The following is a 140,850-nucleotide window of genomic DNA, read 5'->3' as shown; positions in this document are numbered from 1 at the left end:
GGCGTATGCATCACGTCTGTGTTCTTCTGCCTGCTCCCAGTCAGTGGTCGCTGTTTTGAATACGTCAGTGTGTACAGGAGTCAGTCTCTTCTCATCAAAGCAACCAGTCAAAACACATTTTGGTTCCGGATAAACCACAACAAAGCAGGTTTAAAGACAAAAAAATAACACACATGGACTGAGAAAAACACCTCTTCACACAGCACTGTGCTGTTAACCACTCAGGTAGCCGGCTGAGACACTTTAAAGGAGCTGTTAGAGATGACATCACCCTTGCCTGCAGCTTTTATACTAATAAATAAATGGGTTGAGACACTCTAATAGACCATTTCCTCTTCAGAGCTATCCCGTTGCCTGTGAGGCATTAACTGTAGAGAAACTGTGTGTGTGTGTGTGTGTGTGTGTGTGTGTGCTGACGCACTGGAAGCACTGCAGACTTGAAACAGCACTACAGCAGCAGATATTCTGTCCCCCCGACACAAAATGCTGATTTCTCTTTAGGGGTTAAATAGACGGGGCAAACACTTTTTGTTTTCATGTTAATCTGTGTCGTTTGTTGCCGCCGCTGTTCTTCTCACTTCTTTTCTTTCTCACACTCGTTCATGTTGTTCATTAGCGACAGACAATAGGCGGCCTGGCTCCCTCGCTCCTCGATGAGAGGAAAAATCACTTCATAAATAAACAGTCCTGCCCTATTCTTCCTCTGTCTCCCCACATGCCCTCCTCTCTGAAGCCCCATTCCCACACCGACCTCAGCCCGCAGCGACTGACCGTCCTGTCGGTACTGCGGCGCGGGGAGACAACGTGTCTGTGTCGGCTTTCTGAAGTTACCCTGATAGTTTTTAATCATAAGAGCTGGTGTTAAGAGGATTTCAAACTAAAATGTGTGATGGATCAGTAACCACCAACTTTATCTCATGGGCCATGTATTGACAAATAAATAGTGAAGCACTGTAAATCCTCTCTATGGGTGTTTTGGTGACGCTTAACATGTTAGCATATTAGCCAAATGGACAAGGCGTCATTTTATTGTGAAAATAATAGTGTACTGCATGATTTACACACTCTGTCCTTACTTTAAAATCTGTTTGCCTCTTTGAACGATGGAAAAATGACATGAAAGAAAAGTGTATCTTTGAAAATGTGGAGCTTTTTTCCACATCTAACGTTTCTTATCTCTCACACAGCTTTCTCTTTTATCACCCCGAGTCTGTTCAACTTTGTTGTAATTCTCAAACTAAACTCTGCTGCCCTCCCCCGCCCCCTCCTCTCCTGCCTCCCTCTCCTCTTCCTGCTCCCCTCCTCCAGTGAACCAGAATGCCATTTCAAGCATGTCTAACCACGGGAAGCCTTTTAAAAACTGTGACAGCATTTGCCCCCAGTCCCCACTTGTTGTGTGCGTTAGTGTGTGTGTGTCTGAGTGCGTGCATGTGTGTGTGTGAATAATGACCGTCCATAGCTTTGCTTAAAGACAGGTTATCATATGCGGATTTAAACACTTTAAGTTAATGTAGTCTGTTGTCTGCTCCCCTCAAACACACACACACATGCATACGCACACACTTGCTATTCTTCTACAGTGTCACCCTCATGCTGGGCCTGTGATAAACGGCTGTGACGGTCAGAAGCGAAGGATGAGCAGCGAATCTGAAAGAGAAAGAAGAGTAAAGAAAAGGCTGCTGACAGGAAAAACAAAAGGAGAGATCAGGGAAGAATGATGGTTTGAAGGAAAGATTTCAGGAGAGTTGAGATGATAAATGGAGTATGGCGACCTTTTAGGGAGGGGAGATAAACGAGGAAGGAGAGAGGAGGATGGGAAGAGGAGGACAGCAGGGATTGGAAAGCTGTAAAAGGAGAATTCAATAAATAAAAACGCAAAATCTTGCAAAAGTTGCTCAGGCAATAAAACTAAAGAAAACAGCTCTGTTTTTATCCGCCTGCTTCTGTCTTCATATGCTAATGTATCCAAACTCCCTTTACACATTCAGATGATGCGTCTCAGTCAGAGCTCGGGGTCAATATGCTCTCTACTCAGCAGTCGCTCTCTCATCACTTTCGACAGGCTGTCATAAACCAACAGCTTCACATGTCAGCAGCTTTCAGCGTCAACACGATAAAGACAGTCTGTCAGAATGCTGAACGCTCTCAGGGGTGTAGAAATGTAAGAGATGAGACGTAACAAAAGGACTTTCTGATCTCTGAATAAAGAATGCAGATGAGGTAAATAACCAGTTGAAAGGCTCAGACAAAGATTCCTGTCTTACTTGCGAGGGGAAAACCATGGATCTGCAAACCTGCAGACTTGGATTTTTTCAGTTAAACAAATTAAATTAAATTAGAGTAAAAAATTAAGCGTTTTAAATTCAGTTAAATTCAATTTAGTTTTAATTAAATTAATTGTTGAGAAAATATTCACAAACAAAAAGAAACAGACATAGAGAATAATCTACTCTTGGTTAACGGGACGGTGATTTTTCACAATCACTTATGTTTTCGGGAGTTGGGGAGAGCTACTGCAAATGTGAAAAAAACTTGTATTAAGCTCAGAGAGAGCTGGGTTCAGTCTGATAATTTGCCTCAGGTGACATCACTTGAGTCAGCACTAATTTGGGTTGAAGATTACTGGTTTGTAAATGGGTCAAGTTGCCTTGTGGGTTTGAAGACACCAGGCTTTAATAAAGAAAAGGGGTGCATGGAATAAAAAAACAGCATCTGTTTCTACTGCTTCAACTTTAACTTTATTGTCCCTAAGGCCGGAGATATACTCATGAACATAATTTCTGACATACTTGTCTACGCGTGTAACCAGATGATACCTCTAGGGGGCACACCAGAGAGCTCAGGCTGTATGCAACTACAGTATGATCGGGATTTTAAATGACAAACATGGCGACACTCGAGAATGTTACTATTACACAAGCTCTGACATCACGGCAGAAAGAGCGACAGCCTTTGTGTGTTCGATGGACGGACCACACCATCGGCACCGTCCCGCTTCTCCAACATTTTCCTCCGTGCATGGACGTAACGGTCCCGGACTTGTTTCCACTTAGTTTTGCAGATTTTCGAGTCGACTTCTAAAATGGAACTGTCTCCAGCTGTGTTGACAGGCATGTTTGTCACCATGCAGTGACACATCGTACAGGTGTGGGTAATGCTGCTCTGTTGACCCTGTCACATCGCCTCTGCCTTTTACACTCCCCCTACCGTTCATGTGCATACTGCATCTCGAGTATGTGTAGTGTTAATTTTTGAGTACATGCAAAGCTGAGAAGGACACGCACGTGAACGCGTAGTTAAAAGTAAGCATATCTCCGGTTTAAGGGGACATTCGTTTTGCAGCCAAGTCAAAACACATAGGGACAAAGGCAGAGCAACTCATGTCCAGAAAACATGGAAGACGACATGGATTCATCAAGTGAATCCATGAATCTTGACTATGTTTAACCGTCCCTAAAACCATCAAGAGATTCAATGGGAAACTAATTGGCATCAATTTAGATGCTCAATGCCAAAATGGTAAAATACTCTAAGACAGAAGACACCTGGTTTTCATTGGACAGGAACACTTGAATGTAACATGGCAGGACTTTTTCTCCTCGGCGTCGGCACTTTGATAGCATTCGTATTTTTCCAAGGAAACCACACAGCAGATCTTTGTGGTTACATGCACTCACAATCCCAATTACATGTAAATGAACGCGGCATATTGTGGCTTCACATTCAGACATATTTGCTATTCAAATACATCGTCTCAGCTTAGAGATTTCCATCTGTGCCGGAGGATTTAAAGACCACCTTACCTCTTCCTGGTTCGCTTTTAGAAGCGTTTATCCCTTCATTTGATGCGTGAACCCACTAACAGACAGGGGATTAAGTACATTTTAGAGAAACACCTCTGTGGCACAGCACCACATCTGCTAATCCCCATCTATTCACTTCAGCGTGTCTTTAAACTAACAAGCAGTTTAACATAATCTGCTTTAAGCCTGTCCATTCACTCCTATTCACTGGTGCATTTACATAGCAATCCTTTCTGCCTGAATGCTCCGTGGAGAGAGAGACACACAAAGAGGGAAGGAGAGAACATATGCATGCTCGTAGATGTGAGAGTATTTCTCCCCATCCTGTTACGATCCATTTGTACTCTACACTTCTCGGCCTCGGAAAGCCATGGAGGTGAAGTTAGGAAGGTCTGTTTTGTTTTGGTTCAATAGAAACCTCAGACGGGCCAAAAAATTAAAAGTTTTGTCCTTGGCGTTTTGAAGAGTGTTAAATCTTTTCATCCAAAGTTGCAAAACAACAACTTCAGCGTAGTCCTGTGACTACACGGCCCACAGACAACTTCAGCAACTCCTGTCACAAACACACCCACCACCAGAGAATCGATGAGAGGTATGAGTAAAACGAGGGATAACACACAGCGAGGAGAGACAAGATGATGAAGCAGCGAAAGAGGAGTCTGTCACGTCCACCTCTGACCTCAACACTGATTTGTTCTTCGCTGACCTTTAACCTTTGGAGAAAATCCCTCCTCACCACTGCTAGAGAATCCTTCCTGACAAACAAGTCAGGAGGAACGTCAAGGGTGAAAAACAGGAGGAAAAACAGCGGATTAGAAAGACTCATTCTCACCTAGCTTGGACATTCGCAGGTTCGAGCTTTCTGTATAGAAACAGGAGTAACTTTCCTTCCCACAGGGCGTCAATTCACCCAACAAACACGCACTGTTTTTTTTTACACACAAAATATTTTTTTTGAGAAAATGCTGCATCATTCTTGAAATACACAAAGTAAGAAAATGTTGTGCCTTTACACTGCCGGTTCAAGGCGGGATTATTACGCCTCTGTTACGCCTCGTCTTTTATGTAAAACGCACGAGGCAGAATGGTGGGGCGAGGTCGCTCAGCCTCTGAGCCGACATCGGAGGCAGTAACAGAGGTGAAGCAGCGTCAGTGTAAACGTGGAGCATTGATTTCAACACTTCTCAAACTGTCTAACTGTCTGCTCGATGCCAAATTGGTAAAATATTGTAAGAAAGACGATACCTGGTTTTCACAGGATAGAAACACTTTATTGTAACATGGCATATTAAGGCACAATTAATATATGAATTAATCTGTGGTTCCAAGCACTCAGAGGCGGAATGGTGGGGCGAAGTGGTTCCATCTCTGAGCCAGGATCAGAGGTAGTAACAGTAACGCCGGAACGCTATGTAAAAACACTGGGGCGGCTTTAAACTGACGTTGCTTGGTTTAATGTAAAATGGTAAAGGCGGCTTAACAGCGGAGCTTCGTTAAGGCGCTGTGGCAGAGCCGCAACGTAAAAAGGGCTAGTCATGAGGCGTGATGTGACGCCCAAAATGCTTCGAGAAAACATTTTGTGGTTCATGCAACATCCTAAATCCAAACATGTGTCCTTCATACACTGCCTGGCCAAAAGAAAAGACACACAAATCCTAATATTTCTTTGGACCGCCTTTAGCTTTGATTACGGCTTCGCCATGGTTTCATTTTGATAAGCTTATGCAATGTCACAACATTTAGCTGCATTAATTTTTCGCCTAGATCTTGTATTGATGATGGGAGAGTCGGTCCGATGCGTAAAAGTCTTCTCCAGCACATCCCAAAGGTGCCCAATGGGGTTAAGGTCTGGACTCTGTGGTGGCCAATCGATGTGTGAAAATGATGTCTCATGCTTCCTGAACCACTCTTCACAATTTGAGCCTGATGACTCGTGGCAAAGAGTCACATCTGTTCCACGACCACAGGATATGTCTTCCAACATGGTTGTTTAAGAAATGAGATGTTAGGGTTAAATACCTTGTTGCCAGCTGAAACATATTAATCACTGCAGTCGCTTTGCAATGGAAGGCTCTTACCTATTTGCTTAGTTAAATCCAGGTGGTGACTTTTTTGTATATAGTGGAATACACACTAATATGTACGTAACATGTATGGCCTCCAAGGCCTCCTTGAATCTAATAAAAATAAAAATATGGGAAAATAATGCTAAATTAATTAATTTTCTTTGCTTTCCTTGTGTTTTTTATTGCTCAGAAACACACACGCTCATATACAATCACATAGCAGCACACCAGCTCCTTTAAGAGGGCTTGAACACACACCTCTCTGGGATGTGTAACAGGGAAAACCAACTTTGCCAATGAAACATGAGCTTTCATTTGAAGTTGCGACTAGTATCTCTCTCTCACACACACACACGCACACATACACACTGAGGTAGGTGTCAAACCATTTAAAGTTAATGAAGGCCTAATGATAGACTGGGAATGGCTTTTACAGCTTGTTATTGTCATTGTGAAACCACTCACTGTATCGCTTTACTGCTGCTATAAAATCATCGACAGGGATAGGTGTGGTTAGGGCGAGGTACAACAACACTGAGTATCAGACAGCCGACTCTGTAATCATGATATCATAAATGTGTCAATTATTCTTAATTGCTTTACTGTACATTTGAAATGGATGACTGAGTTCTCCCTAAAGCCATTTGGCGAATACAGTGTTTTCTATAGGGTTTCAATGGGACTGCTATCCTGTTTCTTAGCTCCGAGGCACACAGATGGTAAAGTAAAACAGATTATTAAAGGCTCGGATTTACTCTGAATATCTGTAGTGTCATAAATAAATCATGAGTCGGATTATATGAAATCAAACGCAGTCACTTCAAGAGATTCGCAGCTTGATTGATGGGACAGTGATGAGAAAAAAGCACGGCCCTCGAGTCTGGAAGCAGCCGTGCTCACGTGGCCCCCTGTGGTGTAGAGAGTTGGGGTTGTTAAAGAAGTTAGTGATGCTCCAAAAGGGTGGAATGTTAAAAATGCCCCGTTGATGTTAAAAAGGAAAAGTCTGCAGAAGACAGAAGAGTCGTGTAGCAGCTTCTTCCTGAGTGGGAGCTGAAAGAGAGAGCAGAGATGTCCCACCTGCTCTGTGGGATCTCTGCCTGCTCACTTTTTCTGATTCGGAAATCTGACAACAAAATAACGGAGGATCACGATCGGCAGACACCTACTTGCATTTTTTTTTTTGTACACCCACAATGATGGGCACCCGCCTGCGTTTCCATCTGTCACACAACAAATGAGAGACACAGCTCTGACAGGAGTTCTCTGTAGATTTGGTGGATGCGGTTTATGTGGTTTTGTGTTGTGTGTGCTGCGGATCTGATTCCTAACATCGTCTAAATGAACTGTGCATCCCGTGCTTTTTTAATGGAGAAACTCTACTGTGTATTAGAGGTGGGGCAAAATATCGATACAGCAATATATCATGCGATACAAGTACCGTTAGGCACGTACATTGCATCATCTCTTTACGTCAAATTCTGTGAAATTGACACCAAATTGCAGCGAATAAAGACATTAATCCTGCACTTTACCTTTAAAGAGGCATTTTCTATTCTTCAGATATGATGCATATGATTGTCTTGTATCAATTATCGTGATATTATCGCAATCACGTGCCACATATCGTGAGTAACCCTGCGATTCCCAACCTTACTGTAAATGGCACATCCATCATTCTGCTCTTGACTTACGTTTTTTGTACTTTTTTCACACAAAACATTTGCTTCATGTTTTACAAACAAAGCTTAAAAGGTGCAGACGTTCTATTACAAATGAAATGTTGCAACTAGAGCTACTTAGCTAGTTTCCGTTATCTTGAAGAGATGGTTTGGGGATGAGAAGAGAAGAGGAGAGAAGAAAAAGATTAGCAATACTTACTTCTTTAACTGAAATCACAATTGCCTCTATAGACATTATAAGTCGAAATATTACAGTGTGAGTAGCACAAGCATCTTATACTGTTCTGTGAATATAAACCAATAAGCAGGGATTTGATTGGCAGCAGGACAATCTCTTTATGTCACTTGGACAGCTCATTTACCCTCCCTCCCCACCCTTCCTATCTCTCTCTCTCAATTGTTTTTTGGGATTTGCAGCATCCAGGTGGAAAATCCATAATTCCAGATTAATCCAGAAAAATCCCATCCCTGAATTCAGTGTTTGATACGTGACAATACAACACAGGGGATTGCTGTCAGTATGGAGACAGTGAACAAGGAAGCTTAACATTTCTAAACTGAGTGACATCAAAAAGTTCAGCAGGAGTTCAAATCAGATGCGGAGGAGGCTCATGCCTGTCATGAGGCTACATTATTGCACAAATCAAGTGTTGTTGAGCTGCGACAGTTTGGGGCAAGTTGCCTTTGAGTATTGTCAGACAGCTACACAGTAAAATATCTGTGTGATCTAAACCATCTTCATGTCTACTTCTCCTCTGTCGTTTCTGATGCCGGAGGCCGCTGGACACTCACTTGCAAGCACGAGTTTCTTGTGATTCTAATGAACCATTTAAACTAACTGTGTTTTGGCCTGAAGAGGTGCCGAGGACCACCTAAAGTGGGAGCTTACGCTAATAAAAGAGCTACACATGTTCCCGTGGCCAATGACAACTGTTCCTCCAGCCAGGAATAGCAGAGCCCAATAAAACGGCTCTGTCTCTATTCACTGCTGCTTTCTCCTGCTCCCATTCTCTGTCTCACACACTCACACACACTCACACACACACCTGCCAAACACAATGCACAATTTATAAGTCCTACTCATGCCTGCTGAGTGCTGTGTGTTAGAATTAGTTATATTATCACTTGATATGTGTATGGCTTTAAAACACAACAGTTCTGACTGAAAGGAAACGACTGACTGCAGAGTACGATGGCTGTGACGCTCCAGCAGAGAACCTGAAAACAGATGCAGACTGAGGATCAGACAGGTGAAGGTGAGGTAATCATTAAAGTGGACTGACAGAAGAAGACACAAAGAAGAACGATAAAAAAAACCCAGAGATACTGAAGACAAAAGAAGAAAATAAACTGGAGCAGAATGGAGCAAGAGGAGAGAGAGGAGAAGAGAATTATAAAGAGAAGAAAATGAAAAAGAAGAGGAGAGAAAAAATGGAAGAGAAGAGAAAAGAAAGGACACAATGAAAGAGAAGAAGCTGGAGGAGAAAAGAAGAGCAGAGAAACGGATAAAGAAGAAAAGGACAAAAGAATGGAAAAGAGGAATTTGAAAAAAGAAGAGAAGAGAAAAGAAATGACAGAATGGAAGAAATGAAACTGGAAGAGAAGAGGTCAGGAGAAGAAAAGAGAAGAGAAAAGCAGAAAATGAACAGAGGACAGAGGAGAAAGAAGAGAGGAAAATAAAAAAGAAGAGGAGAGAAGAAACTGTATGAGAAAAGAAGAAAAGCGAAGCCAAGAAAAAAGAAGAAGAGAAAATAAAAGAACAAAATCTAAGAAGAGAGAAGAAAAGAGAAGACAATCACAGAGATGGGAGAAGAGAAAACAGAAAAGGAGAGAAGAGAGGAAAAGAGAATGGAAGAGAAGAAAAGAAAAAGAAGAAAAAAGAAAAGAAAACAAGGGAAGAAAAGAGAAAAGAAGAGCATAAAGAAGAAAGATAATAACAAAAAGAAGAGAAGAGGGGATTGGAAACTGGATGAGAAGAGAATGGAAGAGAGGAAAATAGAAAAGAAGAGAGGAGAAGAGAAAGAAGAGAGGCCCTGTTACGCTGGCTGTTTAGGGCCAAACAGAGCAAGGTGACACCCGGGGCAGGGGGCTGACCTACAAACCGCCGGTAACCCCCACACCTGCATGAACACACGGACACACACGCATACAAAGACACGAACATGGAGCCAGACACTCACACACACACCAACTTATTCACACATCATCGCCCACAACACCAGCTCCTCTCGACCTGCCAACAGGCCACCATTTGACCGGCGGATTATACCATCTGTTAGCAAAAACACTGGTGCTTTGTGATTGTTCTCCTCATAGACTTTACCAAACAATCAGACACAAACTGCCAGGCACACAAAACTGTGTTTTTATTGAACACTTCAAAGCAGAGCGATGTGAGAGAGGTTAGAGGAGACGGCCCGGATGAAGGGAGGGAAGATGTATGAGATTTGATTAAAACAGGCACAGGGGGAAAGGAGGAGAAAGAGGAAGAGAGAGAGGAGACAGTGAGAGCGATGTAAATCAAGTTAGTTATGTATGTTAGTATAATTCTTTTAAATAAAGCACTATAACTAAAATGAAAAATCTAATTTAAGTAGAATTTTTGTTCGCAGTGATGAATGAAGCCATGCAGTGAATGCTTACATGATGGGAGAATATACGCATATTAATCACCTGTGTTGGGCAGCAACACTTTTCATGTTACAGTAACATTATCACTTTTTTCAGTCATCGAAAATTGCAGTAATTACATCACAGTCTCAAACCTGTAATATTCATATTTGAAGGTTGACTTGTTGGCTGACATGAGTTAGTGGAGTGTTTTGATTTGTTAAAGGGTCTGAGCTGAGCATGAAAACAATGACTTTTATTACACCGCTGTGTTAAATATTTGATTCTGATTGGTTAATCACGGCATTCCGAGGTCTGCTATTTCTCGATAGCAGACCGTTGCTATGAAGAACAGACCGTTGCTAGGGATTCAGCTCTAATCAATCTGGAAGACGAACAGTAATCATATCAATCCGCCAAAAGAAGTCCAGTAAATTTGACGTCGGTCTGTTTACAGAGGGAAATAAAAGAAAAGAAACAAAAGAAACAAAAACAAAAACAGCGGAGAGAAAGCAATAAAGGTTAAAAGATGCAAAAACTGAAGGGTACGACAGAGAGATTTACATAACTAAAGTCGGCACGTGAAGTAAACATTAAAGGGAACACAGTACAGAGGAACATTCTGCAATAGCAACCTGCTCACTATACATTATCCCTTACTTATACAACAGTTAGTGCTGACCAAGTAATCTGATTGGACAAGAGGCATTCCATGAGTGATGAGAGAACATCACTGGGACTTTTCACTCTGTGTATCACTCCGCCTCAGCCATGTATTCTGAATGCTGTTAATTAACGTTACAGCAGACCGTGTATGTCTATCACTGGTTGTCGATGAATTAAAACATACACATACATGATAAAAAACAGCTGATCTGTGGTAACCTGTAGATGCAGGTGAATGTTTGGGTTGCTTGGCAACAAGGTCCAGTTTCAGTTAAGTTGTGGACTAGTTGAGTTGGAGGTGGAGAAAAAAATAATCGACTTCTTCTTATCTAACTTTGCATTTGTGTAACTGTTGTATAAAAGCAATATCACACTCAAGGTCGTGAGGTTGTACTGAATATCGGCACTGCTGTGATTATCTGCGATCGAATCACAGCTGTGATGATATTCAGTACAACATCACTTCCCCTCATGTGATATTGCTTAAATATAAAACTACCATACTGATGAGTAATTAGTGAAGTACTGTAATTACTTTTTCTTGGCATAATGAGTATTTAATCAGCGTTTTGTTGTATCTTGCCAATGTCGTTAGCACAGGAACACAGTGTCCAACAGTATAGTTCGGTGCATCTCTGCTGACCTCCAACAGAATGTACAGCCGAAGTTTCTGATGTTAACAGGGCCGGACAGGAAGGAGGGACAACGGGACACAGGGAGGGAGGACAGAGCTGGGCAGGAGTTGAGTCGGACGGGGGGAGGTGATGGGAGCAAAGCGGGGTGTCGGAAGGGTGGCGGGGGGGCATGAGGGTCTGCTAGGGGTGAGTGGCGCAGTGGGATAAGAGCGTGGGGAGTTCATGCCCCCGCCAGGCCCTTTTCGCACTGCATAAACAAAGAGATTACAGTGAGAAGGGGCTCCGCCGCTAACAAGCAGGGGCACCACACACACACACATTTAAACATGGACACACACAGACACAGTCACATTCATATAGGATCATACACACACACACGCACACACCCATATAAAGACATAAATGCACGTACACACTCAAGAGAAAACCACCGTGCACACCCAAACACACCACAATACAACAAATACAATAAACTGACACACACAACTAACAAGAAGCATCACAACATAGTGGCGCCACCTGTCTCCTCTTCAGCAATTAATGAGCTCCCGGCTCCCGGGATGCTACAACGAGGTGGCAATTAGCAGGGAAAAGAAAGGGGGAGTCATGAAATGAGGGGGAAAAACAGACGACGGGAGGGGGGTAAAGGGGTTAGGAGAAGAGAGAGATGAATAAGAGAGAAAATAAAGGGATGGAAAAATAAAGAGGATATAAAGGCCAATGATTTAAAATAACATTTGAACAGGATGCGACAGAAAGGAATCCCTATTAACCCACAAGAACTTTGTTCTATAAAGTTGAAATACTGAACAATTTTAGTACTTTTTTTTACTTTCTGTTATAGTTTGCAGTCATACCATTCAAAGCGTTAGTTTTGACATGTCACAAAAAGAAAGGAGTGCACCAAAGGATTTTCTTTTGCACAGATAATATGAGACGTTTTGTTCATTTGCTGTAAACGTAAATGAGTGAGCAATATAAGTAAAAGTTGCACAAAAGGAACACAAGTGTAGGTGAAAACAAACTGTGATGAAAATGAAGGAGTAGTTAAGGTTAGGGTCAGGTTCGATAAGGCTGCACATCTGGTTAAGGTATGTTTTGGTAAGGCTTTAGACATTAAAGAGGGGGCATTATGCTCAGCAGGCTGATGTGAACACCGGGTTTCAGACAGTTTTTTAGTGATGTCACAAAGTGCAGCCTCAGCAAGCTTGGGAGAGCTGGCCAATCAGAAGAAAGTAGGCTTGAAGTGGCGGGGTTTCTAAAAGGGGCAGAGCTGACTGAGTCGTTTCAGGCAGAGGCTGTAAGAGGGCCTGCACAGAGCACCAGTGTGGGGAAAATTAGGAGTTTTTTTAACTGTAAATTATGCTAAGCTACTCCACAGGCATCACTGAGTTGAATGTAAAGCTTGAAATTAGCATAATACCCCCCCTTTAAACATGAGAAGGGAAATCCACCACGGTTGTTAGAGTACCAATCCACCTGCACATTTAGACTTTGTACACAAAGGCAACTATTTAGCAATGCTTTTATGTTAAGATAACAGTAGAATAGATCCAGAGAACGTGCAAAGAGCAGGTTAATGCTGATGTACAGTCATCAAATTAAAGAGCAGCATTCTGTTTACATTTTGTTTCCGTCTCCTGTTTGTATTTTTTCACCGTCTATCATGAGACTCCTTCTCTTTCCTTCTGTCATCCAGTCAATCTTTGTTTCCTGTTTCTCTCTCTTAAATACATACACACACAGAAACACACACACACATTCTTTTGTTTGCCACCTGATAACAGGCAGTCATTCATACCGCCTCTCGACCCCGGTGACCCCTGAACCCTGAGCCCTAAATACGGAACAAGAACTGAGAGACTGGTCACGCATTTGCTGACAGAGGTTGCTCATGCAGACACACAAAGCGCACAAAAGCCGCGGAGAAGGAAACCAGACGACACTCATGACGAAGTACCGCAGATATTATTTTTACACGCCCTATTGCAGACTCTTCAGGATTAAAGGCAACATTGGAAGCTCACACACAGCTACCCACACACACCCCTCGTGTGTTGCATGATAAGACAAGACAGAAGCAGACCCACAAAGTAGACACTCATTCGTACGTCCCCACTCCATCCAACCTTCACCATGTCCACACACACACACACACACACGGGGCAGGTGTGGGGTCAGTGTTAGGGTCAGTGGCCTCGGTCCAGCTCCCAAATATAGAGCTTCCACTATTCAGAGATCCTTAAGTTCACTGCAGGTTCTCGTATGACCACCATGAAACCTTTATGTGCGGATAGAAACAGACATACCGCACACACAAAACATACATTCATTCATGTGTACACTCACACGGACTCACACGCCCCATTTCAACTATTCACACTCATGCACCGCATACATACATGTAAAAATGCATGTGGAGTAAAACACATTTACCGGCGGAGGTAAAGACGATCAGTTTGCAGCCTCCAAGCGCAACAAATGGGCACACACACGCGCGTATTGGCATGTTTGTACGTGTCAAAGCCGTTAGCTTGAAGAGCAAAGGTCATCCACGGGGTCAGAGTGTCAGTCTTAGGTTTCAGCTATAGAAGAGGTCCTCTGTTACACACTGAATGGACACTGTGAATGTTGCCATCAGAGAGAGAGAGAGAGAGAGAGGAGTATGGTGGGAGTCGGGAAAGAAACAGAAGGAGAGAAACATGTTGGTATGGGTGATGGGATGGGGGAGGGTGAGAGAGGAAGTGGGCATTTGTGTTTTCAGATAGCAGGATGATAGAGATCTTAATGACGTGTTAGGGTAGCAGAGTGTGTAATGCTGTGTGTGTATGTGTGTGCGCATTTGTTGTCTTCTGGCAGCGTGAGTATGTGTCTGCACTGCTTCTGCAAACGCATGTAGTATTTAAATTTACACTGTTATAAATGTGAATATTGATGATATTATAAGCTGGGTTTATCCATCAGTCAAACTACAAGGAATTAAAGATAATATGAATATCAGTTTCCCTTTGAAATATGCCTTCTGCAGGAGCAAGGAACTCAAAGTAGATGTAAAAATATCACTAAAATTAGCACACGTAACATAACACATGTTGAGGCAAACTCACATTTAACATTTAAATTGCTAAAAGGGGTCAAAGAGACATCAAATGGAAGCACAGAATCCTAATGAGCAACAAATGGCTGCAGAAAAGCATCTGATCCGAACATCAATCGCACGTCTGTTTAACAAATGGAGAGACAGCTTTTTAAGTCATGTGCACATGAATAACACTGACTGAGCTTCGCAGCTCTTAATTAGCTCAACATGATTTTAATTAGGCTGTTGTTTACGCAGCAAGAATAAAGGCTTCACATTAAATCAATTTATTAAAAAACAGAAAAATGCTGCTATCAGGAAATGTGCTGCGATCGAGGAAAACATGGAAGACATCAGTAGCTGGGTTTACATGCACACTGTTTTGTCATTCTGCTTGAATTCATTGAAGATTTTGGGTCACCTGTTTACATGGGGTGGGATCCATTACAATGTGCCAACGCATTTAATCTGAACAACTGTGACATGCGCACATCATGCATTCGGTTTATATCAGATCAAGGTGGAGATCTATCGTCTGTTCAGCACAGCAGTTGTTGTGTTGCTGTTAAGCCCTCAACAGCGTGACACCAACATAACTGCCGCCAGCACATCAGCCGTATCTAGCCGTCCAATTATATTAAGGTCTTTAATGTTTGAATTGCTCTCTGAGGTTGTCCAGTTTAACTTGGAGGCCGCCTCTTGTGAAACGTACATCACCACTCATTTACATCAAGATGGAGGGCATGTGCAGAAGAACACAGTCCGGATCGTTTGTACAATGTTTCATTTGATGGGTGTATGAAAAGGTTTGAAGCACCCCTCTGCAACTGATTGGGCCTTTTTAGTCTGAGGTGTTTATATGGAGCATTTTTTGGTTTGGGCTTTTAAAACGCTTATAATCGGAATATTAGGCTCCATGTAAACCCAGCTAGTGTTACTCACTCACTTTCAGTGCGCAAAGTACAGCAACACATTCACACACACACACACACACACAGCTAGTGTTAAAACCCAAATCTAATTTCCCTCTGACTGGAAGCACACGCCTGAGCAAAAGCTTTCCAACGCACGATCTAATTTGTGTGTGTGAGTGTATACAGGAAAGTATGCATGCAGAGATTGAGTGTCGCACTGTGCTGTTTGTCATGATTTCAAGGACATTGTAGTATAAATCAGGAGCATGGAGAGATGTCCTCACAATATATGCAGCGCTCTCTTTAATTAAACATTGTGCTGGTTAATTAAAAGCACTCGCATGTCTCATGTTCAGTTTATTTGTCTAAAACTGAAGCGGTCTTAAAGTGTTATTTAAGCACATGACGTACACACATGGTTTTGAACCATAAATGTGTATAAACACATCATTGTATGTTCTTAATAAACTGTGTCGCTTGAGGTAATCAAGGTCAAGGGTAGGCGAGTTAAATTAGTCAAAGTAACAACAGCAGCTCGAGTCTTTCAGTGTAACTCAATCTTGTGATTACTCCCCGAGGAGCACAAAAAGACCACTGATGTGTGTGTGTGCGTGTGTGTGTGTGTGTACTGAGGATAAAATAAAGCATCTGTGCCGATGAGATGTGTCCTTCATGTAGAGCTGCTGGAATTTTGGCCAATGCACGGCTCATTTACAGCATTTTCTAAACCTAAACTTCCATCACATACGAAGGTTGGGCGAAAACTCATGGAACCAGATAATCCAAATAACCCCTGTTGACAAATTGCAGCCTCTTCTTTAACCACCCCCCTTTAAATGTTTAAAAATTACCTGCCCTAATTGTCGTCTTTATTACAGAACACTCTGGCGTCACTTCTTATAGCTGCTACACACTTGTGGCATCCCACTGGTTTAGAAGTGAAAGGTTTTTATTGTGAAGGAACAACAGAATGTGTGCCAAGTTGCCAGATTTTTGATGTAAAAGTAAAAGCCCATTAAAAATGTGGACAGACTAGCAGCCTGTGTGTGCATGTTTGTGTGTTTGTGTGTACAGCGGCTGAGGTATCTCGTGAACATTATTGGTTATTCTAGAAGATCGGCCTGTGACATTTAATAACAAGCTCCCGTCTCCTAATCTAAAATGCCCGGAGCTCTCCAGGTACGCTGGTGCGGCTCAGTATCAGGTGCAGAGAACAGATGAGCCTCTGAACTAGTAAAGCACAGCAGCAACACATACACAAACACACGCATGCATGCGAGCACTCATTCGGCTCGACCTCAGCCTTCAACAATGCCACATTTGTCTAACAGCTGATCTCAGTATGATAAGAGATAAAAGTATATTAGGCAGGACACCCACCCCCACACACACACACACATACACACACACACACACAATCATGTCTTCAGATGGTTATCGTATTTACATAATCATTAGTTGTGGATGAGACTCTGTCACGATCTGTGTGCTGTTCCTGCTGGTATTAGAGGCAATTACTGTTTGAGATAAGGCGGCGTGCACGCACACACACACACCAAGCATATATGTGTGCATACAGACTCACGCACTAAAGAGACCAAAGCTACAGTAAAGACACACAACACAACAACTTATCAGTGTTACAAAACTCTAACTTTGACACGGACAGATGCAAACACACACACACACACTCAAAGAGACACAATCCGACCCCTCCGCCCCTCCCCATGGCTTGGAGAAATTACTGCCACCTGAAGCGGAACCCTGTCCATCATGCAGAGGCCCCCCAAAGCCCCACAGGTGTCCTTTAACATGTCCAAAGGTCCCCCTCCTCCCCCCCTTCGGCTCTGCATGTGGCTATTCATCTGGCTGCAGAGGAGGACATCAAAACAAAACACATCCCCGGGGGGAAGAGCTCCCGGCTCAACGTGCACATGAATTACTCCGCGGTGAAGACACAGCTGGTGCTTCCAAAACCTGTGACGAGACAATCGCACCGTTAAATGTAGATCTCACAGAATGAATGTTAATGGAGTTCTTTGGAGGGGACCGTTTTCTACTTTATTAGTATTCATGTTGCATCCTTGTTGCTTTTTAAGGTGTGCCGCACACATTGACTTTGGTTCTTTTCCTGTAGTTCACATGCCCTTTTGTTCTGCTTCTCCACTTGTGAGGTTTTTTTCATCCTGACCAGACTTGCAAAGAGAAAGATGAACGCAGTGAGTTACAGGAGACAGGTGGAAAACACTCCAAACCACAAAGACACAACTATTTGTTTCTGAACCATATTAAAGCTGGCTGCGGTTTAAAGAATTGTCGCTAAACAGAACAGTGTTTGTTTAAAACAGAGAGAAATGGAGCAATTACCAATTCTCGCTGAACGGCATTCAAGTGAAAAGCACTGCAGAAGTGGCCAAATCCAGTCACTCCACATTAACAGGGAGACGCTGACAACATAATATACATGGCAACAAATAAATGCTTTCCATTGTAGCCCGCAGTTCATCTTTCTCCACAGTGGAAACACACAGAGGGATTTTTATTTTAATGGCAAAGACAAATTTTGGGATATTTTATGGAAAACAAAGAAAGAGAGTGACTGACATTTCAAAATAAAAGCGTTAAAGACAGCGGTGAAGATATTTTACAGAGACAAACAAAGAGACACAGGTAGTCAGACAGACGGGCAAAGGCAGGCGTGTCGGCAGCCACAGACAGACAGACACACCGACAGCGAGACAGTCAGACTTTTAGAATAAACACCAGAGCTCTCAGAGTCGCCCAGGAAGAAATTCTTTACTTTGATGTCAAGCCATGTGACCTCGCAGCAGTCTGAGGAATTGGAGCACCGTCCAAACAAACGTCAACACGGCTAACACCCTCAAGGTCACAGTGTGTGCGTGTTTGTGTTTGCGTGTGTGTGGATGAATGCTTGCCGGTGTGTAATGTGTGTTGATGAGGATGTGAGCCCCCAAACAAACCAGTCATATATTTACTTATATTATTTTTTCCTCTTTACTCTTAATGTCGGGAAGATTTACGAGACACATCACTGGTTCAGTTGCCAGTATTTTTCTGACCTGCCTGCTTCGAAATCATTTCAGTTCCTTTATATATTTAATGGTTTTTAGCTTTTCAAGTGCCGTAAATATTCCGATGATCAATTCCTTATTGTGAGAAATCTACATGTGATAGCAGTTCAAACAGAATTCATGCTTTTCACCAGGATAGTTTTGATTATATTTGGATTATTTGTGAAATGCAGTTTTCCACTTTCTTAATGAGAGATGAGAAGATGATACTGCTCTAATATCATCAAATATGATGGTTGTGTTGCATTGTGGGCAATGTAGGCATCATGCCTTTTTATATGAAAGAATGACACATGAAAAAAAGCAATCATCTTCAGTTCTGCCGCAAAATAGCGAATACCGTAAAATCTGGAATATAAGACGCAGTCTGTTTTTGGGGGTATCGCAGAGGGAAAAAGGTTTTCTATGGCTATTTATTAATAAAAATGTGTATACAAGTTATTTCAACACTATTTCAATTTATTTTAATTTAAAACACATTCAAAACAGGCACAAATTACAGTTTTCCATGTCGAGTTTGCAATCCTGCTAGCTAGCGGTGCTGTAGCTAGCGGTAGCTGGCAGCCTACGGTATCACGCAATCATGGCGGTGCGTGTCCGTGACGAAGCGTTAGCAACAATCAAGTTAGATTGGAAAACAGCACTGAGGCATATTGTAAATAGGAGACGTTGTGGCTGCTCGGCCCTGCAAACAGTTTAATGTGGAGATGCGACGTCACCACTTAACAACAGGATAGCGAAATTGTCTGGGTAAAATGCCGTAACACAAAAACATACCTCTCTGCATTATACACTGGTATGGTTGCACCAGTATATAGGACGCAGCCCACTTTTTAGATGAGAAGAAATGTATTAAAAGTGCGTCTTATACTCAGAAAAATGCGGTACATTTGTTTTTTAACTATACAAAAGTGTTACATTTGTGAGGTACTTAAGATGAGAACAATTTTTCACTATGGCTTCACAAGTACTTCCTCAGAGAGAAGGTTCCAGATGAAGAAGAGTCTCTAAATAAAGGCAGCATTTTAATCATTGATAAGCATCTGCAGAGGCCCAACATTATCTGACATCAAACAGTAATGTTGTCCTGTTTCTCTCCTCATCATGAAAAGAGTTACTCAGAGATGAACCCCACAGCAGCTCTCCTCTGTACCGACATCTTGTGGCAGTTTGGAACCAATGAGTCCATTGTCATGTCAGTACTTGGGAAAGCTTATTATCTTATGTGAACATCTTCCAAACCAAGAAACTCCACTTGTGTGTGTTTCCCCCTCACTTCATCATTCTTCCTGTTTCACCTCATCACAGCTGACTGACAACAGAGACAACACTGCTCCACTTTGAATACAATCCTTGCTTTGCTGGTAAACAGTGGTGTCCCATGTCAGCAGTTTATTTAGGAGTCTGTTCTAACCCAAACAGGGATTACGACAAAGCCCGCTGCTGCCTCTTTTAGACCACTAAGTACTTTCTGCTGCTGCTGCTGCTGCTGCTGCTGAAGGCTAGTAGGCCACTGAAGTGTACTGGCAGCTGTTTTGGTTGTATGAAAGAAAAGAGACGGAGAGAGAGTGAGGAAAACGCTTGGCGGTAAGAGCAACTGTGAGCACAGAAAAAAGTGTCATCACAGCAGCTCGCACACAGCGACGAGTGAGCAGCACTTTAGATCTGCTGATAAAACCTTGGCTTGAGTGAGTGAGCGGAACTCTATAATGTATTTACTGCATGCTTTAGAGTCAGTAAAAGCTTAACTACTGTACTTTCACTAGTTTTATAACGCTGCAAAGTGTCAAGAAAAAAACACCCCAAACGAAATTACACAACTTTAACTTCCTGTTGAATTCATTCGATTGCAACAGGGAGAAGAAAACTATAAGTATGGTGCCCCCTTGGGGACAAACAACGAGCATCCTCAGTCACTGCTGGATCAACAAACTCTTTGGCAGCTTTATTCTTGTAAATAGTGTTTTGCTGTGATATGTAAATGTATTATAAATGCCTTGTTAAATGTTTTGTATTTTACTCATGCTGGTAAATTTAAGACATCAGTTTTTAAAATCCGCTGCTCAAATTTATCAGCACTCAAATACCGATGTGCTGCACGCTCTGGAAACCCTTTTTTCAGCCAAAGCCTGCAATGGAAATGCACGTACTTTATAACATCTCTCAGGACAAATAACAGGAGAGCATTTATGCACAATGTGGCTGGTATCTACAACAAATTCACAACAGAGTAAGATGTCACGGAAAAGCACCAGGAAGCCTCTCTTTTTTTCATTTACAAGTTCATGACCTCACCTAAAGCTACTTCGTTTACACTTTTACACACGCACATACACTCGCACAGCCTCTGCACTCTGCAGTGTGTAGAGCACAGTCATGTTGAAAGATGCTGTTGCCAGCACACCTGTGTGTGCACGAGTGTTTGTATGTGTGTGCGTACATGAAAACACGCTCTCATGTTTCAGCGGTAATGGCCCTGCTGAAACATGTGTCTCCCACTCAAAGGTTCCAGGCTGCTGTTTCATACAGGCGCCACACAGGAGGGTTTCCTCATGCAACTGGGGAGTCAGGCTGCGGCGGATGACCTAAAGAGTACGGGTGATGTAGCACCTAAAGGAAGCTGTGTTTTACAGGTTTGTGTGCGGCGGAGTTGTTCATATTCTGATCTACATGTGACACATATTGCATGTGGACAAAATCAGCCAGGACACCATATGTTTAAGTTTCACCCACTGAGAACCTGTCCTTCACCTCACTCTGCGACCATCTGCTCAATATATTCCAGACTGCTGGCTGAAGTGTGGTCCTCATTTAAAACATCCATATGCAAATGTAAACAGCACCTGCATCCCCTGACTGAAGGGCCCGCTGCTCTCAAGGGAACAAATATGCACTGGTGGAGAATACACTGACGCAGATATCAGTTCTGCTGTGGACCGCATTTCCTGCTGCTCATGCAAGGATGTTCACTTCACTGTGAACGTTTGTCCTTTGGCCCTACCTTGTGTGAGAAATAAGTCTGGGAGGGTATCTTGTGATGGCTGCCACAGTGCTAACATCTGACAAAAGTAAAATTAGAATATCACAAGTGTAGCTGGATATTTGGTTTAAAAGGAGGGCGGTTAGGAAGTGTGTTCAAGCACCGAGTCCATGAATGCTGTGGGTGCATTCATACGTGTCTCCAGGCTTTGTTCTGTGGCCGACACTCGGTTTCATAGAAAGCATGTGATTATCAATCAAAGATGTACTGAAATGCTTTTACATCCCTCATTCAGCTCATGGTACATTTAAATGTTACAACCCTTCTCTGTTGCCATATTGTCCATACAGCTGGTTTAATAATGCTTATAGATACTTGATGTCCTTTTGGCCCCTGAGTTTAAGTGCAGGCTAAGGTTACAGATCGCTGACCCAAAGAACACATTTATATTTTGCAAACAAGCAGTGTTCACAGCTGTGTGGCTCCATTCCTAAAGGATGTACACAAAGTGCTCTTATGTGTGTGCAGTCATGGACGATATACGTTAGAGAGATGGGAACAAGTAGCCTAAAACACTGATGATACTGCCTACTTTTACAGCTCCAGTTAAGTGTTTAGGACAAGTCAAATATACAGTGATTTATGAAGGCTACCGTGTCACTGTTTATGTGGCTCTTGGCAAGTTTGGATTTCAGAGAAACACGCAACATGAGACTGACTCCTTTCATTGCTTTTTCTGGGGTGTATACTCTAGCTGCGTATTGGGGCTATTTTGGTTAGCACGGTTAGCTGTAAAATCTAATATTTGCTGAGAAAGTATTAAGATGGTTCAAGCGCTTCAGGGCCTGTCTTCCTTAACATGTTTTTTGTGCTGGCAGCGGCTATTTCCTATAAAAAACCAATGCAGGTTAGCGTTTTCAGCTGGGTTTTTTGTCCCTGCGCTCACAGTTGAAAATAATGAAACTTTTGGAACACCGCTGCGCTTGTCAATGTCACTTCTCCCTCACAGACCAATCAAAATCAAGAAGGGGCGGGCTTTCCGATATAAACTTTATCAACAACAATGGCAGAGGAAAAGCTTATACTTTTGTTTTTTTGAGGGTCAGATTTCCAGGTGTGGAGCGGCTGCTAACGCCAGGGCACGATTCTTTTACATCGTTTTTACGTTTACTTCTTAAAATGTTCTTGAATAAAAGCAAATATGAAACATATAGAGCGATGTACAATAGACTTATCAGTCACTACCAAAGGAAGCGGGAGTGCCGCCAGACAACTTTCGTAACCTAGCAACAGTGAGAAGCACTCTGAACGCAAAAAACACCCTTACTGCTCTACCCCACGGGATCCTTGTCCGCGGCGTTAAGTGTGCGTCGCCACCTCCGGAGTTGATCCCGCCCACTCTGGTCAATGTTTGTGTTTCCACGCCGGTCCTACGGCAGGACCGGCGTGTCCCAGAAGCGTCTCTCCGCTCTGCTCCGCTAAAGATACACGCCAAGTCTATTATTGACGGAGGCCGCTTCTAGCACGTGTCAATGATATTTCATATCATTTCAAAATAAAACACCATGTACAGACTCATGTTTTTAAGTAGTTTTTAATAAGTAGTGTACTCAGCCACGGTAGAAGCAAAAACATCACGGAATGATATCCAAATGAGCAGATAAATAACCTCGGAGGTGCAAACTGAACTGTTGTTTGTGTGTTGCTCTGTTTAAACATTGATGTTATCGCGTGATTTCGCAAATCTCGGGCGATAATGTCGTTCTCCCGCAATCCGGTGATCTCGCGAATCCAGCTGCTTGGACTGCACTGCGGTCCGGAAAAGCCTCCTGCGGGGTAGGGTGCGCGCCGTCTGACAGACCAGAACCGCGGCGGACACGGATCCTGTGAGGTCCAGGCCTCAGCGAACGAAGGCCCTTAGTTTTCTCTTTATTGATTCTCTTGACTTCAATAATGGATGACACTGATTATCTGATGTAACATTATCAAATCCTATGAATCTATATAATTTTTTACTGACTGGACTGATTGACTGAATGATTAGTTTTGGTCTTACCTGTAAATGAGGTTTGACGTAAGCTGAGTTTCACATAGACGGTGATGGCCACACAGCTCTGCAGGACCTGCGTGCACACACACCAAACACAAGAAAACACAGTAAGAAAACATAAAAGACCCTCGAGTACAGCTAGTGTAAAAGATTTATGATTGTTACATAAAGAATTTTATACAATCACAGAGCAGTCGTCCTCTGAGGGCCACCTGTATACTGGAGTTTAAGTTACTGTGAACACCTGTTATGTCTCAAAGTTACAATAAGGACCGCTTCAGACGTATCTAACAGCATCAAACGAGCACGTTTCTACAAATTCATGCAGTATAACTAAGAGTAAGCTTTTCTTTACGCCGAGCAGCTTGTGTTTGTTTTGATTTTATTTGATGTATCAAGTTAACTGAAACATAAATCAAGTCACAAAAAGAGGCACATATACGTCGTCTCTTAATCATTGTTTTCTGTAGTTCAGACTAACAGGCCGTATGCCAGGGATTGTACATTTTAATAGGACGTGTGATTTGAGGGTCAGGTCGTTCCGATTCCCACCTGCAGAGCTGGAAAATTAAACTCAAATAAAAATTCTCTACATAAACACGACACTCTGGGCGGGTCCATTTCTTCATCTCTAAGAAAAACACAGCCTCCAAAACACTGTAACTCACACTGGATTCATTTCACACAGCGTTTCTTTTTATTGCCACCCAATAAACCACTCAGGCCTTATGCATGCATGTGTGAGCGAGTGTGTGTGTGGTTTTGTGTGTCCGCCTGTGGCCTTTTTCTGCACGTGTTATCCTCCACGGTCCGAACCAGCGTTTAGACAAAGAGGTCGATTCATAGAAGGTGTTAAAAAGGCCGGATTGTCCATAAATCAAAGCTGGACAAACTTTAATACATCCCGCTCACACAACTGGTGGAAAAAGAAATTAAAATTACAACATTTTACTGAAATAAAGGTGCCATTCAGTTAGTGACAAAGAGAATGACATGCCTTGTGGTAATAACTGAGGGTCAAAAAATTCCAGAATAATACTTCGTTTAGCTCACAGTGCTGCAGTAAACTAAAACTGTGTTTGAATAGCTGTGACTGAGCACAAGCCTCATCCACACTGAAATCAATGTATGTGTGTTTGTATAGAGCTTGTTCAAGATAATGAAGGAGAAACATCATTACGTTTATATGAACTTATAAGCAAGGCCTTGTCTTTACTGTAAGAAGAGGAGCTGAATCGATTAATCAAACTCATCTTCTTGGCAGCTGCTCTGTAGACAGAGAGCATCTGTTTTAAAACAGGCTGAACGAACACTGGTTGTGGCAGCAATGAATATCAAAGTAAAGATGATTAAAACTGGGGACAATGTTTGTATAAGCCAGAGGGATGACACCGACTAGGCTCCAATCTGATGGAGAAGCTCAAAAGTCAGTCCTTGTTTACGCGACGATGTTGTGAAACAAAATAATCTTTATCTGTTTGACCTGAACAGCGAAGGGGCAAACAAACCCATTATATAGGCAAGTATGAGCACTCTTTCAAACAGAAGCACCAGAACATGAAAGAGAAAAACCCTGTCACAACATTAATATTGATAACCCGAGGGTGTTTTAAACCCTGAGGTATCCACCTCATCTCACCTGCAAGCCAACAACCAGTCATTTTACCAACCGAGCGAAATATGCTCAGTCTACCTCTCGTCTGATCTGAGGTATGCGGGAAGCTGAAAATGCCACTGCAGGTGTCGGTTTACTCTCCAGCCTTCAGGTATCAAAAGCAGGCGTGTCATGGCGAGAGCCAGGCGGTGTGCCAGACACTTGGTTTGTTTCTAAAAAGGATCAGTGAGGCGGATTACCGCCTAAATCCCTTCTTTCACTGAGTTCCTACAAACTGTCATTTCTCTCTTGGCTTCACAATAGCCAATGAAAACAGTGACAGGTAGGGTGACTGCAGGAAAGAAGTAGCCCACGGAGATGTAGGGAGACGCACAAAACATTACCTGCGCGCGATGTCTTGTGCAGTGTTCTTCTATTAAAGCACTGCATGTGTTTGGTTGTGACACTAATTCTTATTTATGTGAAAGTTTGCATTTGTGAGTTTGCACTATAATAAGAAGCAAAATGTTACCAATCAAATGTTAATTCAATCTCAACGGCCCGAGCAGTTTCCTCTAAAATGAACAGGCTGCAAAATCAACAACTGGTGCAAAAGTCTAAAACATATACAACGACAGCAACACGCTGCAAATGAAAATAAAGTACTACAAAAAGCAGAAACACACAATGCACCAAACGTGCTGCAAATACAGAGACAACGCAAAGTCAAAAACACACAAACCCAGAAAACACATGCAAAAGGAAAACGCCGCAAATCCAGCCATCACAACGGAAGTGCTCCAGGCCTGTAGGGGGCGCTCGGTGGAAGAGTGAAGAGCAAGAGCTAAGTGTTGCTTTCTCAGTTTGCCGTGCAGCTAGCGGTACTATTAACTGCACGGCTAGCTGAGATCCTTAGCCAACAGAAGCTACACACAAAAGCATTGTTTTTGATGTTAATGCATTTGTTTATGCTTTTTTCCAGCACGTTTTTTCCCCCATGTACAGCGTGTATCTGTTGTTTTGTTTTTCACTTATGTATGTGTTTTTTAATATGCATCGTTTCTAAACTTGCAGCCTGTTTCTTCTCATGGAAACTGTTTGGGCCATTGCAGCCTGATTGCCCTTATCGCCTACCGTACATTGAAGCTAGGACTTTGCACATTTAAATCTCAAAGGTTGTAAAAAATGTGGGTGTGAAATAAATGTACAAATTAGCCCAATACAGATGTGTGAAGAATGGTACACCCATTCATGAAAGGAGGAGGATAAAGAATTGAAATTGGTTGCGTTCTTTGGGCATTATTTTCAATTTCATTATATAGAAATAACAGATAAAAATGGCCGACATGACCAAAGGTCATGCTAAAAAATACACCCATAATCCACATATTTTAAGTGCCACCCACAGGGTGCTGAGCCACAATACTGGAGCAAATTTTTCCGATCTATATGGGTATGAACTCTTTAGCTGCAGCCCTGTGCAGACTTATTTTTGGGTGAGTGTGATCTATTTGTCCTGCTGAAATAAATCCCATATATGGAGGCAGAGGGGGTGTCCACACACTTTCCCATGCACTCCCATTTTAAGCCAGTGCATCTATAACAGTGCGATCAATAAACGCCCACTGCCAAATCTCAGCCCATTCTAAAAACCGACATGCCACCCACCCTTCACCATCTCCACGGCTGTCCGCTGAAACAGTGCAGCCATACAGGTTCGACTAAATCCTAGAAAACCATTAAAAGAAAACACATGATCAAATTCATGTGAGTCTGTAAATAGCCAAATGTCTGAACAGAAGATTGATTCATACTTTCGGGTAATGTGGCAATCACTCAGCGAGCCCGGCCTTTTAGCCTGCACACTCACACAGCACACGGCTCTGAGGCACTTCTGTTAGACGGGCTCACACACACACACACGCAGAAGAACACACGCATGCACCCCACCCACATGGTAAAAAGTGCTCAGCAGCGATCATTTTAAAACATGTATGTCTACCTGGCAGAGCGCCTGATGCCCGGGGCCCAGGCCCTCCGATGTGAAACCCACACACACACTGTGTTTGAGACAAAAATCTCAAATCTAAACCAACATTGATCCAAACCTAAATAAAGCCGGACTGAAGGACTGCAGTGTAGCATAGCATGTGAAACAGGTTACATTAAATAGGTGATGTACTACAAGCCGGTTCTGCTTTTTACACTTTCTTCCTCCGTCTTTATAAACTCACATTCATATAAAGCCCACATTTCACAGCCTGCAGCAGCAGCTCTGTAATTGTATTTACATTGACCTGGTTGGATTCAATTACAATGATAACCATCCTGCTCATTTACAGGCCATACCTCCCCCCTTCACAAACAGAGGCTGCTACTTTCAAATACAATTTCACAACTGGACATTTACATGTTACAAAGACAGAAAGGGAAAAGGCAGAAAATGGTAAAGGTAAATAATTGGGAGAAGGGAATTAAATGTGTCCAAGTCCTGGAAAAGACCAGAAAGAGACTGTTAGTGAAGAGACTTTATTAATCTCTGAGGGGAAATTAAATGTCACTCTGTTCTTATAAACATACTACACACACATAGGCCCAAATACACACATGCACAAACAAAACCCTATGGACAGGCATTGATGGAGAGATGTCAGAGAGAGGGGGCTGCACATGGACATGCGCCCCAAGCAGTTGGGGGATTCGGTGCCTTGCTCAAGGACAACCTTGACAGTGCCTAGGAAAGGAGCTGGCACCTCTCCAGCTACCAGTCCCAATTCATTACTGGGTCCGTACCAGGACTTGAACTGGCCACCCTCCGGTTCCCAAGTCCCTACAGACTGAGAGAGACAGAGCTACCGTCCATCCAAAAATCACTATTATTACAGGTTTAGACCAAACCATCATTTACAAGGGGGGGAAAACATCAGCAACGTCAATAACAAATGTATTATTCTCGGGAGGACAGGATAGGAGGTACTTTATTAATCCTGCTCATTTGAATAAAATTAGAAGATTAGAGAAAGTCTGACAACAAAGGGTTAAATGTTATTGACAATAGAAAGAAGACTCCTGAGAAAGAACAGGGAGTGAGACTGAACTGATACTGTAATCATTAAAACAAGCAGCACAGTTCGTGTCATCCAACTACAGTAGGAAACAAAGCTCACACACAGATCTGCATGTCAACTTGAAATTGCATAGTGTGTGTGTACGCGTACACACTCGCAGCTTCATTCAAAATTCAAAGAGTCACGGAAGTGGAACAAAATGTCAAGGATGTTCATCTTTTTATTTTAGATTGCCTAATGAAAAACACTCCCAGGGTCTATTTATGAGACAATGGCAATATCAACGCCAGCAGCACAAAACAGGGGGTTTTAATTCTCTCAGGCCAACTCCTGCCAACTCCAATAAAACCCAGGCAGCCGTACTTTGCATGAAGCCTGACCTCAGCGGAACTTTTCCCCTTTTGCTCAAACCTTTTCGATGCAATATAGATACAGTGTTTCCAGCACAGATGGTAGATGTTATCTCTGAAAAGGGAACTTTATAAAATTCAACCTCTGTTTCCCATTTAGTGTCACTGCTCCAAACGCTGCAGTTGGTGTACGTGTCTGTTTGTAGCTTTAGCTCTCTATAAAGATGTTGTTAGTGAAAATATCCCTGTTTATTCTGCTACCTGATGACAGTCCGCAGGAGGACTCACCGAAAGAGCATCCTGTCAGTCACAGCGTGCGCAGACCACCCTGCAGGCTCCACCTGCCAGGAGACGTTGCCTGCGTTTGCAGAAGTTTGACTGACATGCTGACGTTGGTTGCTGGTGTGATGTGTTTCCCCAGAAAACACCCCCGGAGGTGTGAAGTACAGTATGGAGTCATGAACAGGTTAGAGCTGTGTGTGTGTATGTGTGTGACGGTCAGTGCAGTGTGAATTTTAGGAGGTGTGTGAGATACAGAGCAGCATTTTAAAGGATGTGACTCATTACTGGCTCTATAGACCCCTCAGTGTGGACCTTCTGTACCGAGAGACTCAAAACAAGGAACAAATCTATTTACCTGCCAGGTTACCGAATCTTTTCCGCCTGTTCGCTCTGGAACATTTTTTCACCTCATCACGTCGAGGCTGAAATGTGTTGTTCAAAAAGAACCTGCGTAGTTCACCAGGTTAAGACTGTGCTTTTTGGACTTTAAGGTGTCCTGTTACATTAAATGAGCTGTGACGACGCCCCCTTAATTGTAAAACAAGTTTGATGGATGCTCCACGTTTGGAGGATCAAAGATGGCCGAAACCTGAAGCACATCAACAAATATCCAACCAGTCTGTAAATCTGATATCCCTCCTCTTTTTGGCGTCTCTTCCCTCCTTTTATTACACAAAAACAACAGACGGACTCCGACACATAGCTGAGGGGACCCTCCGTGTAATCACATGCTCCTCCTGAGCAGATCTGGGGAATTAATCTCTCGTGTCTTAAATCAGTGACGAGGTGAAATGTTTGTCAACTGTACCTGCAGTTCAGAGAGTTCACGTTGTTCTCCCTGAGTGTGGGCACGTTTTAGCAGCCGACGTTATGTAAGAAATGTACGACTGAAATCAATTCATATATCTGATGTAAAAAATGACATTAAATACGACCCAAACATTTTAAAAGTTGCCTCTTTGGTTAGAAACAGAAGTTACGCCATGCTGCTGCAGAGCCCTTCCATGCAGTGGACCCACTCACTGCTGTCATAGAACATTCAATATGCGAGGCCCTCCCTACCTGCCCCGCAGTCTGACTAAAGCCCAAAGAATGTGCAGAAGGAGAGCAGAAGAGAGACAAGAAAATCAAGTTATCTGACACTCCGAAATTGGAATTACAAGAAATCACAACGACGAACCAGAAGAAAATGATGTTTTTGTTCTCTGCTGTGATGCGTTTGCTGTACTTCCACGGTGCAGTGTAACAGCAGCTATGTTTAGATGTGCCTTATAATGTTGTTAAGGCCAGTAATTAAGTAAAGCCTAACTCCGATTAATTGGTTTACATGGTTTAGTGAAGGTATAACACTGTCCCTTTCAGTGTTTTAATTAGAATGAAAAAATGTGCCAGTACGCTAAATCAGCAAACTGCCTGTCCCATGCACGTGTTGTTCCTATAGGGAGAGGGTTTTCTGTATTATTAGATACATTGAAGGCTTATAGGTGTTTTAAAAGGATAGAACTATATATAAAGTCGATTCATAGTTTCACATATAGTAATCTGCAAAGCTGAATTTTGTTAAGTGGAAAAATGCTTTTTAGATTGAGTGTTATTTCCTCCCAAATGTAATTATTTAATTGATCTGATGAATTAGGGACAATTTTATATTCAACCAAGGCACAAAACACAAGGTCACAAAAACAGACATATCATAGTATTTATGGCGGGCTTTTTTAGCACCTATTGCTGTGGTTAATTGAGGTTGATGCCTGACATGAAACTGTTTTAGTTACAGAAATAACCTCAGAGATTTTCATGTAAATAAATGTCTGTTAAGTCACTATCAATCACCGAATGAGGTAACACAACGGTGATTGAGCCTATGGCCCACTGATGAAAGCCTTTACATTTGCAGTATTACAGACTGGGTGTCTGGTGTAACAGTTAGTGATTTCCATCACCCAGCAGTGGTTGGTCTGCCAGAGAGGTTAGTCGGAGCTAAGCGGCTGCTTTCCCGGTCTCTGCAAGTGTTGTGAGTAAACAGTAATCTACTATGGCTGAACAAACAAAGAAAAAGACTACAGATACAACTTCAAAAATAAGTGAAAATCCAAAGAAACAGAAACAAATTTGAAAGCAAACAGTCTAAAAAGGAAAGCGACTGTCAGCGAGGAAAATCAAGAGTTACAACCGGAGCCAAATGTGGACGTCACACATGCAACACTGTTTATACATCTGGGAAGTGTGCTCCTGCAATTACCATTTATCGCTATAGGTGCCGCCAAAGAGAACGAAACTGAGATCTTTGAGATTACAACTTTAAAATAACTCCAACTTACGTACTGTGCTTACACTGGGGTTGTCAAAATGTCCCATACTTCGATACTCTTCAATACCATGTGTTTCAAAACGATACAATCTCAGTTAGTTTTACGTTTAATAGTGCCAAAAAGTAGCGAAGCTTTAAAAAAACAACAGATCTACAGTCAGACTTTCAACCCAAAGCTGCCGCCAGCAAAAGAGAGAGAGCAGGTGTGGTCGAGTGACATCGACAGGAAGTGAAGAGAGCGACCTCCGTTAATGTCAATAAAGCAGTAAAACACAGAAATTAGACATTATTTTCTGATTGTTTCACAGCGGTTACACTCTAAACAACAAATTAACACACCTCCTTACAACCGTAGGAAGGTACGGGGCTTTGCCTTTATAGGCCGAAGTTGCTTCTCTTCCTGCCGACTGTGTGCGTCTCTGATCTGCCCTCTGTCACACCTGGAGCGACAGCAACGTCACAGCGGACTGTTCTCATTCACAGAACAGCAAATTTAGACGTTTTGGGAAGTTCCTTTCATATCTTATAAAGAGGCAAAAGTTACAATAGTGTCTGTTGCAGACAGACAGAGAGCAGAGCAGAGAGACAGCCATGTCACCTTGGCGCTCCGCTTTCATTTAGTCCCGACCTGCAGACTGCTAGTTGAGCTTCATACCACTGCCCAGGCCAGAAATGTCCCAAACACTTCTACTGGATTATTACAAACAAGAAAATTACCTCACTTTTTGTTCCTAGGACTTCTATTTTTAGTGCTGTGGTATTGAAACAGGTATCAAGTAACGTTTTTTTTAGTAGTAAGGTTGTTTTTAGATTGCAGATGGATGGAAGGATGGATGGCCTGTCTAAATAAAAAGCAGACAGCAGACACACAAGCAGACTGAAAACAACATAGAGAGGTAACAAGAGGGGCACAGTAAAGAACAGAAACATGTAAAACTAATTCATTCCGGATGAAAACCAATCTTGAAGGAGAGCCACTTCACCTTGAGAACGCCTTGTGGCAACAAAACCGTCCACAGCCTCCAGATTAGCCTTAATTTCCTGCAGCTGAAGGCTTGGCCATGGCACAGCTCAAACAAGTTTTCATTGCTTAATTGCATATATTTGCAAAGGGTCAGGAAAAGGTTTTGAATCTGGAATGACAGTAGCATCCATGCCAGCATAGACGTGAAGAAGACAAACAAATTTCACTGTGTTTGGTGTATTTCAGAGTGGATAAGTATCATGTGCAAAGTTAAGGAATCTTCTAATAAATCTTAAGGACATCGTAAGTGTAAGCAGATTACCGTAGATGTTTCCAATGAGATAAAAAAAAGAACATTGTAGTGCAAACGGTACGACACAGAAACGTACCCAAACATATGTAACTCTTCCCACTTCTTGGAAGTACAGTAAAGAGAAATGTGTGAGTGTTTTAACACGGGCTATTTCAGTCAATCTGTTAAAGCATTCATTGTTTTACCAGCTGCATGTTGAATATTCCATTTATATTTTATTTGACATTCTTCACCCACCTCTGTTGAGTTTAAGTTCACCCAGCACAGCCTCTCATATTTGTCTGTGCCAGTCGGAGCTTATTAAATCCGAAAACTGAATATAAACTTTGGTCGAATGGATTGTTTTACTGTTTTATGAGTGTGTGCCTCATTTCTAAGCCTTTTTTTTTTGCACGATTGTGAAGTGACAAGATGTCAAACAACATATGTAGCTGAGTCAAGTTCCTGGCACCAGAGCCTTTTACAGTTTGGGAGCAATAACATCTCTGGCAAAGGGAAATTATTCCCACTGTAGGAGCCAAGTACGAACTGGAGTTAGTGATCAAGGACACCAACGGGGTAATTCTCCTTTAACACCAACGCTCGCTGGTCCAAACATGTTTCTCAACACTTCGACTCATTTACACAAAACCTCATGACGAATAATAGTCAACGCCAGTGGGTTACGTAAAGTCTAACTTAAACCTACACGTATCAATTAATGTATATTTTGAAGACATGTCATAATTAGATGGTGAGTCTGCTTTGTTCTGCCAATCACTGGACAAGTGTGAAACCTTTTACACAAAATACAACCCACATCTGATGCAGCTAAAGTGTTGGCGTAAAAGGCGAATATATCTGGATAGAAGTGCAATAACAAGTGTCTCTTTCCCCTTTTTCTTTATGCGATGAAATTATGACTCATTTCAACCCGAAATCATCCAAAAACACAAACTTTTAAACATTTCTAGAGTCTCTGAAAACATTAGCCTGTCATATAAAATCTACTGGCTCACCACTAATTCTCCATCATTTGCTCCCTACTTTCCATCTCACACATTTTCAGACAACAAAGGACAGCCTCGTTTGGGTTGGATTTTCCCCCCTTCTTTTTCCCCTCCAGGCCGCCGCAGGCCTCGTAAATGGCTCCAGACGTGAGGACTCTGTCCACCATCTGACAATGATTAGGACACGGCCTCGATGAATACAAGTAGAGCCTGCACACTCAATTGCTGCAACACACCTTTATATATAAACTAAACATGCCACCCACAAGTTTCTAGATTCAGACAATCGGCGCTGGAGTGATGAAGTTTGATGTACTTTTTTCGCACCACTTGGAGCGACATCTATTTTTTACAGTGTAGAAATGCAAACAAAGTGGAGAGGTGTGCCCAGATGATTGGGTTTAAGTCGACGCATGCTGTGTAAAAAGTTGTAGACTGGTAAATACATTTCTAAGAACATATTAGCATGCTTTGTCATCCATTTACAGCAGCCATATCATTTCTCTTTCTCTGTCCATCTGTCTTTCCTCCATTCTTTTCCTTTCTTCCTTCCTTCTCACATACCCAAACACTAGGTCTCTCTCTTTCCCTCTCCTCCACCCAGACATCTGATAGTGATTAGAGCGCAGCCTCAGAAACACGACTCACTTAACTCTCCGCTATTAAGTGACTTGGTACCACTGACATAATTTGTTCATCTGCACATAGAATTAACCGACACACACACACACACACACAGATCCCTTAAAGACAGTCGATGAGGCGCATGAACACACACACATCAATGTAAGCTCTCCCTCCTTCCACCCTTATGCCCCCATTTCAAGCAAGACCCTCATCCTGTCCACCACCTCCCCTCCCTCCATCTGCAGTCCCCTGGAACAGAACAGTCACGGCTGTGTGCACCGTTGATTAGCTAGAACCTGAACCCAGTGGCAACAGTGGAAAGCTCAGTGTTCGTTATTGTGTTTCCTTTCGAGAGAGGGAGTCGCTGACAACTTGGAGTTCCCCGTCCTATTACCTTATCTTTAACTAATGTAGGCCTGACATTTAGGCAACTTTCTTTGTTACTAAGATACGCTTTCTTTAACACAACTGTCAGCAGGATTCAATGGCCGAGAGCAGAGATGACCGGAGTTGAAAGAAGAAAGAAGAGAAGAACTTCAGAGAAAGAGCATGTGTGGATGTGTACAGTGGCCTGGGGTTGTAATTGTGGTATGTTGTGCGGTGAACTTGTGTGCATGCAGGCCATGGTTAGTGTGTGTGTGTATGTGTGCATGAAGTTATTTGTTATGGCTAATTCCTTAATCCCACAACATGTGCTTGAAACCTGCAACAGATGCCTCAGAGGAAAATTGGCACACACACACACACACACACACACACACACACACACAGCAGAAATCACAATGCACTGCTATCATTACTATTAATCCCTGTTCACTGATCCTGCTGCAGCCGCTCATGTTGGAACATGAGAGCTCTATAGGAACAGGGTTTAGAGGACACACAAAGAATTATTTGCCCTTGTCGAGCAGTAAGCTTTGGAAAAGATACTGTGGTATGTTTAAGAGTGGTTGTGACAAATCCGCCCATTTTTATTCGGCTTAATGAAATCTTTAAATAGACGAGAATCCTTACAGCGAATTATCAGACAAACGTACTGATGCCTGCCGACCTCCTGATCACTGTCTGCTTCTCGGTCTGCTGCTGATATAACTAAGCTAGCTGGCAGCTTTACAGTGATTCATAGTGGTTAATCTTTTTCTATAACATGTGAGTAGAAATGAAAGACACAATGCAACACATCACTGTCAGTATGTATGAAAACATCCAGTTACCAATTTCTAGCATTCAAAATATAATGAAGTTAGCTAAAGATTGGTGAGATCTAACTAAAGACATATAAGAAGTTAATTAAGCCCCCTTGTTGTCACCCACTGGTTTATGGACTGCCGTTTTAAAGCCTCGAGTTTGGCTGTCGCCATCTTGGTTTTTTAGGACACCACATTTGGTCGCTCACCAACATCTCCAGTGCGAGAGATGTCTAGCCGTCTTCTCTGATGGGACAAGCCAGAAGGTCTCACTCCAATGAAAAGATTAGCACAAGTAAATGGATGCAACCCTGAACGAGCTAATAAGCCAGGAATAGTGTGTAGACACCAATACCTGCTAATTAGTGCCAACATGTGAAAAAATAAAATACCAAAATTCCAGGTACTGAGGAAAACTAGAGTTAGGACAATTAACATGTTATCTGTCTGATATTTGCATTAAGAATTCCACCACCACAAACACAGCCAAGAAGTTCAGTGGAATGGATCGGCTGAGGTGACACCTAGCAGACGGCTAGTAGCACCCTGCATGTCACTCGAGATGTTACACCCCAAAGTATGCATGATTTTAACTCTTAATATAATTCAAGTGGGTGAGCTATATAGAATAAAAAATGTGTTTTGTACAGACTGACATGTGTTTGGTTCGGCTGTCAAGTTGTGCATTTTAACATTGGGCTCTATGGGGATCGACTCGCTTTAGGAGCTAGCTTCAAGTGGCCTTTAGAGGAACGATATCAGTCCCATATCATGTGTCATCTGCTACTGAATGCAGAGTAGAAAGGTATTAACTTTATGCCTTTGAGCATAAAGCGTTGCAGCGATGTAGGAGTGTCGGGAAAGTGCGGGGCTTCTTTTCTTTTTTTCAAACAGGAAGCTGAGTGGACATGGTTCAAGGGTTTCTACTTGTAAAAACATCGCTCCCAGCATATCACATTGAATATAAAACCTGTGAGCATGTGGTGCAAGTTCGTGTGTACCCACCCACACACACACACACACACCTGTTTGGTTATGAACGTGAACCCGGAGATGCTGGTACCACACATGTGAGGGTGTTTTTTTGTGTGCAGGAGAATATCCTGTATGAATGTTTGTGTAAAGGGAGGTAAACAATCACACAAAGAGGGAGAGAGTAAAAGTTTACTCAGCATAAATAAATAACGAACCTTTTCATGGAAGAAATCTTGATGAGTGATACTTCCTGCACAAAGTCTTAATGTGGTGGCAATGTGTCCAATCACTGTGCGTGTGTGTGATGCTTCATATGTAGTCATCTGCTTGATGCTGTTTGGCTGAAACCTACAGGGGCCTGTTAGGGACATCTGGTCTCTCTTGGACTCTGAATTTGGATCTCGATGTCCCCCTGATCTGGTGAAGCTGATTTGGTGTTTGGCATCAGGTCATTGACTTTCTTTTTTATGTTTTATATCACATAATAACATCTGCAGAGAGCAGGCATCCTCCTACAGTATCTGGCATGATGTAATCTATACATTTTATGATCCCTAACCGAGAATCTACTCCCTGTTATTTGCCTGCAATTAAACACATCCATTGTCTCTAAAGAAACTATATCAGACTAGTTCATAAATATCCTGTTCATGATCATCTCACCAGCAGATGTCAGTGATCAACAGATCCCCCTCTGGCTGCATTTCAATGAACTGATTCAATAATCATTACAGTGTTGCTCAGGACAAAACACAAAGACTCCCAGAGGCCTTCTTCACATCGTAATTGCTTTGTGAGATGGATATGTATAAATCCACCGGATGTGTAAGTGAAGAAACAGGCCCCCTCGAGATTTGATTTCACATGCATCAGATTCAGTATCTAAGGGGCCAAATTGGATTTGGTTCCAATCGGATTTAATTACTCTGGAATAATGACTTTGGAAAACACATTGACGAGGCCATCATGAATTTATGCCTCGTGGGAAGGTGGTGTCTGCACCGGCAATGTGGACAGCCGGCAGCACATCGATGATGTGACACAGAACAGTTCATGTGCAGCAGCAGATGGAGGAGAGAGAGACAGACAGGGAGACAGAATAACAGCGACTAGTGGTTTCTGAGTTTGATTATACACATTATGGCCCATCCTCTGCCAAAGACACATCTGCACAAATCAAAGAAAGCCATTTATCATTCCAGTCCTAAATGCACGCCTGTGGACGGCATGTCAGTGAAGGATGACGGAGGTGAAAGAGAGAAAGGCAGACACAAGACAAAGAAGCGACGACAGAGAGGTGCAGAATATTCCCTTGACCTTGAACAGCTACGATTTATTTTTCCACTTAATTATACTCTTTCCTCCACTTTGCCTCTGCCAGTTTGACCGACTGGCTGCGAGACACTTAACAAGTCTGTGTACCTCATGTTCACCTTCACGCTGGACGCCTAAATACAAAAGGTTGGTCAAAATAAAAGGTGCATAAGGCGGTCAGAAGTCTCAAGTGAGACTTGAGCAAATCTCAGAACTGCTCATGTGTTCTACCCAGCCCATCTTTTAAAACGGGAAGTCAGGGTTTTCCATCACTCAATTTGACCTTTGACCTCTCAGACATTCTGAGAGAATTAATTACTGGCAAGGCCAACACTTGAAGTATTTTTCTCTGTCTCTCTGTGACAAAAGAAACTGACATGTGATACCGCTCTCTATCATGTGTGACTCATGTGAGCCTAGGTTACCAAGTCTTTCCATATTATATTGAAACATACCTTCAAGACTGATAGCCAGGCCAACAGCTCTGTATGTAACCTCACATCTAAAAGTTTTTAGTAGTGAGGGGATGTCTAGACCAAGAGGTGAGGGCACTTCCTGGAACATTGACACTTGCTCATAGGCAAATATTTCTCTTCTTTTTGATGGAATGGCACCTCAAAAGGAGGCACCGTGAAAATTGGGGGTCTCGGGGTTTGGAGGGCAGGAGGGATGAAATTGTCCCAAAGTGGATCCAGATGTTATCTTTCCCTCCACAGTCCTCTTTTTTTCTGAAGTCCCGCACTCATCACTCCATCATTTCTTTTCTTTTTTTTCCCTTTTCCTTTGAGTGAACAACAGGCCCTGTGATTACTCGAGGAGGGAATGAGCCAAACAAAACACAAGAAGACAGAGTTGGGGTCTACCAAATAAAGAACAGCCTCATAGTTCAAAGCCAGACTGTATGCGGGTTAAAGCACCCCTAGGGCTCAACTGGTTTATGTTTGTGATCCGGGCTGTTCTTATCAACGATACACAGGTTTTTTCTTTCATCATCAATACATGTATATTGTAATATATATCAGGATATATAACACCAAAAACTAGTTGGTGATTGGAGACAATGACAGATGTAAACGGTTTAAAAAAGGGTGCAGAGACCAAAACAACAAAGAGTAAGGAAACTAACGGGGAGTGGCTGAGCTGTTTGACCTGTGTGACTGGTAGAGTGGTGAGAAAAAAACAGCCAAATAATGAGACCAGAAGCTGGCTGGTAGCATGTTTTAACATTCGCCCTGTGGGTCACAGGCCTCAACTGATTCTGTCGGCTATTACCCGGGCTTATAAATCATCATTTAAACATGTTTTATACTATTGAGCTATGCTCCTATCAGTACAAGACCACAAAGTTCGTCATAGTAATTTGCTGATTACTATGATCTCCCTTTGGGTCCTGGAACTGTCAGAGGGCTGGAACATTTCAAGTATTGTTTCTAAAAGGTGCTGATGCCAAATCATTCAAAGGAAAAAAGAAGGGGAACACCGAGGGAGGAGTGTCTGAACTGTGCGCCCTGTGTGAATTATAGAGCACTGGGACAGAATAACTCCATCATGAGATCAGGAGAGGTTGTGTGTTTGAATGTCCACCCTGAGGGTGAGCAGGAGCGTAATGGAGCTGAAGATTAGGATAATGGGACTGTGGGGCAGCAAGATCTGGCTCTGAAATGATAAGACAGACGTGAAGATAAATGCATGCTACCTGTATTATACCCCCTATACACTAACGCAATTACACACAAATTTAGTCACTCTCTCCCATTAGCTATAATGCAGCAAATGCAAATTCTCTGCTCATCACAGACACAATTATCATAATCGTCATAACACCTGTGCCTACTTCATGTATGAACACTCACATTAACACATGACTTACATGCAGGCACTTCTGCCTTTGACCAAAAAGAAAGAAATCTGAACTTTATCATCTTACCTGCCTGTAGAAACAAATTCACACATGCACACTACTGCAGCTTCCGTGAGTCCTCATTAGTTTAGCTCTCTCTTAAGCACACATCTCAGGATAGTCCATCACACTAAACTGGAAAATTCAAGTACGCTGCTCCCTCTGCTTTAAATCAACTGCAAAGTTATTTTAATCTTCTGGTTTAACTAGACGCATTTTAAAGTCTTGGCCAGGACACTCTTGAAAAAGCAATTATTAATCTAACTGAGACTCTACTTCTGGTTAAAAAAAGGTTAAATAAAAAAACTATATAAGGCTGTAACTCATAACGCACAGTATGAGTAGCGTGTGTGATGTGCAGTAGAAAATATGTTTGGGTTTTGTGCCAATGCTTGTCTCATTGCATACTTGTTTGATCATATCAAAAGCCACACAGACAATAGATCATAATTTCAAACGTAAAAAAAGGTCAAATGTTTAACTCATCCCAGCTTCAGAGGACAACAGAGGGAAACCCGATGGGATCCATGTGTGTGAAGACAAAGATCTCACTCACACATAACTGTAGGATAGAGGAAATATAAAAGGATATTCATGTTTGAATTTCTTGAGCTTCTGACGGCTGACAGAGCCTTTTGTCAAGGTAAAGTACACAATGTTGAGAAGCTCACAGCACTGAGAGATTAGGAGGAATGGTATTTACCTTAAGGAAAATGTGAGTGAGGAAAATAATAATTCACCTGCCCACATCTGCCCTCCATAAATCTGGACAAATCCAACCCGACTTCTGCTAACATGTGAGAGCCAGAGAGCCCGTCTGTCTGGCAGACAGTGGAGTTCTTTCTTGGCCTCAAGTGTCGCCTTAAATGTTGTCTTCTGTTATCCAACCTTGGCTGTTTGTCTTGTGATAAACACAGAGCGTCTGAACATTTGAATAAAGCTGACTCACCCACATTGTGTGTGGTTTTGTACAATTCATATTCAAAATGAAAAAGTATTTGTCCCTTATGCATGGATACATATAATGTAACTAACCATTACATTGGGAGTGAAGCATGTTTCCAATTTTATTCCTGTTCTTTAACTTCTTCCTGTACAGCCGAGGCTGGCAGAAATCTTGCAGCAACATGCGTCATTGTCAACAGTATGACATGGACAACGTAAACTAAAACACTACGATAATCACTATTTCAAGATCAGAAAAACTGCACTGTGATTGTACTATTGCTAACTGGCACAACTGGTACAGTTTGCATCCCATAAGACTTGGCGAGCACTACAGTGTAGAAAATAATGAATTAGTGAACAAGCAACATCCATGTACAACTAACACAATCAATACAAATTCTGTTACAATTACTAAGTTTTTGGACTTGCCTTTAACCTTTATGTACTTTCAGTCCACCCATTTCATTAGCTGCCATATTTGCTTTCTTGGGTCTCAGTTTGAACCAGCTTAATCCTCCATCAAGTAAGTGTCCAAACTCTCAAAAAAACTTGTTACGACTGCCAAAGTACAAAACTGTGTAGCCACATCTAAAGAAATGTGGGTTTTCCATGCTGATTAAGAAAGGGACCTGACCAAGATCATATTGGGACTTTTTATGGTCACAACTCTTACAGCTCAAGTTTCCAGCACTGTTTCAAAATGAAGGCAACATAAATAGGCAAGTGGCAAGTTTCTATAAATCACATTGACACTGTAATTAAGAAAGAGAGGTATATCTTCGAGAAGAAGGCCTCAGGCTCTGGGCTCTTATCTCTTTTTGATTGTAATCAACTCCATCTCTGACCTGAGGAAATTGGATATTAGAGAAACTGTCGTCAGGTTCATGTGAACAATTGCATACTCTTTTCCACACCTTTGCTTTGATGTCTTGCTTATCGTTCTGCATTGTATAATGCATTTCTTTAGATTGGTTTACCTGCCAGAAATACAGTGATAGGTTTCAAGTGCTTAAGGCATTTACATTTTTCTAAGTAAGATTCCTCTGAGGTGATTAATGAGAGGCAGTGGGAACTGGCAGGCAGTCAACACACTATATCAGATGATGATACTGTTAATTGTTTTGTTTTTGTTCTAACTGAAAGGTGTTTCTCATTTTCACTTCGACCTCACTTTGAATAAACTAAACAGAATCTACGTGACTTTATAGACTGAATGTTCTTCCATAGGGCCATTGTGTATGTAAATCTTCCCCTTTGACTATATTCTATCAGCCTTTTCCTCTGTGCTCCACTTATCTTCTCTCCAGACAGACAGAAATTGAGTTTGTTTTTCAGCAAATCTGCTATTCTTGGCCCACAGATTAGGCTCGAGTGGTGTGATCTAAATTTTCAGTGTCAGGCACTTTGTCTCACATCACGAGGTGTCTGAAGCTGTTAAGTGTTTCAACTACCCTCACTCCTTCTCTCTTACACACACACACAAACACAAACACAAGAAAGAAAATGAGGGAAGTTTTCTGTTTACAGCTGCTATGTGAAACTCAATTACACAGCCAATTGAGAATGTGGCTGTTTCACAGATTTGCGTGATGTGGTCCTGACCTAAATAAGATTGCTGCTCCAAGTGAAGCCTCAACAACTGCATGCACTTACAAGATTGACAAACAAGAAAAACATTACACACATACTCACACACACACACTCACATCTGGACCTCTGCTTTTCTCATTCATTTTTGCTGAGTGTTTTCCTGCATGGGTCCCTGGTGTTTCTGCCCCCAGACCCCTCAGATGAGGTGAGGTAAGATTCTGGAGCCACGGTATTATGCCATCTGGATATACATTTATACATGCATACCACTCATATGCACACATACGCACACTTACAGATATACTCTTGTCATAACCCACACTGACAAACACCTGGACCTGGTTACTGGACTCGGAGGGAGAGTTGAATACTGTGTGCATGCCTGTGTGTATATAAGTGGGGTCTATGGGGAATACTGGGCTGTAGGTTACTCAGCGCTGGAGGCTGTGTTGAGGTTCATTTTATTTTTCCTATGCTTTCCAAGCCCTTGAAGAAAGCGGCTCATTTTATCAAGTCTCAAAAACTAAAAGGTCATTGCTACTACAATATCCTTTCCTCCATATGCAAAAAAAGCTATACAAAGGAAGTCAACAGAGTAAAGTGATTGGAGGACTGCTGGAAATATGGGATTATAGGAGGTGTCAGTGTTAATATCTTTACAGAACTCATAAGAAAGCACTGGATGTATACCTTTCATGTAAACGTTTTCTTGTAACTAGGTTTCTCTACAAATTATTCATTCAAAATAGTTGGATGAAAGTTTTGGGAAGTTAAAGTGTTCCAAATGTCAGCAGTAGTCAAGGGTTGCAATGTGTGACGTTACATCTTTAACTGAGTAACACATCCAGCTGTTGTTCTCCAAATCTGCAAAAACTGGTGAAAAAGATTCACATTTTGTCATCCTTGTAAACTAGTCATCACATTAATCATGTGAGTCATTTAAAAAACTTTCTTTGTATCCCTGATGATGTAGTTTTATCAGCAACAAGTCTTTCTTTGGCATCAAAGCATAAAAGAGTTTTAGTTTTATGTTTATGTCTAGTTAGCAATGCTGTTCTTATGTTGTACCAAACAGCACATACTTACTTTACCCCCACATTCACAAAAAACAACAGACATCTTGGCCCCCAAAAATTAATCACTACATGAAAACAGATCTTAAGAGTTATACTAGCTCCCTTTTGAGACATTTTCCAGATGCATACAATAGCATCATGTTTCACTATGCCCTAAAATGTGAATGTTTATAAGAGACAAAAAACATATGTTCGGTTGTCTGAGCTAATGACAAATGTTGTGGTCCTAGAATATTAACTGTATTTTAGTATTAGTAGGCTATACTTTCTTGCTAGATAAGACAGAGTGGGTGTGCGGATACTCAAGTTCAGTTTTAGCTAAGCACTAATTGTAGATATTAGCTGGAAACAAGGTCACACCTGAAGGCAAACATGACTCTGCGCTAAAAAAAAAAAAAAAAGACGCTGGTATCAAGATATGGCCAAACTTTACGAACTCTTTTCTCTTAAACTTTTCTCTCTTATTAACATAAGTGTCGCAGCATCTACGCAGCAAGCTAACTTTACTCTGTCTCGAGCAGCCTCCTGTAAACAAGCCAATCGCACGTGCAGCACACTGTCAACACCTAGCAAACAACAACGGGCAACGCCTGTCAAACTTTCCAAGGTGATGGCACACAGTTGCGAAAAGAAACACACTGGACACGTATACGCAACGAAAACTGTACGCCTCTAATTTAAGCTTACTCACCTTTGGATACTTTCTTGTTCAATGGAGAGGAAAAGTTGTCCTCGGTACTCCGGGTGCAGATGCGAGTCGGTCTGTCTCCTCGCTAGAGTTGTAGCTTTTCTCCCTCTGAACCTCTCTCTCTCTCTCTCTCCCTCGCCCTCTGCACTCGCGCGCGCAGCCACACACACACACACACACACGCACACACAGGGTAACACGTTCGTTTCTGCACCTCTAAAATTCACTCGGCGGTATGAGGGGTGATTAATGCCACGGATCAAGGCGTGTATTTGCTGAGAGAGGTGACTGAGGGAAGTCATACTGTGAATGGATTCCACGAGCCACGCTCCTTCTTCGTGTCTAATAAAGATGAATTAATAAAAAATACCCAGGTGACTGTGTTTATCACTAATAATAATTAATTAGTATGGAAGTCAAAGAAAACACAATGGGCAAAAAGGTCTTCTGTGTTAAGAGAAGAATTGTTGTTTCTTTGGTAATCACTGTATTAGACTGAAACTTAAAGCATTTCATAGCCTTTCTCAAGTTATTTGTGGGTTATCGATTCAATAATCTATGACTGATGATGGATATTGTGTCTTCATCTACTCTCATTATACAAATTTTAAACCAAAATACCCGGGCCCTGCCATCTTTGGCTGGTTACATTTTTAGGAGCCAAAGACTGCACAGGAGAGATATGCTGGTGGAGCTGCGGTCACGATGTCCCGCCCTTTCTGCTAACCAAAATACATTATCTTGTACCGAAAAAAACATGAAGATCCCGCACGTCAGCATATTTAACGGCAGAACAGCTTCTCGTGGAAAGTTTAAAGTTCAATGTTTTCCTACCACATACGGCTCCTTCTGCAGCTCTCCTGTCTCACAGTATCCACTTCACCTCTCTCTATCTATCTATCTCTGACTCCTTTGACCTTTCTCAGCGTGGTGGAGACACGCGTTAAAATCTGAATTTCACACTGCTTAGGTCGGACTCGTCTGTACTGCCATGTGCTTTCTCAAGTAATAATACAGGAAGTTTAATATGCTAAGATAGTGTTACACTGACAGAAAAGAAAGCAAACAGAGAAACAAAGGATATTTCTCTTGGGGGTTTAAAAGCTCATCATTTATTAGACAACTCAGGTCACTTTTAATAGTTCTTTAAGTGCCAACTAATCATCAAGTAACAATGTATACCACGGTACACAGTACAAACCCACTTATGTCCCATACAGTAAAATTGTTAAGTAAAATAAAAATAATGTTTTGTTTCAATTTGTTCTGGTGTTTGGAAAACAAAACAAAAAAGACCACATATACCCCTCAGCCATAATGAAAAGTAAATATCAAATCAATACATTTGGATGGTAGGTCAACTCAGATACTAAAAACACTGAAGAAACTATCCCCCATACATTCCCTGCACAGCTCACTGTAAAGCAAAATCCCAGTGGCCCAAACAATTAAACACATATCATCAGATAAGACATGTCTCCCCTCTATAAACAAAATAAAATATACAGTTTACTACACAAGGATTATAGTTTCCATGTTTGACCTTCCTTACTGCAGGCCAGGCCAGAAAAAGCTACTCACTGTTATGAAGCCTATGGAGGACAGAATCTGCCAGAAATTAATGGAATAATTGTTCAACATAATCCAAATTTATAGTACTGCATACGTGTACATATAATGGGCATTACTATGTTGTTATGTATGTTTAAATTGTTACGTATATTAATATATTTAATTTTATATTTAGGGCCACATCTGTCCTCCTCAAGTGCTTCACTGTTCCACATTCATATTATTAAATGTGACCTTTTGTTTTGAAACCAATAACATTTTTGACAATGTTTGTCTTTTTATGTGACAGATAAAATAAAACAAATTACATAATCAAATTTAAAATACAAAAAGAGTTCATATAACTCCAAACACTGATCAAAGGCAACAGCTTTTACAAACTGAAAAGTATGACTTGAAATCCTTCAATACACATCCAGATATTTTGATTGCTGTATATAATCTAGTTTTGCCATATTTCTACAGCAAAGAACAAAAAAATAAAATATAATAAATTTGAAACAGACAATTTAATGGCTTATGTTCTTTTGAACATGTCTAAGTAGCAGCTGGTCAGACTGGTAAAATTAGATTACAGCCACACCAACATTAACACAAACACAAATAAAAGCCTGCTTAAAAAGTAATTGTCCAACATCCTTTTCTCTTTGTTTTAATATAGTATGCATATGACTATATATTTTCACACAACTCTGGCTCTGTCAAATAAGTGTTGTGTGATTTAATACATTACCAAGTTCAACTCTAGATTAAGAAATAAAGACTAGGATCCTAAACTCATATATTATTACATTTCTGCCTTGGTAGTTCACATAAACTGCCCCATTTGGTAGTAAAACTATTACTTTTTGATGCTTGAGGTAATAAAATCCAGAAAATCAGGAAAAATTATCTTTTTAAAGTAAATATAGAAAACATCACATGTTTTAAGATGGATTAAATTTAGCATACATGGCAGTGTTCCCCTTATCCTGACCTGCAAGAGCCACCACTATGCCTGTACGAGTATTGCTTGAGTTCTACTGTTGTTTGAACGTACTACTATTAACAGGGCTCCCATGCCTCCAACAAAAAAAAAAGGTATGTCTAGAAAATTGTGAGAGAATTCTCAGGATTCATATTTTCAGTGTGTGAGCATGTTTCTTGCAAAGAGGCTTGTCTCTCTTGGAGAAGAAGGTCTGACCTTCCAGGGTGGTGCAGCACACCTGAGGAAAACAACCACACAAGCACAGAAAGGTTACATAACTAGAGTTGTCAAGACTCACACACAGACCCTCATTTTGCAGGCATGCGGGTCAGATGTGAACGAGTATCTCGGTTGATTACACAGTGAATATATTGTGAAGTCTTCACTTACAGCACAGACAAAGCAGGTGTCATGCCAGGTGTAACCAAGGGCCTCCAGGAACTTGTCTCCAGCCTCGATGGGGAATTCACAGCCATGGCATCCAGTCCCAAACAAGTTGTAGAAGTCTTTTTTGTGGAGAAAGCAACATGTCATACGTTAAACGAACAACATAATGGCAAGACCCAATCATATTGTAGTAGGTGACACAGAAGGTGTGGTAGATAAACTGCATGCAGGAGAGGGCAAAGGGTTTTCATTACACCTTAACATTCTTTCTTATATAAAAGCCATTTCTTTTAAATAACTTCTCTTGACTTTTCATTCACTGACTTTTGTGTGTTTAGTCTGCTAGTCTGAGATATCATTCATTAGCACTATCCAATGTCAATTCTTCCAACCAGAACATTGTTCAGAGTCTTCTTCACTCACTAACCTTGTTCACAAAAGGGTTCTCCATCCTCCAGGTGGAAGGTGTTGTTTCTGATTGGCTGCTGACAGGAAGCGCAGAGAAAGCAGTACACATGCCACGTCTGTTTGAGGGCATTTATCACCTCCTAGGTACAAATGAGAACATTGTGGTTAGTTTGAGGCATCATACAGTTAGAAGCACTTTCAGGTTGGAGGAGTACAGTGACTTTTTAAGAGATGCTAGCATGTTACCTGGTTTGTTGGGGGCAATATTTGTAACACAGTTGTACATGTTATTTGTCAACAAATTCTAGTAACCATAGCTTTTTAAAGTTTGATTAAGTCAGTCATTGCAATTATGTTAACATTCAGTAAAAGCCGAAATAAAATTATTCAGAAAAGGACAATACTGAGTAAAAACATTTGCATACTAAGGTAAAGTGGTTCTGGATCATTGTCTTGATTTGTCTACATGAAATGAGAGTGCTGTTCTTGAGAATGTGGTGTAAATAGTTCAATTTCTTGGGGCACAAAAACTGAAGTTGGATTTTCAGAAGCTTGCAGGATTTGAAGCATAATATAGCAAGTAGAGCTATTTGGTAGAATCCCTTGGTCCAGTTCAGCAAAGATGTTAGATAAGATGGTAATTGCCCAGTAAGGCATGAAGATGGACATAACAGTCAGTTATTAAAGAAACAATATTATTACTATAAATTGTGAATAAGACAGGACCCAGAATTGATCCTTGTGGAACACCAATTTTTAGTGGTTAAAAATCTGCTTGTATATTTTCAGCTTAAATCTGTTTTACACAAATGCACAGCCTTTCCTACAGTCTATTCTGATGTCAAATTTAAATATGACATTTTTTCTTATGGGGCCACATGACCCGGCTTAAAACAGACAAACTGCTTTCTTTCCCACCCTTAAACTGTGAGAACAGGACCGGACAGGGAATCAATGGAAAGTTGGTGGGCCGGAGTAAAATGAAGGATTAGAGGAGAGGGAGTGAGAAAACAGGTTAATAAGAAGCAGTAAGCTGGTTGAAGATGTGTGAGAAATAGAGGGTTGAAAGGGATTGAGGCTAAAGAGGTTAGAACACGTGAGGGATGAATGTCAGAGTGGTGGCCAGAGCAGAGATCTCCGCTTCCTGGCACTCGGGGTTCATGCTACACCTGCGGGCTCTGGGCCTCTAAGCCTAATTCTTCTAACACCAGAACATGCAGCACATTCCCGAGTTTCAGAGGTGGTCACTATAGAAGTTTACTAAACCTAGAGCTCGCCTACATTGGTTGTCTGTGTTTGCATCTTGTATGCATGTTTGAGGTCAGAAGTTAAAGTGTGGCTCAAATGCAGCAAACTTTTAACTGGGGACATTGACATTGTGTCAATTTTATGCCCCTTACTATTCAGTTTCAAATTTAAAACAACAACAAGTAGCTGAGATAATCTGAATACAGTGTAATATTTTTCCTGGCTTGGCAGCAATTAATGTATATTACAGGCTTAAAGCAGACGTATCAACATTAAAAGCAAGCAATGTCGGTGAAAGATAACATTTGGGTTACATGTGTCAGCGGCTAGACAAGAATGGAGGCACAAAGGAACGTATGAGGAAACAGATCCCATAGTAGTGGAGCCTTGTAGGCACATAAATTACTTATATGGCCAATTTTAGTTAGGCCAAACACTTAATTTTAACACTGTTTGAAATGTAGGGAGTTTTATTAATGTCTTTAAGTGAAAATTATCTCATTTTCCAAGGCTGGAGCTGCTACATGTAATCATGTTCATACATTGTTGGCTGTTATACACATTTATGAATCCAATTGCTCACTTAACCTTCAGCTGGAAAATAGTGAACAGTATGTAGCTGCTGAAAGCGAGTCTTTCATAGAAAAATCTTTTTTTCCTAAGCATTAAAACTGAGTGAGTTATTGTTGAAAAAGTGCAAAAAACAATACAAAACAGAAGACGTACAAGCCTTAAACATTCAGACATTGGTATGTGTGTTGGGTTTGCACTGAATGCCATTGGGGAGGACTATCGCCTTTGGTCTCCAAACAACAGGTGGTGGATTTTACAAAACAACAGCCACACACACAATGTCAAGGCCAGCTGTACTGAGTGAAAAAGGCCAACTTCACACACTGAGGATGGCATCCTTCCCTTTAACGTAGTGTAAGTTGTCATCTTCATAATCCTTTGCATTGCAGAAAATCGAATGCATACAAAGTATAATACAGTGCATTCTAAGAAATATCACAAAACAGAGCTGCTCTTACCGCTGTACACAAACACACACACACACACATATCCGAATGCTCAATTCCACTTCACACCAACTCACCCCCAGAATCTTGGCCTGGCAGCGGCTGCATGTTGGAGCGAAGAACTCCTCATAGCAGTGTTCACAGTAAACAAATCCTTGTTCTTCCACAAAGCCTGTATCTGCCAGGGATGTACGGCAGTGAGCACAGTTAAATTCCTCCTTATGCCATGATTTGCCCATTGCTACCAGAAAGGGCCCTCTGAAAAATAACAAAGGAGAGACAAAAGCACAACAGGAAATGAACAACTCATTGCCACGTCTACAAGGAGGATCTGAAGGGCAAATTGGCAAACAATGACTAACGAAATGATTGAATAATAACGTGTTTCTCAATTCTGCTCAACTTCTACGTGTTTTCTTATTGTAACTAAGCATATGAATTTAAGTTTTCCCAGGAGAATAATTATATTCAACAACTCTAATTTCATTTCTCATATCTTCTGGTATATTTTTCAAATGTTCAGTGATTGTACTCATAACATTTACATGTTTTGTACAATTTAGTCTTCAAACAAATTAAGTCTATGTACAATGTGATGTATGGAATGTATGTTTCATACAATTAACCCTAAAAACTGAAAACAAAAAACAAGCAATATTTTAAAGGACATGTACAGTAGGAGTCAAAAGCCATTAGATACAATAATGTATCTATACTATAAGTTATTCTTTGTTAACTATATTTTGGAATAGGAAATGTCCGATAGTCAAAATTGCTGGTTTTAAGTGATGAGTGCTAAAGTCCAAAGTATCTAAAAGGTTGAGACCTGTCAGAGTGTAGCTTTTCTTCTTTATAGGAGCAGTGTGTAGGATTTAGTGGCATCTAGGGGTGATGTTGTAGATTGCAACCAGCTGATAACCTCTCAGCCTACCCTTCAAATTGTGAAGGTGAAACTTGCTAACCTCACGAAAAGGCAAAAAGCTGTCAATAGAATCAGTGTTTGGTTTGTCCACCCTGGGCTGTAGAAAGATGGCTGAGAAACCTGGCAGTAATTACACACTCATGAAAACTGCTTATAAATATTTAATCCATTTCTGCCAATAGGTTCCAGATTTGTTTTGATTACATTTCTATCAACTAATCATTCATTGTTTCAGTAATAATTCCTTTCAGGTCACTAAGTGTTGTTTAAGCTACATTTTATAAATCAAGTGCGTCTCTCAAGTTCTACTGTGACCATCACCCTCTGCTTACCCTCATTCGGCACCTTGGCTCTGTCCCCTGGTGATAAAGTTAAGTGGGGAAACAACAGAGAATAATTTACTCTACACAATAGCTGTGCTTATCTGAGCTTTCTCTGATAAAGGCCCAAGATTGGCATCCATTAGCATGTGAGCTATTCTATCCTTGGTGCTATGTAATGTAAGGAGACACAAGTTGGACGATAAACCTCGGGTTATGGCATGTCAGCTACTGGACTAGAAGAGAGGAGGTAGACTGGAGGAAAGAAGAGGAAGGAGCCATAGTGATAGGCTACTGTCTGTACGTATACAAGGGGGAAAGAGAAGACAAAACCTGTATTAAAATTTTAGTACAAAATGTTTTAAAAGAATCCTTTCAAAAAGTGAAAAAAATATTGTCTTTCACGTTTTTTTCATCAGTGCATCTACTACATCTAGTTTGACCTATGGAAGTGCAACTAAATCCCCCCTACCCTTATCTACACTACAGTCAGATCTTTGTTCTACAGTTTCTACACTTCTACAGTTTCATATACAGATTATTTACCTGTGATGGTTTCAAGTTAATTATTTGAAGTGGCTTACTGGAATACTGAATAATTAAGAAGACGTATTTTCCTTTACTAACTTCATTTGCTTGAGTACAAAAGTATGTCTGTGCAGCCAGGTAGAAGAGATTGCACCTTTTTTGATTATCCATATACAGGCAGTATTCAAGTATGATGTGATGGAACTAAACATCTTGCGTGTGCACTGTTTTCTTTCTTAGTTGCTGCCATAGAACTGAGATGACACCGGTGAAAGTTACAAATGATCTCCTTATTGCTGACACACGACGTCTCTCTTTTGTTCTGTTAGATCTTTGTGTTGCATTTGACACAACTGACCATCATATCCTGTTCCAGGGAGTAGAAAAACTAGAAAAATGCATTAAGCTGGTTTGAATCCCATTTATCAGATAGATCCAAGTTTTTCTAGTTAATGATAAGTCCAACGTGCATGGCAAAGTTAGTCATGGAGATCCCCAAGGTTCAGTGCTTGGACCATTTCCATTCACCTTATATATGCTTCTTCTAGGTAATATAATCAGGAAGAACTCAAAACACGTCATTGTTATGCAGATGATACCATTGAAGCCATATCAAATCAATAAGTTAACTAAACTTGAAGCATGCCTTGAGGACATAAAGACCTGGATGACCAGCAATTTTCAACACCTAAGAGATATATATTTTCTAATGATATAACTGCCCTAGATGTTATCACCCTGGCATCCAGCAACAACATCAGGAATCCGGGAGTTATATCTGATCAGGGTATGTCTCTCAACTCCCAGATAAAATAATTCAAGGTCAGCTTTTTTCATACAAAAATCCATACAGACAGTTCCTACAGGGAACTATTCTTAACTTTATCTTATTGGACACCATATTTGACCCTCACCTGATGACCATGTTGCAGTGGGCACACATGGGTGTGCGAGTTCCAGCAGGGATGTGTTCTGCCATCTGGACCAGTGTGTCCTCATCTTTAGGGTGTGGCTGAGGTAAAGGTCGGGCTGGGACAGGACCCCTCGGGACACTGGCACTTCCATTACCCTTCATACCAAAAGACGGAGTGATCAAACCAGTCTGTCGACCAAATCCTGCAGTGGATGGAAGAGTGACAAAAACTATTTTGGTTCACTTGGAAAAACCAACAGATGGAAAACAATAAGGAGTGCTTATTGCATGACAAAAGATGTGTATGCATGTGCGCGTCTGTGTTTTCTTCCCAGGTGTTTAAGTTATTTAACCTCTACCCTCTCTGCCTATACACACAGCAGGTGTCATGGGGCGCATGCAGCTGGCCGACTACTGCTGTCACAACCGTGGATTCACCACATCAATCTTCCCAGAATCTTTCACTCCACACATGACCAAACCATAGACTGTATAAAAAGATGGACGACACGACAGCTCCCTAAAAGTGAAGCCAAAACATTTCGGGCGCCCCCTGCTGACTGGCTGCAGTATAGGTGATAAAGCCCGCCTCCTCCATGTTAACAGATGGGACATGAGTCAAACTATAAAATCAAAATACACGTCAAATACATCTTCTCAAACATGGTTTCTGTCATTATAGTTAGTTATTATCGTGCTGATTTACGTCCAAGTGTTCATTTTTCTGACAAGTTTATTTTTAATTAGTTATTTGTTGCTGTCAAATTGATGATTGAGTGTGATTGAGAAGTTAAGTGTGTGTCTGGGTTAGCGGAAGTGGCTACGGCCGCTTCACTCGCCGATCTCTACCGCGCAGTCTCTGGCTCCATATGATGTCACCATCGCAAGATGGCAGCGCTTACTATGGGGGGTATTTTGGCATCAATTTCGTACAATGGGAGCAGATGGAGACGCATTGTCCTTCTATATATACAGTCATTAGACCAAACACACACACGCACACGCACACACAGACCACCAAGACATTCCCTTAGCTAAAGCCCAGACACCTGGCTAAACATGTAGCCTGGCCTTTGATCTCCATACTGTGGAATGAGATGTGTGTGCATGGTCAGGCAAGGTCTACTTCAGGGGCCTGGCATAACCAATACATGTCATGTTTAAATATGTGTGGGTTTGAATAGAGAAAGGGGGTGCAGTAGTGTGCATGTGTGCTCAAATTTGTTTTACAATTGGCGCTTGCAACAAGGTGGTGGTTGAAGGCCTGGGTTTCTTAACTGCAGCTCAGGATTCAAATGAGTCAGTTGCTACTTGGGTGCTATAAGGCTAGTATAGTATTCACGAGCGTGGGTCCCCAGGTGAGTGACTACATTTATGATTTTTGCTGAGTGGTACTTACATCAGGGGAGAGGAGAGACCATATGCTTACAGAAAGGAAGGGGTAGTAGTTGAAGCATGGGCTAGTTATTTCATTGAAAATATTCACAAATAAAAAATGGACAATTAGGCAATTATTTATTTTTTTGCTATGGACATGAGAAACAGCCGGATGGCCAGAAAAGACGCTCAATCTTAGAATCTTTGGGCCGAGTGCAGATGGGACACGGACATTATACTGCAGCTCTGTGGCTTTCCTTTTAAAACTTTATTCGTAACTCCCGACAGGTCCCCTTCGGTAAATATTATCTTTCTAACTGAGTAGAGCTGCTGCACGTGTGAGTGAGCAAGGCGCCACAGGCAGAGCGGGGCCTTCTCGCCTGCTTAATGGGCTTCCACGGAGGAAAAAGACGAGAAAAGAAAAAAGAAAGTCTGCAATGACCTATTTCACAACATATGTCACGCTTCAGCCATGGAAAATAAGCCTCTCTCCCTTTCCTAACTGGCTGCAACAACATTGAATCCAACAGCAGTAAATCAGTTTTACACTATGCCATGATTTGGAATATTTTATGTAGGAGAAAAACACTTTTTAACTGAAGGGGGGGGAATACATTAATCAATCAAAATGCTTACTTCAAAGACGATTTAGTTAAATTCCTAAATGAGACTTTATTTCAAGGAATCTATTTAGGGGACTTTACATTCTGGGCATGCATGTGCACACCGTGACTTATGCTAAGAAAACAGTTCAGGCAGTCTGATTATACTCCACTAGTTAATTTTGGGAAGACATACCACAACATGCCTACGGTAAAAGCAACTCACACACAGGCATACAGATAGACTTTGTTGGATTTGGCAGCGGTGCTATTCCACTGATTTCATGCAGCAATTGGCTAATGAATAAAATGTATTTTAGTCGCTGAAAAACACGTCTTATACACTGTATTTCTTCTGTTCACAAAGGCGGTCATGTTATTTCAGTCAGTTTATAGGAGACATGCCAATTGTGGCTTGATCCCAGGTCCATGAATCATGTTTTATACATCGCATTCATCAGTTCTCATTATGAATGTGCAGAAAGAGCAAATAAAAAAGCTAGAGGGGATGTGCTGCTCTCATGTGTTGACAGGACACACACAGTGTTTACCCTGGGTTGTTGCAGGTCCTTTGATCATGGTCTTGACAACTGCTGTCCCATGACTGTTGAGTTCTGGCTCTTCTGCCTCCTCACTGTGTGGAGAGACAAGATGGAAACACAAATGATATTTAAATCAGTTCATTTGTTTTTTGTATTGAATTCATTAAAGTGATAATCTCGAAGTTCTTAGTTTTGTTCTAATTGGCGGCACCTTATGGCGATAAAAGGCAATTGCGGGAGCAAACTTCCCAGATAGGGATAGACCGTCGCTTTCCTTTTTAGACAGTTTGCCTTCATCTGAGTCGAATTTGTTTATTTTCTTTGGATTTTCACTTATTTTTGAAGTTGTATCTGTAGTCATCGATCTTTCCTTTGTTTGTTCAGCCATAGTAGATTACTGTTTACTCGCAACACATGCAGAGACCGGAAAAGCAGCCGCTTAGCTCCGCCTACCCTCTCTGGCAGACCAACCACTGCTGGGTGATGGAAAACGCGTCACTAACTGGGCGCCGCTTGTAATTTTTTCCGTGAATTTCGCCAGACACCCTGTCCATAATAACACTATATACTGCAAATGCAAAGGCTTTCATCAGTGGGCCATAGGCTCAATCACCATTGTGTTACCTCATTCAGCGATAGATAGTGACTTAACAGATATTTATTTACATGAAAATCTTCAAGATTATTACTTTAAATTAAAACATGCCAAATTAACTCTTAAGTTCTGTATTTTATGTGTGTTAATTTATTTGGCATCTACAAAGTTGTCGACCTCAGTTGAATATCTTTGAAAATCCACTGTGCTCATATCCACTAGAAAAGAGAAGACAAGAAGAACGACAGGAAAAACTTTGTGCACAGAGTAATTTTTCAAGTTCCTGTCAAAATACAGAACGACAGACTCCAGACCACCTACCTGCTGACAGAGCAGAGACAAATATGGTACCAACCAAAACACAGCCTGCAGCTACAGCCAAAACAGTACAGTGCTCGACTTCATGCCTCCCTTCCTACTTGTGAGTACAGTATGCACAATTATGTTGCCCTTGTGGCTCTGTCATAGCAGAACAGAGTCCAGGCCACCAGGCTGATGATGGACAGGAGACAAGAAGGTTCACAGAGCACTAATAACGCAGCACAACGGTATGAAACCTATGCCAGAATATCATTTCAGATGACTTAAGAGAGAGTAATTGACATCAGTGGAGAGAAATACAGCATGGTGTAATGACCAAAAGGGCCCATTCCAGATGTACTGTTGACAGCTGCAAGACTAGCAGAGCTAATGATGGACGGGACACAAAATTCTTAGTATTGAGTTTGACCACTTTCATTTATGTAATAATTTTTACATTAAATATTGCATATACAGGTGAAACATGTTGCCACTTCCCTTTATGTACCAAATGTCCCCTCTGAAGTCGCAGAGTATGGGTTTAAATGCTGCATTAAGGTGGTGAAGAGACAGGTTGAATTAGTCCCAATGGCAACATCGGCGGTCCGTTTTCATGAGCCCAAAAGAAATAAAAACTCAATTTCACATTTGGGTCAAAGGCTGAGTCATTTTAAGAGAGAGTGCAATAAAACACAGTGGTGATCACATCAAACGCTGCCAGAACACTAATTCAAGTGACGACATAGAGAGAATGACCTCACAGGAACAGGGGTATTTCTCAGCTGTCTCCACTTGTGTACAGTTTGTATTCACTGAACAGTGCGGTGGCTCAGGGAGACACATTCTGTCTGCTAAGGAATGTAAACATGCAGTACCGTTCATTGCAGGACAGAACTTGTCTCTGAGAATAACTTTATCCAGTTGTTCAAAGTGTTATGCTCTTATTGTTTGATCTACAAGTTGGGGAAAACTTGATTCTTTTCAGGCGCTGGTTTAGCTCAGCAGTTGAATCGTGCACCCCATATAGGGGCCGAGGTGTAGTCGAACCCTCGGCCCCTTGCCACGTGTCATCTCCACTTCTCTTCCCTTGTTTCCAACACTATTCACTTTCCTCTCTCTCTCTGAATAATGGCAAGAAAAAAAGCCCCCCCCAAAAAACATGATTCTTGTTTCTGGAAAATGTTTGTGGTTTTCTTTTATACTTTTTTATCTGGCAAATGTCAGTTCTCTTTGTATGGTTGTACATAAATTACAAGTGGCTATTGGACATCCAAAATCATGAACAATCTTTTATACTGACCACATAGATCAGTGGTTCCCAACCTTTTTCCTTGGAGCCCCTCCTGCTTGTATCTAAGAAAGGCTGAGCCCCCTGAGCCCACACACAACAAAACAGCAAAGTGATTTATTCCAAATCTTTATTAGCAAAAATCAACCCCCATCAGCCTCTTTGTCGTTCTAGTTATCTTTAGTTATTATAATAAACACCCCTTTTAGTTACATTTAAATATGTGGATGTATGCATTTCTGCATGCATATCTGTGTGCATACATATGTCTATGTACTTATGAATATATTTTTTTCATAGTTGAACAGACTTTTGATTATCAAATAAGTGCTTTTTTAAATGATTTTATTTAACGTGCAAATCTTATCTTGACAAGCTCAGTGCAGACAAAGCCTCGCGCACCCCCAGTGATCTTTGGCGCCCCCCTAAGGGGGAACCACTCATATAGATACACAAAAAAAACGTACCCAAAAACAGCAAGGTAATATATCTCCCCCAAAAAAGTTATCTGGTTTAATTGGACTAAGTTTACTTTGACTAAATCATTAAGTCACAGAAAAAAACGCTTGCAGATTTGGTTCTTTCAAAGGGATGCCAGAACTTATCCAGCGATCGTGATGGAAGGGTGCAAAACATCTTCCTCTTCAGTGACCGAAGGCCTTCAAAATCTCCACTGCCTTTTATAATGATGCAAAATGAATTACCTCTTTACAACTAAGTGTGTGTGTGTGTGTGTGTGTGTGTGTGTGTGTGTGTGTGTGTTTTAAGTATGTGCACCAGCTGAGGAGCTTGGGTGGGCCAACAATCTCTTCCCAGACGTATTCCACCCATAATGCACATTTGTAGCCAACGCCAACAGTTGGATCACTGCTGTCCCCCCCCTTGTGCCTGGCTGTTAGGGGACTCATGGGAGACACGTGTTATGGCAACTGCAGTCATAGCTACGACGAGTTGTGGCCGTATGTTTGGTGTGAGTGGGACAGACAGAAGAGAGAGATAGAGTCGGATTGAGAGACGCTATGAGAGGCGAGCTGACGGGCATGGAGAGAGAGATAGAGGAAGAATGTTGCACTGCCTCTGCCCTGATATTCATGTGCACACACTTCATTTCAGCACAACATAAAATGCTCCCTAGAAAGCAGGGGCATCAATGGTTTACCACCCAGTGCTAGTACTAAACTATGTCGCTGCAAAGTAGTTGTGGGATATGTGGTCACTCAGAAGAACAGGAGGGGAAAGCAGACTTGACGTTTACCTAAAGACATAGACAGCATTGACCGGAGAGGAGAAGAGAGGGTCTCCCTCTTTGGTGGCTGACTGATGCCAGGACACCCTTCGGCATGAGAAGAAAACATGTCACAAAAATAAGGAAAAAGGCTTTGAATCAACTTCACCAAGTGACAGAGATAGATGGTTAGATAGGTGATAAAAAAACCAGCAGCAGATGTACATTTGAATCTAAACTACAAAGATAAATGGTTAGAGAGGTGCATGATTGATATTCACACTACAACAAACACACAAGCTACAGTGCAAAGACAGGGATTGTGATAAATGCACCCAGTGGGTTGTTGTGTTAGCATTGATTCCAGCTAATCTGCCTTTAGCCGACAGTCCTAATCTAAGTACTCTCTATAGGAAAGAGACTGTCAGACTGCACAGCATCTGTCTTGATTCTCATTATCTGCTTATCATTTAGAACCCCAGGAGTCTGACAGGAAGACACTGTGCACATTAACTTCTTAAGGTACACTAAGAGAGAACGCTAAAGACCAACAGTGACAACTAGCTGTGATTTAATAAGAACTATTTTTGCAGACTATTTAAAAAGCAGGTAGTTGGGCAGACAATTGAATTGAGGGAAGAAAGAGAGGCAGGTTGAAATTAATCAAACTTCCCTTGAGTCATGTTTCGTCCCCGTTTAGTTTTGTATTTAATATATTTTAGTGTCAAGCTATCTTTTCCTATTTTATCTTGGCATTTGCCCTACCTCTTGTGTCTGCTGCTTTACTACCTGTCTTTGAGTGTTTTCCTGCTTGTGTGCCCCACCCTGATTGTTTTCACCTGTTCCTTGATTACTCTCACCTGTGCCTGATTACCCTCTCCTCCCCAGCGTATTTAGTCTCTGGCTAGATATCATACTAATCATAAGTGTGACATAAAGAGTATAGTGCATTCCAAATTCATAGTATGTGATTTTGAAATGCCCGGCTGTAAACTAAATCAGCAACAAATTGTGAGTACAAGACGGGAGCTCACTGGTCATATTCAACCACTCTGAAAAGCAGTGCGGTTCTCCAGACTGTACGATGGTGTAGCTCGGGCCGGGGATGTCTGGCGTCAGCTGGAAACAAGAGGCGTACAAATGTAAGTAACTTTACTGCAATACGATGTATTTGTGGTCAAATGATATTCAAATGACGACGTAGATGTATAGTAATGACCGCATGTATATTCGTCGTTGAATTGTAAGGCCTATGGGCGTGCTAGCTTTTTAGCCTGTTTGTAGTAATCGAGCACAGAGGTTAGCGAGGTCACCGTAATTATGGCTATATAACTAAGCAATCTACAAATACAGCGCCCAGCTTTAAATGTGGATCTGTGATGAGTAACTGAGTTATAACGTGATGTTTCAGGAAGAGAGTTAAAATGATTTTGACTTCACCGGTAGTCGTAATGCTGCTTTGAGGGATAAAAATAAGTTGTATAGTTCCATAGTTGAGTGAGGTTAATTATTGTATGTGCAGGGTACATCTTGTGACCTGTAAAGTGTTGTAATAAAGGGATCATTGCAATGACCACAACATTTATTTTACTGACACTTTCTCTGTTTCATTTTAGTCAAAATTCAACCCTTAGCCCACTCCTTTTGTGTATGTGTTCCTCTTGGCTCTACCAGTTTTCCCTTTTTCACTGTGCTCTCTAAAACCTTTTTTTTTTATATTTCGTACCTGCTCCCCATGGACTCTAACCGTAGCCTTTTGTTCTTCCTTTTTGTGTTAAAATAGTAGTTCAAGTCTGCTACGATCTCCTCTCCCTTATGTTTAAAACCTTAACTTGACACCCTGGTCGTGGCAGAGTAATTATACGGTCAGCATGTCACTAGCACGGCCCACAGACTGGTTACTTTTCTTTACCTTTTAAACGGACACTTGCTAAAATGTTGTTAAATGTAATAAGTAGATAAGGAACTACCCTGGAAAAAGAGCAGGAAAGGCCTCATCCTTATCAGGCCATTAAGCTACTCCCCTCTGTGAGACTAAAGGACCATCTATTTAAATTATCTGAGCGAACAAGCTAACAACATGCATTCTCATTAGCTATGCTAATTGGCTAACAACAGGTGACAAGTAGAGCAGGAAACAAGATGCTCCCCAGTCCTTCATTCATTACGGCCAATTACAGCACAGCTCGTTAATATTCTCCACCAATCAGGCCAATTACATGGGGACCTAATTGTATTCCGCAGGACTGTGATTGGTTGATTGATGGAGGCCCCGCTGTGTTGATTCAATAGTAGCCAGTTAGAGTGCTGACCATCTGGACGTACTGCGCCACGTATGAACCTGGTTAACTGATATGATAATTAAAGAGGCACAGGAGGGAGGAGGGAGAGAGGGAAACATTTATCATGTTTTTATCTGTTTTCTCTTCCCTGGTTTGTCTCTATATTCTACAGCTTTTCACATTATAACAAAGCAACCTAGAAATGTACACTTATGTGTCACTATCTTTAAAAGAGGCTCTGTTCCACATCTTTGCATCTCGTCTGCAGTCTATTTTCCACATTGTACTCTGCCTATAAATGACAGTTCTTGTTTGCTGGTATTAAGTGATAATGAGGCACATTTCACTCCCCCAACTGTTTACATATGTAAAGCAACCCCTCGTGTGCTGTATCTCCAACATGAACTTGTATTATGCATCTCATAAATGTGCTGTATGGTTTTAGCTTTGAACAAATGGTCCATTAACATAGCTGACTGCTGTCCAGCAGCTCTCTCCACCACACAACAGATGGTCTATAATTCAGTCCTGTGATATTCTTTGGATCGCATTCAACGCTCACACACTATACCGTCCATGCATGTGCATTCACACACACACACACACGCAATAACAAAGACATCCATCCATCCAGACACCCACTCAAACTCTCTCACACACTTTTCATACTTCACGGTCTAAATGTGTACAGTTGTGCCCACTAGCCAATGACTGATCTGTGTGAGAAGCTGCCAAGTCGTTTCACAGTGACCACAGAATGTCATAGTTGGTGTGAGTTGTCTCCACTGAGACATACGGAGCGTGTCTTTTGGTGCTGGCATGGTCGGACCAAGCTCGACTTTTTCACGGCCACGGACACGGTCAGTGGAATCAAGTGCTGTTTAAACTGTGGGTTATAAATAGGCACACTGTACTTCTAACACTGTCTTTTGGTATAATATAATATAACTACAATATACTGTATCTTGTGATTCGCTAGTTAGTTGAAAAGCAAGATTATTGTGAAGCCACATGCATCACATCACATTAATAGAAAACGTTTTTTTTACATGTTAAATTATTTGCCAGGTGGATTATTATATTATGCTCACTCTCCACTTGAGTAAGACCTGGACAAAACTGGATGTAAAAAATGTAAAACCAAATAATACCAACATAAAAATCAACGCTTGTGTCAAAAAAACTATCAAGCAGTTAGGATAATTTTCAGTTATCTAGTGTTGTCCAGGTCTGCCCTCTCTACCTCTTGTTCTTGGGCAGGTGCAGCTCGCTGACGCTACAACGCTTCTTCTTCTTCCTCAAGCGTAGCGGCGGAGCTTGAGTGATTGGAGTGATGAGAAGGGCGTCCAATAAGGACTGAGAAATAGACATCTCAGGAGGCCGAGGGCTGCTCTGATAAGTTGTTCTGACGAGGTGATGACACATTGAGGAAGAGGGGAGGCAGAGGATGGGAGGGAAATTAAGCGGGAACCAAGATGGCGCGGGAGACATCATCAAAGGATAGAAAGAAAAAAAGAATAAGGTTTGAGAAGTTGTCAGTTTCAAGGTAGAGATTGTTGGTAGGGAAGAGCTTAAGGATGTTCAAGACACACACACACACACACAGGACACTTACTGCTGTAGACTATGGTTATCAGCGTGTGTGTTTTGTGTGGGCTGTTTGGGGGCACTGGGGGTGAGAGGAGGGGGGCAGGGTGCCGCTCTGGGCAGGAAGTCCAGAGGATTTGACAAGAGCTCTCTCCTGTGTACAAATACACAAATACACACACCTACATACTGTATACACCAATACACCACACAGTAAGACAATGACATACATTTGATCATCTAATACTTTGATGCATTGGAAAAATTGTTCTGTAAACTTTCATGCCTCTAAAGATGAAAAAATACTGAAAAAATGAAATTGTTTCAGTGTTTTTAAAGGTGAACTAATTTTAGTTCCTGCAGCATTGAATCAAACTCACACTGTACCTTACAGGTTTGGTAGAAATTGCATGATGATGTGCTGACTTATGAGAGAGATGATTATTGACGTGGACCTGAAAGCTGTGAGGACAGATGGAGGACAGACATCACAGATTGTACAGATAGTTGAAGCAATTTAATGACCTGTCAGTGAAAAGTTTTCTTCATGAGCATCAAGTATTGAAATTGTTGTGCAGCACCTGTGTTGGGGAGAAAGGTCAGGCTGAGCGTGCGCTGTCTTCTGAAACTCTGGAGTTTGGGGATAAAACTCGTCATCAGCATCATGAGAAGTCAAAGGGCCACTGGACTCGAACTTATCTGAGCCTGCGCTGCCCTCTAGTGGTGTCTGAAGGGAATTGCTAGAACATGGCAAGGGAAATGATATTGATTTAAGCTTTTATGCATTTTAGGTGGACACTGTGAACTCTATTAATTCATCCCAAACTCAATGTACCTTTCAGCTGTGTGCAGTTGAAAGCTTGGTGGCTCTGTAACGGCACTATCTGAAGCAGCCGGACTATGAACAGGCAAATGATCACAGGAAGACGCCTCAGGTGCTTTGTTTTGAACATCTGTGCAATCACTTCCATGAGGCACGTAAAGTCCTTGAGCAGGTATTACACTAAAAACAGGTACACAGGATGCTGGAGCGTGGGTACCAACAGCATTCTGTCGAAGAAAATGTGGGATGTTGGCTGGCAGGAACACTGCATCATTCGGCCTTTGGGTGTGAAATGATGCCATTTGGCTTGGTGTTGAGGTTGAGTATTGTAAAGGCACCAGCATCGGAGCTAAAGGATAGTTCATGTTGGACAAATGGCAAAACATGTCCACAGAACTTGAATACGGTACGGGAAAGGCTACCAACTGCAGGGGCGCTGCGGACGACAGATTGTTCGTTTCTAAGAGGCAGCCACGTTCGGAAGTAAGGACGTTGTTGTGGATTGTTCCGTCCTCTTCTGGCTGTTGTTGGTGTGTGATCATGTGATCAGATGTGGGTGTGGCTTCTTCTCCATTCAGCGCACTCACGACTTGGCTAGAGGATTGATGTGCATGATATCTGTCGCTGGTAGGTAACAGATAGCAGAACATTATAGTATTTAGATCATAATATCGAGGCTTTGTTGCATTTTAACTTTTGTTTTAGTCAAGGAAAAAATTGTAAAATTAGTGTGACAGCTGCAAAATTCACATTGCATTACGTGTTTATATTTAACACTTGTTAACATAGAAGTGGTGAGTTAGTTCCTGTGGTTAAGTTAAGGCTTTAACAGGAGTGTTGTTTTATTGAACTACTGTGCTGTGGGACTATTTACTGTGACAGGTGAAGGGGTGAAATCAAGTGTGATTTGTTGGGTTTAGTTGCTGATTTATACCTGACCTCCCCACAGTTTGTCTCAGATTCACTGAGACAAGTAGAAGAGAAAGGACTGAAGGAGCTAAGGAAGTAGGGGACAAAGGAAGGGAGGAAGGAAGGAGACAGAAAAGGAAACAAGAAAAATGGAAATCACTTTATTAGCTACAATAGAATAAAAGTTTCAAACTCAAAACACAGAAGTGATTATAGGCACTCGATTTCTAGGTATTTCAAAATGCAACACAACTGCAAAATAGTAGTTTGCATGATCTAAAGTAAGTAAACACGGGGATGACATAAATGTAAAGGCACTGGATAAATATTTTACAAGGCAACGGCTTCAATAACACCTTTGCATTACAAGCCATTTATAGTATTATACATTCACCTTCAAAGCTAAATCACTTTCATTGCAGAGAGCCTTCCTTACTTGCATATAACTTCCTAATGCACCAAGCACTGATCCATCTCAGCAGCATAGCATACGAGCCATTGGTTAAAATATACATTACGTACATGCATAACAAGATGAAATCTCTCACCATATTTCCGGACAGGATGTTTATAAAAATAGTGACCATAGCAGATAAAACAGATGTAAACAAGCCATTCAAACTTTTAAATAGGTTTGAAGTATGTATGTTCAATAACAGGATTATACAGAACCATGTGTTATATTAGGTGCACCGCAAAAATAAAAACAGTCTATTTAACTCTCACGCAGACTTTAGCCAGATTTGCAATTTTGAATTATCTCAGAAAACAGACTCGTTTGAAAAACCACCTTCCCCCTCCTCTCACATCTGCATGACAGAAGACAAGGCAACTGGAACAAGTATAGTAATGTGGTGCAGATGTAAATAAAAGGACTAACGGGTTTATCAGACCCAGTTTCCTTCTCATTAGTGGTACGCAGACTTTCAGTAAAGTCGGGTGCCTGTCTATAAATTTGAATCTCTGTGTATCACTATGTATGTAGTCCCGTGTGTACACATTTACATAGGTACAATTATTCATAAAATGTTGTCCTTCCAACTCCCAGCAGGCATCCTCTGCTGCTTGCCTTTCCTTATAACCTTGAGACCTGATGCACATACAACATGCAGCATGTGAAATCAGAATACGTCCTGCATGTGCTGTAAGGAAGACAATATGAGATAAGAAGAGATGCACATCAAGAGCTGTGTTCAGACTGCTTGATAAGCTTTAATTGAAAAATCTGGATAACTTGTCTTCCATATTTGTTGTTTGGAAAAGTTATGCCACGCAAAACCACACAAGGACTATTTTCCTCTATTTACCATCCAAATTGATGGTTGTCAGTGTGAAAACACCTCCTTTTACATAGAGTGTACACTGTGTACACAGAAAGGAGCATAAGAGACCCAAATCCATGCAGAAAGATGTGAAAGTGGACACACACTCCTCAACAAAAGAGTGTTTATGCATCTACAGTTTAACTCCAGGGATGGATTCAGTGTAGCAGCAGTGAGTAGGCAACACTAAACTAAAGGTATGAATGAGGCCATAATGAAACATAAAGTAAAAGTAAATGTCCACGCGCACACACACACACACACGCACACGCACACACACACACACACACACACACACACACACACACACACACACACACACACACGCACACGCACACGCACACACAGGACACAGAGCGACTCCAACAGTTTCTTTGTATGCTACAACTCCAGTATTCTTTGCTTGAGTTCATTTATTGACATCAGTCCACAACCTTTTATCCCCTCAACAGTCATATAGACGACCACCTACAGAAGTCAAACTGATACAATACACACATATACAGGTAGACAAGCAAACCCATAAGACGCACACACACACACACACACACACACACACACACACACACACAGTCTACTGGACATTGAGGGTGCGAGCAGACACTCCGTGGTGCCAGTCTCTCAGCTCGCCGTACTTGGGGCCGACTACCAACCGAGTGGTGGTCCTGTTCCCTCTGCCATCACAGGAAGAGACAGAAAGAAGAGAAAAACACACCAAAAGAGAGAGAAAAGATTTAGGAGAAGTACAGACGTTGCCCTTCAGTGAGATACACAGCGAGCCAGGCCACAAGGAAAGCTGCTTGCACAAACAAGAAGCTGATGATACACAGGGAAGCTCATGATGTGGTTGAGATGGGCAGTTAAGCAGTCATCATCAGAAAATGACAGAAATCAATACAGAAGGAGAGGGAAAGTAAACACAGTAAACTCCGAGTCTGAATGGACTGAAATGATGAATTAATTCAACCATGAAGCCACACAGCAACCACACAGACGACAGGAATGTCTGCACGTCAACACCAGTGATCACACACACACACAGCGATCACCACAAACCACTGAGAGCGATGGACAGCCAACAGATCACATCACACTGACAACAGCAGCACAGTTCAGCCATGATTGTCAATAACACAATCATGGGTCGCACGACATGCAGCACGCCAAGGCCGTCAAAGTCGACCATTAAAATGCACAAACGAATGCCACGCTCTGATTGGTAAACACAGTTTAACATCCAGCGATCTGACAGGGGATCTGCTTTCTCCACTTTTGGAGGGACAAGAAGGGAGATTCTCTGCAGTGCACAGAGGTCTGGTGTTTGACTTAACATGAGCTATTCTCTACTGTCTAGACACAAAGAGCCCACTTTCATGAATAAACCTGCCAGACGTGCCACAGAGATCTGAAGTCTGATTCTCCATTTCTCCATAAATTCCTTTATACGTTACATTTACCCCATGGAATGGACTTTCTTTTTTATATATATACAGTATATATTATTTTTGTGGCTTTTTGCCTTTATTCGATAAGCCAGCTGAAGAAAGGAAATATGGGGTGTAGAGAGTGGGGGATAACCAAATGATCAGCAGACCTGTAGTCGAGCCTGCGATCAGCGCGTCGAGGGCTGTAGCCTCTATACACGGGACGCCTGCTCTACCAACTGAGCGAAACCAGCGCCCCTGGAAAGAGCTGTCTGATATACAGTATGTATTTTTTCTTTACACAATGCAACAAACCAAACAGATGATAGGGAGCCTGGCGCTATTAAAACAACACTCAGCTTTTTGATGCCGTGCACTTACTTTGTCTTCTTGGCAGCTTCCTCTGCTTGAGCTACAAGGGACAGAACAGAAACAATAATGAGTCTATGTGGTCTGAATATTTTACATGTCATACAATTTAAATGTTTATGCCTTGAAGAAGGTCTCTGACCAAAAGCTTGCAAATTAAATACGATTTCAAAACTTAAAACACAGAAAATTAAAACACAGTTGTACTCAGCTTTTGATTTGGAAAACAATATGCTATCCAGCGAGCATGTCAGGTGCAGTGTGAGTCACTAACGTACCGTGCTCGGTGCCGGTGATCTGAGCCAGGATCCTGAAGGATCTGGACTGGGTGGTGCCGGTGCGAGGGCGCCAGTCCTCTGTGTCCTCCATTATGCGCTTCCTGCTGGCATCAGCATGAGTGGGCACATGGTAAAAATGGATGTCTGTCTCCACCACGTGTTTCCTGGGAACTCTGGAAGGACAGGACGGATGACATCAGCAAAACTAGTTTCAATTTCACATGCTCCCTTTCATGATTGATCAAAGTAACAGAGAGAAGAGATGAAGGCTGACGTAATCTCCTCTGATCTATTACCAACTATTAGGCTGTAAGAAGCACTCTGTCAGCATCTGTTGATCTGTGATGAATGTTTAGTCTTTTTAGGAGGTTAATTTCAAACTTAGATACAGTACATGTTTTAATATGAGGTTTTTTTAGTCAGTGGAATGGTGTTTAACGGCACGGACTGTAGGTTACATGAGATGGCAATGTGAAACACTGTAAAAATAAGAATCTACAATTTGTGCTGATTAGACGAGGAAACACCACAATCTGTTAAATACAGCTGAACTCGAGGTATAAACCAGTCTGATACCTTGGTGGCGGGGGCTTTCTTTAAAAAGCAACAACAGAGAAAAACAGGGCAGAGGAAATCAGAAACACAGGAAGGACATAACAGCAACATTCATAAATACACACTGATATTATCTAACAATAACACTTACTTCAAAATACTTTGAGGTCCACTACAGGGACGTAAAGTAGAAGAAGAGATAGAGATACAAGCATAAGCAATTCATTACATTCTAAAATGCATCAAAGGAAATGTTATCAAGCAGACAGTAGAGAAGAGATGGAGGAAAGTTAGAATAAAAACACTTCAACTCTAAAAGCATGCAAAACAGACATTTGATCACATCAACAGGAGGACAAACGAGCTGCAAACACAAGACAGTTCTATCTTCAACCCCCAGGTGGTGCTGCTGAGCTACCTGGATTTCCATTCATTCATAATTTGTTGTGTTTGGAACGTAATACTGAGTGGAATAGAAGAATTGTAATGGAAAATATGCACCTCTGTCGGGGTGCAGCATAATACTGATTTGACGTGTGGTTTGTGTGACTGCATGAACGGTACACGTGTGTGTGTACCCGCCAGCTTCCTCGGCAACACTGTGCTGACAGGCCTTTCACTAATTGGCCGTCAATAAATCAGCTCTTAGGACAAACACACACACAAACACACAGAGGGGCATTGAAGACTTTTCAGGCTCTGCTGTCAATAAATCACCTATAAATACACCCGCACACCGACACACTCACCTAGCACATTGAATAGTCTGATTTATGAAGGTCTTTCAACACGTTCCTGTCACAGCAGCAGCTATGTGGGTGTGGGAGCGCTGACAGCTCTGTGTGAGCCTGGTCACACACGTACAGTTACACTGGAATATCAGTAGTTGAGGTAAAAATATAGTGTGGCTTACGTGTGCTGCGTCACATATAATGCATGAGCTTCATTTTACGCATCTGCGCTGCAGTTATTGCATGACATAACGTTAAAATAAGGTAACTAAACTCTGTAAAATGTTCTGCAGGAAAATCATAAGCAAATGCATGCAGACGCCATGATAAGAGAGACACACAAAGAGGTGGATGAAAAGAGTCAAACACATGCTTCAGAGACTAACTTTGTGACTTTAGGAGCTGCGCCAGTCTGCAAAGCAGAAAAACAGGGAGTAAAAGGAAGAGAGGAAGATAGAGAACACTGATATACATATGTGCAAATTATTGCCGTTTTACAATCAACAACATTAGAACTGTTGTTAAAATTCCCCTCTGAAACGAACCATATAATTCATTACAGCATGCAAACATGCAAGCAAGATGCAAGGACAGGCGCACATGCCGTCTCATAGTGTCACCTGAGAAACAGAAAACATTGACTGGATCAACTGATTCAGAAAGAAAGAAACTAGTGCTAATTTTACAGAGATAGGGCGTGATGTGTTTTTGGAGAGCAAATGTTATATAGTGTTAATGGGTTTCATAATCAATGAGGTTGAACTTGTTATTTGACCTCTGCTTTCGGGGGAAATTGACGACTGTAATAGTGGAACACTCTGTGGCTTAAAGAATAAAAAAAGACGATGAAAGTGGTAAAAAGAACATTCTGTTTATTGGAAGAAACCATGTAAAAGCCTTATAAACAGACAGATCCAGATAGCTTCAATAAAGTTTGCCATTAAATGTCGTCCGTAGCACTTAGGGGAGGCTACGTACCCAAATAAAATGCAGCTTGTGTGTCTGTGCGTGTGTGTGTGTGTGTGCGGCTGTATAGTGTCAGACTGCATTGAGCAGATCACTGGTGTCTGCTGAATCTCACAGAAAGAAAAACTAAAGGACCTTTTGTCAGAGCAAAAGAGAGCTCAGAGAGAGTATAAACAAAGAGTGATTGGAGAAATTATGAGTCACAAAATGACTAAATTCAGCCTACTTTGTATCTTCACTGGAATAAATCAAAAACATTCATGGATACGCACTTGTTTTGAGGGAAATCACAAAAGGAATGACTGAAAAAAATAGTGAGATAAAGGTGGTGAAAAGGCACGGTTTAAGTGTAAATCTACATGGATTCAAGGCTGAAAGCTTTTATTGACGGATAGATTTGCTATGAGAGCAAAGAGAATACCACGCAGCTTCAGTTACCAACACAAGCTATATATACACAGCTTAGTCACAGCATCACAGCGAAGTTACACTCACTATGCCTGTGGAGAGGGCAGAGTGGGGTTGAGACAGAAAATAAGAGAAGGGGGGATTATGAAAAGAAGATGGGAATGGGCAGCTTGGATGGCAGGGGAAGAATTAAACACGTTAAATTAAAATTTAAAGTTGAAGGAGGACAGGTTTAGAAAGTCAGAGGCCAGAGTCAAGTTTATCTTCAAGTGCCAGGAACCGCTAATGTGTTTTAAATGTCCTGCTGCCTTCAGACACACAACCTCAGTACGAAATACAACGAAAGAGGTCTCCTTTCAGTAAGTGACGCATGTTTTTATAGAATATCATGAATTATCCAGATAAAATGAAGTCAAAAGATAACAAAAATGCACTAAAAAAGTGAGTGGGTGAGTGAGTGCTATCTAATGTGTTTCTCTTTCACTTTCTCTTCTTTAATCTTTTCTGGAACTTAATGTAAACCGTTTTTTTTACCCTTTCAACGTAACTTGATTTTTGCTCTGCTACATTATTTGAACAGTAACGCAAAAGCCCATTAAACATCCCTTAAAGGGCCAGTTTTCCAATACCAGACTATTAAATGTTACTCAGTACAATTCCTCTTCTCAAGGTCCTACTGTAAACAAATAGCGCTCCAACCCACTCACATATCTGTTTGCCTAACATAAAACAGAGCACAAACATCTGAAAGCTTTTCTGTTTAATCACTATTTTTGGAAAAAGAAGCCAGCAGCAGCAACACTGAGTCACTTCACCACCATAATAAACACTCACAAACAGAGGCATCAATATTAGGCCTGCCGTGCTAACTGAAACCATGGATATGAATCGAGTATGGTATTCTGTTTTTCTTGTGTAAACAAACTGATTCGATGTTGGAGAACTTTGAAAAAGACTTCCAAATAACCAAACTTTAAAATAGGCTTTGAAAAAACATTATGTAACTTCGTTAATCGCAACATAGGAATAATTGTTTTGTAAACTATATAATTTTCCAGCTTAAACAGAAACTAACAAACAGACAAACAGAATGTAAACTGTAGGTAATTTCAATTTTCAGCTACTCTTTGTTGATCTAAAAGCCAACAAACAGCATCTTACAAGTGTTGTTGACACAAATGCAGGAAAGTTATCTGAAAAAAAACTTCTTTCTAAAATTGTACAAATCTGTTCAAATCACAGCCAAAAGTAACACACACTAGGGGTCTTTATGGGTCTACCGGAACCCAAGAACCCAGGACCCAGATGGGTTTGGGTCCACCTATTAGGTGGTCAAATGGGTCCGGTTCGGGACTCGTTCTATAATCCTCGGTTCCAGGTCTGTTCAACATTATGTGTAATACCCGAGTGGATCCAGGAAGACCCGCCGGCCGTGATTACAAAGGGTTCATGATTAAAGTGCTTCGTGCGTCTGTGTGTGTATTTTAACTTGCAACAATGGGTCATTCGCATGAGAACGTGAGGTAAATAAAGTGGAAAAAAACGGAAGAAAGAGCAACAACGAGTTGACGTGTCATGTGGCTGCAGGTTCAGAGAAAGGTTGAAGCCAAAGCCGGTAATGCTGATGTTGACAAAAAAAGCTAAAAGAAAATGGCCCCAGTTTCGGGCCCCAGCTTTCAAGTAATAGACGGGTGTCTCGGTTCTGCACGGGTCCAGGTTCCAGCTCTCAAATAATAGACAGGTCCGGTTCGGTTCTGGGTTGCAAAATTACGGGTCTCTTAGGGTTCGGGCACAAAATTTTGTACCCGTGAAAACCTCAAACACACACAAGGAAAGTGTATAGTAGACACTGGACTGTTAAAGGAGCGTGTCGCGACCATTTAGAATATGGAAATGAATCAAGACGGAAAAAGTAGGAGGTGGACAAAGTACAGAGACTTGATTCAGTTTGACTGGCTGGACAGAACTCCACTCACCCATTAAACTGCAAAGGCAAGGCTCCGCCCTGATTCTCCAGCAGGCCCCGCCTCTGCCCCATGGCCACCTCACATGCGTTCTCATTCGAGTAGAGGTTGATTGGCGTGTTATACACTGATGGCTGGGGCGGAACAAGGACAGGAGGGGAGGGAGGGGAGGAGGAAGAGGATGGGTAAGAGACGGGAGGTGGAGGAGGAGGAAAAGGATGACTGCTGTGGGAGGAGGCAGGAGTGAAGGCAGAGGATGGGGATGGGATGAAGGGAGCAAAAGGGGCCTGTGAAGGAGGGAAGTCGCTCTCTGTTCCGCAGACCCCGTAAGGTCTGGGGGCCTTGTTGTAGGGGACGGTGGAGGGGCTGAAGGAGTGAGGATTGGGTGGTGGTGGTGGATGGGTGAGGGCTACTGGTTTTATGATGTCTGATCTGTCGTCCTACCGGCATGAGAGAAGAGCGTGCAAATACAAACAAAAACAAATCACAGCACAGCACACACACTATACTGATGCCTCTCAGAGGAGTTTTTAACATAAGTCCCTTTAATTGAATTTGATTTCATTTAACAATAGCTTTAAAATCAATTACTTTAATTATTTTTTTCTGGGATAAAGAAGCATCAGTATAAGCAACTGTTATTAAAACTGAAAAAATACATGAAGCAAACATTAGAAAAAACAAAAAATTCAACAAAAATCACGACAACTGTGATTTTCATGCAGCAAAAATGTGTGCATGGCATCGTTTCAGAGGTTGCAGTAACTACGGATAGCTACATAAGGCACACCATAGTACCCCAGGTGAGTTACTTTTTTCTAAAGGTGTCATAATGAAGTCGTTTTTTTTTGTCCTGTTCATGGTAACTTCAGCATTGGTTGATTACAAAGGCATTTGATTGTTGATATGAACAAAACTAATGTTTCACCTGGTGTGCCTGTACTTAATTAAACTGAAATGATTTTCTCGTATCCATAAAAATAAATGCTGTGCACTTGGGAGTAGGCTATATGATTTTCTGTTATTTCAGTGACATGCCGTTACCGTACCTTTGGTGCCACAGGAGGAGGTTTGGGAACACTTGAGGCCCTGCAGGAAGGAAAGAGAAAGTACATTAGTAAAAGGTATAATAAGTAGGATTTTTTCTTGCATTTTGTCAACAACACATTCAAATTGGGCCCCTCCTCCTGGGCTCTTCGTCACCAGAAGGTCACTCTCACTGTCTCGTGTGAGAACATGCCCACCCCGCCGAGCTAACACCGACAGCATCACGGTTACCTTTGCGCTAGCATGCTAACCGTCGGTTAGCTTGTTCTACCCGGTTAGAGGCACCTATCTGTCCAACAGAAAAGAGGCCAACTCTGCATCGCTCTGTCGCCATGTTCGCCCGGTCTGAATGGGGCCCAGTTGCTAATTTGAACCACTCCCACACTCACCTATACGCTGTGATTGGCTCAGGGAACCACAACAGCGCCCCTCCTGAAAACGTCCCGTAAAAAGCAAAGCAACAGAAAAGATGCAGAGGGAAGGGTCTCACAAGGGTCTGCACACACACTCACCAACACACATGTATAGAGGCCCATAAGTGATGATTTATATTATATTATATTTGTAAAAGTCTATATTTTATGTTTCTAGGAAAACCTTAAAAAGGTCTGTTTTTGATATCTGAAAATGTATTCTTATTATATATATAAGTGGCTGTTAGTGAACACCCTGTGGTAAAATAGCACCAACGTTTCAAACCCATGATGTCTGATATTTATAGAGCCCTTCAAAACTAATAAGGCTCTTCTATAAAATTTTCAGATCCTATTGTGGTCAAAAGAAACTGTGGTTATGGTGAATTATGATTAAACCTGATCTCTTTGCGGTTTCTGTCAGCAGCTATCACAGAACCCAGAAGAGGTTGACTGTGTCTGTGTGAGTCAGACGGTGAAACTTGAGTTACAAGGGCTGAAAATCATGGCCTTTTTCAATGTACGTGTGCTTTTGAACGCAGCTGTTTTAAGTCTATAAAGGCTTCTATCAATCTGATACTCTTGGTGTTTGACGCCACATTGACTAATGAGCTCCCTGAAGGTCACTTAAAAGACATGTTTGTATTTACAGTTACATTTACTCCAGAGTGATAACAGCTTAGCAATTTATCTTAATATAAATTTTTATTGATATAATATTTCATCTGATTACAATGAGACGAAAGATGTTAAAGATTTACTCAATAACAGTTACACACGTGGAGGAAATAAATGTAATTCACTGCATTGCAACTTCATTGTGCATGATATGACGGGAACAAAATACACGAGTTCACATAAATTAAAGGTCAGACAAACAGTAGAGTAACTGAAGACGCGTGAATGTCAGCAGCCCCGCATTCCTTTAAGAGCAGCCTTTCTAGAAACTTCCTGAGGGAGGTTCATGTCCTTCACCTCAGTAAATTTGAACCGACAGTCTTGTAGTAGCTAGAAACACATCAAGCTACAGATACAGCTACTCATAGGCTTGGCCTTTTCCTCTCTGTCTCGTGTTGCTCAGTAGTTTTCGTTTGCCAACAGTGTCCTTTGATCGTCATTGTGTTCCCTCCACATGAGATGTGAGGATCTAAAAAGATATTAACACCAAAAGGAGAAGGATATCATGCAATGAAATTCTACTGCCTGAACAGCTCAGGGAAATCGCCTAAATGACCCTGAAGGGAGCATCCCAGGTTGTTTACAACCCCCAACAAGCTTGACCGATAAAATACTCTCAGACATGGATGGTTGAACAGGGTTATGGTTTGATAATCATAGTAAACAAGGAAGAATAATTATGTATGCTGCCTTAAAAGTAAGTCAACAAAACCAAGAGGAAGAAGACCCCCTTAGCAACTCCACAAGTATCAAAGACATTCTTAACATCACTTGAGATTATACTTTGTACATATTGTTTTGGTCTGTGTGAGCTGTATGCCTTCCCTGTGGCTTTTCCTTGACACACTATAATGTCAAGTTGCAGAGCAACACCTAGGTATTCATTGGCATCTAAGCTGACAGCTATGATCTCACCTAAACACCAATGGCATGAACTTTGAGAGGCACATACTGAAGAGTAGGATGGGTAACAAGTAGGTATTTCAAATACGCTTAACATTCATGTGTGCTGTAGCCTCGAATACACTGAAGCTATAACTGGAAACACCAACATGGAAGTGTGTTGCGGGGGCATCTCCTAGCATGTGGAGTGAATAAGAACCAGAGTTTAATTTTACTTAGAGGCTTTTAAACCCTGTCCCCGGTATGGCTCTCTAAGGGCTCCGCTCATATACAACTGATAGAACTTTTTCTGTCTAGCTTAACAGCTCAACCTCAACCCCTGCAAATCTCTCACGTGGCGTTCCTCAAGGCTCAGTCATGGGTCCCCTCCTATTTTGTATCTATACGTTTCTGATAGACCAAAATAATTGTTAGTTTAGTTTAGTTTTTTATAGTTTTTTAAAAGTGCTCTTATACAGTATACATATAGGTTGAGCTTGACCTTAAAGGAGCCACTTTAAATGTAGCAAAATGGACTCATGTTTCCCGGCATGTGTTACGACCTTGAGAGAACTCATGAGCTAGTTCTTCCTGAAACCGAAGTTGTTGCCTCTGACAACTAAGCCATTTTAAAAAAGTATTTCTGCTGTCCCAGATGTAGTTTGAATATTGCCAGATAATGTCACCAGAATACGAGGCTCCTGATTGGCACTAGTGCCCCTTATAGCAGAGGAACAACAGGACCTATACTGTATCAAACACTTTGCAGCAGGAATGTTTCTCCATAGCTCAAATGTGTGAGGGTCAGAGAGTAAGTGGATGCAATGAAGACATTGACAGTGTGACAATGACAAACATGACATTTAAAAAGTCTACCTCTTGCACACCACATGGAAACATTTGCTGGGCTGTTCATGTACGTGTATGTTCTTTGTCCGTGTGGAGACCCACCAGGAGTTTGACTTGATTTAGAGTTTAAGAGCAGCTGGTGTTTCTGTACTCTGCATGTTGCATGTCAACTGTCAGGATCTACGTGTCTGCTTCCTTTCCTCTGTTTTATGTTCGTGGAAGTTTAATATAATATAGTGATTGGTCTGATTGGGGAACTTTGAGTCTGTGTTTCCCCAGCGATTATTTGTGGTGACAGCCATTATGGTTTAGCTTTGATACCCTACCACATCCAAGTGCATGATGTGGTTACGGTGGTGTGCTTAAGTCATTTATGGTAATATTTATTCTACTTCTCTTTGAATGCTGGTCATTAGGGTTTGCATGCACATAAATATTTGGTGTTTTCTTGGCTTCCTTCATCTGATTCCTTTTACTAAATCATTATTTTTTAGAGATACATAACGTTGTAAAAAAAGACTGGCAGCCTGCTTCGTTACATTTTCTCTGTTCTGTTTCCACTTTCTTCAACAATTTGTATTTTTGGATACAGTGAATGAACAAAACAGCAGGACATTTTACAAAATTATACCATTCAGCCATGCAATAAATGTTGTTGAGTTTTGGAGCTGTATGTTCATATTTGAGCCGATTATCTGTGGTGTTGTATTTTATTGTGGCATGGACTTGTTATTTTCTGTCACTCTTCTTTATCTCTTTGCCATTATTGTAGTGCGTGAGCATCATTAAAGACAACAAGAGCTAAACTGTTCAATAAAATTCATGATTTCCTTGTCAAATACTCTCCAACTGCATATTCTGTTTTTATTGCCTCCATATGTCACTTTTATGCTGCTTTAAGTCACTTTACAGTTTTTCCCACATTAATGCACTACAATAAATTGACCTGTCACTGAGAGGAGGATGCCATCTCTTTTTCATCTCCTCTCAAATCATCCGTGCCCTCATGGGTGTTATATGTTCTTAGTTGCGCATTTGCCTTTAATCTCTGCGGTCTATTCTTACTCGAGTGAGATCATTGACCGATGTTTCCAGGGCTGTGCCCTGACATGCCGACAGCTTTACCGGCAAGCAACCAGCCAAACTGAATCAATGAGAGATTGTTGCCTGTGTGTGAGGGTGATTTTATGTCTGAAAAGGGGGGGCGGGTCAAAACGTAAGAGTGTATTAGGTGGAGGTCACACTGACCAGGTACTGATCATAACACCAGAGGAAGCACAGACTCACAAACAACATAAACACCTGAAGGAATTTTACCAGAGGACGTTATTCAGTCAATGTCTTTGAGTGACCTCTCATAACATGAGACTGTTTTACATTTTCCAACAGTTAACTTGAATACAAAGAAATTCTACACACACAGAGACTCACACTACGTGCATGCATACATGAAGCTCCATGCATGATTTGCCTGTCAGTCTCATTAAAACAGTCACAGACACATCATCTGTATGTCAGCATAAAGCAGCTTTTAAATGAGGTGTGTTGCCATTTGAATGACAGAATTATTGGAAGTAGTGAATGGACAAAGGCCAGTTCACATACACCCACACAAACACATTCACACACACACACTATGGTAAATAATGAAGAGGGGTGACCATGATTCAGGCATGACGGGTCGGCCCAGGAAATATTACTGAGGTAGAGCAATAACAGACAACAAGTACAAGTACAGTATACACACTTTTCAGCATCTGCACCTGCAAATAAGCTTTACACATTCACACGTGGAAACAAGAGCTGAACTGTGGTCCTGTCTGCCTCAAATCCACCATGCTCTTATCCTAGATTTACACCTAATTTGTCTTGGTGAGACACTTTTTGGCAGTTCCAGCATGTTTTTGTGGTAACTTATGCATTCCTGCCAAGAGCAGAAGTGAATGATTTTATACATCTGAAGTCAATACACTCCAAGTCAATGTTGAACAAATCAATGCAAGGTTTGAAAAGGTGTTCCTGATATCTGTCATTAAGGAAATACTTCAAATTCGCCTTTTTCTTCCCAGTTTTAGGATGCATAAAAATGGCATAATGATGAAATATAAAGTGTGGAGGAGACAAGATAATTCAGTGACTATGTCTTTGTGCGTCTCCGAATCCATATGTGATCAATTATGCAACTCCGGTAGGATCAAACTTGTCTTTTCTCGCTCAAGGGATTCAGCAACAGATTCAGTATGGAACACTTCCTCCCTCACTGTGCAAATCTGGGATTTTAACAGCTTGGTAATTTACATACAGGCAGTGACCCAGTGCACCTAAATGGACTTTTACCTCTTTTTTCCTTTTTATTCCATCTCTATACTTTTTTTTTTTTACCCATGTCTGTTGTGTTTTAATAATGTCCCTTCTCCTCTTCTTCCTTACTCCTTCCAGCCCCTTCATGCCCCTTTTTTCTCTCTCCCGGGAATGAGGTCACTGTCTTATAAACAAAGGTGATCATGATTATTGAAACAAGGCCCTCTAAAGTGTATGCAGTCGTCATTCTTGATGGGGAGGGTGGACACGTACTCTACGCTCATCTATTTATTTCTTTTTCTGTGCCCTATTAGGAGAAAGTAGACCGACCAACTTGTCTTGGTGGAAAGAATGCCAGGGAACTAAGCAAGAACAGGATGGCTTACTTGGCCGGATCACTGCCACAATGTACAGTGAGTGAGTTTGTATGTAGTAAATGGTGTCTTGCCCAAGGACACATCTACAGAAGTCAGAGAACGAACCACCAACCTTTTGATTGAGAGGCAACCAACTCTGCCACTGAGCCAAAGCTACCAGAGTATATGTAGTTGTGTAGGAAGGGGGAGTCTGTATGGGTATGGTGAAGTTATGAGTAGATACTTAAAGATGATGAGGGACGAAAGACTATAACCCCTGATTTCATGAGCTTGTGTAACATTTGTTTTGCTATTTTAAGACCAATGCGTGAGTTTATCTAGAACTGGCCTTTAAATAGATTTGGAAGCTGAGTCAACTGGTTGTTATCAGTTCTCACACTGTACTGTGGGTCTGTGTGTGTGCGTACGTGTGTGTGTGTGTGAGTGTGTGAGATCCCAGAGTTAAAGCCATGCAATAATGTAATTTAAGGTTTGGTGTCCCCATATGTAACCTCTGAGCAGGAGTCCTCATGTTGTAGCAAAAACAAGTACGTGTGTGTTCCTCTGTTATCCACTACCTCCCAACACTATCTCCACAGAGGCCTCGACAGGCCTTTCAGCTGACTATGACATCACATGAGATCCTGAAAGAGGCTTTGACGCTGACCAGACCAAAGGAACAAGATACGTTAAAAGTAGAGCTGTTTCACTACTAAAAACATCACTCAGTTAAATCAACTTTGAGGAAAGCGCGTTTGAACAATCACAGCCACAGAAACTAGAAGAAAACCTCAACATTGTTGATTTTAAGCTATTGTTTTAATGATTGTGTTTCTGTTTCTTCTCTTTCAAGGCAAGCTTTACATCATGTAGGCCTCGTTAGACGTGAGGGGTTACATTACATACTTGCTGTAAATGTTTGTGCTTCTTCGTCCAGTGCCTCAGATCAATATGGCGAGACAAAAAGCCCGAGGGCACGAATCCACTGTGGTTCTCTTGAAAGAGGCTGTCACGTTTCTAGCCAGCTGTTGTCTGGTTATTTGATGGGGAACAATTGTTGCTCTCAATACAGACTTCACATGACCTAGAAGTGTATTGAAGGTTTAAAGATTGCTATTCTGTTACCTTAAATGTACATAAAGACACATTTTGTATCATTTTACTTTATTCTGTGAAGATCCCTGAAAATAATCAGGAGACTTGATCTAAAAAAGCAGAAAATGTCCTTTTTTGAACTTACAGAAAGTGCCTGAAGCGTATGTGTTCCCTTCGGTAACATAGCAACAAACAAGAACATTTTTATAGGAGCTCACTTTCTAACAACACACACATGCGGTGCGGTGCGGTGGTACCCTAAGGAGTCTTAAAAGTAGACCATGAGAGGAAACAGGCCCATTAGGTTGAACCCCACCAGGGCAGGAGAAAGGAGGCAATGTCTCCAACAGCCTGCAGGTCAACAGTACTGCATCAAGATTTCTGTTACTTATACTTGGCTCTCAAAAAAAGCTCAAAAGGATGCTATACATATTTAACTGGGTTTGGAAGACCTGAAGTCCATTTAACAGTACATAAAATGGGTGGAAAAGCCATGCATTTGAGTTTGAAAGCTGTAAAGTCTTGTATAAATGTAAACAATGTACAGAAATTATACGACACAGAAGAAAAAGAGTAACTGCTGTAACACACGCATACAGTGGTGCACCAAACTTCACATAATTCATGGTAATAAAACGGATGAGCAGTCTGGGTACTTTCACAGCATGTAATTCTTCTTAGATGTTTTCCGAAGAACATAAAAAGTAATTTTATGTAGCATTTCATTCATGCAAATACATGTCTTTTAAAAGAGGCTGGACAGATGCTTTCTTTTTATGTGGACCCATAATGCAACTGCTCAGTTTAACCGTAGTGCCTATGGTAAGTATAGGAGTTGGTGCGTCTGACTGCACCGTCTCTAGAGTCAAGGGGCTGTAAAACAGTAGATGGGAGGATTGGAGTGCCGTGTTGTCTTTTGAAATCTAATTTAAACTTTTACAGCTTTGTTTCTCAGCAGACTGACCGAGACGTTAAAAAGAAATGTATATATAAACAGAGGAGGTCTCATGAAGGCGCTAACAAAGACGCACAGGCACAGGAATAGGAAAGACACACAGGCGATTGCATGCAGTCACACACCACACAAATAGCCAAACATTAGAAACATATTTTTCTTGCAAAACTGGGTTTGTTTATTGAATTTTTAAATCATAGTTGATGGCGCTTGACCCACAAATGCCTCCTCATACCTCTGTGAACACTCCATGGAAACTCATTTGAACGTTGACATCATCGTTGAAAAGATTTAAAGTGAAAATGAATTCACTAATGACTCCGTTGGCTGTATTTGGAGCGTCGCCAGCCATTTTGCAAATTTCCACACTTCATCGACAGTCATCGCATAACTGAGCTTTCATTCTCACTGCAGGTGACTGACAAACACAATATGACAATCTTGACTAGAACCATTCAACAGGAGTAGAAGCGAAACACCAGACTGACCCCCGGAGCAAACCTGGGTTTATCAAAGTCATGTCAGTGCTGTCAAACGTATTTAAAGTCCATCCTGAAGTGTTTTACTGAAAGTACTCAACACAGGCTGTACCAGCCAAAGCCCTGGTGAGATTTCATGAGTCTCAGATGGAGACTGCATTGTTTCGAGTGTGGGTTCCTGGTAGAAGGAGTTTAGGAATCTCTGCCTTGGAGGCAAAGCCAGTACATGCTGGGGCTCCATAAGGGAAACCAAGGGTACAGGGGGGCCCAAAGTGGAAGAGGACAACCACATAATTCAAGGGGGCCCCAAATGGGATAAATTAAAGCAGAGATTCAAGATTAATGTGCCTTTGGTGCTGCGATTTGTAAGATATCCAGCGCTGAATTATGGTCTCAAGCTATGTACTACATCAACACTTTGTGTATTCAGCACACGGACAAACCCTTGAAATATTGACGCATATGATAATATCTAAGATGTATTTTAACCTCGGTTTATTGCTGTCTACTTTACAGTTTCTTTTTCAACACAAAGTACATCAAACAGAAGAACGAAAGACAAGACAGAGAGACAGTCCACAGGCTGGGTCCAGAACTTTGACAGCCTGCCCGTCAAAATGATCCACAGCTGGACCAGGAAGTGTTTTCCATATTCAACATCTGGTCTTAGGTCTGTTAAGAGGGTTACGGATATCAAAGTGCTTCAGTATGACTCGCAGAGATTCACTCACAAAGATGCAGGATTTACTGGCTTTGCTATTGTTCATTCAGTGTCCAGCTTTCTTTTTCTGTTTGTCCATTTCTTCTTCTCTCGCTCTTCTTGGTTCTTTCATTAACACGCAAACACCCACACAAGCGCACCTCTTGTTGTTCTCTGAGTGACACCAAGAGTCACGTGTCTCATAAACCAAAGCGACACCGATACTACAGAGATGATAAAATGATCCTGGCAATGACACTGAACAAATATCTGAAGTTGTGGAATTCCTTGAACCTCTTGTTTCCACTATAAAACCACAGCATTTTCAACGGATTAATTTGAAGAGCATAACGGTGGGAAAAAGGTCAGGGATATTGAGAGAGCTGAGGTACACAAGTAACAAAGTAACACAGAGACATTTTTCTGTCCCCAAAAGACACACGGACGTCTCCAGAGCACACACAGTCCTTAGGATTACACTCTCTGCCAGGGTTGACGATAGTGTCATCCGATAATGTAATTGAATCAAAGTACAAATATAGACGCAGTGCGTCATTTGGCTGAATTTAAACATATCCTGGCCAATCTGAACTGATAACACAGAAGACTAAATGTGAGAACTGCAAGAGAAGATGGCAAATGTGTCTGGTGCATAAGTGTATTGTGTTTCAAAACATGTTGATTGCAATTTATTATAGAGTCATTTGTAACTATAATTAGAAGTTTATTTTGATTGGAACAAATGTGCTGAGTGCACAGTTCATGTTCTGACATGCTCCCCTCGCTTATGGTAGTCAGAGCCTGTGAAATGTGACTTCTTGTTTTTCTGCTCTAATGAGTCCAGATGATTCTTCACACAGTTCCAGCTGCCCGTTTGGGTATCATTCAACAATGCTGGCTGGCCTAAAGACGAGTGCTCTTGGCTTACACTAAGATATATTTGGCGAATAGCAGAGAAGAATTAAAAAAGCAGAGACAGATGATCTTTACACACTGTTCTTGGCCTCAGAATATGTGTGGGCTACCTTCGCAGACCCCTAAGGTTCTTGGGATTTGTATTTTCTTTGGCAAAAACAACAGACTAGCGAAAGACAGGCAGAGACAGGTGTGTCTAGCTGTTGCTGCATTCTCCTGGTGTTAGGATATTACTAGCCACGCCAAAGATGATGGCTTTTGGTTTTAGATGATCTTTGGCAAATACTACAGACCAGTGAAAGACAGAGACAGGTGAGCCCAGTTTAGCACTCTTGGCTTTGAAACATCTTTGGCAAACATCAGAGCCGACTAAGTGACAATAGCAGCTGCGCGGAGAGAGTCTATGAGCACAGAGGCTTTTCATAGGGCGGTGGATTTCTGCAGCTACAGCTCAGAACTATCTGGTCAACATTACAGTACACTTGTCATACTGGGTTTAGTTTAGTTGGGCCTCTACTGTTCGAGTTACATTTGCCTCCAGACGAATGCATCACATTTCTCTGATCAAGCACAGAGTTGATGGTAATATCCTCTTAGGAAAGGAAAGGGAGTGCCCTGGTGGCCTTTGGGTTAAGGCTGCAGCAGATTATTCCTTTTGATGAAGCCATTAAACGCCATAAAACAACACATTTGTAGACCTTACAACATAATAGTAATGTAAATCAGACCTCTAACATGAGATTCCCCAACCTCCCCCATCTTGAAGGTCGTGGATGCTCCTCTTCCTCTTTGAAATTCATCAAATAGATTTAGTTGTAGTCGTGTCTAAAATAACACAAAAAGAAAGTGACCAAATATATTACCTCAAAAAAAGTTACTTTCACCTCTGGCATTAATGTAGGTATTTTTTTGAAGGCGCAGTCCCTTCAGTCTTTTGTAAATAGGTAATCCAATTATCTCTCTCCTTCGAAGCCAGGCTCCTTCAAACACGCTGTTCTTGTTACGCCTGGGTCAGTTCCAAGGAAGCATACCGTCCATTCTGGGTTGCTTTCAAAGTTCAAGCTTTAAACAGGCAGTGGATCATTCGACTAAAGTATCAGTCTCGCCTGCAAACAGGTAACTGACACACAACCCCGATACATCAAAGTGAGGATAATCACATTAGAAACAAGAATTCTATTATGGGACACACAACGATCAGCTCCTAAATTTACATTTGAATAATTAAAAATAATGACATGGACCTCTGTGCTCAAAGCATTGGCCATGCTAATATATCAGTGGTGTACTCTGCAGCAGCAGGGCAAAAGTAAACCAGCATTTCGAGTGCTTGTGCATGTGTGAGTGACACTGTTTATTGGGCACGTGGCTGTGCACTGCCATCAGCATATGCACGTACAACCCAGGGATCTTGTTGTCCCTCTTTGGAGAACACAATGTAAACAAAATGAAAACGTATCCCCCGACCCTACATAAACTTCCCTCACCCGACCCCTTGTCCAGCACCAAGAGCCAACTTCCAGACTCAAAATAACCCAAGCAGCTGCCACGAGATCTGTGCATGTGTGCTTTCCTGTGTGTGTACGTGTGCACGTCTTTGTTGAAACCTAAAGGTGTTCCATACCTCTTTCACCTCCTACAATATGCTTTGCATGTTACAAGTGAAGGTAAATTTATGTGTGTGCAAGACACAGAGTGCTGAGGCAAGCTACACTTCCTTTCTAACTAATATGTGTGTGTTTGTGCGTGTGAACGGGGGTCCGTAAATCAGTGCGACTGCATCGAACCACCACCACAGTGCTGCAGTTCACCGTTAAAGCACGCGCACAAGAGATCTAAAATCTGGTTTTGTTTACTGGGGACTTATTATGGCCTGTCATTGTGGCTTTCTACATGAGTACATAAGACTCTACTATTATAAATGTGACAAATCCACCATTGATGCCCCAAGCCACAATGAATAGGCTTGACAATCACTGTAATTATCCTGTTTAAGGTTCTTTCAACAGGGTGAGATCTCCACTCAGATAAAAAGGAAGTGGAACCAATTAGCTCAGCACAACACAAAAGCTGCTTCCAAACCTTCCTCTGTCGCGTGACCGCTCAAATCATGCATTCACTTGCAGTGTTCTGTGAGATGCCTAGGTATATGCGGGTGAGTGCATTCGGTCAACTGTTTTTCAGTTTGTGCCTTTTAAGTTTGTTAAACGCATCAAGAGCATGAGATGGTGCCTTTACAAGTGAAAAACACTCTACACACAGGCCCATTAAACAGTCAAATGGGCTTCGAAAAGACTTTACTGTGGGGAATTAAGCATTTAGCCAGACACTGGCAGTTGGAGTGCATAACAGTGAAATACAAAGGTGGTTTTGTTGCGGCATAGAGTGATTGGTTGAAATGAACAGTTTAATACTTTGGTGTACCTCTAAAAAGAATAATTACATCGCTGAAGAGGCTAATTTAAGTGTTGAAACTTTGTGATTGCATTTCACTAGTGGGACTGCTTCAGAGCAAAGGAATGGCACTGAGGAAAGGTCATTGTAGGTATGTAATGTCTCAGAAACTTCTAGGTGTTAACCCTTGTTTGCTCTCTTAGCTCTCACTTCAATCCCTTAAAGGTATAATAAGTAGGATTTTTCCTTGCATTTTGTCAACAACACATTCGAACTGGGCTCCTCCTCCTGGGCTCTTCATCACCAGAAGCTCACTCTCACTTTCTTGTGCGAGAACACACCCACCCCGCCGAGCTAACACCGACAGCATCACAGTTACCTTTGTGCTAGCATGCTAACCACCGGTCACCTTGTCCTACCCGGTTTGTTGCACCTACCTGTCCAACAGAAAGAAGGCCAACTCTGCATCGCTCTTTCACCATGTTCGTCGGTCTGAACGGGGCCCAGTTGCTAATTTGAACCACTCCCACACTCACCTATACGCTGTGATTGACTCAGGGAACCACAACAGCACCCCTCCTGAAAACGCTCCGTACAAAGCAAAACAACAGAATAGATGCAGAGGGAAGGGTCTCACAAGGGTCTGCACACACACTCACCAACACACATGTATAGAGGCCCATAAGTGATGATTTATATTATATTTGTAAAAGTCTATATTTTATTGTTCCAGGAAAATCCTACTTATTATAGCTTTAAACTTAACTTCAGCTCTAATCCCTTTTTTCCACCTTCTTTATCCCTTTTCTGTCGTCTCTACTGTCCCCTTCCTTGTACAACTTCTCTCCACAGGTCTTTGGTCATCTTTTCAACCAAAACTGAGGTAGTCCACCATGAAAACACATCTAAACTGGCTGTTTCTTTAACCTCTCTTGCCCTGCGAACCTCATTGTTCTCTGTTGCCCCCTCGCTGATGAAATGCTCAAGAACAATCCTGTCTCCTAGAACAGTAACATTTTACAACTTTGTTTTTCTCAAATATTTGATGGGAAATGTAAATGACGCATAGATAATGTTCTGTTTTTGTGGAAAGTACTACAATACTGCGTGTCAGTGGGAGTTGGATGGGGGGAATGATGGGAGCACAGGCACCGGAGACTGAGGTTTCTGATCCCACTGTTAAAAGTTTAAAAAAAAGATTGCATAAATATAACCATAAAAAAATGAAGTGTATGAGTATGTATATTTGGAATCAAGTTAATTGATAGTGCATTTTTATTTTGCAGTTTAGAAGTATATTAACATAATTTCTGAAGACACAGTTGTCCATTGTCATCCATCTGTTCTTGCTAGAAAAAACTGAGGAGGTTCAATGTATATAAAAAACCTGACAGTGCCAACCAGCCCTTTGACATGTTTTTCTGTGTCCATTGTGTGTGGGAGTTATGAACACATGTGCTCCACATGTGTCTGATAGCTCCCTCACAGTAAAACAGTCTGTCTTTAGTACGAGATATAAGCCGTTTTTCTTCGCCTCATCAAACGTAAATTCAGTTTGACACGGAAGATTAAAACGGAAAAATTATCCAATGAAAAAAGTTTCCCAGAAACTCTCCTGCATTTTTTCGACAGCTGTGCAAAAGGAATCACAGTTAAACTTTATTGGTATCTATGAATCTAAACATGGAGCAGTGATGTTTTAACATTCTCGCCTGGTGCCATCAAGCAGGCCGATCCAGCGTTTACAGAAACTGCAGATGTCAAGCAAGCTGATCAAAAACCACCGGCCTTGGAGAATCCATCTCTATCATTGTTTATATGTTTCTCTTTCATCTCGGCAACATGATGTTACTTCCATTTGGCTTCTTCTAGTTTTTTTGGTCCATCCTTCCCTTTCCTGTTCCTGCTTCTTTCAACAAACTCACTATCTTAGCACTCCTTCTCAGAAAGATGTAAAAGGTGCAAAGGTCACAAAGCAAAAGTTTGTGTTTTAAGAGCTATTATTAACTTAACAATATAGAGTGCATTCCTAGACAGTAAAACAACACACCCTTAAGATAAGTAACCAGTCACGTCACCATGACTATTCCCTCACTGCTATTCCGCTCATGTTGTAAAGAAAGACCAAGCCCCCCAATACAACTTATATTACAGATGCTGTGAATAAAAGAGGCTCAGGCGATATAAAACTATCATCAAAACCAATAAATGCATACTGGTGATACTGATCTTGAAGGCATCTCATCACTTAGCCGATAAAGTGACAGGCTTACAACCACTTAATTCAATTTACACACTTCATTCCCAGACAGTAGATGCTGAAGTCAAATATAGTTTAGCTATAGATGCCAGGATGTACACAAGAATGTTCAATGGTCAAACTGAGACCGAAGTGAAGCAAGACAGATGAAAGCTTCTAAAAGTACTTTTGTGATCCTTTAAGTTAAAAAGATCAATAAAAGAATCAAAGAGGGGTCATTCCTGGGTGAATGATAAAAAAACAGCCTTTGATGTACTTGAAGTAAAAAATCATTAAACGGGAATCAGTCGACTTCCAAAACAGCCATTGTTTGTAAACAGAAATCAAAGATGTCTTTAATCTGCTGCTCATCAAAGTAATTCTTCTTTGTCTGAATCGTGCACAGATCTCTTGACACCGCTAAGAGCAGCTCAAATTGGCTGATCAGAGCTTTGAAGAATGGAAACACTGATTTTGTTTTGGCACCTGTTATCGCTCCTCTTATTCAGATCTTGACAATTAACGCTGCTTTATGTTTTCCACTGTAGAAAAAAAGGAAAGTCTCACAGACAGCGAAATGAATGGTAGTGTGTGATGGTTACTCTGGTTACCTTGGTATTTGCATTCATGAATTTATCTGGATTTACTCTTCAGTGAATAAATCCTGTTTTTCTTCCAGTGTTTTTGCTAGGCGGAGTGTGAGGTCAGTGCCAGAAACATTTGGCGCTCTTTACATCGGCCCTGTCATCCTTAAAAAATAATTGTAGCTGGGAAGAATTCATCTTTATGTCAGTCTAAATTTGCTTTATATGAAAACTATATTTCACAGTTTTTCCGTTTCTTGTCCTTCACACATCTGCTGTCCATCTCTTCTCCCCATCATCCCTTTATTTGGAAAAGGAATAACAACCTGTCTCCTTTTTAAATATACACACACACAGACACCACATGCATTAACATTTCTCTGTGTCTTCTCAGTGTTATCATTCCTTTTGCTATCTGACCCGGTGACAAACACAATCTAAATGTGCAGGCAGGATGGAAAAACTAAAAGAGACGCGAGTGACGCCTATAAAAACTGAACAGAAACAAGGGACTAGATTGGTTCTTTCCATTACGCATTTAAACCCATTAAAGTCCAGATGTTGACCTAGGCATGACACTCTTAGGATATACAGTATGTCTAACTCGCAGTGCCAATGAATGCCAAGAAACAAACAGAAAGAAACCTTGAAACTCTTATTTCTTATAGTAAATGGGTTCTGGAGAATGTGAAGGGATTACTGTCAATCTTCTGGACCCAAAAGTGTTCAACTAAAGCAGAAGCTGGAGCCAGCTGTCCCCAACATGGCTGCCTGCTCGCACAGCCTTAATGATATAATACTGCCACTTAATGAAACAAGCCGTTCCATGTGTTTCCAATAGCGCATGAATCAAGCCTTCAAGGGCTGATGTCTGCCACAGAAACAGAGTGATGAAGCACAGATAATCCTTTAACTGGTCCGCCTAACAAGCACACCCTTACATAACAGTTGTTCTGTACACTGGTAATTGGCGGCTCTTTTGGTTATTTAATGAAGTAATTTTGGATGTAACTACAGTTAAAAACATTAACAATGAAAGGATAAATGAGTGTCAAAGGAATAGAACAATTTGGGAAATATTTCATCAAAGAAGATAAGAACAATACTATCATAAACTACATAAATCCACCGGCCCCGTACCTCTAAAACTCTCTGAAACACGCTTGTTTAATCTGTAAAAAGAAACCATAGCAGTATTTTAATGCTGGACTATTTCTTGGTTTGGCACGGTGCTATTCTAGAGTGCTTTGAAACTTTGGTCAAAGCCAGGCTAGATGCTTCATTGGGTCTCTTGCTTTTATGCTAAGCTTAGCTAATCATCTCCTTGCTGTAGCCATAATTCATAATACAGAGAGACAAGAATGATCCTGATGCTCTTTTTTAAATCTTGTCAAGAAAGTGATATTAATGTCCAACTACATGAAAAAAGAATAATGTGTCAGTCATAATAATCAATTAGCTGGTTATAGTCTCGCTGAGTGCCCAGGTCATCAAAAGTTTGATAAAGCACAGAGACTTTGAATCAAATAGTCGTGTCATATACATGGAAGTATTGTAAGTATATGTTCTGCTACATAAACCATGAGCCCTTGCTTGGATCTGTTGAAAACTTGTAAGAATCAAAAGGTAAGGAGCGTTAACAGTGAGGTTGAAACAGCTTTAAGGTTTGAATCAATTCACTACTTCTGTTCTCTGCAAAAACAATTTCAGTTTAAGCGCTTGACTGACGGGCTGTATATCTTCCATATCGTTGTCAGCCAAACTTATTGACCTTCTCTTGTACAAAAAACATCCATCACTCTAGAAGTCCAGCTCTGACATGTAAATCACCTTCAGCCAAGCGTTATTCCGAGACCTGCTTCACTCAGTATAAAAAAACAGTTTCATCATGGGTCTGTCTTTTACAGGAACCAGCACCCTGACCTTCAGTTAGTGTAAGCTCTGTGGTATTGCAGCCTGTGTTCTCTGCCACTCGACCAAAAACAAACATCTTCACTCTGTCATCATTTGGACATAGATTAGAGGACATGCTCAGTTAGCCTCAAATGAGGGGAGGGCTGAATGTGAAATCCAGACATGCAGAGGCAGAGACGCATTTAAACACGCACAACAACACACAGAAAAAAAGACGACCCTGAGCTTTTTTTTATTACGTTAGCAATTTGGATTTTATAAACAGCAAAATCTGTTCATTTTACCTTTGTCCTGTCAACTGTTAATGTGCTCCGTCTTTCGTTATCTCACAGTGTTCAAATAAAAACACGCACATGCCTACAGGGACAAGTTCTGCCAAAGAACCAGACAATTCAAACCACATGAGAACCAATTTAAAACCACACACACACACTCACACACACACAGGCACAGTAAGACAACTGCTTGTGATAAATCTCCTCCACTGTACAACAGGATTCCACCACATAGTGAGGAGTAGGCCTTGGGGGAAGAGGGTGGTCCACATGTGTGATGCTCTCGCTGTGATTGCAGTTATTCCTATGTACTTCAGGGAATGGGAAATCATGCAGAACTAATGGTGTTGCTGTGCGTTAGAGAGAAGATTAACTCCTACAACAACAGTGAACATCTGCCTGTGTGCGTGGTGTCTGGGGTTGAAAGGGGAACCATGAACTGTAAATTTGGTGCAGAGATGGGTTGTTTGGAAGCTTTTCAAAGGGAGTTTTATGGATCCTGTGTCCTCATAGACAAAGAGATAAATGGCTTCCCACTCTCGTTCACATTATAAAAAGAATGACTCGGTTTCTGTTTTATAACTACACACATGTACACTGAGTGTTAGCTCATTGCTTACTTCTGCAGGGTGAGGCTGAGGTTGCCAGAGCAGCTCTTGATCTTGTTCTGGGCCTCCAGGTGGTTCATGCCCTCCGTGGCGATGCCGTCAATAGACAGAACCAGGTCTCCGACAGCAATACCGCCTTTAGCCGCCTTCCCACCATCTGTCAGCTGCAAAAGACAGGCACCAAAAACAACTTCAGTTATATATATACTACATCACAGTCAGATTTGTTAAACAGGAGGGTGGGTCAAGGTGAAGTGAAAAGTACGGGTTCCCTCTTTATGTATCACAAGATTCATGGGTTCATTCCTTTACAGAAGCTTTTGGCCAAAGCTAATGAAAGACCTTGTTGTCATCACATGAGGGAGGATCTACTGTACATTCACTGATGCATGTCTAATAGCAGGAGCCTTCTTTTTCGAGCTACCTTTGTTTCTTCTTTATGACCTGCTGTCATACTGGGCCTTCAACTTGTTAAGAGGAAAGAGAAGAGTTCAAAACGTCACTTAACCACAGCATGCGCGAGAAAAAAAGCGCGCAGCCATAATGTAATCCATCCATTTTGTTCCGCTTATCTGGATTGTGGTGGCAGCAGGCTTAGCAAATTAGCCCAGACTTCCTGGCAATGTTTTCTAGCTTCTCTGGGGTATTCCTAGGGGTTCTCAGGCCGGGTGGGGTATATTACCCCTCCAGCGAGCTCTGGATCTACCCCAGGGTCTCCTCTCAGTTGGATGTGCCTGGAAAAACCTCTAAAGGGAGGCGCCCAGGAGGCATCCTAATCGATGCGTAGGAGTCTATTCTGAGCCTCTTCTGGATGTCTGCGCTCCTTACCCTGTTTGTAAGGCTGAGCCCATACACCCTGTGGAAGAAACTCAATGAGCGCTTGTATCCACAATCTCAGTTTCGGTCACTACCCAAAGCTCTTGAACCTAGGTGAGGGTTGCAACGTAGATTGACTGGTAAATTGAAAGCAGCCCCTTCAGCACAACAGTTCGGTACAACACTCGCATTACCATTGATGCTGCACCAACCCGTCTGTCAACCTCAGGATCCATGTTACAATAATTTATGAGAAAGACCCCGAGATACTTAAACTCCTTTGCTCGAGGCCCAAACTTTCTCCCAACCCAGCCCGAGCAATGAACCATTTTCCAGCAGAAAACTATGGCCTTCATCTCAACCACTTCACACCCGGCTGCAAGCTGCCCCAGTGCCTGCCAGAGGTCGCAGTCTGTGAATCCAACAGAACCACATCATCTGCAAAAAGCATGATATTCTGATGTCCCCAAATCCTGACACTCTCCTCCCCCTGGCTGAGCCTTGAGATCCTGTCCATGAAAAGCCCAAATAGAATCAGTGATAAGTGACTGACCTGGTAGAGGCCAACACCCACCGGAATCCCACCTGTCAGAGGCTGAATTGAACCCAGGACCGAAGGAGTCAACTTTGATCGACAGGGTGAGCTCTCTACCAGCCAAGATTCTATTTATCACATGTATAAAAACTGATAATGCCTCATAAGGACCTTATTTAGAGTTTAGAGCACATTTCAACATCAGCCATGGACAAAGGAGGAGTTTTGTAATGAAAAAAATGACATTGAGCTCGACACATAATTTACCATTCCAATAAAGATTGAGTAAAGCAAATCTAGCCTCAGTAAAAAGCAATTATGCCATTATACTCAGCATAGCACACAGTTAAAAAGGTGAAAAATAGCTAATGGGGCACTACATGCTGTAGACATATAACAGTTTAATTGGTTTTGAGAAAACAATTACAAGCCAGACAAATATTAGAGCGTACGCATCGTAAATTACGCAAGCACTCAGTTCCTGTTGTCACTGCTGTTCATTGTGTTTCATGATTTCTTTCAAGCGCTTTAAAAATCTGCATCCAAACTCAGTTTAACGCTGCATTTCCGCTCTGGAGGAAGCTGTTTAATTTGAAACAGATTCAAGCCGCACAAAAGAACTGTGTTAAACTGCTGAGCTGGTATTTAATACCCACCCTGCTGTTCAACATGGCTCCAACATGCACAAACGGTGTACTGTATCAATTATGTGCTCGTCAGTAACATTACATCTATAACTATAATCATATCACTTTAACATTGTCCATTTCCTTAATTGATGTTGTTGTCCATCCATTTGTGAGCAATGCTGAACATATTAAAAACGAGTGTTGGACAACAGTTGCCAGGCAACTTACCAATAAACAGGAACATGAGCGGTCCCTAGCCTGCAGCCAAATATAATAATATAATTGTGTTTTTTATTGAGTACATTTTACTCAGGTTGGTCAAATTAATTTAAACGATTAAAGAAACAGTGACACAAATAAGTAAAATGTAAAAATAACATTTTGTTAACCGCAAACATAAATATCATGTAATGAGACTTTTTGGTTTGTTTCTGGTTGACAATTTAAACTTTATTAGTTTGGTTAATGTAGTTTTTATTGCTGCCCTTAACTCAGAGTGGCCGTTGCCAACAGACAGGGCAAAGCACTGCGGCAGCATGTGTCATATAAACCAGACTCGTTCTTATCAGCAGGCTGAGGGAGGACAGTGACAAATTTGGAAATGTGCGTAGGATGTTTCACTCTGTGTCTCTTGCCTTTTTCCAATGACGCCAAAGCACAAGACCAATGCGAAGGCATCGTTACATCAACATGACACTCACTGATATCATTTATTTTTGCAAACCAATACCAGAGTAAGCAATCGAGTAAACTATTTGGTTTTGTGTGTTTGTTGTATCATTAATTTAATGAAAAAGATATTTTTAAAGTGCTTAGAGAACAAAAGCAGCTGGCAGCTGTGATTCTGACCATTCTTGGTCACACAGACGGTCCCGCGTATGTCCAAAGGGGGAGTGAGGTCATTTGTTTCTTTTGACACTATGAAAAAGGACCACACAGACCCACACATGCACACAGACCACTTCTGTGCTTGTCCTAGCTATGAAGTGGCTCTTAGCCGCCACACTCCGAGCGTAGCTGCACTGAATTTGGAAGAAAATGTGTTTTGGCTGAATAAGAAGTGACAGTCAAGGTTGAGAGGGTGTAATGTAGGTTTAGTGATCTTTAGCGTGTTACGTCCATTTCCTCTATCTTTGTCTCTCAGTCACACAAAGACAGACAGACACAGGCCGGGCTAATAAAAGAGGCTCTGCAACCCGGATTAGCTTTAAGGCTCTGCGGCCCCAACCTTTTATAGTCATATTAGCCCAACACACGCAACATCACTCACCACCCCTCACAACCACCGAGGGCAGGAAGAAAAGACAGTAATGAGGGATCGACTTGACACTGATTAAAATTGCATGGATGGAAAGAAGGGAGAAACAGAGGAGAAGGAGAAAAAATGCTACTGGGCACTCTGAATATGTGGGCTTGTTACCCTGTGTACATCTTGACCTCTTTCAAGTGGTGTGTTTCTGCTAACCACTCTGGCACTGTTATGGACCAAACGCTCACCACAAAATGTTCAATTACATGTTTTCCCCCAATTAGTGCTCCCTTCTTACCTCGTACACACACACAGACAGACACGCATTGACTCATGAAACATTGCTCTGCCTCTTGCTTGCATCAAAATAACTATGAGAGTGTTTAATCTGTGTCTCTTAACTCTATACATTTCTATTTCATCAGGAGAAATAAATCATTCATTGGTTCATGCTCGGAGAAAATCTGTTTCCAAACACAAACATTTGTGTTCAATCACAATGATTAAAAAGATTCCAAGTAGTCTCAATTTTCATATCAAAGAGAGAGCAACAAATCATTGAGAAAATCAGAAACAGAAATCTAAATAATCCCTCTATGCTACAGGCGAAACGCTTCCACTTTCCCAGGGTATTTGATTAATGGCTCTGTTGCTTCGACCGCAACAAAAAACAGCAGCTTTAACGCGCATAACCAGACACATATAGAACATATGTGTCCGTTCATGCTGTTCATTCAAGCACACTCTCTGACAGCGGCTGAGCTCAGCTCCAAATGTGCAGGGACATCCGTTAACGCTCGACTGTGACTTGTATTAATAACCCCTGCAGGAATCTGGCCTCTGATGAACGACCAACAGTGACTTAAACAGATTAGAGACGTAAATATACAAACATGGGGATTTTTAATTTCGAAAGAAAACAGAAACTGTGGATGAAAAGTGCTGCTTGTAAAAACAAAGTCACAGAGAATGTGTGACTGTGATCAGCCTGTTTTCAGCTGTTGTTTTCTGCTAACTAGGTTGGTTATTAGGCAAAAAAAAAAGCCCATACCTTGTTAACTCATTCATCCAAAAGTCAAAGAAGGGACCCCTTATTCAAAAGAATGAGAAAAACACATACAGCGTGTTAAAGCCTTCACAGATGATATCGCCATTACGCTTCCAGCAACATTAGTTTTCAACACATTTTGTGTCTGATTTAAGTGCTCTGAAAAAAAACAAAAAACGGTGGTTTCTACACACAGCACTGAAGCCCTGCTGGAGTGCTGAAACATTGTCTGGTTTGAACATACACTGACCAGCCTGAGTGCTTTGAACAATGCCTGCTTTCAGCGTGCAGAGTGTCAGAGATGACAGGCAGATGGTTCACATCACGCTATGATTGAAACACTGAACGCAGGAGACACGAATACATAGATTGTTCCTTGTTGCTCGAACATCCACAATATCTGGCATGGCATCCAGTAGCTTATCCTTTGATGAGAAATGGTCCTATTGTTTTATTTAAATCCCAATTAAAAAGAGAAAATTGCTCAAACAACCCTTGCGCAAACTTTTTCTGCTCCTCGAGTATGAGTATTAAAATTAAAAGCATGCAGGAAAACAGCTACGTGCGCTGATCTCCAAGCAACAAAGTAAACAGAAAAATAACAACAAAAGTTATAACAAGAAGCACGGGGAGAGTTTAGGAGGTGTGAAACAGAGTGGAAGAAATAAAAAAGTGAGAATCTTGACGGCGGTACGGACACATGGATGGAAAAAGTTAGCAGAGAGAAAGGGGAAGATTAAAAGGCAGGGGCACACGTCACCTCAACCTAGCTGTGTGATCCATCAGTAGCACGTAGTAAACTGTGTTAGCCAACATTTCATTTACGACTCATGCTCCTGAATGATCATGCAGTCATGACAGCAGCATCATGGAAATACCTGAAATGGGATCTCCATCTTTTGGCTGTGTTTTGATTCTGGCAGATTGATAGCTTGAGGGTTAAAAGTTAAGCTATTTAAGATCAAATGAAGGAATCTAAAGCCAATTGCTTTACAATGCATAGACATTTACAATCCATACATATCCAAAAGCCCTACCAAGGGTTGTCTTATATCAGAGGAACAGTATTTACAGTATGAGTATGTCAAACATGGAACTACATTGTAAAGAGGGGAACGAGAAAAGAGTACAGACTCTAGTGTATATTCTTTATAGAAAGCGCGCCAACAGGGAAATACAATCAATATAATGTTAAAGGCACTTTTTCAAATGGCCTCAGCCCACAAGTTGATCTCTCTAAATGATTAAACATTCCTGTAACAGTATCGCATATCGCATGTTTGCACATGTGCATGCATGTACGCCCCTACACACACAGTTTCAATCTAATGAAAGCATCTGAAAACAACTGCTTCTCCCCCTAAAGCCGCGTGCGCATCGGTGTCTAATAATCACTGCATGACTTGTGTGTTAATGCATGAGACCATAATAAGAAAAAGCCATAGCCTATCGGACTGAGTTTCCTGAGATATCTCACTGTGGGTACAGCTGCCAAACCCACAAACAACACATTGTACGCATTGTACATATTAAACATATTAAACGTAAAGCTTTGCACATGAGATTGAGAATCAGGCCAAGAGATCTGCCATACTTACAAGAAGCCTCCCATTCAGGCATAATCTCCTGATATTACTATACCCACAGAGACATAAAAACCCAACTGCACTCTTACGTGGTTTTACTAATAATGCTAATGTTCAACAGGGTGCTGTAAATTTAACATCTAATGTCTATTTGAAATTCTATCACAGACACAATATGTATGAACTACACCTGTCCTGGTGAGTTTTCTTGTGATAAAAGTTTAACTTTGCATTCATTGTTACTCACCAAAACGCATACTGTGCATCCATCCTCTTAAAAATGTCTAAGATGTATTTCCTTCTCGGTACAAAACATTCATGCAGTGACGATTCATTGAAATAAGGCAGGTTTCAAAGCCTTGTTTACCTCCATGTCAATCTCTATTTACAGGCAGGGACGTGGATTTCCAGGAAGGCAAGTGTTCTGGTTTCTGTTTGAACTACGCTTGTAGTCCGAGTAACATTGACCAATCACGTATCAGCAGGCTGAGGTGTACGCAGGAAAAACAGTCCGTGAGGAGATCAAAAGCAGGCGGAACGTAATCCGTTGTAATGGCTGACGACGATTTAGCTTCTCATAATCTCTATAAACAGACATCTGCATGTAAGTTCAGCTAACAAACTGTTCTAGACCTAAAATTTAACTTTAGATGAATTCAATTGAGGCTGTGTCACGAAAGCCGCTCAGCGTTCAGATTTCCCGACTTCCTCGAATGCATCGGATCGATCCGACCTCCGTTCAACAAACGAGCATTTTAAAAGCTTTCTTCTCCTCTCGAGGACAGACCTGACAAAGCTTGAATTTTTACTTCTAACAAATCTGCATCATGATGTCGAAATTTCGGCATAGGTTAGACCCGTTAATACCTAGTAAATCACAAGAGAATGGTCTCTTTCAGTAACAATGCAGCACACTGAAAGGAAATCTTGAGATTGCCTCTGTGTTAACCTGCTAGCACTCTTCTTCTTTACTGATTTTGCAGGGAAGTTGCAGCATGTCTTGGCACTTTACTGCCACCTGTAGTTCAGTCTAATTGTGTAATTGGCAGGGAGGTGCATATGGCATTAACAGGGAACCATTCATAACAACATTGCTCCATGGCGGTAAAAAGGGTTAAAAAAGTTGCGTTGGTTGACAAGGAAAGGGTACATTAAAAAAATCTATGAGTTGAAACAGCATTCAAGTTATGAGGACTTTCCTGATACATGCTTATTTACATGGAAATGTAGTAAGGGATTATGTATGTAACAGGGGGCTATATTGTAACAAAAAAATACACCAGATCAGCGTCAACAAATCCACGTCATTATTTTGTCTTGTAAAAGCGAATGGCTCCTTGCTAAAACTAGAGGTGAACAAGCCAGCATTCACAGCCAGACTCAATGATGTGATTGTCATGGTGCTGGGGGACTCAGCATTGGCAGAGCTCGGGAACACACATCCAGGAACACAGCCACATGAACACAAGACTGGATTGTTCTTATTCCATATGAACGCACTGTAAGCTACTCGTGCGTCATCAGCGGCATGCACTTTCAGACGCGGTAATAAATCCAAAATAGGGGTTTGAAGTTACAGGTTATGTCATGTTTGACTTGCTTATAATAACTGGAATGCTACAGCCAACTTGCCCAAAAACATTTCAATGGGTTAAAGCAAAAATGATGTCCAATGTTCTGAAGATATTATGTGAAGCTTAGAACTCAGTGTTCTTTAATAAACCAAATTCATCCAGCTCTGGCATTTGAAACTTCTTCTATACAACTTAAAAGTGAGTTGAATGCAACTCGTTTTTGATTCCTCCTGTACCCTGAGATATTGGCATCTGTAGATGCCAGAACTACAATAATTCTGAGGCCTAAACCACACACAAAAAAACATTTTTTAAAGTTTGTTTAAGCTTGTTGAAATTTAGCCTGGTGGTGTTCTGGTCATAGGCATCAGTCATCAGGGCCTAGACTCCACTGCACCATGTCCAAACAAAGCATTATTTAAAAGTAAAAGAGGAAAGAAGATAGCCCCTGCTGTTAGACCAAAAGATTTATTTCCCCTCTCCTGAACTCTTTACCCACAGCCATTTAAGTTTTATTCAGTCAACCAATACAATTACAAATAAACAAGATACCAGCTGTAAGGCCAGTGTCCTGGGAGGAAGGCAGAGCAGACACTAGAGGACTTAGCAGCTACTGTGGAAAATGCATTAGAGCTGCATTAAACAATAGGGCATTCAAACCATTCATCGTGAATTTACTGCCGGCTGAGCAGGTCTGTCAGGGTCATAAAAGTTTTCTGGCCTCAAATAATTCTGTTCATTCATGTTACACTAAAATAGCATAATTGAAAAAGCTTGTGTGTTCAAATTCAGAAGGACATTGTGCAGTTATGTTGTGTGTCAAATGTTTTTTATTTCAATGTCTTTTAGTATGTGCTTCAATCAAGCACTACAAAGGAGCTTAAAGCTATAATAAGGAGGATTTTCCTAGAAAAATAAACTATACACTTCTACAAGTATAATAGAAATCATCACTTATGGGCCTCTATACATGTGTGTTGGTGAGAGTGTGTGTGCAGACCCTTGTGAGACCCTTCCCTCTGCATCTATTCTGTTTTGCTTTGCACGGGACGTTTTCAGGAGGGGCGCTGTCGTGGTTCCCTGAGCCAATCACAGCGTATAGGTGAGAGTGGGAGTGGTTCAAATTAGCAACTGGGCCCCATTCAGACCGGCGAACATGGTTGGCCTTCTTACTGTTGGACAGGTAGGTGCCTCAAACCGGGTAGGACAAGCTAACCAGCGGTTAGCATGCTAGCGCAGCGGTAAGCGGCAGTTAGCATGCTTGTGCTAAGGTAACCGTGATGCTGTCGGTGTTAGCTCGGCGGGGTGGGCATGTTCTCGCACAAGAGACTGAGAGTGCGCTTCTGGTGACGAAGAGCCCAGGAGGAGGGGCCCAGTTTGAATGTGTAGAAGGAAAAATTCTACTTATCCCTTTAGCTAAAGTATATTATCACTCAGCAATACTTGAGCAATAAGCTGAACAAGGCCAACTGAGAGTATTTCAATGTGTGATTTCCATTTCAACATGGGTCATGCATTGGCATGTGTGGCACTGATAAGGCTTTTTACAACAGATTAGTCAGTCCATTGCCGGTGAAGACAGAAGTGCCTTTTGTAAGGCCACCAGTAGGAACACATAACTGTCAACATGCAAAATGGAGGGATCAATATTTCACAAAAAGTAGTCGCCCTCTTTTCTTCCGACTCATCACTGGCATAATGGTGCAAACCAACCTCACAAGTGCCTAAAAATAGCTCAGAGTCATAAAAGAATAACATCACAGAAGAGCCAAAATAACTCAATGCCAAATCTGAAACTGCAACGTCAAATTGAACAAATTTTGCCGACTGAAAGATTAATTGTGGAGTGCTGTGTGAACCCCAAAAAGTCTAGTCTGTTACACTTTCCAAATAAAACAAGTCTACATCAACAGGCACACACACATACGTACTGACAGATTGATTTGTGGGAGAGGAAATGATAAATGTTGATTCTGGCTCTGGGGCTGTTTTTCTAAGATAGATAGATACTCAGAGGGACGCATGGGACTTGTTTGATTAAGATAGATTAAGTACTATTAACTCCTATGGAGAAGCCGTCAACTGGCTGTGGAAGTGTGGTACAAAAGGTTAAGGCACGACGTTTGCAACATTACCGCTTTGAGACCTTGATGCAATGTGAGTTAAAGGTAAGTTCTGTAAGAGGAAGAAATTGGACGGGGGGAGGAAAGACAGAGAGCAGGTTTTAAATAGAGCCATCACTGTGGTCGGTTGTTATCATCGCCTGTTGAAAAGCATCACTGGGGAGGTAAAGGGAGCCACCCCTGATGCTGTTCCAGGAATTGCGTTCTACCTCCGAAAGGTTTTAATATAGATTAGGTGTCCATTCATCTTGCTGTAGTCACAGTACGAACATAATGACGCGTGATTGCCAGTTCTTTAAAACCTGTTTTTATCCTTGAAAATGAAGGATTTAATCGGTGATGACATTCAGATGAATTGAAATGGATTTAAGCAAAGAAAAGAACAAAAGAAAATTCAAATGCACTTTAAAAAATGACCTTTGAGACCTAAAATTTGCTGATGCGTTTTACATATCCATGTTTGATTCAAACAACATTGAATGAAAGCAATACAATGAGTTCCGACTAAAAAAAAACAGTCTAGATTACATATTCTGGCATTATTTAGCTGTTTCTAACCAGTCAAATAAAGTCTAGATCCAGAGACAGATCTTAAACCAGTTTGCGAGGAGCGAGTACAGCCATGGGAGGCGACCTGTGAAATGATGCATCTATTCTTAGAAGCCTAATGCACATGCTCCCCTGGGCCGCCTTCCCTTAAATTATTTTAGCAGTGGATCCTGTAAGTGGGCTGCGCTCGGAAAACGTTGAAATATTGATTCACTGTGCTGTAAATTTAACTGAATGGTAGACGGCTCTCTTCTGTCTCCACACGTGAGAGGCCTTGTTCTTGAGAACGCTTTGATCCTGAAAACAAGTAAATGGATTTCACAATAAATGGGTTTAATGGGTATTAACGGTAACTTGGTTGCTCCTGCAGGCTGTTTTCTGCTCACTATTTCCAGCAGTGTTTCGATTATGGTTGCTTCACTCAAAGGTAATAATGTAGCATCATTAAGACACCAAGCTACAGCCATCATTCTCTTTAAGTCTATCAACAGCTGCTCGTCCCTGAGCATCAGTGGGCATATTAGCACAGATGTAAGGTACACATTTCTATTTCATGCTGTACATCCATGTGTGACTGTGTACAGAATAATTTGGAACATGTTTAAGGTACTACAGGCTATAAATATACATACTAGGAGAACCGAACAACCCTTCTCTTTCACACTGTCGGCTTTTACTATAATTTTTTCTTCTGCAAATATCCCCTTTTATGGACAATGTTTAACTGGTATGCAGTGGTTAAAAGTTTCATTGGCACTTTGAGAAGCAACACTGTCAATCTTGGCTCGTAATGAAACTTTTTTCATATCGTAAAAAAAGAAAAAGAAGTTGTGAGAACAACAGCACTCGCTGGGCAGAGAGTTCAGGACGTGCAGTTGAGGTTACAACTGCTTGACCCCATGATACAATATTATTATACTGCTGCTATAACTCGTGCCTTAGAGAGAACATACAGTATGTTCATGTATGTATAGAGCTTAGCAACAGCAGCTGTGAGGGTGAGTGTGGTTTGGCAGCAGTGGTGTGTTCTCTAATAGCCCTTATTCTATACCTCCTTAGAACCAGCCTTGTGGTCAGACTGGCACATAGCAACATATGTGTGTGTGTGTTTGTGTGTGTTTCTGTTGTGTGTGCCAGTGTGTATGGGCAGTTGGTCGGTGATTAGCGGTCAGTAGCACTGCCCTTCATCACCATAAAATGGATTTAATAGGTGGTGTAAGATGTAGGTTTGGTTTGATTCTTGTATCTAGACACAAGTATATTGTTTGCTAGGAGTGAGTCATATATTATGTAAGATTTAACAGCCACAGACCAATGAAATAGAGACGAACATGGTTACAGACGTAGAAGGAGGGGGAGAAAAACAAATAGGAAGCCAGGAGGGGATGAAGGTATGATAAAAATGAAAGGGGCAGAGAGGCAGATCTAGATAGATGACCTGTTGAGTGACATCATGTGTTTGTGTCAAAAAGACTGGCTGTCATCAGTCCTTAAGTCACCATTAGTCTTCGTCTGCAATGTTTAGATTCCTTCAAATGCACAGCATATCAGTATCACCGTACGACCATGCTCCCACTCTCCTCCAATGTTAATCTACATGTCTGTCTTCTCAGAGCAGTGTTAATTACGTCAACGAAAAGTACGTGGATAAGTGTTCGTCAACGACTTTTTTTCATGACGAAGACGAAAGGTTGATGAGCTAAAAATAGATCTTTGACGACACATATGTTTTGTTTTCTTCAACGAAAACTAAAACAGACACTTAAAGAGACGGAGAGATGCCCTGTGGCTACAAATTAGGAGAAAGAATCGATGAGAGAGAGTCCAGGTTAGATTATCCAAGGTAAGGCATCTGGATATTACCCAAGTAAAAGTGTTGAAATGGTGCTTTACAGATTCAAACACTTGGTAAACCCTGTCACTTTGATACCAATTTCTAATAGGCTACCTGTATAAGGCTAATCAATCAGTTGACTAAAAGGAAAGACTAAAATGTGATGATGTTTTATTGACTAGAACTAGACTAAAAGTATAAAGGGTAAAAATGACTAAAATGTGACTTAAACTAAAAAGCAAAACCCAAAGTTAAATCATATCCATTCTACACTCAGTTTATGTCATTCCAAACAGAAACAATGCCTTTCTGTTTCACAAAATTGCAATATTTTTTTTAAAAAATGGAAAAAGAAAATATATCTTAGGCCTCCAGAAACTGCCGCAGAAAATACTGGTTTGATACAACTGGTCATTTATCACCAGGGACAATATCAAGTTTAGATTTTTACACTCAAAAAGTGGGTGTGTCAGCACTTCAACAAGGTGTACATTAATGTTAATCAGTTGGGCATTGGAAATAATATAAGTCCCATGTTTTATTCTTGTGTCACTATAATTAATTTAAGAGGACTTTGTAGCTGATATACTTAGATGTGACTTATTCCTTAAACTGGAATTATTAAAAAAATACTTCATATTATCCAGTTACTACTTCATGGTCTTAAACAGTGTTGGGGGTAACGTGTTACAAAGTAATCCGTCAGAGAAGTCGGAATACTTTAAAGAGTAACGTAATGTTACGTAGCGTAACATAACGTGTTAGTTTTCCTTTTATTGCAACAAAAAAAAAGAAAATCCCTGAAGCACTGTTTATGTTTCCCTCCTACTTCTTTGCAGGTAGCTGCGTACCAGCAGAAGGTAAACACAGTTGTGTCAGTGCGTATGCGTAGCTAGCTAGCTCATTCAACTAGCGAGCTGGCAGAGAGGACAGAATTTTCTTCTTGGAAATATTCCCATTATTTTTGATTTTTTTTTGGCGAAAGGAACACAAACAATGTCACTGTGAAGTGTAAGTTGTGCCTGGACAATAAGTGCTCGTCAGCTGCAAAGAGCTCTACTTGAAATTTGAAGACGCATCTGCAGCTAAACACAGCTCCACAACACTGGTGGGACTAAGAGCCTGTGTTGTATTGTTGTCATAGAAACAGCTGTGCCTAATAATGTATGCCTCTGCCCAGTTCACTGTCACACTGTTGGCATAATAAAGAGCTGTAAAGGTTATATTGTGTCTGTTACTCCTGTTATTAGGCTGCAGAGCTACAGATTATGGGCTGTAAACGAGGCTATGCAATGACGGTGGAGTCAATTCATTCAAAGGTAAATGTACAGTAGGCTACACGCCGTCCTGACATTATAACCAACGTGTAATGAGCAAAAGTAAAAACTTTAATGGCAGTAATCTTGTAACATAATGAGTAACTTTTAAAAGTAACGTTACCCAGCACTGGTCTTAAACAGGCCAAAGAAACATCTACTACATCTGCACCCAAAACAGCACCTTTACTGATTCATACTCCTGCCAACTTCTTGAAACCTCAAACCACATAACTGTTAATGTGATACTGCAGTAAAGATCAGCGAAGGCTGCTTGGAAATTAAAGTTTATTTATCCTGAACGTCTCTTGGAGTAAGAAAATCTTTACTGACCACCGTCAACATGTATTTCCATTTATCATTTTTCTCTGTTCATGCAGGATTTAGTTAGAAAGTTTTTCTCATAATTGATTTCAGATGTGACAGCTTCCACATGTCAAAATCCATGATAGTGTATACTGAGTCTCTTTGGTGTAATTTTAGCTTGTCTGTTTTTCTTTCTGATTCCTTTTTCTGTTTCTGTCTTCTGTCCATCATTCGTTGTCTCTCAGTTACTCAAATAGTGTCCTCCATAGTTTTGAGTCCATACACACACACTCCCATACACAAACACACACACACACACACAAACACAGAACTGTGGTAAAAATACACATGGCATCAGTTAGTGGGAAAAGTATCACATCCAAAGTAATAACACAAACATGGCAACCCAAAGCGGCCCCAAGGGGGATTGGCACAGAACCTGGCAAGCCATCCATCATCAGTCTCATGTTGCTGTTAGCCTGTACACTGCCAGTGTTAGTGATTTGTGTGAATGCGGCCGTACTCTATGTGTGAACGTGGGTGCAGAGTGTGCGTGTGCCTCACACTGGATTTCGTGTGCCTGCCAATGAAGCTGCATCATCCCGGCAAAAACGGAACAGAAGCCTGAGCAAACTTAGAAAAAGGATTACCGTGTGTCAGGATCGGACTTTAGTTAAGGTGATGAGGGGAGCTGTGTTTGTGTGAACTTTTAATGTGTGAATGAACAGCAGAGTGAAAGGGCAACTAAAGGTAACAATGAAGGCCGAGAAACCAAGGGACCATCAAGTTACTTGTTCTCGCAGAGGGACTGAAGCCAAGGATTCTGCGCCAGAACTCTTGATTGCTGCACTTTCACTGCAGACAGTGAAGTGGAATGCAAAGAGAGCGAGGGAAGGTTTCCTGTGTGGTCAATACATGACAGATGGCACATGAGTCAGTCGAGCTATCTAAACTGTGGTGGTGGTGGGGGCTTGAGTTAAGGAGACACTAGAAACAGGGAGAGGTGGTGAAAAGACCACCAGAAAGAGAGGAAGGAAGGAAGCTTTGGAATCAGTCTTCATCTTATAAATTACTTATCAGCCATATGGCATTGCAGGGATGCCATTCTATAGCTGTATGTGATGAGTGAGTGTTTTTGCTTGTGTGTGTGTGTGTGGAGGAAAAACAGGGTGCTGGAGTGGAAATATCATGTGTTTGTGTCTTACCCTGGAGATAGCGAGGGGCATGTTGAAGTCCTTCCCCCCCTGCAGCCTGAAGCCCCAGGGGGCGGGGCCTGAGAGAGTGACGCTGTAGTTGCTGCTCATGGTCGCCTTGATGATGTAAAACGCGCCGGGTATTGATTTTTACAGAGAAGTGATGATGCTGAGGGCAGGGAGAAATGTTGCAGGTCAGGCGATGACAATGATGTCACTGGGTTTTGCTGATGGGTCAGAAATTTCAGGTCAGATGTTGCTCCGAGATCTGAGGGGAGATATGGAGGAGAAGCATACGTTAGATTTGTTGTTGTATGGCTATATAAGACAAAGGAAGTGATGGGACATGTGTGGTTATTGGCTTGAGGGTGGATGTGTTCAAATGAGGATGAGGGGTCAAGAGGACAATGCAGAGGGAGGAGAGGAGAGGAGAAGCGCCAGCGAAAAGCAAATTAGGAAAATATGTGTTATAAAATCAAACATTGTAGTAACAGACAGTTTAAGTTAACAAATCAAAAAAACTATATACCACATGGATTTTTATGGAAGAAAAAAATGGTTACAGGCTTATTTTACAACTGGCTCATAAGCAGGTGAAGATATAAACAGATACTCATGCAGAAAAATAAAAGGATAGTTACAGCTAGCATGAATATAATTACAGCACATTACTAATTATAACTGATTATGAGAAAGGAAAGGCTGTACCTGTTTAATGGTTATTCCAGAGAGGAGAATAATTCCTTCACAAGCAGGTAGACAATGTAATCCCTAGTTTCCCCTGGACTATCCCCTTCCCTGCCAACACACTGTGTGTGTGTGAGAGCGCTGCAGAGGGATGCAATGCTCTTATATACCCGCTAATGACAGAGGGGAGGGGAAAGGTGGAGGAGGGGGAGTGAGGAACGGGGAGGCGAGAGGAAGAACGGCTAGAGGTTAGGTTGGGAGGAGAGAGGGAGGAGAAAGAGGAGGGGAATGGCCCATGGGTGGAGTGAGTGGAACACAGAAGAGGAGGAGAAATCAAGGAGATGATATGAAGGGGGAGATTAGGGGATGGGAGGAGACATCCCTCAGAAAAAAAATGAGGGGGGGCAGGAAAGGGGGGTGACAGCGGGGGATTAAGGAAAAGAGTGTGGGAGCACTGCACACAGAGAAAATGACAAGGGGAGGGAGGGGAGGCAGGGCACGGTTTATCTTTCATCCGGATATTTTGGGAACATGGACTCAGTGCTGCAGGCTTTTGATTTAAGGTGGAACGAGCCGTAACCAGATCATGACCCGAGGACACGTCCCGAAGGCCTCACAAAGGTTACCTTTAGGTGACACACTGGGGTGAAAGCTCAGTATCACCGTGTTCAGCTCCTGTGATATGTTTCACTACTGCTGCACTGTGCTCATTTCTGAACAGAGATGTTTTATTTGACGAACGTAAGCAATCTAGAGACTCATTGCAGCACCATCATTTCCATCTTGCTTATTTCTCAGTTTCTTCATGATTTAAGTCCTGACAGCTGGCAAGTCTTCTCCCTCTGCACTTGTGCACTGGCTTCCTTCCATTCTCCTTTTCTTGGCCAGACGGATCAATATTGACTTTGTATTAAGAGTGATATAGTAGTGGCTCAATTAAACCCTCATCCTAATACTTTCTTGGCCCTGACCACCACACGCACCACACGCACACACACACACACACACACACACAGCATGTCTTGCCAGTTCATAGCTGGGTTAATTAAAGTTCTAGTTATAACTGCTGAGTTCACAGTCGAAGTACAACTGTTAGTGAGAAACATATATATCTAAGAGGAGCTGGAAAGTCGAAGCTTGTTGGAGAAGCTGGACATGAACATAGAGGAGAGAAAAGTCTGGACGATCTTTGGAAAAAGAAAAATGCAGAGCGTAAAAGTGCTCCAAAGACTGATTTGCAGGGACTACAGGGGGAGGAAACAGGATCTTATTTGACCTTTGCATCATGAAGCAAGCTGAATACTATTTTAAAATCGCCTCTCACACTTTTAATAAGATAACATCATAAAGATTAAGGCTAGAAGATGAAACAATCACATATAAACACAGTATGCTCATCATTAGCCTTTTAATAAAGGTTACCACACAGTGTGTCTAAAGACGCTTTCCCACTGGTCAAAAAACCGGCTAACACCCGGCTTTTTTGCTTCATGGGAAAGGTTACAATCGCATTCAAACCCGGGTCAAATGTCTCTGCAGTAGACCCGAGTAAATATCGCCTCGGCTTTGATCGGCATTGGTGGGAACCCAAAAACCGCTGTCAACATGTTAAGCTCCGCCCCCTCCCGGCGCGATGCTATGCTCCGTCTATAACTTTTGCAACTCCTTGAAATCTCAGCTACAAATTCTGCCTATCTCCGTCACAAACGAACATCTTTACAAATAATAGTAGGCGCATTTGTGACGTCAGACGGTGACGCAGCAGAAAAGAGACCGACAGGAGTATACTCCACTGGCAACGGGAAAAGAGACAATCAGCATCTATACGTGGGTCTTCCCGGGTCTGAAAAACCTGCATCATCGCGTTGGGAAAAGGGTATATCACAGACAACACATGCTTAGCAGAGCAGGTGCTGGAAGGAGCAGAGGTGGTAGAGTCATTAACCCTGTGACTGCTGCAGAGCTTTGGGGGTAACTTAAATTTTACAACAAAGCAAGTTTAAAAAGCACAATGTTTATTCTGATCCATAGCACAGATGGATGCTCATTCCTTTTGTAGAAAAGGATCAAACACATGTTTATACAGGGCGATGACATGGATGATGAGTGAGCCCTGGTTAGCCTTGTTTGATGCTGTGCTGAACACCAGACTGCCCTGTAGAAACCAGCTTAATGCCAGCAGTCCCTGTTGTTACATTAATGAAAAACACTGCACACCAGTTTATCACTGTTGTTCACATGTTGTATCCTGCAACAACAGTTACTTCCCGCTCTGTTTCTGGTAAGATTGCACATATAACACCGTACGCTCAGGGGTATCCAAGGTGAACAGGAACAACAGGAAATCAGGAGTGGACGGACAGAGTAAGACAGAGAGAGAGGATGGTGAAAGGTTAGGTTGATTATAACTATTGGGTCCCGTGGCAAGTTATTTGAGGTATGGCTAATATTTTTAAATACCGGGTCATCGGTGGGAACTAGGGCTGGGCGATATGGCCAAAACCCTATATCACAATTTAGGATTTTTCATATCTCCATAATGATACATATCACGACATATCATGTTTTCTGGTAATTTAATTAGTCCATATGAAATAACCACATGGCAAAGCCTGTTTTTGGACAGTCCTGAGTGAATTAAATACTTTAATGCACATTAATATCCATGTTAATAAACAACGCCTCCCTCTATGGTCTGCTCCAGGTTCAGCCGCTGGTTTTGTTACATCACGATAGACACGATACGGATAAACTATATATATTGTCATATTGCCCAGCCCTAGTGGAGACCATTCAAGTTAAGGTCACAGGAAACCATCAGTGACTGTGCAAAAGTCATCCACCACTCTGACTCTTACTACTCACAGAACTAGGTTGACCTGTTTCTATAGAGTACATCGTGCACTGCAGATGATGCTATCTCACAGGATCATGGACTTCAAGAGAACTGCCCCTGAAAAATAGTTTTTGAAGGTGTATTTAAATATGAAAAAGTTCTGGTAGGACAGGATTTAAAGGTGACCCCTAATGTCACAGTCCCGTGTGACAAGTAGGCTGGTTTTGAGTCTCATGGAGATACAATTTCTAAAATATGGGCCCCACAAGTGTATTTCAATTTTTGAAGACATTTGATAAATTGTTTTTATTGTCAAAAATGGCCAATGGCCGAAAACTGTAACAGACAGAACAAAGGAGATATGTGGGCCAGAGGATAATGATATCAAACACCAACAATAGAGAGTGTGCAATAGCACAAAACCTCAGACACTCTGCCAGTCCTTTGTTCTGTCAAATGGTCTGTTCCAGTCCCCATATGCTCACCTCTCCACATGCTTAATGATCACAGCTTAGCAGCCTCCAGCCAAACACACACATGTACAGAGCAGCTCCACCCCTTCACGGTATGTTAATCTGCCCCTCTGAATGACATTTAATGCATCATCCATGTGAGTAAAAGGGGAACACCCGCCCCCTATTCTGCCAGCTGCCCCGCACACACACACACACACACACACACACACACACACCGACCTGGAGGGTCACAGCATGCGTACAAACTCTCTCGTGTATAATTTGTATGTTTAAGGTCAAGCATGAAGGCAACAGCTGTGGTCTGAAAAGCATTAATTCTAAATTATGCTGAAATACGGGTTTGATCGTTTGATAAACTTTTCTTGTGTACTGTGACTCAAAATGTACTTAAATATTATGTAACAAGGAGGATGGTTCTAGCTTGCAAGATCATAACAAAGCAAAGGCGAGAAATTAAATAACCTTTCTTAGAGGACCTTAGGAAGGCAAATTTGTTTAGCGGGATATAAGATTGAAAATTGTAGATATCACGTTCAGTTAGACGGATGAGCAGAGGGCGAACAAAATGATTTGGTAGGCAATACTTTCACTCACAGGTGTAAACACACTCGTCTACAGGAATACAAATGTGTGTAAGGTTGTTTATATTAGGGAGAGTATTTGTCTGGCAGCCATCTAATCAGTCTGACCCCTCCAGACTGATATAAGCCGAACTAATCCCGCAAACCATCTCTGTAAATACCGCACAGTAAGGGGTGGGCTTAGTACAGTAGTCTTTTTCTCGCCCAAGATTTTGTATTTTATTTCTCTCCAAGTGCCCGTTACTGCTTAAAATATTATCTATCATAAAAAAACAGAGTAAGCTGATTCTGGCCATATGTATGATTTCAAACCAGGGGTACCTTATTTACTCACTGCTAGTTTACAAGTTAGCATAACAGCTTATAGTGATAGATAAACATTTTAATACTTTAAATGATTAGCTAAGAGTAATGGCCAAACATAGACTGTATAAAAAGATGGACGACTTGACAGCTCCCTAAAAGTGAAGCCAAAACCTCTCTATCGCCCCCTGCTGACTCGCTGCAGTATAGGTCATAAAGCCCGCCTCCTCCATGTTAACAGATGGGACATGAGTCAAACTATAAAATCAAAATACACGTCACATAATTTTTTCTCAATCATGGTTTCTGTCATTATAGTTAGTTCTTATCATGCTGATTTCCGTCCACGTGTTCATTTTTAAGTTTATTTTTAATTGGTAATTTAATGCTGTTAAAAGGATGATTGACAGCTCTGTTGACAAATACGGCTCCTGCAGCCGATCTGTTCTGGATTAGCAGAGTAGAGGAGGAACGATGAGAGGAAACGTAACTAAAACAATCACTACAGTCGTTGAAGTTTCCATACCTGTGAACGTCTGCTTCAGATCAACACAAGAAGCTGTTCTGCTGGTAAATACGTCGGCGTGCAGGATCCTTGTTGTTTTTTCGCTAAGTTAAGTGTGTGTTTTGGTTAGTGGAAGTGGTTTGCGCAGCCTCTGGCTCCAAATGACGTCACCATCGCAAGATAGCAGCGCCTATCACAGGGGCTATTTTGGCTTCACTTTCGTACAATGAGAGCAGATAGAGGTGTGTCGTCCATTTATATATACAGTCGTCGGTTCAAATTATAAGATCGAAGTAAAGGATAAACAGTTGAAAAGGGGAGCTAAAGTAATGGATGAAAAGTTGTAATAGTGAGTTAAAGTATAACAACTGTCTATAACAATTATAAATGTTAAAATATTTAGTCAGAGTAATTAGTTGAAATATTTAGCTGAACAAGTGGAAAAATAGTTCTTACTTAAGTAATTGTTGAACAGCTGTAACATTAAGCTTAACCAGGAAGGCTGGAACACATAATACAGGGTAAACAGACTTAGATAAAGAGGGGAAGACAAGACTGCATCCACTGGTGACACAACTCAGGCACAACAATCTCACGCGGAAGTGTTGAACATGTAGGAAAGGATAACATTAAATTCCACTGAAATCTCACACGAGACCTTAGTTGTTGCAGGAAGACGGAGAGAGGAGTGAGAGAAGACGAAGACAAAGGGGAGAGAGCATCTTCAGCCATGACAATCTTTTAGATAGCACTGAGCAACACTTTCTGTACTCCAACACAGCAAACGGCACTTCTCCCACTGCTCCCTCCCTGAATACTGGATCGATTTCATTAATTGTTGCCTCCACTGGTCACTTACACACAAACACATGGGAAAATAGGGTTGAAAAATCCCGAAGTTATCCTTTAAGTGAAAATTTAGCAGGAATGTTTGGATACCTCAGGCCAAAGATGTGCTTTGTCTTGACTTTATGCAAAAAACATAACTTTTTTTCTTGGTCGTGAATGACCACAATTTAGTGTGGCTACCTTTGGGGAATGGTACAGCAAAATCCCCCCAAACCCCACAACTTATTGGTAAGATTCACAAACTGTTCAAATAAATACTGAAAGCATGCCTGGAATCTAGAGAAGAGCCTTTTATCAGAACGCTGAATCTCCTCTGTGAGCTCAGTCACTGTTTATAACTGCCTGCGTCCACAGTGGAAAATATTCCTCCCTGTTTGCCAGCCAACCAGGCAGACAGAGATAGACAGACAAGCACACCGGGAGACAGACAGCTCAGCCCGAGCGATTGTCCTTCCTAAGAAAGATAAACTGAGAAAAATCTGGCTTCAGCCGCACAGAGACATGAACACACAGGTGCGCACACACACACACACACACACACACACACACACACACACACACACACACACACACACAAACACAAACACACACTTAGTCACAGACCACAGTTGTACACATTAAGTGCTTAATGTTTCAGTCAAGTCTGGGTCAACCAAAGAGAGGAATTTTAAAAGCCAAGTGTTATGTTTCCTTTGAGACATACAGTAAACTCATTTGGACTATCCACATCCAAGACCTTTAAGATCAGCTGCTCTTAATCGTTCCTCCACTCCCTATTTGGAAGCAAAGTGATAAACACTCAAGTCACTGACCTCAGGCATAAATCTACTTTTTTACACAATCAATCATAATCTAATGAGCAGATTGCCATGCTCCCCAGAGAATGAGCTGGGGAGAAACTTTCCATTAAGAGCCCAGTAACCAGCAAGGCAGCAAGATAAGCAAAGCAATCAGAATCCTATTTAAACTGTGAATCTTGGAACACTAGCAGGTCTTTATCATAATGGTCTGTGGGTTAGGGTTATATGTAAACTCACCGGCCACTTTATTAGGTACACCTGAAAAATCGAATGCAGTTTAGTGAAGTTTAGTTTCTGTTGACTGAGGCCGTAGTTTGAGTTGGTGTTGTGCTGAACTAAATTATACTGAGATGTGTCTCTCCCTATTTACATACATGAGGGGGCCAGAGTATTAGAAACACCTCTGAATATAACGCAGCTCAGTACAGCCCCACCACCAGTTATGATCTTGCTGCTGAAATATCATTGAATTAACACCTCTACGACAGCTCAGAAAAAGGCCTGTACATTACAGGCAACATAAAAGCTTATCTTGAGCTGGTGTATTGGATTACATTAGGTTTTTCAGGTGTACCTAATGAAGTGGGCAGTGAGTATATGTGTGTATGTATATGTTTTTAACTTGTACTGTTAAGACACTAGTGCTGCCCTCAGTCGGCTACCAATAATTGGGTTTGGGTATCTGCTGATACTGAATGTCAATTAAAGCTCCTGTGAGGAGTTTTTCGCTGGTTATGAAACAGACTGAAATTATTTTTGATTACTCTCTATGACCTACAAAATCAAACCAGACCATCAGCAATAAGATTGATTATTTCTATATAGTTATTTTTAATGCCTGAAACTGCTGGTGGGGGGTAGGTGTCATACGAAGCGATTAACTGCACGCTGCCTTTGTTTACATTTTCCAGGACAAAATTTAAAGTGAGTGATACATATTACTGTTAAAGAAAGCAGGATGACATTTTTTGTTAAAAACCACCACTTAAGTGTGTACAGGACAAAATCAGCAAAGAGGTAAGAGGTACGGCTTTGTCCACAGGGGGCGCCAATTATTAACACAAACCAAAAGTTCCTCACAGGAGCTTTAAGCTCTCTCCGCAATGTGTCAAAGTTTGTAAAAGACTTGACTTGTCTTGTTTTTTTTATATCCATTTGTGACCTCAAAAGTACTTGTAAGTCAATCGATTGCTCTGATCTTTGCATTTTTTTAAGTTAAATAGATCGGCCCATTACTGGCCCCTATTTTCACTCATACCTGATCCACCTGTATGAGTCAATATTGGAGGTAAACTATTAAGGTATGAAGGTAATGACTCAAGTCATTGGTCAAGGGGACTGAGGGAAGTATCCTCCTATTATGTTTTTATTCTTTGAAAATATTGTATTGAATAAAAATTCAACTAAATAGGTCCTTTCTTCCTGTCGTCATTCGTACAGGAAACTGTACAGGTTATGAAACGGTTACCTAAAACTTAAAGGCTCTTTTTTGTGTGTGTGTTTGTGTGTAAACTAATCGTTGAAACAACATACCAAGCACAGTACATATAGAAAAAAACGTATCATTATCAAAAGAAATTTGTGTTCTTTAGAGTTTGGAAATGTTATTCAATCTGGAGTGACCAAAAGTAATTTTCCCTCTGACAGCTCATACTGGCCTCTATTATCAGCTGTAACAAGTGCTGGTCATATCAAACACACACTTGTGTGTGATAGTGCCTACAGTCTTCCTGCTTGACAGCTTCATTCAGACTGCACTCATTATATCAGGCTCAGTGTCATAACACTGTCTTTGGTGGGTGATGAATTATACATGGATGGTGTGCTTCCAATTCTTGTAAATGTGTGCCTTTAAACCCTGAAACACACACTACATTTTTGGAAGCTTGTAGAGTTATGGGCCTTTCCAATGCTTTACTCCTCTCTATAGAGAGGAGTCGTTGTGTTGACTGCTGAAAATTAAGGGTGAAATGAACACAAGCTTTAAAAAGAAGGTGAAGTAGAGCAGATATGACCACAGGACGTGAAGAAGAAAGTGATTCAACTGAACTTCATCCTTTGTTTAATCAATCGTTGTAGGCTGTTTGTAGAGTGTGTGTGTGTGTGTGTGTGTGTGTGTGTGCACTTGCACCATTGCAACACTATTATCTGTGACCACAGGCAGAGCTTACTTTCAACAGGGTCTCAAGGGAAGATCTAAGCATCTGCTCTTTTCAGTACAGACTAAAGTAATTTTTCCTTGTTAAATTTCTCGCAAATTACTTATGTACAAATTATCTTCTCTCTTTCTGTCCTAATGTTTTTGTCTTTTATTTTATCTTTTAGGTTCAATGACAACCATTAATTTTTGATGTTGTTACAATTTCACAAAATATGACTCACCTAAGTTTTATCAAACAATAAAATGTGTAATGTTAGAAATCACTAACCATTTTTTGTAATAATTTAAAAATTATTCAAGTCATTATTTTTAAATTACATTTTGACCTCTTTATGTTTCTCCAGTTCAAATTAGGAGCAGCCTTGGTTTCACTGCACATGCCCATGAACCCCTGTATGGTGATATTACTTCTTCCTCTCTGGTATACACACCTACACCAGCTCTTACAAAAAGCCTCAGTATAATGATTTTAGGATTAAAACACCCTGTTTTGTTACTGGGCAGATGTTGAGTTAATGTGACAGTTTGCTGTTTTTCTTAACATTTCTTTTCAAAAGACAAGCAAGCAAGAAAGACCACATTTCAAAAGGCCCCATTGACCACATTGTGTAAACTCGACCTTTAGAAATGATTCTCTACACCCCTCTAGTGGTTATTAGCATTATATGTGAGATGCCCATATTCATTCACACTACCATTCAATATAGCATGGTATAGTAGGGCTACTATGTTCCAGGAATTGTGACAGGTATTGTGACTTATAAACATCAGAAAACAAAAATGTAATTGATGAAATAATTAAAAGCTCCCTCTGATGGCCATCAAGGGACAGGGGCTCGGTCTACTGAGCTAACAGGATGACCTTTTTTGAGGAGATTGTTTGGCATCTTGAATCTTATTGCAGAATTGAAACGCTACATGAATGTACCGGAAAGCAGCGATGTTGACTTGAGACTTGGCGACTTGGACTCGAGTCGACTCATCTTGTGTCTGAAATTACATGAATGAATTTGGAGAACACACTCACTCAGATCACTGGCAACATCACTGCAGCATTCACAAGAAACAGGAATAGTACAAGTATGTTCTTTATATGGGTAGGAATCATTTGAGGGAACAGTAGAGCTTTTGTTACAAATCACAGCGTCCACAAAGTGAGCAAGACAAATTCAAAGTCACCAAAGAGAAGAAAAAAAACGAATCATTTGATCAACAGCCTAATTTGTTCCATTACCACGTCTGCCAACGAAAACCTCGGCGAGGTCCACACTGCCTAACTACCACAAGACAAGAATCTTTATACTGTATACTTGAAAAGTTATACTTATTTTAAATACTTTCACCCTCTCAGCCTCGAGTTAATGCTTTGCTGTCCTGCCTGAGAGTTGTTTTAGCAATTCATTTGTGATATTAGAACTCATGAAGACAAATAAAGATGGATACATTACCGTTTGTCCTCTTTTGTTGTCAGTTACAAAACATTATTTCAGTCGTTGTCTTCTTTTAAATAACATGCAAGTGTCCACTCTTCAGTCTCCAGCAGAGATTCCATAAAGTTGCCAACAGTTGTCAAATCAAAACTTTGAAATTTAGCTTGAATATCTATTTTAAGAATTTTCCCAGCTAGCAGGGAACGTTCCCATAACATTGGCTAACTTTACCTACAAGTTCTAATTACGTTTGAAAAAAAACTTTTTAATCTAATATTCAAAGAACGTTTTTCATTTCAAATAAAGTTCTTGTAACGTTCAAACTTAATCTAAGACAAAATGTTTTAACTGCAACATTGTGAAGATATTTTCAGGATGTTATTGAGGCCTGGGATGTCAGAACACCTTTTATAAAACGTTTGCTCAATGTGACATAAAAACAAAGGTAGAACATGCTGACTGCAACCGTCTGAGGATCTTTTCAGGATGTTCGTACGGCCTGAACTATCACAACGTGATTTATAAAACGTTCCTGAAATGTGATTTGTTAACAACAGAATTTCTCACTGCAACGTTCTCCTATTATTTAAAGGGACATTCTGGGAACCAAATAAAAACTTCCCGCTCGAAACATTACCAGAACATCGCACGTAACATTCTCAGAACGTTCTTAGAACAAAAAATGTCCAGCTGGGTTGTCTGTCAGGTTTGGGCCAAAAGCTCATGAAAAAAAAATGTTGTTACACTTTCCATATTTGAGAGACCTAAGAGAAATATGCTGCCCCTCAGGGAAACCCTGTCCCTGCCAAAGTCTGACAACCACTGCATACCAGCACCGGTACTTATTGTTACAACTTTTCTATCCACTTTTTGCTCTGCATTTCAGTTATCTTAACATCAGGTTGGCATAACTTTGACTTTCAAGCTGAGTCATCATGCTCAGAAACAGACAGTGAATAATTATTGTTAGTGGATGAATGCTAGAGAAACGTGTGGTGTGCTCTGTGGTCTCAATGTATAATAAACAACAAAGCTTCAGAGGAAAAGAGTACGAGGGTCATTATTGTACAGCTGATCAAGAGAGTAGCTCCACCGCCTCAAAGACTTCTGAGGAGAAGTTCATGCTGACAAAAACATTTTTCTCCATCGCCTCGACGCTGTCCTCTAAGCAGACACTGTCCTGCTTGATGAGGCTGCTTTCAGACGTGGGACTGATGACGATGATGCGTGGGACACCCTGAGGCGACCTGGAATCAGCGGACGATATCTTTCCAACACTCAGGGAATCGAAAGAGTCACTCTTGGGGCAGCTCTGCCTTTTAATGATGCTGCGTTTCTCCTCCCCTGCATGTGAAACCTCATTAGTCAGACTCCGGCTGCGCCTCCTGGCAAGAACTAGCAGGGGGACAGTGGCAATGGTGAGAGAGGTGGAAACCAGTTCATGGTCACAGGTGCTCGATGGATCACACATGGTAGACGGATGCTGGCAATGTGAGGACAAAAAAAACGTACAAACACAATTTTACACAAGAACATGAAGCATGAGAGCATGCAGGCAAATAAAAGTAGCGTTATGCAAACGTGAACACACTACAGTTTCTACAGGACCATTAACCTTTGAGCTGATTCACACTTTCTCTCACCTTCTCCACTGCTTGGGTCTTGTCGGTGTTTCGTGATCGCTTCTTGTAGGACCTGCCTCTGACAGACTGATTGTACGACGACATGCTTCTGAAGGAATCACATGACTTCCTTCCCAAAGACTCCATCTCTACATCTCTTAACACCTGCAGGACAAACAACTAATGTGAACAGAACTTAAAGTAAAAGTTAATCATTCTAGTAAAAACTATGTAACTTAAAATATGTCGAGAAACAAAAGCAACAGAACGATTTCTTTTCGTCATTTCATCAGTCGCATACGGTGATGTTGCTTAGGCAGATTTAATGTTTAGGGACAAACGTTTTTTATTTACTGGGGGTCAATATCAGCCATCTTGTAGAGCAACAAAAGAGATTAGAAACATTACCATTGCAGTCGAGTTTGAGGAACTGCTTATGAAGTGAGTCCTTGATGCTGTTGACTGTCTGCTGATGATGGAGTCCCGGAAAGAGGACTCACTTATGGAGGAGGAGGTGCATTCCTTTCGAGGAGTGGGAGACAGAAACGACAGGCAGGGAAACTTCTCTGCCAGAGTCATCCTATTAACAACAGCAGACAAACAGTTTAAGTGTTTTTACTTTCTCATGTGGATATGACCTCTGATACAAGACGCAGTCTAAGAGAGAATAGAGAGATTATAGCAGTAGAGGGTGAGGCAGTAGCAAAACAAAAATAAAGTCACACTGATTGATCATTTACCTGTATTTGTTGTGTATGATAGCATAGATGAATGGATTGTAGATGGCGGAGGCTTTTGCTATAATGGCAGGGACGGCCTTGGAGTATGGGGACAAGATGTTTGCATGCCTGCATGAGACAGAACAAGAGAAATTAATTGTTTATTTTAAAGGGCCCATTCGTCCAATTTCAACCTCAGTCCTATCATGCTATTACGGGGAGCTAATGCCATTGTGGTAGGAAAAAAATGCAATTTTGCTCTGTGCCTTTGGAGGACGCTATCAGCATTCTCAAATGAGACTAAGTAAAATGCATCATCTGGTGGAGGCCTGGGAGCCTGCTAAACTTCCTCAATGGGACGCCGCCTCCGATGTCATGTCTCGTTCAAAATCGTCAGGTTTGAAATGTAGACTGCAGACCCAAAGATTTTATAGACGATCCACCGGTATATTCTCATCATATTTAAGATTCTGTACTGCTCTGAGCCATTGCCTGCAGCAAAACGGTAGTATTTCACTCCAGCGTCTCTCGCTGGGCCGTTCCTTTCAGAGGGAGGGGCGCAATGCACGCTGGGGGTTGTAGGAATCTAGAATGGGCGAAACCACGAGCTGTTTGTACAACTTCCTCCACAGCTATGGTGCCAATTTCAAATATTATTGCTTCCAGCTTTGACTGACAGTGGCTTTTTCCAGGAGTGAACTGCTCCTTTAAGCTTGAAAACTACATGCCCATCACAACTCAGAGTTCCTGTCATGGTATTATATTTCATCCAAAATGAAGGGTTAGATCTGTCCAGGGATTAGCCAAAAATGTGCCAGCTGCAACAGATGGGTGGTTAAGTCCATCTGATCATGTGAGCTTGTGTGTGTGTGTGTGTGTGTGTGTGTGTGTGTGTGCGGCTACCTTTGACCTGTGAATGAGTCAGCTAAAAGATGCAATTTCAATGTTACATAACTACATCCCTCCCCACTGTATCCCATGAGAAACGAGGTTTAGTGAATGTTGTGATAAGTCAGATGGAGCAGAGGAGTTACAGTATGAGCAACTTCACCATCTGTTGTATGTCACTGACACAAACATTATGTAATGAGGCGGGAGATTTGGGGAGATTTTTATCCAGATTTTCAGCGTGGAACATGGCCTTTCCCCCCGTAATCCTGGAACTATAAAACTGGTATCATCAATGAATGCAAATGTATTTATCATTAATTTATTTTTGGAATCGTGCAGGAAAAATGAAAGTCAATCAGCAGTACAGCAATGCATTCAGTTTCCTGCTGATTGACAATGTGTTCCTTTATCCACAGTTGAAGAAGCATTATGTTTACTAAAATATGTGTATGGGTGGCACTGTGCTACAGTGGTTAGCACTGCTGCATCACAGCAAGAAGGACCAGTGCAGCACCACTACTCTGCGCATGCTCACACGGTCAAGCTCAATTTCTTCAGTGTGCGCAGCGTCAGCCAGTTTGTGTCCACAAATGCTTAAAAACAACCACCGGGAATAAACAAACTGCCCATTCCTCCATTGCAAACTATGGCGTACACTACAAAGACCGTTAAACCGAGGAAGACAAAAAAGGAAAAGCAAGCTAAAAAGAAAGACTTGGACGAGACAGAAACAAAACCAGAGTAAAACATTGGAGCGGCATTTCCGAGGTGGAGAGAGCTACGGGATCTGAAAGGATAAAATAAGCGATGCTGAGTTCGACAGTTCTGCTCGACAGGTAATTACCTCAGCTTCATTTCTGCTCTATTTGTTTTACATTGCTAAGATGTCTGCGGTTACTGTGACGCTGTGTTACATTGGTGTTGCAGTCAGGCTAATGTTAGCTTATTTGGCTGCTGTTTAGCGTTGTTTCATGGCGGAGTGGCTGAAAATATCTCTGTGAAATGCCCAGGCAGTGTGACTGTTTGGACTTTCTCCTGATAGTTCTGTGTGCCTGTGCTCTCGCAGCTAAATGTTCTCAACATCAGTGTGTTTTTTTCCACAGTCTCTGTTAGCAAACTAAGTGCTGCTGGTTTTGCTAAATAGAATATGCTGTAGATTACCGTTCCTCTGGTTTGATGTGTACCTGCTCCGATAGTGCTGGTGGTGTAATACAACGGCTGCGGTTTTTACCGGTGTGTCTGCCATATTGTATACCCGGCTTCTTCAGTTGCCGTGGTTACTAGCCTGCGCGCGCATGACAGCCTCCTCTGCGGGGAGGGCTTTGGAGGCAGGACTGAGCTCCGCGGAGAGAGAGGGGGAGGGACCTGGAGGTTGTAATCTTTCAAATTCTGAAGCGAAGTCCGCTCTGTTCTCCATCTTACCTACTGCAGCTTTAACTTGTGCCTCTAAAATTGCCTGTAGGTGTGAATGTGAACATAAAAGGTCGTCTGTCTCTATGTGACAGCCCTGTGATTGACTGACCAGGGTGTACCCCGCCTCTCGCCCTGCTGGGATTGGCTCCAGCCCCCTGCAACGGATATCCTTCACAGGATAGGAGGTAAAGAGGAATAGAGGAAAATGTATATGCAATTCTACGAAACCGTTACTCTGTTTATAGTATCTACATCAGCTGTACCTTCTTGTTTGGTATGTTGACATTACACTGTGCGTGAAGAGTATCTCCCGTAGCACTGAAGAGTCTTTCAGAGGGTACAGAAAGTCTGTGCTCAGAGTGAGAGGCAAAATGTGCATGTGACGCCTTTCATACTGTGATGGCCACCTTACCTGGTGAGCCCATGATCTGCGTGTTGTCGTTTAATAGTGTAAATGAATTGTTTTTCTCCGTGTAAGTTTTCAAGAATTCAATGTATAAAAACTTTTACGCAATTGCAATAAAACTTTTACAGCACAAAAAAAGTTCTTATATGACATAAGCCTTACCCGGACCAGGAAATCATCGTGACGCAGGCGTACGGAGACCAGGAGAGGACAAAAACCACAATGACGACAAAAGCAATCTTTGCCAACTTCCACTCGCTCTTGATGGACTTCTGCTGGATCAGAGTGGATTTCCTCACCTGAGTGCCCAGACGCTCTACTTCCCTGTCGGTGGTGCAGGAGGAATATAAAAGATAGAGGTGGAATTAAAAAATAAAATCCAGGTTATTTGTGTGAAACTAGAATAAAGCAGATCAAACTGAATTAATTTCTGGATTTTTGAAGTCTTGGAGTGCGAATCCAACTTGTATATTTGATGCATCTCCCCTAACGTAAGCAGTAAGCAGTGGACATGTACTGCTCTCTAACAGAAGAGTTATCGTACCTGCTCGTCTTCCTTATGGCCAGAAACATGAAAATATAGCAGTAAAAAATGATTCCTAGTGGAATGAAGAAAACAAAACAGCATAGCATCATCGTGTAGCTCCTGTTGGCCAAGCTGTACGTGACGTAATCCCATGTACATGATGTCATCAGGCCCTCTGGGATGTAGGAGCCTGAAGCAAAAGAACATCAAAACTTCAAGTAAGACATCAATGGTTCCGTATGCTGTTTGACATCTGATTTTACTTTTGCTTTGATGTAACATCTTTGGAGGAGTGCTTTAAGATCACAGGTGAACTGAATCAATGGAGGTGAGTTACATTATACCCTAAATAAAGTTTTCTACAGCCATGAGCCAAAAGAAGGTCATTTGCCTGTTGCCTTGCTCTGTGGCAAGTAAAGAAGGACAATTAGAAAACTTACTCCAGCCGACTAAAGGCGCCAGACTCCAAGCCAAAGAGTAAAGCCACACCATGAGGATGGCCAGCGTGGTTCGGCGCTTTGAGCTCCAGTGTATGGCCCGCAGAGGCTTGGTTATGACCAGGTAGCGGTCGATAGAGATGGCCAGCAGGTTTATCATGGAGGCGATGCCAAACAAGGCTCCACAGAATGCATACATCTTACAGCCTAGAGGAAAGACACACACGTGCAAACATTTAAACAACTCAACATTGGCAAAATACCACACATATAAGTATTCCTTTGATACAAGTATGATTACACATACAGTACATTGTATTAGAAAACAAAGAAGAGTCTTACCCATCTCTCCAAACGCCCATTCCTTGTAGAGACAGTTGATGAAGAAGATGGGGGACTGTGTGAAAGCCATGAGGAAGTCACTGACTGCCAGGTTCATGATGAAGTAGTTAGGCAGGCTACGCAGCTTCTTGTTACTACACACACACACACACACACACACACACACACACACACACACACACACACCGGGAAAGAAAGGGAAGTTTGAACCGAATAAACATTTTTGCCCTTCACTTGCTTTGATTAGTCAAAATCCAAGCCTGTGATTGGTTTGTTTTCTCAGTGAAAGTTGCAAGACATTTTGTTTTAATTATTGATGAATCAGTGAGGTTTCTGTTGGATGAGCATTTTATATACTGGTGAAATAATGATCTTAGCCAGTACATGACTAGGTTTACAGCCAATCAATAATAACATCCTGTAAAAGATTCTTTAAAGGGCCAGTTCGCCAATTTTCAACCTCAGTCCTGTCATGCTATTATGGGGAGCTAATGCCATTATGGTAGAGAAACAAATGCAATTTTGCTCTGTGCCTTTGGAGGACGCTCTCCGCTTCTCCAACGGGGCCTGGAAAACCTCCACCAGTCTACGTAAAACGCGTCATCTCTCAAGGGCCAGGGAGCTCGCTAAACTACACTTCCTCAATTTAGGACGCCCGCCTCTGATGTCATGTCTCGTTCAGAATCATCAGGTTTGAAATGTAGACTGCAGACCTGAAGATTTTTTAGATGATCCACCAGTATATTCTCGTCGTATTTCGGATCCTATATGCTCTGAGCCATTGCCCGCAACGAAACGGTAGTATTTAACTCCAGCGTCTCTCGCTGGGCCGTTCCTTTTAGAGGAAGTGGCGCAATGCATGCTGGGTGTTGTAGGAATGGGAGAAACCACGAGCTGTTTGTACAACTTTCTCTACAGCTATGGCGCCAATTTCAAATATTATAGCTTCTATCGATGACAGAGAACACCAGCTTTGACTGACAGTGGCTTTTTCCAGGGGCGAACTGCTCCTTTAAAGACATTTTGTCTATGATGCTAGAAAGCTAACTGAACTACCTAGCCACCAGTTTTCACCTTGGTTGTGTGTTGTACTAAATGTCTGTCGATTTTGAGGAAGATGTCTATTGTTGTACTATCAGTAATACAAATACCTGATGAAATGATCCTGATCTTAATAAGGGGAAGAAATAAGGTTATTATAGTTCAGTTACACTTGTATGTCTCTTTGATTGTATAACTTAATAAACAAAGTACTGGTAAATCGTCAGCATTAATCAGATATAAGCTGAACTGATCAACTCTGTGTGACCTGCATTCATAGCTTGATTAAGCAGTGTATTGACCCGCGCTGTCTGCCTCAGCAGCTCTTCATTGATTGAACTCTTTGTATATCTTCTGAATAAAAAGACGCTGCTTCCTGGTTGAACACCAAACAATCCTATGCCTGAGAAGATGTTTGTGTGTTGTCACATCACTGCTGGTGTGTGTGTGTGTGTGTGTGTGGCTGAATGAGTGCAGGCCTGTGCATATCAATACAGCATTTACTGCATTCCTAGAAAATCATCATATTGGGTGTAATCTCCATCGAAACATCATTATATCACTCTCCCTCTCTCTCGCCGTGTGCATTTGTGTGTGATTGAATTTTCTTGGAACTCATAACATCATGTGCATGTCTGATTCAGTAAACACACATTATGAGCACAACACAATAGAGAAACCAATCTAATCCATCTACGGGGATGGACAGATGGAATACAAAAGCTCTTGACAATTCCCAGAAAACACACACACACACACACGGACGCACACACATCTGTCTCTGACCCACTTTCTGTGAAACAGTTACAACAGTCAAAGAGGTCAATGGTCGTGCAAATTACAAAACGTAAAACACACAAACACACACTCCTGTTTTGAATTGTCGAAGTGAGTTTAGTAAATGTCACTCATCTTACAGAATGACGCTCAGTGTTAAAAGTCTTTTGACATCACCTGTTGCATATGACTCTAAATGGACTGAATTTCACAACTTGTTTGAACTGGATACCTAAGTTTGAATAGTTCTCTGTCCTCTGTATAGATAATAATTCATTATTGTGCTCTAAAAGAGTCCTCTTCTGCCTCCTCCTTCAGGGGTCCCTCACCTGTACCAGAGTATTTCTAGTTGTCTGAATGATCTCACACAAACAATTTCCCACGTATGAGAAAACTGCACAAGTTACCTCTTCCAGCCTTTAAACCAGGTGACGAAAAAGGTTTGGTGATAATGTTTTTGGTGTTGTAATACTCATTTTGACCACGTGAGACTGGACTATACCACTACGGTCATGGTTCTCAACTGGTGGATTGGGACCCAAAAGTGGGTCACAGAGCTGTTTTCAGTGGGTCGCGGATGTGTGCTGAAAAAGTGGCAAAAAGTCTATGCTGCGCTTTTATTTTGAAGGGCATGGGTTTCCTATGATGTGCGTGCAGTAGTAGTGTAGTTTATTCACACTCCATGTATCCACTGATTGGGTAAACCCTACAGTAGTTGCATTTATGTTGCACTTTTTAGTTTACTTCTGTTCTGCTAATTGAATGAATTGTAGAAGGAAGATTTTCCTTGCACTGTTACCTGCTGGTCAGGTATCTGCCTTAGGTCCAAACTGCACCTTTTTTCATTAAATCAATTTAAGTGGTTGACAATGTTCAGAAATGTGGGTCACGATTTGTCATTAAGGAGGTGGTGATGGGTCCTGAGGTTAGACCAGTTATCTGCTGAATAGATCCCAAAGCAATTATTTACTTCATGGAGAGACTGGATTTCTCTACCTACTTTAAACACAAGACACTGGAACAATAAGTTCATTTTTTCTCATTACTTTTTCTTTTAACATCTCCAGTCATTTCAGTTCCTGCCCTTCTGTCTCCTGGTTCCTTGATCATCAGCACCTGTGCTTCTCGTTATGTTCATATGCTCCTTTATTTTCGCTCCTCATGTGCAAGATTGACTTTCCTCTTCACGACATCTCTTTCCAGCTGCTTGATAGATTTGTTATCCACATTTTTAAACTTAACCTGGTGTCTTGATATTTGAATTTCTTCCTGATCCTACACCTGACATAACCTAACTTTCAAAGTTGCCATGCAAGTGGCAATGTTTTTTGTGTGCGTGTTTTTCATGTACAAAGGACAATCTACACGTCTAGCCTACTTGTTATTTCCAGTTTGTGCGACTATAAAACCTTGGATAAGAGACAGGGGGATTACTATGTCACTGTATAATGACTCTTTGAGATCAGCGCTGACTTGCACAGCAGTAACAAAGATCTGGTTGGTGGTAAATTAGGAACACAGCCTCTGATTGGTCAATAGACTCAACACAAGGCACCAGGAGGTGAATAAGTGGACAGTTTTTAACACGGAAACATGGATAAATAATCACAAAAATACATTAATTATTGGATTTAATATTATGGAGTCACTAAAGGCTCCATAAAGACGGCCTCAAACTACATTGAAACGTGTTCACATCGGAGCCCTTTATAAAACTTTAAACTTTATCTGCCGTTATTTCTCCCCTCAGTGTGACTTGGTGTCATGAGTAAAGAAAAAACAGATAATGGATCAATGAGTCAGGCAGACCGACAGTATTATGTTTAGACCAGCAAAGAAGAATTGATTTCTGGTCATTTATTAGCCTATGATAGCAAACGATAACAGTGCAGTGGCGGGGGAGAATTTAATGTTAGTGCTGCACTGAATAAAGCAGTCCTTGTGCTTTAGCTGAACATTTCTCTGTCGTGTGTTGTTCCTGAGGTTATTAACGAGAGCTGAATTAAATGCAAACGTCGCGTCCTCTCCGACACAAACACAACATAAAGCAGAATGAATAAAGCAGCTTCATGTCTAAGGGTCTTTATCAGGGTCTCTCCAATACTCTAAAGCCGACACAAGTGAGAGAGATGTGTCAAACTAATCTTCATACAAAATCATTATGAATTCCTAGATATGGTTTTTAATTCGCAGCTTGACTGTCAAACTACTAACTAAAAGTAATCTTTCATGTATTTTCTAAACCAGACAATACTTTATGGATTGGGATCATATCACGTCCGTACAGGGTTAATAGTATCAGCTGTTATTTTTTAAGTCTTACACTGGTGTGGGGTCAGTGCTTGGAGTCAGCTGTCCAATCCAAAGTTACATTTATTATCGCATTAAATTATTACATATGGATAACGCACACATAGAAGCCGTGTTACGGCCTTCTTGTGTTCTGATGGCATTTAAAAGTGCAAAATTAATTTAGGTGTAAACTGACAATAAACTAATACTGTGTCATTTTATATTTTTTTGCACCTTCACACATATTTACTCCTCGTACATGGTGCTTTAAATCAGCACTCAAGGATTTGGGGCAGATTTGCTTGTAATGAATACTATTCTACTTTATCTTCATGCAACTGTGTTAATCTTCTGTCCATGAAATCCTTTGGAGCGTAAAAGACATGACACACACTGACCCTCATTCTGCGTAAAAACCTTAAACACTTTTGCGTCCTAAATCAGAAATAGAAATCCTTTTCTGACACTCCAAGCCATCAAAAAGAAACACGCACCTGCACACAGTTTTTTTTTGTATTGTAAGATTGTCCCCATCTTTCTGTCTCTCTGAACGATAATAACATCTCTTGGGTCTCTGATTACAGAGGGACCAGCACTAAAAAAAAAAGAAAGGGCTTGTGCAGTTGGATGAAACTTTGCTTTTGACTGCTCAGATTTAAATACACTAAAAAAACACAGACATGAACAATGATTTAAAGTACAAAATCTGGAGAAATAACTCAACACTCAAACCCACCTATAGAAGGCGAACATAACCAGCGCGTTGCCAGTGATGCCCAGCAGCCCAATGACAAAGACGAACAGGGCAACAATGTAGTGAGCATGGTCAGGCACATCCACCTTGTTGAAGAAGCTGCTCTGGGTGTGTGCTTTCTCAGGCTCCATGCTCTCAGTGGACCACATGGTTCAAATACCTCATCTGAACTGACAGCCTGGCAGGATCCAGCAGGTGTAGCAGTTTGTAATCCTCATTGTTTTGCATGCGGGCTTCCATAGTAATTTAATTTGCACAAGCGATGCGCAGTGGTATTTCTTCAGATAGCGCTACATTAAATCATTTGATCACGATTCCCTTTAGTGATCATCTTCGGGAGCAGACAGCCCGCTTGCTCTTCACATCATAATTCATCCAGTCTATTTACTAAATATGAAGAACTTGGCGATCTCCACTTTGTGATGAAACGTCAAATCAAATCCACATTTACTTCCACGTGTTTACTTGTAGAAAAAAACAAAATCATTTAAAGTATTGTGTACAAAACTATATATCGAAGTTTCTTTTACTTCTTCCTATATTGTGAGATTCCAGACGACGTCCACAGCGTAGATGTCCAGAACGTGCTTTAGAAGCAGCAGTTCAACAAGTCCCACCTGTAGCGTCCAAATATTTCCCGCTGGATACTTCGGTTATTGAGTTGATATTCTCCAGTGAATTAAATCCCACACTCCTTGCACACTGTCACTCTCTGTCCGCTCAATGTTTGCCTGCAGCCTCTTCACCCGTCACACCAGCTGTGCACCCAGCTCTGAATCAGTGGCCTGTCTCTGATTATCTTGCCAACTAGCGACTCCTGACATCATCTCATCACTCTCTCTCTCCCTCACTGCCCCATGTTGCTCTGTGTGGCTCTCTTATCCCTGCTCCCCCCCTGTCCTACTCTCTCTCTGCTTCCTCCCCTCCCAGCCCTACCCTTCCATGTAATATGGCCCAGCCCTGAGCTTTAACCCTTTAACTACCACATTCTTACATAACAGAGTTGATGTTCTCCAACACAACCAGCATTAACAGTGATTTCAGCTCAAATGTGCATCAGACTTTGTAAGCCGGACATGCACACAATGGTGACTGAGTCTGTGCAACCTCTTGCATGTGTGCGAGCACTCATGCATGTTGCACTCAAGGACAACACGCACAGACTTTTTAAGATCACTCATGGAGAAGGAAACTAATTGGTCTTACCACTCCCAACTTACACAGCTGATTTAACCACAGCTATGACTCGACATGCAAACTATTCTACATGTGTACCTTTCTTTTTGTTTCCTCTGGTACAAGGGCATTGAAAAACTCCAAAGACAAAATATTATACTGCAGTTATGAATGAGTTTAATCCATGCACCAACTATAGAAAATAAGTAGCTGTGATGGTGTCAAATGTTCATATTTATACGTAGACTGAAGCCTCTACGAGTAACAGTTTACTCTGTAACAACTGAGATCAGCACAGGGGGCGTACTGTCTTTCATAAGAACACTTCTAATTTGCTTTGGTGCTTATTCCAGCATACATTTTGGAGAACAGTGACAAGATAATCATTCTTTGCTTTTTATGGTGCTGGACATGTTGGTGAGAAGAGATGAAGGGCAAAGAGGGAGGTGAAGAATGCAGAGCTTACACAGAGATGTCAACTAAGCCCCTACAGCAAAGGGATAGCCTTAATCTGCACACTGTGCATGCATGTGGATCAGTGTTTGATCTGCCTGGAATAAGACTTTATATGAAAATCTACATCTTTGTGTGTGTCACACAGTATTTGTATGTTTGTTTGCCTGCGTTCATGGATGTCCATATGTGCATGCCTACGTATCTGTAAGTATGCAGTACATTATACAGCGCGCAGCGCAGATGTTTTTAGGGATTACTGTTGTAGGGCTCAGCTGGCCTTGATGACCTAATGACAGTGTTTATGTTTTTACTGTATGTCAGCACAGCAGGAAACACAACATGGCTTATTTTGCTATTTCAACAGCCACATTTTTATTGTACCGCACAGCAGTGCAGGCGCATGCTGTCGCCTCACAGCTAGAAGGTTCATGGTTAAAATCCTGTGGCGGTCCTGTCTGTGCATGCGTGGCTTCCTCCCACAGGCCAAAGACATGCTCGTCAGATTAACTGGTGACTCTAAAGCTGTGTCCCAATCCAGGGGCTGCAGCCTTTGACACTGAGATTGCGTCATAGAAGCGCGTTGAAGGCTGTCCCAATTCGAAGGCTCCTTCAGATGCGAACATTTCCCGGGCCGCGACAGAGGACGTAGCTCGACGTATCGAGCCTATCGCATCCCGAGATGCATTGCGCACTAATTTAAATGAAATGGCGGACTTTTACACGGCCGAGGAATACACTTTAAATTGTGAATGTTTTTGGTTTCAACTTAAACGAATAGCTAGAAATACAAATGCTTAAGAAAACAAAAGGGCAGTTGAAACAAATTATTTTTAAAATAACAGGTTAACTTACTCGACGTTAGTTATGCTTGCTAGTTGGCCCGCTAGCTACCTGTTGCTAGGTGTTTGGTGATAAAAGGGAAGACCAGACCGTCTCATTTCAGCTTTAACGGTTTGCACAGGCTATAAATGGAGCATCCTCCGTGGACCGCCTCCTTCGAAGGCTGCAGCCCGCGGATTGGGACACAGCTTAAATTGCCCGTAGGTGTGAATGTAAAAGGTTGTCGGCATCTTTCTGAAGATCTAATAGACCTGATTGCTGACAATGTGAAAGCAACTCAGTTACAACTTACCATTTAAAATATTTCAGCTTGACTAAACAGTCTAATCTACTTGTGATAGTAACATATTTATTTAGGATTGAGCATGAAGTGTTTTACTTTGCCCTGCGAGTTCAGGTTTATCGTGCGTGTGATCTTCAGAGTGCCAATTTGGATAACTGACCTTGTCTGATGGAAAAACAAATCAGTGGTGTTGTATTCATGGAGCATGATCTGCACAAAGGAGGTCAGTATTCCACAAGTCAATGAGTCAATTACTATTGAACCAGCTGGTAGCAGTGGTGTTTAAGTCTAGAGCTTGAATCCCCTGTTTAAAGATATATCTGACTTTGGGCGCACAGTGGAAAGAGACTAATTATTATTGAGTGGTGCTGGCCCCATGACCAGGGCAGCGCTCTCTGGCACATGAGTCAAAGAGCGATCAATACTTTTGACAAAGGGGGAAACAAGTTACTCTACAGAGTTGTAAAAGAAATATTAAGTTTTGGCAAAAGTGCCAAAAACTGGCAGGTCCGTGACTGGCCACTTGAGGCTGGCCTCTAAAGCGAGTAAATATCAATAAAGGCCCATACTGAAATGGCCATTATTACAGCAGAAATAAACACGTTTATAGCCTGGTAGTAAACAGTTTTAAACTTCATAGCTTATTTCACCATTTATAACTCAACTGTTTAACTAATAGTAAGTTAAAAATAATGCTCAAGGGGCTAAATTACAGCTGCAGGCTCTCTGCTGAGTCATTTCAGCTAATTCAGTCACCAAACTTGACATCTTAGCGATGTTTGTGTTGCTGTTTTATTTTGGGGAATTTGTCATGCAGACACAAAAATGATATGGCTTACTGTGCGGTTACGCAGATGACACTTGTTTTTGGATACTGAACTGGAGGGGATGAAAGAATTGAGTGTTCTTAAAGTGGTAATCTCGAGGATCTCAGTTTCGTTTGCTTTGGCGGCACATATGGCGATAAACGGTAATTACAGGAGCACACTTCCCAGATATCCAGACAGTGTCGCATGTGTGACGTCCACAGTTGGCTCCAGTTCTAACGGTGGTCTTCATCTGAGGGTCAAATTTGTGTTTTTTTCTTTGGATTTTCACTTATTTTTGAAGTTGTATCTGTAGCGATCGATCTTTTCTTTGTTTGTTCAGCCATAGTAGATTACTGTTTACTCGCAACACTCGCAGAGAACGGAAAAGCAGCCGCTTAGCTCCGCCTACCCTCTCTGGCAGACCAACCACTGCTGGGTGATGGAAAACGCGTCACTAACTGGGTGCGGCTTAGGATTTTTTCTGCGAAAGACGCACCAGGCACCGAGTCCATAATAACACTATATACTGCAAATGCAAAGGCTTTCATCAGTGGGCCATAGGCTCAATCACCATTGTGTTAACCCTAACCTCATTCGGCTATAGAATTCCTTATTTACATGAAAACCTGGAGATTATCACTTCAAAGCAGTAGGGCTGTTCCTTGTTTTACTGTCTCTGTGCTTATGTGATTTATTATAAGGCATTGATGTTCTGCACCTGTGTTTTTGTGCTGTCGATTGTGTTACTGTATTGATGGGCAGTTTGTCCCCATAAAAAAGTTGCAAATAAAATCTGTAAATATATTTTCACTTTGCTAAATTAAAAGTAGACAGATATCTTCGTTCAGGCTTCCAGTTTGAAGCACAGATGTTATAAGGTGCGGCGGAATGATGAGCAGCAAAATGGGTGTCAAACAGGAAATGTTGTAAGTGGTATAGAGCTTTAAATCTCACATGCAATGCATGTCTTAAGCCTCTTTAGTGTCTGCCCAGGTTTCTGTTCACCGACATGATGGGAATCTAGGTTATAGATCAAATCATGTGGAAAAAACAGGTCATAACGTGCTCTTTGATAAGTGGAATGAATTTCAGTCAATAACGAATCCACCACAGTACTCCTCCCCACCTCGCTCCATCAGGCTCTCGCTCTCTCTTTGCCTCGCTCTTTCCATCTCTCTTAATTAAAGGACAATTAGTTTTATGATTTTGAGAGGTGATGGATTAACTTGGCATCAGAGAGAAAAAACACACGACAGAATACATCTGCATATGAAAGGAAGCCTCCTCTAAATGTCCTATTTTTTCTTTTTTCTAAGTGTCATTTATTTTATAACTTTGCATGTATTTTGTAGATGTGTTGAAATGCTTTTAATGGCTGCTCATGTTAAGTGCCCCAGTTCCAGTCTTGTCCATAAAAGCTATATAGTGCATGACACATTTTAATGTCTATGGTGAGTAAATATAGGTATAAGTACATTCATCTTCAGTATGATATTAAATATTATTGCATTTTAAATCCCAAAACCTGCTTCTATCTACTCTTGTTTGGACTACAATTATTGTCCAAAACGCAGCAGCCAGACAAATAAAGACATCACAACAGATTGTAGAGAATATTTAATTTCACGCCAGCATCTGAAACATCAGGAAACATGTTATGAGGACAAGCAGAGGTTTTTCTTCAGCCATCCCAGCACTTGCCCCAGTGATGGCCAGACTGATATCTTCTGGTTTGCCTTACAAAAGAAAAGAAAACATCATCGCAAAAGCTTCTCTCTCTGAATGTATTTTTCATTTGTCACCCTGCTGTACCTACCTCTGGTCAGAACGGTGGACTTCACACCAATCCAGTAGACCGCTCGCTGCTGAGCTACTGCGGCCCTGAAAGGTGTTATGAGAAGGCAGAAGAGAGAGCATAAAATAAATACTTCTCTTCTCCATGTGGGAACAAATTGAAAATAGACTGTAGTGTTAAAGACAAAATATGTTGCTTTACATGAAGTAGATTGGGCTTGCAGAGTCAGGTGGTATCCAGCTGTATACAGTGGTGTTGCCCTTCACGTTGGTGTTGGAATGAGTGACTGCACCTTGTGGATTCCCTGCACACTGGAAACATAAAACATCCACACTCCTCAGAAACTGTTAAAATGTTGCTTAATCACATAAACATGGTGACATAAGACCATTACAAAAAACAGGAAGTTAGCAGTAAAATGTGTGCTGTTCTCTATTTGTCTTCGTTTAGGTATTAAAATTGTAACTTCCACAATCAAAAGTAACTCAGGAGGAATTCATTTCAGACTCACCTGAAGAAACCTGGTGTCTGGGGGAGGGAGCTGCCAGCTTCCCTGAGCATAAGGGCTGTCGAATGTCCGAGCTTCCAGGAGCACACCTCTGTAGTCCGGACCGCTGATAGTCACTGCAGGGAAACACATCAAAACAGCTTGTTTCATACTGATCTCATTTGACACTATTAAAAAAAATCACAAGTGAATTGATCAGACAACAGACAGCTTTGTTAAAATATGGCCTCTGAATTTAATACTTTTTTTATCGGATGTATAAATCTAGATCTGATCAACATTTGCAAGTCGGGTAGGGTGAAAAGAGTAAACACCTCCTGCTTCACAAACAGAGGCATATACAAACATACATATACTGAGTGCTTAAAAGAACGTTGAGCGAAAACCGTGTTTTGTTGTAAGTCAAATCTCTCAGAACCAGATCAATTAAAACAATACGTTCTGTAGCATCTGAAACTTGCAGGACCAACAAAGCTCAAACGAAAGATACTCCTTTTTACCATAGTGAACTGTAGAAACAATCACTTACATTGGATCTACAAAAGCCTCTTTTTATATGTAAAGTGTAATTTTTGTAATAAAACGTTCACCTCACCTGTGATGGGCTGTCCCGGCTGATACGTCCTGGTGTTGGTGAGAATGGTGTAGGGTCGTGGATAATACTGAGGCTGCACCCCAGAGTGGCGAGGCATCATATCCTCACAGGCACCCGTGGGAGCACCGGTGGGGTAGCCACGGACACAACCGATCACTTTAAGCAGAATGAAACAAGGTAACAACAGCTCCATCATGCTGAACGAAAAGCTGCTCCACTGGAGAGGAAGTGTTAAACAAGTGGTGAGACTGAAATGCACAGAGCTGAGCAAAGAGACTTTTGAAAACTGCTGCTGCTGAGTTACAAAACCAAATAATTTGAAAGGTCTCGGGTCCAATCACTGTGCATTCATGTGCCGCAGCACATGATAGAATAATCTGGTGATATTTATGCATCTAAAGGCAGAACAAAGATAAATTTACATCCCTCATTTTGGCCAAGTGAGGTTAGCAAACACTTTCAGGGAAAATCACATGATCAGCTCTTTACGCACAATGAGGGACTAAGAACCAGTGAAAACTAAATTAGTCCAATTAAAACTTAAAAACTGTGGATTTATTAGAATTCACTTCCACTGGAGTCATGTTGTGAGGGTTATTTTAAGGAGAAGAACGATTACAGCAAGTTGACTGTTTGAAAGTTTATATTGGCAGCAGACTATCAACTTTGTACTTGTCTTGGGATTAACACCATAACTAAAAGCTATATTGCTCTTTTATGCTCAACAGACACCCAGCCAACCACCTAGTGAGCAGTTGTAGGGTAAAAAGGACATTATCTCAGAGCATTATGCCAAGTTGGTTATTGATAGGTAGATCTATGGGGAGTGATTTAGCTTATCCAGGCACGTGTCGGATTGTCGCGTCTACTGCTGCGCATCACTCAAGTTTTTTCGTCCGCAGCACGATGTCGCGACACGTGACGCTTCACCTGACACTGTGGTAGAGTTGGTCGTCTTTCAATCGGAAGGTCGGAGGTTCGATCCCTCAGTCTACATGTCAAAGTTTCCTTGGGCAAGACACTGAACCCCAAGTTGCTCCCGGTGGCATAGCCAACGGGTGTGAATGTGATAACTGATTGACAGTTGGGCACTTTACGTAGCAGCCTCTGCCATCAGTGTGTGAATGGGTGAATGTGACATGTAGTGTAAAAGCAGCTTTGAGTGGTCGCGAAGACCAGAAAAGTGTTACATAAGTACAGTCCATTTACTATTTACTTAGAAAATAGAACATTTCTAGTCACGTTAGGCACGTGTCAGGCTGTTGCATCTACTGCTGCGCATCATTGCAGGTTTGTGCCCAGTGCGCAGCACTATGTCGCAACACGTGATGCGTCACCTTACACAAAATAGAACAAAAGCACAAACCTGCAATTAGGCGCAGCAGTAGACGCAACAACCTGACATGTGACTGAAGTGTATGCATTTTGATGTGCTTCACCCCTCATAAATTGAGAGCCTCGCCTTATGGGTCAGCTCCCTCGGCGTCTTGACAGTTCACCACAATGCCCGCATTACTGTGACGCTGCACCAACCATCATTGCATGACTCAGTCTGCAGAGCCCTGTTCATTCACGATCGAAGCAAAATCTCATTTCAGAGCAGACTAAGCATCTTTCCAGTGTCTTATTAAGTATTAGAAGAGGTTTCGAGAGAGGTTTTCTGAATTCATTCACATGTGTAATCTTTGCGCTTAAAGGATTAGTGAGAGCCGCAACGAGACATGATTGTGTCCTTTAAACTTGTGTAATCATTTGTTTCTAAAAAAGGATTTGTTAAATAACAAAAGAAGAAGACGGACATAAAGAATGTGATGTTAAATCTTATGGGGAAAAAATGAACACTCACTTCACAGCATTAATCCAGCATTTTGCTTCTCCTTTCTTGTGACTGTAGAAACTACATTATTTATTTTACATGTAAAAGAACAACTGGTATGAGCTTAACACAGACTAGTCCAGACAGATCCATGTTCTCTGTGGCTTTAAGCAGCTTAAATCTCTCCGGTAAGATGTTTTCTTTCGTCATTTATCAACAAGTATTTCAGTTTAAAAAAGCGCCTTTAAGCATTAAAGCTCATGTGAAACTGTAGGAGCACAGTGTGATACTCTACTTGCTCGGTTGAGTGATAGTGTTTTGTACCAGCTGATACTGAATCATTGATGGGGCTTGCACTTACTAATTAATTTCCAATGCATTGTCACACTGTTCTGTTTTCTGTATCACGCCATATCTTCCACTGTATAAAGGCAAGTGTTGCCATGTTTTGTCAGTGCCTGGCAAGAATCCAGCGAGAAACAAGTAAGTCACAAATTAATTAGAGACTTTTCTAAGGAAGAAAATACGGCGATACATGTTTCACCTTCTGCATTTCTATGTGTTTTCTCAGAATCAACAGGTAAAGTAGGCCAAATCAGTGAAAACAATCAAACTAACTCAAATATCTGTTTGGCAGGTTTGAACAGTTTCCTCCCCTCCTCCCATAGACTCAGTACGTTCTGTAAGGGTGGTGAACATGAGGAATACAAATCCATCAGAACATCACCTTGTTTGGTAACATGGCTACAACAGCTTATGTGAGCCACGACTGAAAAAAAAACGATTTGTCCACAAAGGTCAAACAACTTTTCCTCTTATTTCCAGCCATCTTTTCCATTTAGAGCTCGCCGCTCTCAGAGGCGGCAGAATAACTCTGTAAAGAGAAATCAGAGCCAGTAGGAAGTGAGGTCTATTTCTGTAGTTTAATGTGTCTCTGAATGTAACACACGTTTCCATTTTCAGTTTCAGACCAGTTAAACTGACCTGCCTTAGCATCTGTACATACAGACTGTAATTAATCTGGAATCATCCACATTGTGCATTGTCAGGTATTATCCTTGTTTTGTCGTTTATGTCAGAGTTAAGTTTTCATTCCCTGTTTTATTTTGTCCCTCACCGGCTGTGTTTGAAATGCCGTACTATATACCACATACTGCGTTCAGCGGTAGTATGTAATATGGAGGAGCTTTTCATTTTGCAGTAGGCCACACCAGGTGGAAGTAAATAATAACCGCCCCTTCTTTAGCTATAGGGCCCCCTTCTGTGGAATGCTGCTGCTGTCCGTCATTTCAACCGCCGCTGTGACGTTCCGGCGCTTTGCATTGTGGGATACAGTAGGTGAGGTCGACTGGTCCGATACATACTGGATTTTTTTCCCGAATCAGTACGACATCCAGGCATTTTTGGCATACTGCACATTTTGCTTTTGTTTGTATACTACTATATACTATATTTTGGCCACATCAGTACGTACTACTAGTGTAGTATGGCATTTCGAACACAGCAATGCTTCCCTCTTTGTTTACTTCCTGCCTTTGTGTGTTTTCCCGCTTGTGCCCCTTCCTGATTATTTTCACCTGTTCCTTGATTAGTCACACCTGTGCCTGATTACCCTCACCTAACCAGTCTTCCCCTGTTTCTGTGCCAGTTTGTTTATTAGTAGCTGAAAAAAGCGGGAGAGAAAGCTGAAAATCAAAAACGGCTATATAGAAGGTACATATGGTTTACTTATTGGTTCACATCTATAATAACTGAATACAATGAACTTCGATGTCCCTTTGGCAGCTTAAACATGATAAAATGCCCTTTACGGTCAGTGTTGGGGGCAACACGTAACAAAGTAGCCTAATCTGTTAGAGTACTCGGATAACCATCTTGTTGTAACTAGTAACTTCCGTCGTTACCTCTGCAAGTTAAGTAAGCCATTATGTAGTTACTTTTTCATAAAAGTAAAATGTTACTGGGCCAAAAAAATTGCCGTATTTCCCTTTTCCTTTTGTCGCCACAAAAAAACAAAATCCCAGAAGCTCTGTTTCTGTTTCTCTACTCCTTCTTGGCAGGTACCTGCTTACTAGCGTACGGTAAACACAGCTGTGTCAGTGCACATGCGTAGCTAGCTAATTCAACTAGTGAGATGGCAGAGAGGACAGCATTTACTTTGTGGAAATATTTACATTATTTAGAAATTTTTGGCTAAAGAAAACATCATGACGGTGAAATGTAAGTTGTGTCTGGACGATAAGTGCTCGTCAGCTGCGAAGAGCTCTACGTCAAATTTGAAGAAGAATCTGTAGCTAAACACAGCTCAGCTACACTGGTGGGACTAAGAGCCCCTGTTGTATTGTTGTCATAGAAACAGCTGTGCCTAATACTGTATGCCTCTGCCCAGTTCACTGTCAGATTGTTAGCAGAATAAAGAGCTGTAAAGGTTATATTATGTCTGTTACTCCTGTTATTAGTGAGTTACAGATTATGGGCCGTAAACAAGTCCATGCACACCGTTCTGACAATGTAACCGACATGCGTAAAGAAGGTTTTCATTTTTGGTAACGCAAAAGTAATGTAATGCTTTACTTTTCTCAGTAGGTAACGCAGTAACGTAAAGAGTTACTTTTAAAGTAACGTTACCCAACACTGTTTATGGTTGCCAAATGTGTAGAAAGAAAATGTAATGGTGCCAAATATGCTTCTTTAATGCTCAAAGAGTTGTCCTAAATGGTTAAGTTGTAAATAGTTCCTGATAGTTTTTTGTTGTTTTTACAAGAGATGTAGATGTTATACTTTAAATCCGAGTTACTTGATAGAACAATTGAAATTGTTTGCAGCTGGTGCCTCTTTTTGTTATCCCTCGCCTCTCAGACAGACTTAGTCCTTCAATTGTAAAATGTGTATCTATGATTTCAATGCCATTACTACGAGCTGAAACTAGAGCAGTGTGAGGTGATGTGTTCCTGGTGTATGAAATATGATTTATTTTGGTCGTCAGATCGATATTAATAATCTTAGTGAGAGAAGGATTAGGGTTAGAGTACAGGTTATGCAACTGCTCTAATAACATCATTACAATAAAGAGGAACATACATTATGAATCGATAAAATCACATTAGAACCCATTAGTTATCACACAGGATCCTTATTACCAGAATGAATATGGCAGATTTAGAGCGAAGCTTTCAAAGGTGACCTTTGACCTAAAACTGTGATAAAGTATAGATGACCTCAATATAACTAAACGGTTTTATCTAGATGAGACAGCTAAACACTCCAGTGAATCAGTCACCACTCATCTAAATTCATCTGCATGTGAATGATTGGGATTTCTTTCTAGTTTCAGGCTTAGGAAAATATTGCACCAGTGTGTCATGCTGTCTTGTGTATGTGTCCATGTACGCATGTTTGTGCGTGTCTTTAGTTAATCCGTGAGAGGACAGAACAACAGCGGCAGAACAATCGAATACAATTCAATATTAAATTCCACTGAGCGACACTCAGTCCTCATTTAAATGTGCCATCTGATCATTAGCAATGTGGAAATTAGGCGGCTGGAGTTACCAAGACACGCTGATGTTACTGAGGCTACACAAAGGAGAGATGAGATGTAGGTTAGCTGTTAGCAACTTACATCACAAGGAGCTTTTTAATCATTGACGTGGTTACATTAAAATATGATGGAGCTGTGCGCTGAATTCAAGCCAGACAATGTTCTTCTTTATGTCAAAACTGCAGCTCAACGGTGATCAGAAGATGTATATCACAAGATATGGGCTCTACTGAGTCTGGTGAGATTTCCAAAATGCATTAAGTGTACATAAATTATTAAGTAGCAACCGAAAGCCAAAAAAAGCATGACAGAGATGTTCTGCATTCTGTACAGCCTATTATGTGTGCTCCAACCTCCAAACCAAAATAAGGATCATGAAGGAAAACAAACTGGGTAACATTAGATGTTTTTTAGCTGAAAATAATGCATCAACTGTCCCATTTTAAAACGTAATAGAAAAAGATTCACAGCCATATTGATATAACAAAACAACAACAATATGATCCTTCAGCCTTACTTTGGATTATAAAGACCTTCAAAAAGGTTCAAAATAAGTAAATCAAAGTAATTCAGCATTTCAGATTCAGAGCTGCTGTGTGGGGCTTTCAACAATTCCTCATTCTTTTATGACAAAACAAGGCGGCCGCACACAGGATGACCCAACTGACTGCTCTAGAAATTACAGTTTTCTGATCTATATTACATTTAGGCAACTGAAAGTGCTGGATTAAGGTTAGGATTACTGCTGTGAATCACAGTCTAAGGCTTTAGAGTCTTTTTTCCCCCCTTTTTTCATGTTCTTAATACAGAATATTTATTTTTACAAGAGCCTTAACAGGGGAAAACAGTTCTTTACTTTTGAAAATACAACTGTCAAATGTACCGTGAATAAATATGTGGCTTTATGTTCTTTTGTTGTCGCATTTACAAATCTTTTGATTTCAGCAGAATCATCCCCTTGTCTACATTTATGACTGTTGCTGACCATTCAACCGTTATTCTGTTTCCTTTAGTTTTTTTCAAGCAAAAAACTTCAGTCTTTAGGCAGCTGTTCAACTTATGATGTGACTTGATGTTCTGTAATCTCCACCTCCCTCTTTAAACATAAAAATCCTTCGTAGGTGTGACTGAGGCAGTAACAGCTTTTTATGTTGCAATTCCTAGAAATTTCTATCCATGACTGTTTTGTCAATTCCATGTCAAATCAATTTGTGACAATACGAACATTGAACCGATCAGTGACGCAGACATGGAGAGGACCCAGTGACCACAACAGACAGCTTCTTTTAAATAAACCCATTCCCCCCAAAAATGTAGCAAGTACTACAATTCATCACAAACAATGACAAAACTTTGGTCAGCAAGTTATTTAATTAGCAGGCTAACTATTTAGCACGTATTGCAAGTGTCTAGTCTTTGACAGGCGGCTGTCACAGTGTAACAATTACAAATCAATGTTTCTTGCACGTTGATTAAAAAAACAAAAGAAAAGTAAATGCAGGCAGATTTTTGCAGATCAAATCTATTGTTTCTATTTTGATGGGACTTGATTGCAAACGTGGAAACGTATACTTTCAAGCTCATCTACAATCAACATTTCATCATATAACAAAAGGTAACACCTACATTCATTTCCTTAGGGCCATTTAATAATTATTTTTTTATTATTTAGATTTAAAGGGGGCATATTAAGGCTTGAGTCGTTGTATGTTTCGGGATGTGCACACTCAGCCGCAGCGTTAGCTCAAAGCTCTAAGTGGATCTTCTCCACACACTTGTTCTGACATCACAGATGCTACACCAACATTTTCCTACAATCTATTGTTAACAGCTATTTAACATGTTTCATCAGATGCATACAGTCAACATGTGTTACATATCGTACAGTGGATGACCAGCCTATCTTATCAATCAGAGATTAGACCACATTCAATAACACATGATGTATTTCACTGAATGCACCTCATTTTAAATCTTCTCAGACTTGCCCCCCCTCAATCTCGGTTCCCATCGGCTAAAGTCTGAGACGATATAGCCTCGGTGAACGTGCCGTCGGTAAGCGATAAACAACTTCACATCGAGACTTCTTTTTCCGCGTGCTGCATTGTTACATTGTTTACTTGTTTTTAACGGGTCTTACCTTCGCCGAAATTTCAACAT

The 140,850-nt window shown here is 41.4% G+C and overlaps 3 protein-coding genes across 5 annotated transcripts; all 3 read right to left on the bottom strand.

Moving 5' to 3' along the window:
• Positions 1-44,847: 44,847 nt before the first annotated feature.
• Positions 44,848-105,837, bottom strand: pdlim5a (PDZ and LIM domain 5a). Of its 3 annotated transcripts, none has more exons than XM_069682928.1 (15): positions 105,732-105,837; positions 105,036-105,291; positions 90,278-90,429; positions 72,631-72,670; positions 71,594-72,021; positions 67,664-67,684; positions 67,534-67,551; positions 66,958-67,130; positions 66,692-66,722; positions 54,565-54,647; positions 52,036-52,237; positions 49,429-49,609; positions 47,104-47,224; positions 46,680-46,795; positions 44,848-46,527 (listed from the first exon to the last, which is right to left on the bottom strand). In XM_069682928.1, the coding sequence occupies exons 2-15, from the start codon at positions 105,132-105,134 to the stop codon at positions 46,438-46,440; spliced, it is 1,755 nt and encodes a 584-aa protein (XP_069539029.1). In that variant the 5' UTR covers positions 105,135-105,291; positions 105,732-105,837; the 3' UTR covers positions 44,848-46,437. The 3 variants fall into 3 exon arrangements, with proteins under 3 accessions (XP_069539029.1, XP_069539027.1, XP_069539028.1); XM_069682926.1 differs by lacking the exon at positions 71,594-72,021 and adding an exon at positions 68,630-68,655; XM_069682927.1 differs by lacking the exons at positions 67,664-67,684; positions 71,594-72,021 and adding an exon at positions 68,630-68,655.
• A 10,889-nt stretch (positions 105,838-116,726) lies between these two features.
• opn4xb (opsin 4xb) lies at positions 116,727-127,020 on the bottom strand. The gene is made up of 9 exons (XM_069682785.1): positions 126,854-127,020; positions 122,008-122,141; positions 121,669-121,872; positions 121,247-121,418; positions 120,865-121,026; positions 118,014-118,121; positions 117,682-117,853; positions 117,295-117,438; positions 116,727-117,134 (listed from the first exon to the last, which is right to left on the bottom strand). Exons 1-9 carry the CDS (start codon positions 127,018-127,020, stop codon positions 116,727-116,729), a joined length of 1,671 nt encoding a protein of 556 aa, XP_069538886.1.
• Positions 127,021-132,058: 5,038 nt separating this feature from the next.
• On the bottom strand, positions 132,059-133,529 carry LOC138609637 (putative defense protein Hdd11). The gene is made up of 5 exons (XM_069682255.1): positions 133,334-133,529; positions 132,742-132,854; positions 132,432-132,541; positions 132,252-132,316; positions 132,059-132,171 (listed from the first exon to the last, which is right to left on the bottom strand). Exons 1-5 carry the CDS (start codon positions 133,527-133,529, stop codon positions 132,059-132,061), a joined length of 597 nt encoding a protein of 198 aa, XP_069538356.1.
• Positions 133,530-140,850: the final 7,321 nt, after the last annotated feature.

The sequence above is a fragment of the Semicossyphus pulcher genome, unplaced genomic scaffold (genome assembly GCF_022749685.1).
Source record: "Semicossyphus pulcher isolate SPU_LCO1_2020_fin unplaced genomic scaffold, fSemPul1.0.p SCAF_6, whole genome shotgun sequence".
NCBI lineage: Eukaryota > Metazoa > Chordata > Actinopteri > Labriformes > Labridae > Semicossyphus > Semicossyphus pulcher.
The sequence above is the reverse complement of the archived record's forward strand: the minus strand, read 5'-3'. Positions and strand labels throughout refer to the sequence as shown.

Bases quoted from the DNA above. Each gene is read 5' to 3' on its own strand.
- pdlim5a (XM_069682928.1), bottom strand. From the start codon at position 105,134: ATGAGCAGCAACTACAGCGTCACTCTCTCAGGCCCCGCCCCCTGGGGC. The intron at 72,022-72,630 runs GTACGGTAACGG...TCATGCCGGTAG, and splicing joins CTCCTCCTGTGGCACCAAAG to GACGACAGATCAGACATCAT. The intron at 49,610-52,035 runs GTGAGGGTCAAA...GTTATTTTTCAG, and splicing joins CACTGCAACATGGTCATCAG to AGGGCCCTTTCTGGTAGCAA.
- opn4xb (XM_069682785.1), bottom strand. From the start codon at position 127,020: ATGTGGTCCACTGAGAGCATGGAGCCTGAGAAAGCACACACCCAGAGC. The intron at 121,027-121,246 runs GTACGATAACTC...CACCACCGACAG, and splicing joins GCCATAAGGAAGACGAGCAG to GGAAGTAGAGCGTCTGGGCA. The intron at 117,439-117,681 runs GTAATGTTTCTA...TTTGTCCTGCAG, and splicing joins CCTCAAACTCGACTGCAATG to GTGTTAAGAGATGTAGAGAT.
- LOC138609637 (XM_069682255.1), bottom strand. From the start codon at position 133,529: ATGATGGAGCTGTTGTTACCTTGTTTCATTCTGCTTAAAGTGATCGGT. The intron at 132,855-133,333 runs GTGAGGTGAACG...GTTTCCCTGCAG, and splicing joins GCCGGGACAGCCCATCACAG to TGACTATCAGCGGTCCGGAC. The intron at 132,542-132,741 runs GTGAGTCTGAAA...TTATGTTTCCAG, and splicing joins CAGACACCAGGTTTCTTCAG to TGTGCAGGGAATCCACAAGG.